Source organism: Atractosteus spatula, chromosome 8 (assembly GCF_055471065.1).
Source record: "Atractosteus spatula isolate fAtrSpa1 chromosome 8, fAtrSpa1.hap1, whole genome shotgun sequence".
Lineage (NCBI taxonomy): Eukaryota > Metazoa > Chordata > Actinopteri > Semionotiformes > Lepisosteidae > Atractosteus > Atractosteus spatula.
In genome coordinates this window covers 29,465,744-29,609,922 of record NC_142713.1, presented here as the reverse complement: position 1 = coordinate 29,609,922, position 144,179 = coordinate 29,465,744, and the positions used below count along the sequence as shown (strand labels likewise).

Sequence of the window (144,179 nt, the reverse complement as noted above, 5' to 3'; positions counted from 1 at the left end):
CCTCCCCCACTCCGATGGCAGGCGGAGCGACGTGCCGGTTGGAGTATTCTCGGTCGCATTTAATGGCAACGTCAGCAATTACAGAAACCAAAGTAGAAATATTAGTATAACCGAACTCTAACTAAAAGACACAGAAAAACAGTGAAAAATTAGGAACTGTACAGTATATACATATCATGCCCAGCCCAAATTTCCGATGAAGGGCCACAGGTCTAGATACAGAGAAACACGACTACGAACTCAGTAAATACAACAGAAATATGTATCAAAAAGTTTAAAAAGGCTAAGACTGATCCTGTCTTTGCAAATGTAAAGACTGACACTTTCTCCAGCACAATGATTTGTTGTAACAGAGAATGTAGATGCGAAGCTGCCATTAACTGCCAAGCTTACCTTCCCACTGCCCAGTCAGCGCTAGAGTCCTATTAATGACGATGTCAATCTCACGGGCTCCATCCTCCACTGCCTGGCGCACCTCTTCGAGACGCGTTTTCAAGGAGGTCTGTCCAGCAGGAAACCCTGTGGCCACTACAGTAAGATCAATCCTTCCGTTACAAACGACCGCACTGTCATTTCACTTACTGAACTGTATTAAAGAAATGGCTAGGAAGCTGCTTATAGTTGTGGTTCTTGCCTCTACAAACAGTAATCAATTGTTTTAGCAAAGAGGAGAAAATGACTAAAAGAGCAAAGCAAGATCCAATCCCAAAGGGGAAACAAAACTGCAAAGAAAACGTTGTGATGAAGGAAGACGTCTTGTCCCATTGCCATCAGTCCATTCGGAAGCCACAGTGAACAAAAGAAATGTTCACGCTGCATGTATGGCAGATGAACACCGTCAGAGGGACCTGAAACACATTCTCAAGGATAAAATGATGATGAACACGCAGGGCCTCATTCACTGTGGTAATGCATTTTGCACATGTCAAGCTCATGGAACAATTACCATGAGGTCTGAGTCATTTATATACCCTGCAACATCAAGAAGATAGCACAATAGTGCTTGGGCCCTCGGTTCAGTTCAAGCCTAATGTACTGTAAGTGAGGTACTGTTTGCCGTTTGCATCTGTTGTTGTTTTTCTGTATGTTCTACCTGTGTTCACGTGGGTTTCCTCCTGGTACTCCAGTTTCCTGCCACAATGAAATAAATACTGGTTGGTCCATTTGCGTGAACATTGGGAAAATTGGCCCTCGTGTGAGTGTGTGTGTCTGTCTGCTCTGTGATGAACTGGTGCCCTGTTCAGGATGTACCTTGCCTTGCCCTCATTGCTGGCAGAGATAGGCTCTAGATTCCCCACAAACCTGAACTGGAAGTGTTTAGGAAATGGATGCATGGAATGCCTATGTTTAAGATAATATTTTTATTTTAAATTTCTGTGAATTGGTATTTATTTTTCAAAACGTTCAGAACTTTCAGGTGTTTGGGGATTTACACAGGTACCTTCAAAAGATTTAATGTGATTTTACCTCTCTGCACAGTGATAACTTTTTTGGTCACTCTTGATGTCTTAAGACCATATAGCATGTAAAAAATACTTCTAATTTGTTAAAGCTTTACTTCTAATTTAATACCGCATTTCTCTCCTAAGCATCATAAAATAATATATAAACAAAAGTTAAAGAGAACAACAATGTAAACACTAGTGATGCGTGGGTTGACTCACACCCACGGGTCGGGTGGGCTCGGGTTAAAAAAAAAGATTTTAGATCAAGTCAGGCGGGTGCGGGTTCATTTCTCACAACCGCAGGTGGGGTGCGGGTAAAAAAAAAGCCGACACGCGAATCACTAATAAACACGCTCTGCCCCGATAACCCAATCTGGCTCAACCTGAAACCCCCCCTTTTTTCTAATTATGAGGAATGAACTAGGGAGCTGCTGCAACAGTGAATGTGGAGTAGAGAGTAAGGTGCAGAACTGAACTGTGAGCAGGCAGAGAATATCTTTGCATTGGGGAGCAGGGGGTCCTGGAGGCTGATAGTGCACTTCAGTGCTACTCCTGGTTTCCTACGTATACAGTACGTTATTTTCCATCACCCCTTTGTACCTTCGTCTGTAAACCCTCATTCTGTTTCGTGCTGTTTCCCATACAGAGGATATATGCGAAGCAAACATTTACTTTAATAATCTATAAATGTATTAACTTTTAAGCAATTCATACAGAATAAAGTATTTAAGATTTTATACATTGTGGTGTCCCCCTACCAGGCAGCAATGATGCAAATTGTCCCTGTTTTAGTGAGCAAAGGCCACAACTTCCATAACTATTAAAAATAACTCTCACTTGGACTGCAAGTTTGTTAAACTAAGCAAAGAATATTTTTTATCATGTTCTGGTGCACAAAGAAATATGCAGACTCCTCACATTTACTTCTATACAAATGTCCTTTTCTAAAATAGGTTTTTCACATGCCAACTCAATATGAGCAATTGAGAGTGTTATTAATGTTCCACACAAAAACTTGGGAACACTTTCCATTGTCTGAATAAATCATAGGCACTGAAATTTTAAAACAGCCCTTGTTCTGCATGTTAAAACGAACCAAGTCTGGTTTTAAAGGCCCCTCTCTTTAACATCATCCCGTCAAAGAGTAGTTTTTCCACCTTAGTGATTTCATTGCAATAATCTTTGGCTGAGGAGCTTGAGGAACTTACTGTACAAATAAGCATTCAAAAACAGGACTGAATTCTTTCTAAAGGTCACAATCTTCTAGCCCACGTTCTTCTTAATTCTTTATTATAATTACATCTTATTTGATTTTGAATGTATCTATTTGATTTAATTTGCTATAATCAAATTAAATTTTATTGCTTAATTCCTTGAAGTGAAATCATCTTATGTCTGGCATTTTGCTGCTTAGAATATTATTAAGCAAATTAAATTCTTCAGGCAGTGATTAAATTCTTCTGCCATGGTGTACACCAAGTTATCACATCGCTTCGGTTTCACAAGGGAATTCACAGGACACTCTGTTCCACATCACCTCAAGTATTCGCGGTATTAAATGCTCAACCTAAAGATGTCTGTGCACTTACCTGAGGCCACAGGGATGTTAGACTTGGCTGTCTTGAGTGTTTTTACTGCATCAGTTACACGAGCCGGGTAGACACAAACCGCAGCTGTAGTTATACCTGGGCAGCAGAAAACAGTAACACCTTTCAAAACCCGAATGCCGCATAAACTCCCATAAAACTGTACGTGTACAAAGTTAATTTTACAAAATGTGCCATCACTGAAAGGGGGTAAATATTTTGTATGAAGGAAGTTTGATGTTTTGTTAAGTGACTAAAAACCCAGGAGTGAAAAAAGGAAGCTATAAGTCAGCTTAAACCATTGGATGGACACATTTGATCAAAGACCACAGCAAGTTACTGTACATTGTTTTTACCGTTGACAGAAAAAATCAATTTCCCTATTGAATAACAATAGCAGGTGGATAATTACGTAAGTTTTGCAATGAAACAAAAGTGATATCAAAATGTAAAAATAATTTTGTTATTGATCACATTTTGTCAAAGTAAGAGACAATATTCTTATATTATTACACCTCTTAGTCTCTCAGTCTCTCCCTGTGCTGAAATATGTAGAGCATCACAAAAACATTACATCAGTTCCATTATTCAAATAGTCAGTGTGGACATTATGCCCATTGGCAATGTTGTAGGCCACTGGAAGAGGATTTAATTTTAAAGATCCATATAAGCAATGATGTCCATGCTGTCTTAATCACAAGTTATTTTTCTGTACAACTGCTTCTTCATTGACTACACATAACACAGATCTAGTGAACTGCTGTAAAGAACCTCTGCTGTTTAACATTTTAACTAAAATTGAGAAATACTACTGTATGCCCATAGATTAATCAAAGACCAAATTTAATTTCTGATTTAAGTTGTGTCTAAGAAAAGTCTCTAATTTAGTTCTGCAATAAAGAAATATACAGGCACCCTCTAGTGGACATATGTTATACTACCATTATGTTTGAATTGTACTTAAAGACCACATGATACATTTTTAGCAACAAGTAGAGATTATTTCCTAGATGAAATGTAAAAAGAAAAAAAAATGTTTTAGCTTTTGCGGCCTCTTCAGTTGTGTGGTAATACTTTTACACGTTCACTTGAATTCCATAATACTAGGATAAGAGCTCTTATCTTATCAAACGTCAACAGAAAAACTTTTTTTTTGGAAAACATAAACAACATAATGAATAAGTATCATCATTCAACCTGTCTGAACTATTATCGCCCTACTTCCCACCTCGCAACCTTCGCTCTTCCAATTCTGGTCTCCTAACTGTCCCCCAAGCCCGTCTACATTGTATGGGCGACAGGGCCTTCTCCTGTTATACCCCCAAGCTCTGGAACTCTCTCCCCAAGGATATCAGAGAGTCACCTTCTCTAAACTCCTTCAAATCCAGACTCACAACCTTCTTCTTTAGAAGAGCCTGTAGTTAACTGGTTCCATTCTTCACCCCTCTGCTCTTCTTAGTACCACCATCCACAGTCTCCTCTGTATATTTAATTGTGTTTTATCTTCTGTATTATTTTTATTTATTGTTGTTGTCATCCTGTAAAGCGCTTTGAGAAGCCACCTTTAAAGGCGCATTATAAAATAAAGTTTATTATTATTATTATTATTATTATTCACCACGACTATTAGCATTATGGAGACTGGCCAGTGAGAGGTCTGCAATTACCACAGACCTGCCACTAGAGGCTGCTAAATCAGACTCAAAAACAAGGTCACTTCCGTAGTCTCACCTATTGTCTGCACTACTTCAGAGGAATTGTTCTCGAAAAGGGAAATACTGGTGTTTAGCTCAGAGGGGCAGTAGTATCCCCTCTCCTATTCTTATAACATTCCTTTTGGGTTATGTAAGACAGGGTATAGTTTAAGTTTAGTCAGAGCTTTGGTTTTGTTTTTGATTATTGTTATTAGTAGTAGTAGTAGTAGTGTGTAAAAACTACTTAAAGTCAGGATCAACACTCACACTGTTAATTTAATATCACAGATTGGTATGTTTTATATGCAAAGTTCCTGAGACATGGTCTCAAGTCAGGAATCTTACACAATTGTTAACGCAAAGGAATTATTTCTTTTAAAGGAAGTGTGCTCATATTGGGACTACAGTAGCTTCTCCTTTTTCAAATAACTTTTTATTTTATTTTTAAATATTAGTCATTATTTAATTCATCTGACACTGTGAAGAAACACTATTCAGGTTATTAATAGTGTTAGCAGTGTAAAAATGTTAAAATATAGCCTAAGGACGGAAGGTCTGATTGCTTTTGTTTCTTGGATTGAATGTAGAAAACATTTTACAATAATTTTTACTCAACTTACAAAAAAAATAAATAAACAGATGACAGGCATTTCCTAACATTACAGTGCTGCATGCTGAATGTTATAACCTGAGATGTTACACAAGACCTGCTATAAGAATAATGTTAATTAGCTCCAATTTCAATAAATACCTTTTACAAAAAAGGCTTACCAGTGAAAGAGCTGGTGTCCTCATTAGTGTATCTGCTGTTATCATAACCAGAGGGAAACATCAGATCGACCTACCTTTGTCATCCATGTCCATGCTTTTGAGCAGGTCATCGCGAATGGGATGGATGGCTTTTAAACACAACCGCTGGACATTGGAGGGAGTGTCGTCACCAGAGAGGGTGGTCAGATCTATACACGTCACTGCTCTAAGTAGCCATGCTGCCTATTAAATGCAAGCAGACCAAATTTTGATTAAAACACTTACTGTATCCACAGTATACTGGCAATTACAGGACTGCTTGATTTAATTATTTTTTTTATTTGCAGTTTTACTGGGAACAAACAAAATTACATGTCTGTGACAACTGCGGCAACATACAGTAGGGTAACAAAGAAAAACATCAATATCACCACAAAAGGAAGAAGAATATGAGGACAGAAAAGAAAGAAAATGGGTAAGTTATAAATGCACTTCCTTGATTTCACTGATTAATACAGGAATGGAACCAATGTGTGCTGCTCATGAACAGAAAAATGTTTTTGTGCCAAGTCCTCTTCAAGTTTGAGTGCAGACCACCCTGAAGGGTGCCTGCGAGTGTGGCGCAGATGTGAAAAATAGTGTGGCTGGTTGTTGTGTACGACAGCCCTGTCGATGGGGAAGGCCAGGTGTGATGATCTGAGCGGGAATTTCTAGTCACAACAGAGCTCCACCTATAACGAGTGATGGCAACCCGACCACCTTGCACTGCACTGATCACCTTCTGCTTCCTCACCTGCTGCTCTTCCTGCAGGCTCATCCTAACAGGATAACGTTCCAGCAGGAAAACCTGCTCATACAACTTCATATACAGTGTATGGATGTACAGTATGTGCTGGGCCCCTGGGTTCAAGTCTGGCCCTGGGGGGCTATCTGCATGGAATCTGTATGTTTTCCACATGTCTGTGCGAGTTTCCTCCGGGTGCTCCAATTTCCTCCCACAGTCCAAAGTCATACTGGTAGGTTAACTGGCTTCTAGGAAAATTGGACCTAGTCTGAGTGTGTGTGTCTGTCCTGGGATGGACTGGCATCCTGTTCAGGAAGTACCCAGCCTTGCTCTCATTGCTTGATGGGATAGGCTCTGGCTCCCCTGCGACCCAGAATTGGATGAAGCTGTTAGACAATGGATTGGTGGATTTATATATGGAATCCCTACTCACCACACTTGAGTCCCATTGTGGAATGAACTGTTTAAATGTCTCACATTTATGGCTCAGACTGCTGAAGCTGCACATGCTTGTTCACACCCTATAAAACATGTCTATGATGTACAGCTTGTATTGCTGCCAACAATGGTGATACACTTCTCTAGCCTGTGATATTCACAATGAACCCTCTGCTGATCAACCCCTATTGATGACAAATGTTAATCAACATGATGAATTTAACTACAGTATGCCAATGTGTTCTAGTTGTAAGTGATATATTTCATTGGATGATTAATAAATATTGCAATAAATGATTGAAACGTGAAAGGAAGTCACGTTTCTCTGATTAAGTAGGTTTTATTGACCAACACTACATGTGTGCCTGGAATAAAATAAATGTTAAACATGGAGGACAAAATGCAAAATATTTACTTTAAAGGTAAAACATAAGGCAAGTTTTATAATAATAATTAATAATTGCTTAAACTTATATAGTGTATAAGGACACTCCACTCAAAGCGCTTTACCGGTAATTGGGACTCCCCTCCACCACCACCAGTGTGCAGCCCCACCTGGATGATGCGACGACAGCCATAGTGTGCCAGTCTGCTCACCACACACCAGCTATCAGTGGGGAGGAGAGCAGAGTAATGAAGCCAATTCGTAGATGGGGATTATTAGGAGGCTATGATTGATAAGGGCCAATGGGAAATTTGGCCAGGACGCCGGGGTTACACCCCTACTCTTTTCGAGAAACGCCCTGGGATTTTTAATGACCACAGAGAGTCAGGACCTCGGTTTTACGTCTCATCCGAAGGACGGCGCCTGTTTACAGTATAGTGTCCCCATTACTATACTGGAGCATTAGGACCCACACAGACCGCAGTGTGAGCACCCCCTGCTGGCCCCACTAACACCTCTTCCAGCAGCAACCTTAGTTTTTCCCAGGAGGTCTCCCATCCAGGTACTGACCAGGCTCACTCCTGCTGAGCTTCAGTGGGCTGCTAGTTGCGAGTTGCAGGGTGATATGGCTGCTGGCTAAGCTTTATGTTAAGGTAAATACAGGTAAAATGGATAAATGCAAAACTGTGATAAAGACATAATCTCAATGTTCACTATAAGAAATGATACACCTTTTATGTAGAGTTCAGGTAATAAAGCACAACATACCTGCCATCCTTTTTTCACGAGCTTCCAGCTCTGTATTTTTTGTGCCCGTCTCAAAACTGCAGGATGATTTACACGGACTCTAGACACCCATCCTAGGTCTGTGAAGGGTAGAAAATTAAATCTTATTAATGCGCCGGTACTGATTTTGCATGACAGTGTTATTAAAAGCTTCGGGATGGTGTATACTGTAAATCAGGATCCTGCCAAAAACTTGCATCACTCCTGGTGCAGTGTTAACCATTTTCTAAGCATAATTCCAAAGCAAAGAGTTTCAAATTATATTGGGAAAGGAACAAGTTATCTTTATCACTGATACTAATTAAATTGCAATTTTCCATAATCATATCACATGATCTTTAGCAGCACCAGTCCTGTGACACATTAGGTAAAATAACCACTAACTTCTTCAACCGCTTTTTATCGCACCACGTGTGTTATACTGCACGTACTGTATAAGAGTAGAAAACTAACCTACCTCGTTTAGCTGCTCACGAAAATAATATATTCTATCCTGTGTCTTTTCGTATTGAGTTTTCTTTCAAATTTCTGAACCTTGTCTTTTTTCATCTGTGGAATACTGCTAATGCATAGTTCGTCTCGGATTGAAGGAGGCACTTTTGATTTTTAACATAAACGCCCGGTTTTCCAATAAACAGTAACTGCATACTACGCGGTGACCATTATTTATCAGTTAGGATATTACACAAATAAAAGACTGCATATCTATATACCTAAAAAATTGTGAAGTGATTAAATTTCAAAATAAAAAGAATAACATCATGACAGAACCACAACACTCTGTATTAAAGTCACTGTACCTATCCATGCGCGAAACACACATTTCATTGTCTTTTCTTAATAATGAAACATAACTTAGTGGACATAAACCTTACCGAGCTCGATTCCAGGGTTTCTTGCAGACATGAATAACAATGTGTGACAGGTCTTTAAAAAACACTTAAACTTCTCACAGTGATGAGTACTTTTTCCGCACTCCCAGCAGCAGCTACTGTATGCCTGACACTTCGTCACCAATTAGCACCGCCTCTCGGTTTCCTTGTTGCTCCGTCATTTCCCTCCCCGTTACCGCCCTAGTCTGCGGACCAATCCCATTCAAACTGAGCTGTTGGAAGATGTAGGAACAAGTGTGAATACAACAGTATACAGGCTTTTGTAAACCATTTCCATCGGATTTCGATTCCTGGAGTTGCCGTCACCGCTGTTTTGCCTTTGACACTATCCCGCTGAAAGGAACGCGCAAGCAAAGGCTGTCACTGTCGTGTCACTCTCCAATTAATGAGATGAATATTTCTTGCTACAAACCTTTGCTACAAAACAAGCAAATCATTACTGTTTATATAACCCATATATCCCTTTCAAATCTTTATTATTTTATTCATCATCACTCATGGAATTAAGAAGCCATTAAAACCTTAGATTCTAAACACAGTAGAACATAAAATCTACACATGCACAAGCACATGGTTTGTAAAGGTATTCACCCACATCCAATAATGACCCATTTTATTGAATTACAAATGACTATTTTAAAGTGAATGTTTTTACTCAGAATGTGAAGGCTCAAGCTGAAGAATTTTACCAATGAACCAAGTTAAATGTCAGTAATACACACAAAAAGAAACCAAAAATTAAAATATGCTGATGATGAAGTATTCACCTCTGAATCAAAATGCTGTGGAAGCACCTTTGGCAGCAATTACAACTGCAAATGTTGTTGAGTTTGTCTGTATCATCTTTGCATCTTGATTTGGGGATTTTTGCCTGTTCTTGGTCGAGTTGCTCAATCTCTGTCAAGTTAAAGTCAAAGTCAACTGTATTGCCAAACCAACCCTTCATGTTGTTAGGATTTTTTTTTGTGGTGCGCTCGAAATAACAGGTAAAAAAGACATAGATACAAGAAGCGATAGAAAAAAATCAATAACATATACAAAATCTTATACAATACTATATTACAGTGAAGATCCAAAATCCACAAATTTACCAAAACATACTTCTATAACTGTGTTGAGTTTAGAGACTGACTTGCTTCAGTACTACCCTCAGAACATTTTGCATTCGGGCCAAAGAGCTCAATTTTTGCTTCATCAGACCAAACAATGTTTTTGCTACAAGAGCTCAAAGTCTGCCTTGTGCCTTTTTGCAAACTCCATGTGTTCTATTGACTTCTAACTACTCTCCCAGGGGCTAAATCAGTAGAGTACTGCAGATATTATTGCCCTTTGACAGGCTGTCTGATCTCAGCCATGGAACTCCATAGTTCTCACAGGGTGGTCACTGGGTTCTCGGTCACTTCTCTCACAAAGGTACAGTACTTCTTTCCCAGTAGCCCGGTTTGGGAAGACGACTTGCTCTAGGGAGAATCTGGGTGGTTCCGCAGGCTGTCCAGGTCCCTCATTAGAAACTTTCAGCACCCTACAGTAGATACAGTATGTTTTTATACCTGTTCCCAGATCACAGTCTGCAACAGGACTGTGTCAATCCACAGGCTATGTGCTAATCTGCATAGATTCTCAACACTGTCAACATGCGCAAAAGTGTATGGAATATTCTTTTAAACTGTCAAAAACTGTCAAAAAGGCTTTCAATTGTAATTGTTTAACTCAAATGACAACATCCTTATAACTGATTATTAAATTCTAAATTAGAGAGGCATGATCACTTTAAAAACATTTCTTTACAATGTAGTTTTAAATTTGATCTTTTTAACAGTAATGCTGTACGTGTAACATTTTCTAACTAAGTATAATTTCAAAACATTAAATTTGAAATGAAAATCATTGTATTATTGTATATTTGGGGAAACTTTAGAAACTTGATATACTACTTATGATTAATTAACTTTCTTAGTAAATTATTATAGAAAGTCATGTAAATAATGATAATGAAGTGGAGAAGACACATTTGTATTTACTATTAAATGGATTAGTCATCCAAAATTTAATTTCAGTTTAATTGGATTTAATTTTTTTTCTAGTTCAGCTCTACCAATACATCTATTTATACAGTATGTGAAAATACTTATATACTTATAATGTATAAATATGAGATACAAAATAATCCAACACTAACACTACCACAAGTATAATTGTTATGTATTATATGCATTTCACCTGAATTTCCAATGTCTTTAGTAAGTTATTGTTCTATTCTGATTGGATTCAGCTTCTGACTTTGATACTAGCTAAATATTGGTCTTGATATGTGAAAGCCTAAATACAGATCCAAACAGAAAACACACATGCATATAATAATTGATGTACAGTGCAAAATATCATGGTGCTATTTTACTGTACGTAACATTGTAGTTGTTACATTAATAAAACCTTTCAGTTGAGGGATAATCTAACCCTATCCCTAGAGCAAGTCTAATAATTGCTTGTGCAAGAATAGGCATTTGTCATCAAAACCAACTGAAACATGTGCCCACAGCATGTACTGTAGTACTCTGAGTACTGAACTGAAACGGGAAGTAAACTCATGATATAGCTGGCTTAAAATTTTTCAGAACCTTATTTTACAATACTGTAAAAGTCATAAAACTGACCTGTCAGACATACTGTATTTATGTCAAGCAGTCAGCCTAGATAATCACTGAAGATGATCTAGCTGTCAGTCATTATCTTCCTGATCCTTGACAGCTGGACTCCTACAGTATATAAAAACTGCTCCTAATCCATCAGGCATGCGAAGAACTGCAAGAAGAGAGTGTTCACTGTGCACCCTGCGCAGCAGAGAACCAGAGAGCCAGTCTTTGACCAAGACATTTTAGACAGCCATCCAGAGACAACAAGCCACCGAAAAACTTTCCTTGTGCTGTATGTTTGAAACGCGAATACAAGTGCAGTGTTGCTCAATTGCCTGGCTCTGAAAATGAGCTCGATACAATATTCTAACAATATGGAAAATTCTGAATGAATTTTCAGTTACAATAAAAACTGGGATGGAGTTACATCTATACTGAAAAAAATATGTTGTTCAATGTACTGCAGGAAAGGATCTTAAATATTAAAAGCCACATAAATGTAAGATTTTCCTAATGAACTCAAATCAAACATAGTTTTGTAGGTAGCCATGGTTAGATTAAAGGTACAGAATTACACTTAAATAAGTGTAATTAATTAGGGTAAAGTTACACAAGGTAGCATTACTCACTATGAAAATTAGTGTAAAATTATCTCGTGGAAGAGACTCAGAGATTGTTTGCATTCGCAGAGCTAACACTATTTTGCATTGTGTATGATCTGAGCTCACAAGTGACCAGGACCAATTTCTGGCAGGGGCTGATTGTGCTCCTACCACCACACTAGCACAAACACTCTAGCACAATAAAATTGATTTTCAGGCCAAATTAATCCATGAGACTTGTTTCTAATTGTTTTTACAATATGTTGTAGTTGTAACATTAATACAACCCTGTTTGTAGAAAATAATCATTAGAGATAAGATGTAAGATTTATTGTTCCCTGACGGAAAATGGATGGATTGAATATCAAAGGTAATAGTATGATTGGCATTAGTAAGACCTGAAAATAAAAAGTTAAGGATCATAATTATTTTCTCTTATACACTACATCAAGGGTGTGAAAGGGTGTCATGAGACTTACAGTACCAGGAGTAGAGATGTACCAGTTGTGCATGAATGGGCACACAAACGGTTAACATGTATTAAGAGCTTCTGTGCACTAGGTGGTGCTGTATTCCAGGTTTTTGTGAAAGCAACAGGTTGTAAAAGTACTTCCTCTGCAGAAATCCTTCTTCTAAAATTAGTGTATCATATATGTGTATCTTTATAAGTATTTAATATTTACATGGAGGACAGATGTAAGTTATTTATACCTATTTCTCCTAAAGTCTGTAATTTTTCAGAAAGTCTGAATTTTGAAATAAAGCATTAGTAAACCATAATCGGAGATTTGTGCCAATTCCATTTATTTTCCAAAACACAATTTCACCTCCAGAATCTTTAACACAGATCTTAATGATATGTAGGAACATCGATTTGTTATTTTTTTTAGTTCATGCATATATACATTTTTATTTATCAGATACATTTCCTTCCCAAGAGCCTTTCAGGTTAGCTGCCACCAATTGTATGATTGGAACTGTGGGCATAGTGTTGATCATTGTTGCCCTAATCAGCTGTTGGTTGGGGCTCTAGAACACAACTGGCCAATGATCAGATCATTGAAAAACACTGACACTTCTGTAAAAGCAGGTGCGTTGCAAGACAGCTTGGTACAGATTGAGAGTGCTCTTACCCATAGCACTGATGCTTGCCATACAAAGCAAAATAAGCCACCATAATAAAGGTTGTGAGAATTGGTGTGAGCTACAGGTCTACCCCCTGCTTTTTGAACGACAAGACTGCAGTCACACTGTACTTCTTCAGAGGTTTGTGATTTATTAAGCATTGGAAGAAGGTGTATTATGTAGATCTGTACACCCAAAAAAAAGCCCTTCCAGACCCACATTTTTTCCTAATTTTGGCAGTTTTTGCCCACCTGTTCTGAATTTGGTACTTTGTATGAATCATTCCACTTTAATGAAAACACCGAACAGGAGTAAAAGAAAAGCCAAAATCAAGTGAGAGTGCCCATTTGTTTTGCCAAATAATTGAAGTCACAGACTGCTCAAATGTGTGATGTCCTTGTAGCGTACCAAATTCAGTTAATAGGAGAGCGGCCGGAGTGTCAGCTGAGTGGCTCTACTCCAGGAAACCTGAAATCCTCTTGACAGCCCAGACAGCACTGCACCATCCTGGACACAGACTTAATAGGGAAAACATGATCCAATAGGAAGCAAGGATGTTGCCATTCTTCCATACCCTGAAACTGTGTAAACACAGCATGACACAAACGATCTCCACCCATCATTAGGTAAAACATAACTGTTCTAGTTTTGGCCAATTTCTGTTCCTGTTTACAATTATTCTTGGTTATTACACTTGTTTTGCTTTTGTTTTGAACATGTGTCCATTCGTGTTTAATATTGGGGGGGTTTAAAGGGATTCATCAAACTGAGATGATCAAATTAATTTCTGAAATTCTGCAATACAATTATACTGTAGGTGTTTTACTGTTGTTGTTTTAAAAATACCATCAGAGTATTAAAATTGGTCTAGTGGTTGAATACAATTTCTCTCAATACTTTATAGCACTAAAGTATTTACTTTCTTTCACAAACTGCATTCTTGAGCAAATCAAGGCAATTTATGAGATGAAAAATATCATAATTGATGGGAAAAAACAATTATATAAAATGAGCTTTATTGTAGTACAATACAATTCCTGCCACCTAGTTTTGTCAGATCTGCCTGTCAGACAGGTTTAACAGCAAATTAATATTCTAAAGATGCCATTAAGCCATGTCTCCCATATAACATAGAACATATAACATATTATTATTATACGCATATAACAACCTCCTGTACCTTCTACCAGATAGTTTCCATGGGACAATGACCTGGTTTCTGTGGTATGTTTTCATTAAACCTGGATATTACACTTAACAATAATATCCTCTGAAGTGTTTATCAGCAGATACTTTAAATGACTAAATTTGCTAAGCTACAAAATGAAATGCTTAAATGAAATGGAAATTATTTTTTATTGCTTTCATTCATGAATAATTTGTCTGAAAAGTCATTTCAATCTTTAATAGAACAACTATGTCTCATACACTGTTACTTGAACTATAATAATATTACAAACCTCACGTAAGAGGCAAATATATGAGTCATGTGTGCAGTGTATATGACATACATATGACACGATAATAAATTAAAGGAAAAGGAACTAATCTGAGATGAGATGGAGATTAGTTAAAATCTGTTTTTTGGCATATGTTCCATTCATTTATAAAACTACACAACTGTGGAGAATTAAATTGCTTGGCTTGTTTAATACTTCCAGCTTATTCAAGAAAACATATTTTTTGTTTGGACATTTTCTTTCAAAGAGCTTCTTATTCCATTCATTTCCTCTATGACTGTCTTTTGAACAAAGCACAGAATCTGTACTGCACCTAAACACTGCCAACTAAGCATGAAACATCTTAATAGTTTCAAATACCTTGAATGTGATTCATAATTCAGTCCTGCAGTTCATTCACAAAAAAAGGAGGCTTCAAACATTGGGAGAAACAGAGACCAGCTGTGCAAACACAATGAGTTAAAAAGCATGTTGTAAACACTCCTCACAGCCTGCAATGTGGTGACTAATTTTGAAGACATGATTTTAAAGAATTATCATGCCATGAGGCGTGTGTTTAAAAATATTCTGTGTTCCATTCAGTTGCATTTACATTAACTGGGGGAGATGTGGTACAGGCAGAAAAGAAAGTATCATTTATTCGTTTTTTTGTCATTGTCAAATTAGAGGAAAGAAATATGGTTTCGTTTGTTTTTTTGCTCAATTTTTTTTTAGCTTTATGTTTATTTAGCTCTTCTAGTTCAGCTTTTGCAGTTGTTTCTGGAATAGCCAATTGGTTTTGTTTGGTTGAAACTTAACTGAAAATAATCTTTTGAGGTGTTACAATGTTGAATCCTTGGCAGCAGAATGAAGTCCAAAGAAAACATGCAAACGTCTTGGCTCAAGATCCACATTTGCCTAGACATGCAGAGGTAAAAAGATATTGTTCCTGAAAGGCCTAAAAGAAAAGAAGACAATCCAGTCTTCTTTGTGGAACAGGGAGATACTTGTTTTTTTAATGTGCGCACTAGCAATGGGTGTAGGTGCAAGCAGTCAACTTAAGCATGCTTCTATACTGTCTATGCTATTCTTGGAACCCATCTGCTATACTGTAAAGACAAAATTGGGGCAATAACTTCAAAAAGAGGGAAAAAGCTCTGGAACGGGAAACTTATTGAAAAAAAGGAACAAATTAGTGAAACCTACTGTACAAATTAAAGATTGACATTCAAATTGACATTCATGAAAGAGTGAGTAAAGAGTACAACGTCTATAAGATGTTGTGTCTCAGCTCCAAAACCAACCCTGTACAATTGCATTACTTTGTAATATATAAATGGCTTGTATAAACGCTTTGCAGCTGTTGATCAATGTCTGTCTATGTGTGCATGCTCCAGCTGGGAGATAGTGGAGCTGTTGTACTTTGTGTTACAGGGAATGCTGTAGGTCTGCTTCTGCTCAGCTGGAATCAGGGTGGGCCCTGCAGTCATACTAGCACTCACTGTTACCATAACTCATATATAATTTCTCGGATATTTAAACCAAAGGGAAACAACTCTGCCGTCCTAACAATATTATATGCTAGCTCTGTAATTATTTTTTTGCCTGATTGTTTTCCTTTTAGGGCGGCAGAGTGAAATGGTGGTTAGCGTTGCTGCCTCGTAGCTTTTGGGTTCAATACCAGCCTCAGGCATCTGTCTGTGTGGACTTTGCATGTTCTCCCTGTGTTTTTGCTGGGTGTTCCAGTTTCCTCCCAACTCCCAAAGCCTGCTGGTTAGGTTTGATTGGCAGTTATTCTAAATTTCTTTTTCTCTATGACTGGGCAATGGACTGGCAAACCATCCAATATGAGAGTATTTTTGTGCTCTCAGTCCTACCTTGCTTCTTGCGTATAAAGTTTAAGCTGCAGCTTGATACAGTGTGTACCAGAAAGTGTGTAACTTTCTGACAATGGGTGGAAGTTTTTTTTCTTTTATTTATTAAGAGATGTCCAGTTTAAGCCGGTCATAAACATATTGTGGCATACCCTGGGGCAGTAACAGCACTGTCATACACTATTAGACCTGCTCTTTTTAAAATATTTCCACCCTGATGCATCTGTCATACAGCCTTTTATATTCCCCTACTAGTGTGTACTGTACTATGCTGTGCCAGGTTTTAGTGCAGTAAGTTACAGAAGTGACATTAACTTCTTGAACTTGAATAAAGAATTCTAGCGCATCAGAAGCCATGGTCTTTTGGCGCAGTGGAATTTGCCAGTCTAGAGAGTGACACTGTGATCACTCGCAAGTGAATACGATTGAATCTCACCAGGAGTACAACAGAGCTACAGTACATGCAATACATACTGTATGTAGCCCATATAGTATGTACTGTATATACAGGTAAATGTCATATAGTGACATAAAATATTTTTAAGGATGACATTCTTGACTTTGATTATTTTCATAAAATAATAAGAATTAAACACTTTTCTGTTTGTTTTAAATGGTACAAATCGGTGTGTAACACGATCCAGACACATATTTGTTCAGACTCATAGCCTTATCTTGCCTTAGCCGGATTTCAGGAACACTTTGTACAATATTCTCAGAAAAATGTCTCCTTGGTTCTGAGGAACTACTGTATGTTGTTGAATGCAAAATCTGTCCTTTATGAATCCCATTGCATTCCTGACAATCTGCACTGGCAACGTTCTCAGCACGTTAGCAGGATAGCAAAATATGAGGCTGCACATATTGCTCTGTTTGTTACACTTCAAGTCTTTTTACGGTATTCACATAAAGTGTGCAAATGACATTTTTTAACAGAAGTGTAACTGATGGGGACAGTACTATGGTGCAGTGGTATTAGCATTGCTGCCTTGAAGCATTGAGCACCTATATTCACCTAGGTGTGAGTGTTTTTGTGTTTGTGTCCCTGTCTGCCCTGCGGTGAACTGGCGTCCTGTCCAGGATGTACCCTGCCTTGTGCCTGTATCTTGCCTGGATAGACTCCGCCCCCCCCCCCCTCCCACCATCCTGCATTGGATGAAGCAGTTAGAAATTGGATGAATGAATCTAATTAGTGGGTCAGCAAGATAAAACTCTGACCTTCTTTAAAGTAGTTTTGAAATTGTAAAATCGTATGTTACATTTTTCACATTGCAAGAAGGTCCTGGTGTTGTGCTTTAGTGATCCCAGAAAGTCTCAGATTTCTAGGCTCTGGAGTTGAGCTCCAGAGAGCTCTGACACAAATTAAGTGCAGGAAGTCTCTCATACTGATGAGATCAGGCTCATCAACTGATGTCAGTTTGGGAAATTCCAGTCACAGTTGGCCCAGACTCAAACAGGCAATCCTGGATAATGTGGCTCCTGGAAAAGGATTTTGAAATTCCCAGTAAATCTAAAAAATAATATTCTGTAGGAATTTTACCTGTAATTATTGTTATATCCTTCACAAGGAACATGAAGATGATCAAAGGGCGTTCCCTCTCTTCTTGTCTGACACTTTTAGTTTGTTCTTGTCCTTTTGCTTGAGGTCATTGTCCTGCTGAAAGGTGAATTTTCAACCCAGTTTAAGAAACTTGAGTGACTCTAGCAGGCTTTCCTATAGGATACCTACTGTACAGTATACAGGTACTTGTACTTTGCACCATTTTCCCCTCAGTCCTGACACATATTCCCTGCTGATGGGAAGACTCTCCATAACATGCTGCCACCATTACACTTGACAGTTGGTTTGAGCTAGACATAATGCATTTCAGCTAGACTATAAAGCTCAATTATTGTTATTAGCTCAATTATTATATTCTTCTACATGTCTGCAATATATTTCATTTGAATTCCATTTGAACTTTGCAAACAAATGGCCATCAAATGACCATTATGGATTATGCAGAAACCCCATTGCTACAGTATATGTTAAATGCATAGGCGACTGACTATGTGTGGGATAATTATAACAGCAACTTGTGAGGTGCAAATCAAAAGCAGATTTGGTTGTTCATGAAACCTTTCATGTTTGATTCAGTTGTGATTTCATTGCAGTTGCGGTTCCAAGACCGAGGTGGTTTGAGTTGTTGAGAACAAAATGGTGGTGAGGTAGCAGCTTTCGGTTTATGCAAGAATGTCAATGTACAGTATGATACACTAATTGTGTGCTAGGTACAATGATATATCCTGTATTTCAAGTTCATTGGCCAGTTTTTAAACAAAATGAGTTAGTGTTATGTGCTGTGTAACAGCTTTTCTGTCCTCATGTACTAGACTAATATGGAGATGTAATGATTATTAATAGCTGACATTTACAAAGCAATTGATCCCAAAGATATTCAGAGAGTCCCATTTCATTCACCACTGAGGTGCAGCGTCCAGCCTGGGTTCTCTATCAGTTACAGAAGTGAGAAAGTGAGAAATTTCTTCAAATCTTCAATTAAGGCCAGATTTTCATGCCTTGAGTGGAATTTAGTGAGGCTTCTCAGCTTAACACTCTTACCCTTACAGACAGTGTCATGGGATTTTTATTAACTAGCTCAGGACTTTCAACTGAAGGACAGCAATTCATGCAGCCCAGAGTGTCCCCCATTGCCATATCGGGGCATTGGTTTTTGAAATATGGATCCAGTGGTAATAGTGCCACCAAATGGTCTACCAACAACATCTACAGAAGCACTCTTGCGTTCCAGTTCACACCTGGCTAAACTGTGCCTAGTTTCTGAAAGCAGATTAGAAACAATCCTTACAACCACTATGTTTCCACTTCCTGGAAGCCTAAAAGATCCTTACAATCTCAACAGGCTTTGACTACTTGGAAGGCTAATAACCCAATAAAAGAGCTCAGATACTGTTAATCTCCTCCCCGGGTGTTTTCCAGGATACAACTGCAAAGTAAACAAGTACATACAAGTACATACAGTACAGTTTAGACCCCCCCTAAATCCCATTCAAGGAAAAAAGTAAGTGTTTGAAAAAGGTTCATATCAATCCCCGAAAAAAAATCTCTTTACATACGATTGCACAAAAAACATTTTGAGAACTTGAGGAAACTGCACTAGATTAATTTTTTGCAAAACCGCAGAGATGGACAAAATATAGATTTAGAAGACATAAAACATGTTTTCTACAGAAAAACAGGAAAATGGACGTGGGCAAATTAAAATAAAAGATGTATCACTCAAAACTCCTTAATGTCATTTTTTAAATTAAAGAAACACAACCTGCAAAAGAGGAATGATTACACAGTAGTCCCATTAATATTTCAAAAGTCAGAAAGATCATTATTCTCAATAGTGTTGAACCCGTGCTTTTTGTTGGAGGATTCTTGAGCCTTCATGCTTTCATGAGGGGATTTTGAAAGTATGTCATCCTGATATCATCACCGTAATTATGAGTACTTTGGTATTGGGTTTACTGTTTTTGTGCACTATGACTGAATATCATTGGCAAGCACTGGCATGCTATTATTGTGTGAAGTTCAAAAACCTTTTAACCGTTGTTAAAGCATGTCTGTCAATATTGTGAAACACGCTACTCATACACTACTCAGTATACAGCATGTTCCTAATATTGTGTCTTCTAATGGAATATTCCCAGGGTTCCCTACCACTGATGTGAGGGTTCAAAAAGTGTTTTTTTGTCTTTTTAAATTATCATCAGCTGAAGGCTATGAAGAAGAGATCAACTGGTCCATTTAAACCTTAGGTTGCTAAATTTAACACTTCTCCTAGGAAGAGAGCTATACAAGAAATAGAATACTTTGTGATTCTGGACCCTCCAGGACTGGAGTGGTCTGTTCCAATAATATAATGCTTGATTCCACACATTAAGGGCTAGACTGCTTGATAGAAACAAGGTAATCTTTTGGCCTCTCAAATCACTGGAGTTAAGCAAAATGTAATATCAAGGAGGGTAAGGTTAATTAAAAACAAAGAAACATACACATTTCCCTATTAGCAGAACAATGAGTACAGCTAATGTACAATAGGAAGGGTAGAAGATTAGGCAAGGGCTAATTGTCCTGTGAAACCTTATCTTAATTCAAGTTTATGAAAATCCTACAAAGTATAAAATCTTCTTTCTACACTGAATAAACACTTCTAAAACTACTGCCATTAGTTTTTAGGAACAACTATTATCCAGCATCTGAGTGAGAATATCTATCCAATACATCTATCTAACCACTTCTTCCAATTCAGAGTCACAGGGAGTTGGAGACTATTTTGGCAATCAACAGGCACAAGGCAGGGTACACCCTGGACAGGTCACTAGCCCATCACAGACTACGTAAGCACGTCTTATAGAAAACTTGCTTAAGAATAATGTGATCCATTTGGATCAAGATCTTGTTCAAGATCAAGATCAGAAGTGGGTTCTGGACAGTTGTGGCTAGGGATTACTCATCAATTGCTATAATGAAAACAAAAAATTCAAAGGGGATTTTCTGATATGCAGACAATATGAACTAATAAGTGCAGAATGATACAGTAAATTACTTCAAACTACTGTAATAAAAAAGTTGGCATGTATTCCTGTATGTATAAGCATAGGTAGTTTATAAATACAAGGACAGATGTGGGGTGGTATGCACAGTACAAATACCATTAAAATATAAGCATTATATAACAGTAAAAAAGTAACTTAATTCAAATACATACATGTGAAAAACTGTCACTGCTCCTCAACTCCAGTGAACTCTTTTTAACTCGGTTAAAAACTGTTTCTCATTTGTATACTCACAGGGCAGAGCTTTTACTGCTTTGAGGGGAACACAGACAGATTAACAGATGTTTTTCAGTTTAGTTTAAAATCTGTGCTTGATGAAGATTAGATCACTCACTGCAGCGGTGAAGGGGAGTGGAAGAGCAAACGAACTGAAACTGAAATTAGTCAGTGCGCTACTTAACCAAGCTGGCTCCAAAATCCAGCGCGCTGCACAGCCCCGCAGCACGCGACTCCTGTGTGTCCGTGACTACGCCGTTAGTCATAACTGGCCCCCGGAGGCCATGGTTAGTGAATGAGCTGAGTAAGAGGGTGACTCAGCGGTACGACTGTCACTGGGTAAACAGCGTGGATGTCAAGACGTTCTTCATCACCACCCACCAGCTTCATTTCACTCCCACATGCGATTCGCCCACTGATTCCTCCTACTCCAGCCCACTGGCAGTGAGCAGCACTGGCACTGCCTGCCAGGATGTGGGAAAATCATGCACTGCGTTACTGATGCACAGCAGCCATGTGTGTAATATTAGTAGGAAAGGAAAAACTGTACATTCTAAAATCAAGAGCACAATTTTCAAAAAAGTAATTTAAAAAGATGTATGAGGGAATTCAGTACATATTCACGATGCTTACTTCATCCCTTTGTCTTCGGAAGTGTGTTGGATAAATCTTTTTACTAAAATATCTTATCTGATTTTAACAATATAGTGTGTTGTATTAATATCTAGTTATATAATTCAAAACAGCAGTTTGCATTCCAGATTTCTAGTTTATGATTTCAGTCAAGCAGATGTTGAAAGATGAATGAGACAAAGCCTATGAGCTTATGAGGCATAGAGTGGGACAGTAGGGAGATAGGGAATTGATGGAGAGTGAATATCAACAGTTTAAAAAGATTTTGCTTGAAGCCCAGAATAAATGTAGTCTAAGGTTGAGTAAATTAAATGGTAAAGAGCAGTATCCAAAATAGTTAAACAAATCAATTAGAATAATAGGGAAAACACTTCATAAAATGATTAACACAGAATGGGATCCAGTTAAAGAAACAATGAATGGCAAGCAGAGCTACAAAGGTTATTAAATAGTCCAAGTGTGAGGTGTGGTGTTCATTTAACAGAAGTTTGGGAGGAGGTCAAATTCTGATGTTGCACTTTCAATCCTCTATGTTTAAATACTCCAAGCTGCTCACCACTTGCTGCATAACAGCTGCACACTTCTTTTCACTAAGCGGTTTCGATAGAGTCAGACATCTCTTGCACTTGGCATTACTGAGACCGTAGTTTTATTATCTTCGCCTCCTACAAGCCAGGACCGGAGTCAGTTTCATACCTCTTCTTCAACAAGAAGCTCTTTAGCCTGGCATTCTACACAGAAGACAACCGGTTCTGCTCCTGCCATGCTATCGGCTTTCAATTCTTTCAATTTTCCTGATATTGTCTCTCTGAAACTCTGAATAACTGAGGCCACTTTGTCTTTTTTTCCCCCTCTCCTACTCTCCTCTGTCCCTGCCCCCATTTTTTTTCTCTGTAACTGACCAAGTGTCCAAAACACTGTGCCTATGTCTTGAGTTTATACTGTTTTGTCTCTCCACTTTTCCCATCAGTGTTCCATCCTCTGTTTCACTGTCCCAATAAGGTTCCCCACCCAGGTGCTGAGGCCCACAGATGTGTGCATACAGCATCAGTCTGCACTGGGTCCAGGCTTACTCATTCATAGCCCTTCCCGTCCCTGGCATCTGTGTCCTGGTTGCATCCCCAGCGGTAACAGAGACAAGTTTTCCACCACCCTTCAGACCATGTCCAACTTTCTCCTCCCAAAGCTGCCACCCATGAATATACAGTAGGTGCTATTTCTTCTTTTGAGATTCTAATTGGACTATGTCCTTATTTCATTCATTTCTAGCAAACTTCAGTAAGGTACCTCTCTAGCCATGCCTTCCTACTTCTGAATCACCACAATGTCTTCCACTGTCCACCAAAGTGTTCCAATCCCAAGCTAGACACTGCTTGTACTAGTGGTGGCGTGTGTTAGCCGATTTGCATTCCCACTCACATCACACGTGCTTCTCACTTCATTCTCTACCAGGGTTCCTCCAAAACTCTGCGTATCTGAATCTACTCGATCAAGCAAACACAGGCTTGCATCTTATCGCACTTCTCATTCACTCTACTCTATGTGCATGTTCTCCATGGTTCCTGCCATTTCATCAGCCAGGCAAGTTAAATTAATAAAGAGCAGCCACACATTTAAAAATCCCCCGGCTGCAGACCAGTCTGCGTGCATCTTTTCTAGCACTTCTCCCTCCACCCCTCCACCCGTGAGGACGAGGTGGGGCCGCCTGTGTGATCGCTCCATCTCCCTCGAAATCAGGGAGCCAATCATCATTCTAATCGACTTCCAAATGAGGTACCACACTAACAGTATGTCCCTAGACACCACTGGATCAATGCTCTGACATTGAGATACCTGTGGTAATGCACTCTGCCATCTACTTTTGGAAACTTGCCGTAGTGAGACCCTGAATCTCAGAAACACTGTCCTACTTTGGCTTCCTGATCAACACCTGCAGTTCCATCCCAGCCTGGCAGTCCTACCGCAGCAGTGCACGGCACCCAGCTGCGCTGTAACATCGTAGAGTTCTTAGAACAGACAGCAACAATGGACAGAACTTGTAATAAAGTGTATGTGGATTTGTTGAATAAAATATTTTGAAATTTGAATAAAATCGAGATGATCAGGCAAAAACCTGGTAGACAATACAATAATTAATATAGACGAGTGCATAATATTACATACAGGTAGCAAAACAGATAAAATAGGCAGATTAAAGATATAAACTGACTTTGATGGAGACAGTGTTGGACAGACGTCTAGACAATGTGGAGACGTTAGAAAAAGGTACACAAACTATTAGGATAGATACAATGCTAAAACAAACATATCATGTTCACAGGAGAACTTTTAAGAAGCCCAAATCATAATTGCTTGCATAAAAACCAGTTGCCCTGTGATGCAACTGAAGCTAAAAGAAATATACAGTAAAAACATTTCCTTTCCTTAACCAGTGCAGAATGATTTTGACACACCTGTTTAGCTTCTAAAGATTATTTTTCTTATTGTGTTTCATTCTGACCATTAAAGATTGTTTGTAAATCTAGAACTGTGTCATCCAAAGCATGTTTATCAAGGGGAAAAATAACTATTAATAGTATTGTATTCAGAAATGCTATGAGCCTAAACCTGATAGATATGGTGAAACCTCTTGGCACAAAGAGCAACACAATGCTCCTGTATTGTGCAGCGGCACTTTGCAGTACAAACTCGCACTTACTCATGAACTTTAATAAGTAGCATGTGTTCTGCAGTGGATCTGTATTTGGTTAATGCTAACCTTTAATTAGGAGCTGTTGGATTGGTGTACACCAGACATTGGGATGTTATTAGTGCGAACTGAATGCTATGTGTGTTAGCCCATAACAGATCAAAACAAACCTAGTGTGCTCTGACAGGACTGAACCCCGCTGAGACTTCATGCAGGATATGGACTTCACTTGCAAAAGAAAATTGTAATCCACAAGCTCTTACCAGATGTTGTAGTCAGATGCTGAGCTTCATTATAGTAGGTATATACTATACGTAGGTGGTCACCTGTAGCATGCACTAAGTGTATCTTTTTTAAATTATTTTTTTTATCTTTATTTTCTTTTGCTCATTGTGTTCAGTAATGTCCACAGTACTAGTAGATTTAGACAAATCACACATTTAAATCCATTCACATTGGGCTGATGTCCTTAGGATTTAGTCTGGTCTTGATATGTTGGAGCTCATTATCAGCTTATTTATTAAAATTAAAGGCAAACCTAAAGACCTAGGGTGTAAGAGTGTAGTGGTCCTGTCTGGCATCTGTTGAGTTGCAGATGGCACATTAGGTCAGTCAGTGGATTACAGCCATACCTGGTGACCAGGGACCAGGGACTGGGGAAAAGATGCAGCAAAGCTTCTCTGCTTAGGCCTGGTAGTGAGAAGGGAGACCAACCCTTATAGTAATAGAAATTACTAAGAAATAAGTGTACGATTTAACACAACCAATTAAATATTGAATACTGTACATGCCTTTGGAAGGTGAGAAGAATTTAGAGCTTTCAGTGAAAACCCATGGAAAAATATAGATTCCACACTGGAAGACAACAAATTCTACGTGCTTATTAATCTTGCATGTAGATCATGTTGAAACATTTATGCGGTGAAATGTCTGCTGCAAAACCTGTATTTATAAGCTTGTACATCCAATTACATTATTTATTACGGAAACTAGTGAGCAGGAAGGGCCGCATCACATGGCAATTTGTAGGAACTTGAATGTGAGTTGTGTCGACATGGCTTCAACTTTCATGAAGTTCACAATTAATCATTTGAAATTTGTATTTTTTTTCTATGATGTCAATTAATTTATTTTGTTACTGAGATTTAATAACCAACCTGAGAAATTGGGACTGCAGTTCCCCTTTAAATCACACGTCTTCTACACTTTAGTTAAGATTTGACCAAACTACTAAAACATCTTTGTGCCTCGTCTTCAAGGCTCCTTTTCAGTAAAGATGGCAGTGCCTGACCTATCTTAATTTATGTGTTACCTTTATTCTCTACACAGTACCACAGGGAAGTTATTGTAATAGCACTTTTGATTTTAGCAAACATTTGCAACATATTTTCAGACATTTTCCTATTCTTATTGTTCTCTAGAGGCACACAATTTGAAATGTTATTTCTTTTTGACATGGGGGTGTTTCTTTGCTTGCACCTGCAAATAAGAAAAGGAAAATATAAGAAACAAAGCCACACAGAATGATGTGAACGAACTTGTTATGAGCAACTACAAATCTGCAATGGTGTCTGATCTCTGATGAGGCTTAGCGCTTTCCTCTAGTGACTCTACCTAAGCTTTACCCTAATGTTTCTAAGCAGTTTACTTCCCTTGCATGATCCCTAAATTAGGTTTTAATAAGCCTCACTAAGTATATATAACTTAGTATACAATGCAACCATCCACAGGAAAACATAAGTTATACCTGTAGTAAACCCAATTAAGTAGGAAAATGTAGGTGATCCCAATGATCCTATTAAGTTATTGTATGGTATTAAAAACTGTATTATTCATTTTGCAGCACTAAATGGTGATCAAATGGATTTGACATCACAATGCAGAAGAGGAAATGTTTTCTTGGTTGTCATTTGGGATGACAAAAAAGATGCATCTTAGACATCAGGGATGTCATCAGTCATGGAGGGGTGAAAAATGACTGCCACCAGCCTTTGTCAATGTCTGAGAATGAAATACAGCATCTCAGCAAGACAGGAAGATAGCAGGTTTATCAAAAAAACAGAGAAATGTCTGTGAAAGATTTAACTCCGTCCTTGAGAACTGAAAACAGCCTCATTGTGTCCCTAGACAATTAAATAAGGCTGTACAGAACTTATAATGCTGGTCGGCTTTTGGGAAAGGATCCTCACATCAATCCTAAAAACAGGAGGAAGCATTTACCTTTGTGAAATAACACAAGGACAAGCTATTTTTTTCCCTTTTTTACACTGTAAAATGCTCTGTGGTTTGACATAAGGATGCATATTGTCAGAGGATCAGACAGTAAAATGTATGACTGTAGGTGACAAGCAATTCCCCACCGGCCTGGGAGCAGCCCTGTAGAGTAAGGAACAAAGAGTAGCAAGGTGGGCAAAACATGTCAGGAAGTATATTTCATCCTTTTCATCAAGTGCTAAAGTGAACTCCTCTGCCATCGAATACAGTTTGCTTGAATTGCCAAATGTGCATACGCTACTTTCAAAACACAGCGGATTCTCTTCTCTTATGTTCAGGGATGTTATATACACAGCTACAATTTCAATGTGACAGACGTATACAGTGGAAATGAAATAGAATAAAGAAGTACTGTAAACTATGTCATTGATCACTTCACTCATAAACTTTAAGACCACTAATATACCTCCTCACTTCATTTTGGCAAGTAATGAATATAATTAATCCAAGATGTATTTCTCACAGTTTGCGCATTTTGAAATGTATCAATAAAACTTACGAATGTCATGATGATTAAAACCACTGATTGTAATTCTAGTCTACTAGAATTGCCTACAATCGTGAAATGGTAAGAACAGGCTACAATAGACTGCATAGGAGTTTACACAATAATCAAACATAAGACTGAACATTGAAGATCCCTCCTAAATACATTATGCATTCCATTAAAATAGAGATTACTGGGAAATTCTAGTTAACAGGAAACAAAAGCATTACAAATAAAATAACAAAAATTCAATTTTCCCTTTGCCAGGTTTATACAGAATCTGACAAAATGCACCATTATAAACATTATGGATGTGAACTATATACTACTAAAAACATAAAAATTGTACTATTAATACAAATTTAATGTAATTCTCTGCTTACTGACATTTTCATTTATGAAAATGTTTTTTAAACCATTTTTGTTTTTATACTGTTTATTATATTGGGAGATTGACATTGTACCACTCTAAAAAGTGTTAACTATAAAAACTATCAAGTTGAACTTATACTATAACTGAAACTAATTTACTTTTCTGCTCTGAAACAATAAAACAGTCAACTATTCAACATGTTGTTAACATACAGTTTCACAAAAACCTCTAAGTAACAAAACTATAGTACAGAGTACATAGAGATCTACCTATTCAACCAGTGCTTGGGATACTGCGGGAAATCGCAGAGCTCGTACTGATAAGAATCGCATAATACCAAAAGCTTTATTCAAAAATGGTGAAATACCTTGAACAACTGCCAGGTGATGCACCACTGATTTCAAAGGTTTAAATTCAATACAGCAAGGGTTAGGGTTAGAGAGTGAGACAAAATGGTCCTTTAGAAACATTATATACTGTATGTGAATTAGGACATAATAAGAATACAAATTTCATGGTATTTTTCTGCATTTTGACATTTATAACACTCCAGGTACTAAAACTATGAATTCAGTATTTACAAAGCACTGTAAGCAACATTAATTTTCCATTTTCAATGTACTTTCAACAAATTATTCTCTAACTCCCATGCAGTTCTATACACTGTTACTGATGCACTACTGATTTGAAAGCTTAAAAATGTATACAGCTAGGGTTAGGGTTAGAGAGTGAGACAAAATGGTCCTTTAGAAACATTATAGATGTGAATCAGGACCTACAAAGAATACAGATTTCTTGGTATTTTACTGCTTTTTAACATTTTAATTTTTTAAGCTTTTTAGTGTTTATTGTATTGGGCAGTAGACGATGTGCTTCTCTAAAAAGTGTAAAATAAAAATTAACAACATGAGCCCATTCTACATCTAGAACTCTTTAAATTTGTCCCTCTGAAGCACAATGGTGGACTTGTTTCAATCAAATTTTGCTGTATCTTCTAACCCTAACCCTTGCTGCAGCATTTCTCAATGCCATCTAATCTGTAAATATTCTTTACGTTGTTAAAATACAGTTTCAAAACAGAACATTTTAAACTCCAGGTGGTAAAACTCTTAATTCAGCATTTACAAAGCACTGTAAACAACATTAATTTTCCATTTTCAATGTACTTTCAACAAATTATTCTTTAACTCACATGCAGTTCTATACACTGTTACTGATGCACTACTGATTTGAAAGCTTTAAAATGTATGCAGCTAGGGTTAGGGTTAGAGAGTGAGACAAAATGGTCCTTTAGAAACATTATATATGTGAATTAGGACCTACTAAGAATACAGATTTCATGGTATTTTTCTTCATTTTGACATTTTAATTTTTTAAGCTTTTTAGTGTTTATTGTATTGGGCGGTAGACGAACTGCCTCTCTAAAAAGTGTAAAATAAAAATTAACAAAATTAGCCCATTCTACATCTAAAATTCTTTACATTTGTCCCTCTGAAGCACAATGGCGGACTTCTTTCAATCAAATTTTGCTGTATCTTCTAACCCTAACCCTTGCTGCAGCATTTCGTAATGCCATCTAACCTATAAATATTCTTTAAGTTGTTAATAACATAAGCCCATTCTAAATTTAAAACTCATAAAATTTGTCCCTATGAAGCACAATGGCCATCATGTTTCAATCAAATTCTGTTGTATCTTCTAACACTAACCCTTTCTGCAGCATTTTTCAATGCCATCTAATTTATCAATATTTTTTACGATGTTAAAATACAGTTTCAAAAGAGAACATTTTCAAACTCCAGGTGGTAAAACTCTTAATTCAGCATTTACAAAGCACTGTAAACAACATTAATTTTCCATTCTCGGGATACTTTCAACAAATCATTCTCTAACTCCCATGCAGTTCTATACACTGTTACTGATGCACTACTGATTTGAAAGCTTTAAAATGTATGCAGCTAGGGTTAGGGTTAGAGAGTGAGACAAAATGGTCCTTTAGAAACATTATATATGTGAATTAGGACCTACTAAGAATACAGATTTCATGGTATTTTTCTTCATTTTGACATTTTAATTTTTTAAGCTTTTTAGTGTTTATTGTATTGGGCAGTAGACGATGTGCCTCTCTAAAAAATGTAAAATAAAAATTAACAAAATTAGCCCATTCTACATCTAAAACTCTTTACATTTGTCCTTCTGAAGCACAATGGTGGACTTTTTTCAATCAAATTTTGCTGTATCTTCTAACCCTAACTCTTTCTGCACCATTTTTCGAAGTTCACTATTAATTCTTAGTCGGTGAATGAAATGTTCTTTAAACCCATCTTACATCCTTAGAACCTGAAGTTTTGCTGACATGAGCAGATGTTTTCTGTTTCTGGACTTCCTCATTACTTGAACTCCCTCTTCATAATTATTGTGACTCCTGAATTGTTAAGGATAGTCAAGTTTTTGGCCATATGAAAATAGTTACAAACGGATTTGTTCCACTTTATACAGTAGATACAGTTCATTTTACAGTATGTATAATGGGATAGGAACAGTAAATTCTCAGGTTCCATATTAACCCAATACCAATTTCCAATGTTTCTGTTTGCATTGTGAGAACAATTATAGACAGGCACCTTATACACTGTATTTTACTGAGAACCAGCAGTCCGTGAGTACTAGCTGAGGAGGAATGAACACAAGTTTAAGGAAATCATTATGAACTCACCAACAAATATCTATAGTACAACTATAGTTATTTGTGTCTACTTAAGCAGTTGGGACACTGGACAACACAGCACAGATATGACATCTGTTATACATTTGCGTAATTTCAATCACAACACACTTGATTATGAAGATTACAAAACTCCATTTTCCAAAAAATAGTCTGAACATTCTAATAACATAACCCATTATTTTAAGTGGGTAACTGAAAGAAAAGTGCAAATATCATCTTCAGTGCCTATTAAAGCCAAAACAAGTCTCATGAAGCAGAACATTGTCTGTGAGTGACATCAGAAGTGTCTCTTCAAGAACACAATTAGCACTTTTCAAGGATGACAAAATTGACCATTTTTGTAAGGTAATTTTTATTACCTTTTTTTACCTCTCATTTGTATTTCCCACAAATACTGTATGTCATTTGTCTTCAATTATATCAGTGGGATCTGAAAGGTTGTGATATAGACATGCTTTTCATAAATCAGAGAAAATGTAAGAGCTCTATTTTAATACTGATATTTTTAAGGAAACAGTGGAATTATGCTTAGAATTAAGTCTGTGCTCCAAGGTCTGCTATTCAGTACCTCATGTGGGAAGTGCTCTTGAACCCATCAAAGGCATTGTCTTATTTGGTCTCTTCTAAGGACGTGCAGAAATGTGACTTCCTGACAATCAATTGGAGATGGAGGTTAAATATTTACTTAATTGTTTGGGAAATGACTCCTTGTGTATCCTATTTTTGCAACGGTTGAGGTACACAGCTTCCACTTATCAAGACATGTCAGCACGGTATCTGCTCATTGTTACTGTCAATATTTTTGTTTCTCCATGTGAATAGTGTTGTTTTACTAGGTTTTTGCCAGTCTAACTAAATCCCACATTTCAAAATTATCTCATCAAATGCCTCAAGTCAAAACAAATGACTGCCATTTGTTATCCTCAGTGAGCTGTATGGAGTGAAAGATTTCAAGTCCACGATTTTCCAGTTTCTTACGTAATGTCGTTTATTCCATCTGCTTCTTTCTGCTATTAAATTTTCCACTTGTTTTATGGCCTGTTTGTATTAATTGTAATCCTGCTATGTCTGTTTAATAATGTTGTTTGAAATTCATTTAATTAATGGGCAACAGTTTGTATATTCTTTATCAAACATGGGATATTTCACAAACTAATGCATAAGTAATGTATTTTTTTATTCTAAACCCAATAAATGTCTTTGTATTGATACTTTTGTAAAAATTACAGTATATAGAGCCCTGTTGTTTTGTTACATGCACAAAATAGTCAACTAAATGTTTAGTTTTTCTCTAATAGATCCCATCTGTGCCCCTGGTGCTAAAATTAGCATTTTAACAAATTTAAGCCATTACAGATTTGTGTCTGTGTCTTTTCCGTCTTTATTTAAAGCATTTCTATCAACGGCTAACATATAAACCCCAGCTGCTTATTTTAATATGGCAGGGATCTGTTGCTATGATTTTGGAAAACATTTTCTCATTGTTTCTCTTATTGCCTGACAGTATTTGTCAAGGATTGGGGACCTTGTTCCACAACTGCAACTATTCCAAGCAATGTTGCTCCTCAAAATATTTCACGATGTTGATTACAAGGATTTAAAAAACAAACAAACAGAAATGCCGCACTAGTGGGCTTCAGAATACTGTGATGCCGCCTCACTTTCTCACTACCATATCTTCACAACACCTGTTTTATCTTTATTTTTTAATTGACAGGAAACAATTTCAAATGAAACCACAACAAAGGCAGGGAGAGATGATACTATTGTGGGAGGTGAGCAAATAATAAATTAACAGGAATATCAAACCTTTTTGCACCCTACTGTATGTAAAACCGTTCCTTTCTCTTTGCAACTTAATTTTTAAGTATTTATCATGTACCTTATTCCTAATTCCTGTTTACAGGATCTTCTTCACAATACACTTTTAGCTGCACAGTATTTAAATTATATTTAATCATTTTAATATTTTGTGCATGTGTTTTAAGGCTTTAGCAGAGGTATTTTTGTGGTATACCGTACTGTATGCATTTACAAAAACACATTATATTGTATTATCTCTTTTTTGTAATTGTAGTAAATGGAGGTGTGGTGGTTGGCATTGCTGTTACGTGTTGCTGGGGCCCTGGGTTCATTTCTGAACCTGGACTGATATCTGTGTGCAGTTTGTATTTTTTTCCTAGTGCTCGTGTGGGTTTCCTCCCACAGTCCAAAGACATGCTGGAAGGTTAATTGGCTTCTAGGAAAACTGGCCCTGGTATGATTGTGTGCATGTTTGTGTCTGCGTATGCTCTGCAATGACCTGGCATCACAACAGAGTATATCTTGCCTTGAGCCTGTTGCTTGCTGGAATAGCCTCCTGCTTTATTGTTTCCTGTTTTGCATAATTTATGCAAATAGTGAATGATTTTCTTTTCTAAAGGATGTTTTTTTGCAGATATCAGTGCCCTACAATAAATTACACACAGCATGATAAAATATTAAAATATGAGTTTAACTATTCTTTAACTTCCTTACTTTTTTTACCAAACAATATTCTAAACTTCTTTCTAATCTACTGTAAGTAATTTTGTTTCAGGTAAAGCATGGTCATGCTTTTAAAGTAGTCAGCTGAGATGTTTTCAGCATGATATAATACTTTTTTTCAAGACCTCAGAGGCTCACCCACCACAGTGACTGGATTGAAGCTTGGCTGTAAAATATTCTAGCGATTGTCATGCTGCATATTTCTGCATTGCACATGCTTAAACATAGCTTTCAAGCCATGTTTGCCTCTGGCAACTGCCAGCAGATTTTTCAGTCCAATATTACAGAACTTTTTTTGAAGCATTAGAAAACACAATAGGGATAAGTGCCCCAGCCCTTTTGGAAATGAAGACATGTGAGCCAGACATTGAAATATTTGGTGCTCTTTCTTTCTAGTTACCCAGTGGGCTTCACTTCCTTTCCGATGAAACATACAGGAAAAGTCTCATCAGTGATTTGGACACACACACTAGGGCACACTGCACAAAATAGTTTCAGAGCCTGGACTTTATATAGAGGATGTGGAGCATCCTGTTATTACCAAAACAGATGAACAAATTAAGATATGTCAGTTACTGCTTACATAGGCCTTTGCTTTATAAATTCAATTTGATTTTTTAAAGGAGTACTGATTATTTTTTGGTAAGGAGAAATGTACGCTTTGTTGCCATTATTTTCATGGAGAGCTCTATATAAAATAAAGATTGATTTTAAGTAAATAATTTCAATTAGCTCATTAAAATCTCAGGTGCAAAGAAAGTCAGAAAACATTTGCCCCCCCCCCCCCCTCCCACTCCCCAGCGCTGCAGGTCTGCACTCCTGCGTTAGGGCCTGAACAGGAGCAAAGGTTAGGACTGTTGGTAAGATTAAGGCCAGGGCTTAAGGGCTAAAGCTTGAATTGTAGGTAAGAATAGGGTTAGGCATGAAAATATGGTTAGGGCTGGAGCTAAGGCCATGAACACAGTTAGGGTCCAAGCAAACATTAGGATTAGAGTAAGAGTTAAGTTACAGTAGACTGATGCTGAGGCCTCAAATGCAAGCTTGTGTTAAGGCATCGATTCTGGTTTATGCATGAATCCTATTTTGCCATATTGTAATGTAGTGCCACTAACACCACTCAAATCTAGTCACATTTCTTCTTGATGGTCAGTCCATCTTCATGAATCTGGTGCTGCCAGAAAGTTACTGGGGGGAGAACAATGCTTCTCCCACATACTGTAGGACTTGGAACTGAAACAGTATAAATGGTGTAAGGAATGCAGTTAACCCCTTTTACCTTCAGAGTGAAATTGACTTTCTAGTGTCCTTTGCTTGAATCCAGAGTAGAAACATACTTACCACTTGCTAGCCTACAGTACCTAGCAGTTTGTCTGCTATTTAACAGAAACTCAATGATCTGAATCTGATTAGCGGTGCCCCATCCATTAACTGCTCTGACAGTACAAAACTTACAAAACTGCTTCAACTGCTGCAGATTTGTTGGCTGTCTTGCATGAACAGCCCGGTTCAGGTCTTGCCACAACATTTCTAAGGGCTGAGACCTGGACTAGGACTTGGCCCAAAACACAAACTTTCGTCCTTTTATTCCATTCTTTGTTAGATTTGTTGGAATGCCTAAAGTCATTGTCTTGCTGGAAAACCCTTTTTTTGGCTAAACTCATGGACAGAGGGGCCCAACGTTGTCTTCCAAAATATTTAAGTATGACTCTGAATTCATAGTTCCATCAGTGAAGGCAAGTCGTCTAGGTCAATGGGCAGAAAAGCAGCCCCAAACTATGACACTCCCTCCACCATGCTTGATAGTGGGGATAAGGTTATTTGGTGGTAGGTTTTTGCCAAACATGGCATTTTTTGTTGTGGCCAAAAAGATCAATTTTAGACTCATGCATCCAGAGAACATTCTTGCAAAAATCTACAGAATCATCCAGAAGGTTGTTTGCAAACAAGATCAGCAGCGATGTTCTTTTTTGAGAGCAAAGGTTTTCTCCTGGCTATCCTACCATGACTACATTCCTGGGCCTTTGGACATTCTGTATGATTTTTTATGTTGCTCTGTGGGATAATTTTGAAAAATGTCTGCATCTACTGTAGTCACCATGGTCAGATTTCTCAATTTCTAAGCTATTTGTCTTACAGTAGACTAATGAATTCCATACTATTATGCTATGGTTGTATAACCCTCTCCAGACTGATGAGCGCTTACAACCCTCTTTCTGATGTTGTCTAAGACCTCTTTAGATCATGGCATGGTGTATTACACAAATCTGTACGGGTAAGACCATTATTGACTAAGGTCACAAATCTTATGATTAGATCCTTTTTGGAACTAAAACCACAGGACTTTTCGACCTTGAAAAGGGTTCAATGAAGCGGCTGTTTTTGTTGCATTTATTTATTTTGTACATGAACCAGGGGGTGAAATTCCAGGCTTGCAATTTGACCCACATGTAAAACATATTGTAAAAGCATCATTCTTCCACTTCATAACTATTGCCTATGTTCACAGTCTCCTTTGCTCAAAGAACAGGTCTTCAAAGTACTGTACTTTTAGACTCTTTCTTTTATGTTTTAAGCAATAGAAAGTTGCATATTGTTAATTATTTTGTATTATGTACCTTTTTAGTGACATTTTTAAAGCAATTCTTTTGATTAAAAATGTCATCATCAAGAAATTTGCATAACTGCTTAACTGATTGAGCATTTTATAATCCATGAACATACAATTGACCCTTCCTCTTGACCAGAGAAGACATACCAATTTTTTTTCTTCCTGAATATTTTTTGTAGATCATCCATAGAAATATTTATTGTCTCAATCTATTCATTTGTACAGTATGTTTTACATTAAGTACAAAACACCTATTTCTAAAGGAGTATGAAGAACAGCTATTTTTCCCCAAATTTGAAGGGAGAACCACATTTGACTATTTGTGGTGCTCTTTGAAGTGCCTGTGCCTGGAAAAGAGAGTGAGACCACCTTTAACTAGGGAAGTATTCATTTTCCATGCAGGCTTTACCCCCGGCTGTTTTGGTCAATCGTGAAGAATTAGTGCATAGCTTTATGATGTGTGCTAGTACTAACGACAGAGTTTGAAAGAAGCCGGCATGACAAGTGACCAGCTGTCATGCTGTGGAGACTGTGATTGCTTTGATGAGGCCCAACCCCTACACAGAGATTTGGACAGGGTGAGAGGTCAGAAGCATTGAGGTGGGTCACTTTTCCCTTCTGGGGTGGCATGTTAATCAATATACCAGGAACAGAAAGAGGAAAAAAAAATAAAGAAAAGGTGGAATGTAAGTTACTGTGGCTTCTCTTGGTACTTATAATCATATCCAATTAAAAATTAACTGTCCAATTTTTAATGCATAACTTACTTTCATTCATTCTTAATCCCATCATGTCTTAGGAAAAAAAGTTTACTGTTAGCTACCTGTGGAGTTTTGAGACCTGTCACACTGCAGTACAGCCCATGACTAGAGATTGCTATTGTCCTGCCCAGGAATCGCCCCTGGAGGAGTCATTCAACTGTGTGGTATTGTGGTTTCTTACAAAGCTCCTCCAATACTCTGTGTTGCTGCTGCCCTAGAATTTGCAAAAAAAAAAACAGAAATGATCTTCACACTGCAAAATTATGTATTAGAAAATAACATTGTGTGAATGACATTCATCCTAACAAATAAATGATTAGGCGTTCTTCAAGAAACAGATGGCCAAGGTCCTTGGACACATCCACCCATTTTCTAACTGTTTTATGCAAGTCAGGGTCACAGCAGAGCTGGTAATCGTAATCTGGTAATGGTGTTAAGATGGTAATGGCAATCGGTAAGTGACAATCTCAAGGCACCCCGAACAGGGTGCCAATCCACCATCATCAGGCACACACAGACACAAACACACCATGGCTAACTTTCCCAACAGCTAATTAATCTGCTAGCATGTCTTTGGATTGTGTGAGGAAACTGGAGCACCCAGAGGAAACCCACATGAACACAGGGCAAACATACAAACTCCACACAGACAGCACCCCGGGTTCAGGATTGAACCCAGGGCCCTACCAGAGCAAGACAGCAATACTAACCACTGCACCACCGTTCTTCCCAGCCTTGCATCCATTAGCCAAATTAAAAAGAAATCAGTTAAGAGGCAGTCTTAATTGTATGTTCAACACTTTGTGAAATCACATGGACCATTACTATTGTACACACACAGGGGCCCTTCATCTAATTGTTGAAGGGCCCCTGTGATAACTCACACAATCAGTTACACTAATTCTGTGACTCATCATAGTTATTCCAAGCACCTGAACTAATATAGGATCGCTAAAGCAAAGGGGGAGAACACTTATGGAGTGTTTTTTTACTTTTCCATGCGCTGTTTCCTGACATTTGATTCCTTTTACCAAAAAAATAATTCCATTTTAGAAAATGGAACTCTTTAAACACGGAATCTGTACAATACAACGGAATGGGACATTGTTGAAAGGGGGTGAATACTTCTTAAAGACACAACTCTTTTTCTTTTCAATAGTATCTATTGCCTATTTTTAAACAGCAGCTTACTGTATTTGCCCACGTGTGGGGCAGCAGTAATAATGACTGGTGGCCATCCTATGAGCCCCTACCTGGCCTGATACTTCTACTGTTCACTGAGGTGAAAGCAATGAGTGGACTAAATGAGCATGTCCTCATTGAAAGCCATATTCTTGTTTTCTTTCAGAGGGCTTCTTGCCTACAGTATATCAAAGAACATTGATATCAGAAACAAATAAAACATTTTTTCGACACAATCTTGCAGGTAATTTAAAAAATATGCACAAGCTAAAAGTTTAGGAAACCTCTGAGACACACCCTAAGTTCAGTCGTTTGACTGCATGATATTAGCACTGAGAACTCCAGGCACAGCCTTGGAAGTTCAGTAAAAACAAAGAACTCCTGAAACAACAACAGGATGACCACAGATTGGTCATAAGCCAGGTTCTTTCGCTCAGATGTGGACATCTGGGTTCTGGCTTGTTCGGGCTTTCACAGACTTTCTCACCTTGATCGTCAGTGATCCTTTTCCTCTGCAGCCTGCTTGTCATGGGAGCTGGGTCAGACTCCTGTGAAGTGTGTAAAAAAGACTCTATGCGTGACGATATAATCCAGAAGAGTCTGGAGTAGGACATCAAGGGAAGAAACTTTCACGATCGTAATTCCTCCTCTTAAGGGCACTCCAGCCCTTTCGTATTTTAGTTGATTTCATGCACCATCCCCCTGTTTTGTCTGTCTTTATTTAAGGTGGGCGATCCCGCTATGCCTCGCTCTCTGCACTGGAAGATGGACACCTGGAGGCCCGCCTAGCATCAAGTCGCCCCACGTCCGCGGCTTGAGGGCATAGGCTTCCGAACGGCGTCCTGACCAGCTGAATCCGGGGCTCCAAGTGCCTGGCTTTGCCAGTCTATTTTTAACTTTCTTGTTCCTGGTTCCATGTCTCTGTTCCTTGTTTTTATTCTCGTCTTCGTCTTGGATGGACCTCCTGGTTTTGAATTATGGACTGTGCCCTGGTTTCCCTATTTGGACTGTTTAGGCAGGCCTTCAGACGTCCGTCTTCTAATGCTGAGCCAAGAACTACGGAGATGCCGGGCTTATATAACAAAAAAGGGAGGAAACACAGCTGACAGTACAAAACTAAAATAAATACAAGAAAGGTAGGAGCGCCCTGTAGAGGAGGCTCCTGTGACACTGCTGGAGACAAAGTCCTTTAAATAGGCAAGGGCATAGCTCTGTCTAGTCTAGAGGCATAGCCAGATGGGTGGCATAATAACCCCATATAAAACAGAACACAAAAAAAGCTGGTGAACCTCCAATATACAGTAAATATGAGAATTACATATTATTACCATGCTGCCATGATTGCAATGGACATGGAGAATATTCTTTTCTTAAAAAACTAAAGTGGCTTATATCTACCTTTCAATGTCTTTCAAGACCCCTAATTTAATTACCATAATTAGCAGGGTAATTAGAACCAGGTGTTTAGCACTTCATTTTCTGTTAAGCACTCAGAATTATCTCATACAATAGTTAGTAAATTAGTAAGGCATTCACCATAAGGGATAGCACAAACATGTCATGCCATGATACCTATTCATCTGCTTACTGCAGTGATTATAGTTAAACTATGGACAAAAAGCAAAAAAGGAAACAAAAAACTACATTTTGGTCACATCTCAATATTGAACAGCAGTACCACAAACTAATTCCCCAACTAAGCGCAACTATTGGAGGCAACTATTTAATTTAAGAAGTGTACTTCATCTCCTTAAACAAACGTGATGTGCCAAGTAGGCTGTCTTGGTTGGGGTATCTTGGTTTTGCAGGTGCAGGAGGAAACAAAGGAGTTGTATGGGACTGTTTAAATCGTTGAGATCCCAAGGCAGACTTTGAATATTGTAGTACTGCAGGTCTTCATAATGGAGCAACAACATTTATGGAATTCATCAACCTGAGCTACAAACAGTCCAACGTATTCTCTGGTTTCACACGGTTTCTGATAAGCCTGTCATGAAATATGCTTTCTAGACATTGTCTCTGTTTTACTGTGTGTTATTCTCTGTGTGCAGACGTTCTTTTTAATATAGGCAAGCCAGGGCACGTGAAAATTAAACATACCAAGGCAAGAACAGACTGAAAAGGTATTTTGGCAACATAATTTTTTACTCTTTCAATCAGATATTTTGCACAAATTAACTTTTTTTACCATTTGTTCACACCAAAAACATGAAACATCACCTGCATATTACAGTAAACTAAATGACTTCCCTTAATATTGAATGGATAAAGTTATACAGTATAGTTGATATAAAACATGTAGATAGACCTAATTCTAATAACACACATGTGCTGCTGGTGTTGACATGACAGCAAAGAGGTTTGCTTTAATAGCAAATCACAGTATTTAATGTGTGCATTTTAAAGTCAATAATTCTTTCAGCAATATTAGGCTTGTGTGCGGAAGGCAGTAGCATTAATAAATACCAAAAGTCAGAAAAAAGTTTAGAGATTTAAAGTTTTACCACTGCCCACTGCTTTATTACCACTGTGCTACATACTAGTATGTACCTATTGTTTCTGAGATTTGTACATACTGTTTTTAATTAACAGAAGCCACTTTCAATATGTTTATCCCATGAAGAGAACATCAATTATTAGTATCAATATGTAGGATTCTTCCATCTCATTAAAATAATAGCTAGAAACTAATTATCATGTTGTTATTCTTTGCAGTTTCTCAAATCACTAGATTCAGCTCCCATGACCTCAATAATGAGCTCATTTGGATTGTACTGCTGCCAAGACATTCAGTATCAACACACACAAAAAAGTTATATTATAAAAATAAATAATATTTCATAAACCCTTACTTTGAAAATGTCAGTTTGCTAGATTTGATACTTTACTCATTAAGCTCCCCAAAAAAGATAAAACTCAGCACTCCCTATTCCCTAATTAACATCAAAGCTGTTAGCCTACTGATTTATTTTAGCAATCTAGAAATCATTAAATGATTTGCAACTAAACTGTACACTGTATCAAATAGTAGTCTCCCACACAAAACACAAATCTGCAAAAAAAAACACTCAAGACTATTTCAAATGTCTTGCAAGAGCAGAAATCCTGCAGGTGTTTTGCATGCTAACATGTTCTGACTTTTGGCTTCTTCTTGAGCTACAGGTGTTTTATATCTTGTTGCCTGTTTCACCTTTGCTCACAAAACTCCTTGTAAATGTCTGTTAAATTTGTGCACATTCATCACATAACATAAATTTTGAAATATAATTTATTTCCTGCGTATAAAAGAGGTATAAAGAGGCAAAAGTTACAGATTTTAAAGATACAGTACTGATAACTGTACTAATACCTTAGGAGTTTAGAGTGCAGCTCCATTTTTTTTCTAGTAATACAGTCAAACAGCAAGGGAGAAGTCTTTTCCCAACCAGTTATACTAATCTTTCAATAAATGTGCACAAGGTACAGTAGGTCACAGGTAATAGAGAAGAACTGAGAATAAAGCTAGAAGAGATAGTGCACCTCCATGGATAGCTCTGAAAACACCTACCTCAGGGGAAAAGGCTATGGACATCACAACTGATGAGAAAAAAAAAACACAAGCAACTAAATCACATTAAGATGGTCTCCCAGCTTATGCGTGTTATGGAACAGGTACAGACTTATTCTGTGCTGAAAGGAAAAGAAAAGAGACACAATGTTTCAGCTGTGGAGCTTTCTTCAGGTGTGAGGAAGAGAGGGAAACAAATACCGGTTTCTCTCTCTGCTCTCCCCTGAAGACGGCTCCAACGTTGTGTTTTTTTTCCTTTGCAGTCTACACATGCTGCCACAGCTAGTCGAACCTCTTCTGTATGCTATGACTTGTAACTGATGTGCTGTACATATACATTTACAAACTATGTATCCTATAATTCTGTGATTTATTAGTTGCGGTAAAATCCGCTAACAGTAAAACTGACGACAGACCGTCCTGGTTTTCATGGTATTAAGTGAACAGAGGGCAAATGGGCCATCTTTCTGGTGAGGTCGCCAGTCCTTCAGAGCCTCCCCCCAGCACTGGTCCCCATCAAATATCTGGGGCGACTGGGGCAATCAAGTTAAAGTTCTTCACTCAAGGTACAACAACAGTGTCTGCAGCAGGGACTTATTATGAGTTCAGTTATCCACTATGCTTCCGAAGCGCAATGTAGAACTGTGACATCGGAATGCCTCGAAATGAAATGATATCTTAGGATATGAAATGATAACCTAGGATTACCCCCATTTAAAATATTATTCTATTACAGAAGATAGACCCTCAGAAAACAATGTGATTCATTGTGATTTAAAATCACACAGGAGTGACTGACAATCACAGGCAAAGAACCTCAGTAAGAGACAAAAGACTGCTAAAGTACCCCTTCAAGAGTGTATATGCAATGTTTTTTGATTAGGTAAGAAAAAAGTACACTAATAATCCCTAATCAAAAGTAGCCAGACATTAAGAGCAGCTATGAAGCATATGGTTGGTTACAGATGTTTTTTTTTTAAATCGCCACAGATCAACAAAGGTTATGTCTTCTGCTTGATTATCCTAGGAGGTACCACAATGTCTGGATGTGAGGAAGTTCACACACAAGAGAGCAGGTTAATGTTTTTCATACACTGCCTGTATTCCCAACCTGACTGCAAGGGAAAAAAATAGGAGTCACACACCACAGGGAGCACAGAGGGTATTAAGTTTATTGTGCTGAACAAGTCTGTGATAATCCATTAAAAGATTCTTTTAACAAGCAAGCGATTCAAAGCGTAATCAAAGACAGCAACTCTATGTGAACAGTGAAAGCCATAAAGTTAGAAAACAATCAAACGGGTATAGAGGCAAAAGAAAGATTGTTTTAAAGAAAAAAAAAACAGCAATGAAGCATTTCCAACTTTTCTCCTGCTAATGCAACTACAGTATATTGCATAACGTTTTTTAAAGTTAAAATGTCCAGTCTTACCTAACAGTGACCTAAAGGCAGGGAAGAACAGTCTTATAAAATTCATCCCCCAGAAAAATAAACTATATATATATAAAATTTTATGGTGTTCTCCCTGTTCTCTTGGCCACATGCATTTAAGAAGATTATTCTGTTTGAAAATGAGGTAACAGTAGGCCCTTTTTAGAGGTAGTAATGTGTATTCGATTGTACTATAACATGATATTGGAACTTCATTAAGACTCCCAGAGCTAAAAGCCTGAACAAATATCAAACAGTGGCTTCCTTGGACATGCATTCAACCAACAATGAGGTAACGAAAGCTTAAAGGCTTTTCTTAAACTCAAGTATACATGAAGTAAAATCCAGAATGGTTGGAGCTCTGAAATCAGAACATCTTTACCTCGATGGTATTAAATTCAGTTATGTGCACCACAACATGTATGGGAGGCATCACAAGTTGTTTTCTTTTACGTTTGATTTTACCTGATACCTCAATAAAGAAGCCAGTAGGCTTTGGTGGTAAGCTGGCTCAGGACTGAGGCCCAGCTGTTAAAAGCTCAACCTGAGGTACTACCCAGTACTACCTGGCCCAGTTATTATACAACAATGTTAACAATAAAAAAGTTGACAAGCAGAAAGTGGAATCAAATTCTACATAAGAAGCATTTAAAATACATCTGGTTTAACCATATTACAAAAGAAAATCACATTTGTGTAAGGTACACGAAACCGCTAATCAAGTATATCTCAATCTCTACCAATTTAAAACATATTTATGAATGCAATATACAAAAGCCAAGCCTATCTTTTCCCAACCTGCAAAGCTTCAAGTTTCTTTGAAGGTTTATTTTTTTCCCCACAAGTGAAATGTACTTGTTTTCTGTTACAAAAATACCTTGATTAGGGATCGGTTGCAGTCCTAAAAGGTGTCCAAACTAATGCTGAAAGTAACAAAAAAAATGCATTCCTTTTTGAGACTGGAGGTAGGTCTTTGTCAATTGATTATTAGTCCATTTTCATTTCAACAGTTCATTTGAGGTACAAATGTGGACAGTAATATTTTCAGAAAACAAAAAACATAAAAAAACAACAAAAAGACATTACAGCTAAAATTATTTCATGTAGTGTCACACAAGCACATGATCCTTAGATACTATTGTGTAAATCAGTACAAAAATATATTCAAGTTAAAAAACATGTCAAAAGAAGTCATAATTTGCGCAGAATGGAAGGTAAGTGTCTTGTTAGGTCAGTTAGATATAAAGTAGTGCTAATGTAAAAAAAGTTTAAAAAAACAGTACTTTTTCCCTTAGCTGCATCTGAATTATATAGAGAAATAAAGGCCCCAGATCTCAGTGATTACCTGCCCGTAATTATTTCCTACATTGTCTTGTGTATAGCAGCATGTATTCATCAGGCTGTATTACTTGTTGAAATCAGAGGTAGTCTGGAATAGTGGAGTAATATTGCATCAACTGCTGAAAAGTGCTGGTGTGAAGGAGAAATTATACATATTGCATTCTGGAAGAATGGTCAGAGAAAACGTATGGTAAAATATCTTCCTATTCCATGTAATCACTGAATTCAGGAATAAAGTGTGTCTTGAGGTAAAATGTGCTTTGTTTGCATGAGATAGTGCTGACAACATGTGATTCCCTTTGAATGAAGTAATTGGAAATCTGAAGCAAGAGCCTTGTAATTAAACATTAATTATCAGGATTATTCTGCTGGCAGTGTTCATCTTTACCTAAAGTTTTTGAGATGCCCGTCCTGTTCCCCTCAATTTGGAAAATATCTCTCATGACATCTAGGATGTTTTTTCCTCAGCCCTGCCTTAGTCTCTTGACAATGGTTCCACCTCTAAATCCTGTATTTTCTTTTCTTTCTGTGAAAAAGAGCAATTCCCACTTTCTGCCTTACAGTGGCAACAAGGAAAAAAGCAATGGGGAATAGTGTTTGACATCTTCAAAGAACCTCAGAATTACATACAAATTATTGTACTGAGAGCACAGTGCATCTAACAGAGAGCTTAGACTTCATATGGAGGCTAATTGTTTTAGTCTAGTAATTTTGTGTCACAGATAGCAGTCAATTTAAATAATAGGAAAATCAAAATATCTTTCCATCTTTGTTAAATAATAGGGAAATTAACAATAGCAATGTCTTGTAGCTGCTACTGTATATGTTTCTATTCTTCTGTGACAAAAGCATAATGAATGATGATAAACGCAAGGACAAATTTCAGATCCAATATTTAGTTGCAGAGGGGGTTTGTAAATAGACAAGATGGTTACTATGCAGAAACAGAGTCATATGAGTTCTGTTGATGAGCTACACAGCACATAGATATAGTGTTGACAACAAGGCTAACTGTGACTGGTACCTCTCTGAGCACATAAATCAGTATCTGTAACTCCATGTATAAGCCCCTTCTGAAACAAAATTCCTGATTCTCTTTTGTAGCTCCATAAGAACAAAAACAACTTGCATTACACTGTAATAATCACCTATTTTCATTTAAAGCACTTTATGACTGTTGTAATAGTGCACTGTCATTTACATATAAAATATATTTTAATAAAAAATATACTTTTTTGTTCTCAAGTTTATGAAAATAAAATTGCCTTCTTCTGTTAAAATTTGAATTAGTATTTTTTTCTTCACCTTCGGCGGCGCTAGGATGAGTAGCCTGCACTGTCATGGAGAGATATTTGCCTACTGAAACATCTGATTGCTGATGACACTTTCTAAAATAAGTCCTGTGAACGTATATTCAGACTGGGCAAGTTTTATAAGCATTAACCAATGTTCACATGTATTTCACTTTCAGAATCAAAGCTTTTAGCACAAAACGCTATAGTAAAAATACATAATGACTGAAGTAAAAGGCATACAAATTCATGCATCGTAATACGTATCTAAATATATACTGGATATTGTGGTGCATGCTCATCTTTTTTCTTATGGAATATACATAAAGTGTTGTTTGAGTCTAGATTTGTCAAAAGTGATTGGTCAGTTCTAAGTTAATTCTAAACTCAGAGGAAATTAAAATGACTTGTTTAAATAATAATAATAATAAAATGATCATCTAAAACAGAAGGGGGTTGTCTCTTTCCCATGTCTTTGGTGGTCTACAGCAGGGGACTTATAGGCAGTGGGTTTCTCAGGCTGTTTAAGGTTCCTCTACTGGCAATTCGGGAGCTTGACCACATGTTTCAAGTTTCTGAATGACTAAGCCAGACTCTATGTTTAAGCTGCTCGTTTGCCTTCCACATAGTAGTCCAATAAAGTCTATTAGCAGGTTAAGAAAAAGACACAGTACTGATCGGCTGTATTTTTCAACCTGTTTCCCTGTGCTACAGACACTCTTTCTTACATTTGCTTTGAGGTTGTTTGTGTGTGATTTTCCCAGACAAACAAAAAAAAAACAAAACAAAAAAAGTGGAAAGACCGTAGAAGTAGAAAATAAGTGGTCAAGGCAGTGTCTTTTCCCTTGAAAGACCTGACAGCTGAATGAGGTAGAGGTAAAATGCTGTGGTTACTTAATCGTCCTCGGGAGATTCTTCAGCCTCTTCTTCCTACAAAAAAATCAGAGCAAGAGTTGGGACTTGTATTTTTCTTCACTTTCAAACAATAACAGCCCCACCTCCCCGTCTCCTCTCACCTCCCCTGACTGTTAACATTGCTTCCTTTTATTACATCATGGCTATTTTAGAACTCCCACCTCCTACCTAAACGCATACACATGCACATAAAAGAAACCCAGAGCACTGGAAAGACATTTCCATACTGATGCAGCTATAATCCTTTACTTCATTCCCCACTGAAACAGGGATCATTTAAGAAAATGACAGACATCTTGAGTCACTCCTTGAAAACACTAAAAATGTTTCTTTCATGACACTGGCAAATGAAAATAAAAGTTTCGGTACAGACGTGAAAAATTAATACACCCTATTTTTAATAATAATTTTGTGGCATTTCAGATACTCAAAGCTAGATAAACTTAGAGCTGCAAAGGTACATATGAAACAAGTCCTTCTTGTCCCGCCACACAGGCATGTATTGTGTGTTTTGCTGATCATTTTTTATGTTAAAAATCACTACAGTTGGGTAGTTTCAACTTCTTATTTATCAAAATTATTCATGAAATAAAGCACATAATTCATAAATACGTCACAGTAATAAAAACCTATGGGCATATTGCTCTAGTCAGAATAATTACATTACAAAGTATTTAAAGTGAGTTCAAGCCTCATTTGTACTTATGTATTCGGAGAAACAGTTGTGGTAACACGTCTAGGATTATGGTTTAATAGAAAGAGAACACCTTAAAGTGGTCCTTAAAATGTCTATTTTCTGTATTCAAAGAGTATTAAGAGTTATGAAGAGTATTTTTCATAACCAACTCTTCCATCTCTAATAGTTAATAGTTTACATAGGGGGTGCCCAACCCTGGTTCTAGGGACCCACACGGCTCTGATTTTTGTTTCAGCTTAGCCCTCCATTTCACAATTAATTTATCACACCAAACAACAGGCTTCTTTCGAACTCTTTAGGTGTTTTCTGTTCCTGAACATGTGGGAGGTTGCCTTTTAGCTAATGCATTTCGTAAGTAACTTAAGACCGTCGAAGTCTGGCTAGAAAAAATAAACCCACAAATGTTCCAGTCAAGCAACTTGTTAGTTCAATTAAGGATTCAATTAAGTAAAGAGCTTGGCTGGAACAAAACCCACAGGTGTGGTGGTCCCCAGGACCATTGTTGGGAACCCCTGGTTTAGATTATGTGTCAAACCTGCTTTAACAACGTGGTTGTTAAGCCCCCTGAAGTTAATTTATTTTTAATTTGTTACGTCTATTCTCAGCTGGCATCCAAACGTTTAGCATTTACATGGCTATAGAAGAATAAAGTGAAGTCCCAGAAGAAAAAAACAGTAGTAGTTTTTCAGTGTAACATATGCACAATACTTCCAGCTCCAGTGTGTGGAAGGAGGATAAAAGTCATAGTAACTGATTTGTTATTCAAAATCTAGATACAATATGATCTTTATTGATTGATTTAGTCTGGAATATGGAAAACCAATAAACACTTTCTAAACAGCAACAGATAAGCAGTTTATTGACTTCTTAAAAAGGCCACCTACAGCATGTTTCTATTCCCATTTCAGTCGCATGTCTCCTGCATACATAATACACTGAAAATGGAACTGCTGAGATTTCACCATTAGAACCATTACAAATGTAGCTTTTAATCTCACTTAAAAGGTATTTACTTTAAGGTTCCTCTTTTCTAGTAGCTGCTGTGAAGTGTTCCAAAAACAGCTTTCCCCAGTTTTTATAGTGAAATAGATTTGATTTTCCACATGGATTCATTTTGTCTGGGCGGCTAGCTGACACAATTTATAACTCTCTTCCTTTCCCAGGCTACTGCAGTGTGCCATTCAGTAAAGGCTGCATTAAAGCTTGTCTGCATTATATGACCAAACTTCCATTCATTACTGTTTCAGACACTTCAGCTGTGAAGGAGCTGCTAAATGCTACCATGTGTGACATTGCTGTACAAGAGCAGAATGGAAGAAAAAATGCTTTAATCATACAGGGCTCCACTCTGCAATCCTCTGTTCAAAAGGTTTTCCATCATCTTAAAAAAGAAAAAAAAAAGTTACGTGTTTTTTTTTCAGAGAAAAGGGAGAGTATAAATCCAGGAAACACACATGCTTCAAAATGCATTGAGGACAGGTTAAAAATATTAATGAAGCTGCATCAAGCCATGAGACTTCACAGCACTGCTGTTAAGTCTGCTTTTGGTTATTCAGAAAAACAAGGATGACAAGAACCGTGGTCTCTACTTAACCCAGGGTCGCAGATATTTACAGCAGGGGGCTAACATTTCAGGTCTAGTGTGCAGAGAGTAGGCCTGAGTTCCGAGAGTAGGGCTGTGTGTGCAGCCATCCTCTTTAGTAAGACACTGCACTGAATGCATTTCATGGAAAAGATGGTTCATCACAGAAACCCCTTTCGTATGTTATTAAGTATAAAAGAGTTTCTTTTTATGGTATTCTACATTAGGTAAATAAGACATTTAGAATCTGTGAGGTAATGTACAGTAATGTCTATTGCTTTGTACAAAAATAATGTGATGCAGATCTTTAATTCAGCTTGAGACTATTTAACAAAGGAATTCTGTATCACCACAAGCACACTGCCAATCATGGACACTCGAATTTCAGCGGATCTCACTTGACTCTGCTGCAACTGATGCAAACAAATGATGACTGCACCATTGTAAATAACTCATACAGCAGCTGCTGAAAACACGAGACAGCAAGTACATAACATCTTCACCTCGTACTGAGAAAAGCATTTTTATTTCACTTGGACATAGAAAAGTGTATTTACGTTTACTCAAATAAAAATGAATTATCTATTTGGAGACTTGCTTGTCCACAGCCCAATACTTCGTAACTATTGCAATACCTAAACATTTTTTGCTCTAAATCAGAATCTGTTTTAAAGCAGGTTCATCCTTCTGAATTTAAGGGAACGATTGGTTAGAAAGAAATATTTCTGCTCACTTAAACAAGCTTTTTTGAACAAAAAAAGGGAAACTTTAACAGGTATGTTTCAGTAGTGTGGTGTACACTATATAAACGAGTTACATTTTTTTTAATGACTACCCGATGATACACAGGGGGACAAACTATTGTGTCTCAGTGGATTTCATTAGTCACTTGTATCAAGAGTAGAAAATGTATTAAACTTAAACACTGGGTGGACATTTGACAATTACAAAAAACTATTTTTATATTTATATAATAATATAGATGTTAATTTAAAAACTAGACCTGAAAAAATAAACTACTTTTAACTGAAACAAACAATTCCAGGGAAGAAGTCTTCAAAAACAGTGTACAAATTAAAAGAAAATGCAAAGTCTGTACATGGTATTAGTTTCATATAATTTATAGTAGTAATTATAAACCGTAATGTATAAGAAAGAGATTATAATAAAAAACTATTTCAAAGATTAAATGCACAAAAGTATACACTGCAACACATTTGCCTCATTTTATGCATTTCTCCTTGTTCTTGAGTGGATCATTCATGCTGTACATAATTCACACTCATACCGAATTGAAAAGACACTCTTGTGATCCAACAGTCTGGCAGTCCTTTCCTCCCGCACTACAAAAAGCAATATTATCCACTCAGGTTTCTTCACTTTTAGCACATCTGCTCAATGAAAAATATCTGGGATATATTCCATGTTTAAAAAAAAAAAGACAAACACTCTCCAGCAATTTTTCCTGTTCAAGCTATTACATGAAGAAGGAATTATGTTGCCTTCCAAAGAGGTCCAGTGAAGATACAGGTACACAGAAAATGGCTTCTACATTGACTACATGACCTACTATTAATTTACATCATCATGAAAAATGATAAGTAATAGCCATAACAACAGCCTCCTTCAGTAGTGTAATTCTACTTGTTTATACCCTGGTCCCACATGCTTTCATTCCCTTTGAAGTAAATGAGAAGGACTGAAATAGTAACTAGCTGCAGCCTACCCCTCATTAGGGCTCAGCTATGTGGGAAGGCCAGGTTGCAGCTTCCGGGTCAAGCACGCTTATCAACTGAAAAAAAAAGGTCTGAAGAAAGTAAGATAAAAGAGCCTTTCAACGTGGAAGTAGTGACATTTTTATGGGTTCCAGCTCTGAAGACCTCTGAGCACCACACAACTCAAAACCATTGCAAACAATTCTAAAAAACAAACATACAGAGCCCACCTTACACATTTCATTTTCATAACTGAGAATAAGAGGCACTTCTTTGCACAAAAGGGCTGTGGAATTATGAAACAAGCTATCGAGCCATGATGTTAAAGCTGACACTATGACCCAAATAAACAGATACTAAAAAGCAAACAAGCTAAATGGCCCCCACTCTTTGGAAGCATTCTTACATACTTAGCACTATCGGGACTAACAAATATGTGAGGAAGGAAACTATTTCTTGGGAAGTTTTCTCCTTTTCATAAACTGTTTGTTTGGTTGTTTTCCAGATACCCATAAAATATAATATATTTAAGGATGTGATTTAAAACAAGTGAAATATTTATATATATTGGTCTGAATAGTAATCACTAATCTTTTTATCTAATGTTGGGAAGCTATCTGCACTTCTTTTTTGTTCTGTTTCTGGTGTGTACAAAGAAATATATTTTTAGAATAAAATTCAAACAACATGATTGAAGAAACAAATGGCAATTAACTATGCAAACAAAAGTGAGAGACCATTACTGTACAACTAAAGAAATGACAGAACTGAGATCTCAGACTCTGTTTTTCATTAAGATGTGATCTGAAAAAAGCAAGCAGAGATTTAAACAAGAGAAACACTTCAATAAGGCAGTACTTGTGTTGCTACTCAATTGCTGGTGTAAAGATATCTTTAAATCACAAAACTGGGCTTCCGAAAATTAAAGAAAAGTTCTCAAATTGTCGGATTTACAGCCCTCATCTGGTTCAATGTTCAGCCACGAATTACAGAGTGTGACTGCTGCCTTTGATACCCCTATTATTACTGTTAGTTTTACAGCGTCTGTACTAATGTTCTTGGCTATTGTAAAACCAACAGGTGGTTTTACTTGCCATTAAAAGAATGTAACTGTCACTTTCTTTTTTGGAGAGTTAACATAGGACCAGAGAGTCAGCACCCTGGAAATACTACACCAGATATCCAATGAAAAGATTATTCCCTGATTGTATTTATTATCAAAAGAATCTGTGCTTACAAAATACATTCTCAACCTAAAACTATATTAATGTAACCTTTAAAAAGGTGTAAGATGACCAGGGGAAGGATCATCCAGGACAGGTATTTCAGGAACGATCCGCTCAATATACTCGACTTAGACCTGAGCAAGATGGCCGCCAAGAGAAACCAGCTGACCTGCAGATGGAAAGGGCTTATTCCGAAAAACAATGAGACACAGGTGAGTCTTATCAGGAAACAAAATACATATGCCCCGGAAACAGTGAACCAGCGTGGAAGCCAGTAGATGAATGCGTTTTGGAGGAGATAGAGGAATCAGGTTACTGTCTGTGCGGATTGAAGAATAGCGGTTTAACGGAAGAAATAAAGGATTACGATTTACGGTTGGTGATTCGGATACGACGTGGATTTGTGGTACTTTACGGATTTTGGAACTCGGGTAGAATAAGGATTTAGAGAACGGACTGCGGACTGGCTTGATAAACGAACGGACTAGAGAAACGGAGGAAAAACTCCACGGAAATTAAAAGAAGAGAAGTGTGGTGTGAGTACTTTTGTCTCAGTTACATAAACCTTTCCCCCGGAGACACCACAAAGGATTTACATGAAAAAAAGGATAGGTTTCAAAATTTAAGTTGGACTCCTACATGGTTCAGCCATTTGTACAGGTATACTGAAGGGTAGAAAATGCAAAGATTTCTCAGAATACAGAAATTTTCATCATCCTCAATACACTTTTATGCAGTTCTCACGTTTATACAATGTGTCATAATTTCCTCACACCATTCCAGACAAACTGCATAAGGTCCTGTTCATACTGCTGATGGTTTTCAAAACAAGGAAAGCCAGAACTAATCTAATCACTGCCTCACACACTGTCACTCGAACCCCCCAAAGTCTCCCTTTGACCTACACGTTCTGCTTGTAAAAAGTGTTTTCATTTCTCCTTCGCCTTGTACTAAGAAACATCATCATTCGCAACAGTACCCTTCATTCCCTATTCTTCATTCTTTGCCTTTCCTTTTCTCAGATGCTAACAAAGCAGCAGTCTTTTCTGACTCAACTTTCCAGAAAAACAGTGGATCCGTCACTTTGCAGATGAGTTATTTAGTAACAAGAAGCCCCAGATGAAAAATAACTCGTTATAAAGATAATTGTGTGGAGTGGTACAGAGGTACTAGAGAGCAGGGTGGGAGCTAGCTCTGACAAAAACATACCTGAGCCGGTTTCTTCTGGACCACTTGCTGTGGCTGTAATAGAAAAAAAAACACAGTGAGTACATCTACATTGTGAATCCTCGTAATTAGGAGAAAATGTCTCTAATTACCTCCAGCTATTAAAGTGTGGCACAACTGGGTTCGATTTGGTACCATATATTTTTCTTCTGTGCTCACGGACACTTCACTCATTAGAAATAAATCAAGATCTTACAGCAGATGGGATCTTTCATATCAGTTCCCTTAAAGCAATTGTAAAAGACAAGAATACAGCAGATTCGACAGAAGAAAAGGCATCACACTCTTCCATCTAGGCATTTTCTCTACCACTTTATCCAGCACAGGGTCACAGGGGATGCCGGAGCCGAAGCTGGCAAGCTACAGGTGCAAGGCGGGATACTCCCTGGTATTGACACTAGTCCATCGCAGGGCACACACAAACACACACACTCACACCAGTATACAGTATAACATGGTACAATGGATGTAATATGAATATGTGACAGGAAGTTTGCAATTTATACATAGCAACATACTGTAGCAGGCTGAAATTTAAGGGAGATATTGTATTATTTGCTTCCTATTTAAAATGGTCTCCCAATGTCAACTTCATAAAAAGTAAGAGTTAAGATTGGGCCTGTGGAGCCTCCATTCAATCTTAAATACATACAGCACAGCAAAGTCTGATAGGCCTCTGAATTCCAACATTAAATTGAAAATGAAATTTCATAGACTTTGACATAAAAAGTGTGTCCTTGTACATCTCTTGCTGCATCACATTTTCCTCCCTCTTTGGGTTTCTTTCCCATTATACCTGTAAGCATTCACACTCCTAAACCCACATCAGAACTCCCTAAACATTCCACACTGCTGACTCCCTCGGCTCTGAAATCTCACAATTTGTTGATTGTACGCGTTACAATACATGTACACACATGGGAACCGTAAGTGCTGGGGTTCAATGAGAGTCCATTAAAGGAGGCTGTCAGTTTACTGAATCTCTCGAGAATTAGATCCTGAAAGTAAAGAGACAGAATCTCTGAAGCAGAGACAAGCCTGACTGTCTGGGGTCTGTCACACACTGTAAGACACCGTTTTCCAAAGCGGTTGTTCCAAACTAAATACACACTTCTTTTCAAGCATTATTCCATAATAATAAAAACATTTCTGATAACACTTCAGTATATTACACGTTCTGAGTATATTCATACACCTTACAACCCCTTTTGTGTTGCATATTTTTTTTTAAAGATCACTCTGCAATGACACCTTTAACTAAAAATTGCTGTGAACCTGATTTACAGCATGTGAGAAAAGAAAACTCCCAACAATAAAACATTCTGGCAAACTACATCAATAAAACAGAGAAATTAAAATGCTCTGTAAGGGTTTATAGCACTGGAATAAAACTGTAAAAGAACATTATGTTTTAAACCTAATGCAACCTCTCTTAACAGCATGCCCTGTGGCATAGGTTGTTCTCAACAGCTATTTCTCAGCATGCCAGCTTTCATTGTAATTTATTGCAGGACTCAGTGTTACAAGCAAAGGATCACCAAAAACGTTAATAAAGGAATACTGAGCGGAGACAAGGCTTTTACATTCTAACCTCATCGAAGTAAAATGGCATCATGCACAGTGCTTAAAATGTAAATCACGAGGTGTCTGAGCTCAATGTGAACTGGAGAGAATGGATGAATAAGGGGTTACAGGTACTGTAGTGATTAACCGTGACACACACATACTGTACAGTAATATCAAACTAAAGCTCTGTTAAATGCATTTTCAAGCTGCCACTTTCAATACCATGCTAACCAGGTACGTTAAAAAAAAACATTGTTAATTAGTCATTTCCAATTGCATAACTGTACACGATTTGCCAAATCCCTTTTTTGAAACTTTTCCAGTCTGAAGGAATCTGCGGAATTTGACTGTTTGATCTCATCTTCACAAGAACAGCTGATCTTTTGGCTCAGTGGAGGTCACCTACTGTATGTCCAGGCATTGATGCTGTGAACACTCTAAGAGAGCAAAGTGTTTGTGATGAATTAGTGAAGGGGCAGAGCAGAGCTTACATGTAGAGCCCGTGGGTACCCTGGCTGACAAATATATACATTTTAGATATGTTTTACAACTTTCGTAAAACGATTGAACACATTTTTAGTTTAGAAAAAAAAACAAGCATCTGGAACTTTTTTTGTTCAATCTTGTAGCATCATCTGGCATTAGCGGTGGATGTGCACTTCTCTGGTCTCATTTGGAATGTCATAATTCAGGCATTTACACATGTTTCTACTGGCATCGCTGAATCCTGCTGTTATGTCCATAAATAAATCAGATTCTGTCTTTTAATAAATGCATACAATTAGAACTTCCTTTTCACTTAAAAGCAGCTTAGGTTGTCTGTTGAAATGTTCAGGCTTGTCCAGTAAACCATTCGTTGACAAAAATGATTGGTAACTGATTACCTTTCCCGTTCTGCTTTGTCACCACTGCCCTGTAATTGTGTAAGCTGAAAGTATGCTGAATGCAGCTTTTCACTTCATTTACTGTACACTCTTTCAGTGTTAGAAATACTTCAATTCATCATGCTGTTCAAACAATTCTCTTTTCATCAATAGACTAGCATGGACAACCGAAGGAAGATTAGAACGTGGTTGTGCATATGAAGCATTTCAAAAGAAGTGTGAAATAATTTCCAAATTGAGGAATCACTCATTTAAATACAGTGCCCTTCAAACACATTGGGACAGCTCAAATCCAAACTGTCATTTTTGCTTTATATCAGTTCGTACATGTGATCGCAAGATTAAAATAAATGATAAGTACAATATAATGTCTGTTTTATTTTTTGGTAATTCCATGGAAACATTTGATCATATTAAAACCAAAACATACTTTCTGCTCTACCTAATGATTTCAAGTGACCATAGGTATGGGGAAACATTCTCTTTGAGCAGAATCCAGAGTTTTAATGGTTTCATATCCCTTTGAGGGAATAACTGCTTGAAGTTAGTGACCCATTAAGCTCCCCAACCCTTTGTGGAATTATCTGAAATGTTTTTTCTGTGGCCACTGTGAGTTCTTGCCAGTTTTTGAGGTTACTTTTTTAGCATATATAATGCACGCTCATTCAATTTAATTCTCAAGACTGACAAGACCACTCTTGTCTCCTGATGAACTCCTTGTTTGCATTGGTTACACGTTTAGTGTTTTGCTCATGCTGCATATCGAAGCACTTCCCAATAAGTGTGCAACAGTGTTACACGGACAGATGGGAGTAAGATAAACCTTCACCTATTGTAAGTAAAGGAAAGCATGGGAAATATACACTAAAGAACACCATCGTATGTGTGGAGCATGGGAAAATGAGCTCAACTGCTTAGCTCAAGGCCTAATTGGAAAAAAAAGGAATTTTACTAGATACCAATGTTACACTCCTAACGTTATGAACATTGCCACTGGATTGTGTATGGCCAAGCAGTGAGGACTACAGTTTGACATCTGACATGAAGGACAGCACCTCCTTTAGTGGGTAATTGGTCCACCAACACCACTTACATTAACAACTTAATTTCCCTTTGAACTCACACATCTCAATAATGACCAGACGCAGCCTGACTTAGTTTCTGAGATCTGATGAGGACTTTCTTACTCCTTCCACTTTTCTTTCTTAATTAAACAATTTGGGCTTCTTCTTCACTGACTTTTACTTAATTGTGGCATAACTCACTTCACTTCTTTATCTTTTCTTGTGGGAAAACTGTTCTGGACAGGTACATTGCAACAACAACATGTTAACTATTGATGTATACTTTAATTTTTTAGCACTCTATTCTAAAATTATGGTTTAGAAATTTAAAAAACCAAATAATGGAAACTGTGAACATCAGAAGAAAGGTGGTTACTCTTCAAAAATGGAATGTTAAATTTCAAGACAGGGTCTGGAAAAAGCTCTCCTGTATTACATTTCACATATTTATTGTTACCATATGAAGATTAAGAAAATTAAATAAGTAATTTATTTGTATGAATCTTGCAAATGCCAATCCTCATCTAACAGTATGTGTGAATACTGTCACTTTTTGGACTAGTTAAGTCTGTGAGGTACGATGTGTGTGGGTGTTCAAGAAAGATGGAGGTGAGAAAATGTACAAAGTCCTTATGAGCCAAAAGAAAAACTGGAAAAATCTTATGAGCTGCTAAGTGAACACATTTAACAAATGCAAACAGAAACAGCCAAGGTTTGGTTTAGATAAAAATAAATTTGCAACTGAAGAAAAAAAACTACACTTTAAAAACCAATCAATGCACTTTACTTACTGTAACTAGAGTGAGCTTTTTACTGCCCTGCCACAAAATATACAGCCATAATAATAGGCTACACATTTTAAAGTCGATCCATCCATTTCTTAAAGGCTTTTTCCAATACAGGGTCACAGAGGAATCAGAGCCTTTCCTGGCAAGCAGCCGGTACAAGGCATGATACATGCTGGATGGGATACCAGTCCATCGCAGGGGACACACAGACATGCACTCACACCAGGGCCAATTTTCTAGAAGCCAATTAACCTACCAGTATGTGTTTGGACTTTTGTAAGGCAACAGGAGCACCCAGAGCACCCAGAGGAAACCCATGCAAATACGGGGTGAATATACTAACTCTGTACAGGTCACACTTTCAAGATTGAACCCAGAGCCAAGAACCCATAGCCCAGCAAAGCAGTAATGCTAACCACTGCACCACTGTGCCATATTTCTTCTTAAATTCCTTGGAATGTTCTTTTTATAAAATCCAGTCTATCCATTTTCCAAATAATTACTGTATTTTTTATTTTAATACCATTCTTCTTCTCCCTGCTGAGGGATGTCGCTCAGAGGACAACGACAAATCTGAAAGAGCTGTTTAATGGCTGAAATGGGAAAAATCGCACCGTCAACAGGATCCAGAACACTTCACAAACCTAGATTGTTGGGCAGAGTGGCATGAAAAAAGACGTGACTAAGAAATAAGCCATCTCAAAGCTTGTATGGAATTTGCAAAATATCTTGAGTGATCCTAGAAAAATGTGGCACAAAATGTCTAGATGTTAGGCACAGTTCCAACTGGACATTTCCCAGTCAACACCATCCCAACACTCAAGCATGGTGGTGGCAACACCATCCTATAGGAATGCTAATCTTAAGGTAGGACTAGAAAGCTTGCTAGGACTGAAGAAAAAATAGACAGATCTAAGAATGGGTAAATCCTACAGGAAAACCTGTTTCAGTCTGCTGTAGACTTAGTACTGGACAAAAATTCACCTTTCAGTAGGACAATGGTCAAAAAGCACAAGGCCAAAGCTACAGAATAGAATACCTTAAGAATACAAAATGACCCAGTCAAAGTACTGACTTGAATCCCACTGGAAATTTGGAGAAGGACGTGAAAACTGCAGATCCCCAAGCAGCTTAAGAGAGCTTGAGCAAATCTGTCATGAAAAATGGGCAATAATTGCACCAGGTCTGTGTGCAATGTTTGAAAAGACTTATTTAAAAAGACTCGTGGCTGTAATAGCAGCCAAAGGAGCTTCCTACAAATACTGAATTCACAGGTCTGAATATTAAAGCAATCAACATATTCCATTTTTTTCTCTTTAGTTTTCTCTGACATTTAATGTGACATACGTAGCTTACTCTAAAGTCTTCAGAACATTTGAGCTTTTAGGTTTTGAATAATGTTTTTTTTTTAAATATGTATGCGTCATTTTACAGTTTCACAAAAGGGGCCACCATGAGAAGGGTCTGAATACTTTTGCAAGGCACTGTACATGAAGAACTGAAAAAACAAAGTAGAGGAAAAACCTAGACACTGCACAAGGACTAAGAAAACTTCATTTTCACATTTAGTTATTCATCAATAAAATTAAAATCGTGACTCCTACATTCTAAAAAATACCACAGATATTAGATATCTTTCAACAGATCAGACCATTCATAGCATATGAGTGTGTCTATGACTCACTGCTGCTATAATGCACTGTTCTTTTATCATATAAGCCACAGAATTATAGGTAGGGAGAATTTTTTATTAATTGATGGACCAAATCTAATACCTAAACAGAGAATGAATAGGAACTCTTTTGAAAGACATAAAATGTCTATTGTCTAGATTTTCACCACTAGTAGAGCTTATTATGGATAATAACGTCAGAAGCCACCCACACCACTATAGAACAAAGACTGTGACCTTTCAAGTACTTGATATTCAGAAATTCAGTTTTGACTCCATTTTAAAATGTCATTGTATGTAATACCACAAAATCCATAAAGTCATAGCACTCATTTCACAAACAGACCAGTGATTTTGTTATGAATATTGAAAATTCACTGGCAGGCCATAAGCACTTTATCAACAAGGAGCAGATATACGGAATTTATACTACTACATACTTGATAAACCACAGGTACTGTTAACACTGGAAATGTTGTAACCCCTGAAAAACTTGGATTCATCCAATAATGCTTCAAACTAAGCCTAAAATGAAGGCAACTAACTACTAACACTATTGCTGGGATTATTTTGAGAAAACAAAATAATTGGTTTCATATCTGTCTCTCATACGTACTGTATCTTATTGTTGCTTTTCATGCAGTTGTCGTAGGCAAAAGGCAAAATTGGTTTTGAAAGCAGACATTCTGGAACTACACAAGATTCTTTCGAAATGTTTTATATCTAATGTGTGTGGAGTGCTTCCTTATATTCTACATCTTTGCTTCTAATAAACTAAGCTAACCTGAAAGTAACAAGTAAAGGTTTATTCCATGCTGAAAAGAGAAGAAAAGAAACACAATGTTTTGACTGTGGAGCCTTCTTCAGGTGACTAGAAAGCCAGGCTTTCTTACCTGAAACTATAACTATTTCATACTTCTGGTGTGCTGTATTTAGACTTTTTTTTATTATAAATACAAAACAAAGTACTACAACACAAATTTTGGCACCTGGCTATTTTAATTTTTATTTTAATAGGCTTCTTTCAGTAGCATTTTATATAAGACTGTTTCAATAACTAGACAGCTGACAGACAGCTGGACAGCTCTGGGAAGATCTTGGAGGATAAACAGTAATCTGATTAGCATTGTACGAATGCTTACCAGCGTCATGTCAGGAAGCTCTGTTGATAAACGTTATAAAAACCTCTATCGCTACACCCATCTCTAATCTCTTCTCCCTTTTTAGCAGAAAGGAAATCAACGCATTGTCTTTCATTAGGTTGTGCACTTCTTTAGTATTGACTCTCACTGATAGCATCAATTACTTCATACAATGTTTTTGCTAATCTCTCTGATGGGAAAGCTTGACTCGGATCCTGAAAGAGTTCGGCTGCCGCTAACCAGTGTGAACAGAGGAAGGCAGTGCAAGAAGTAAGAGACTGAAAGCCCCTGCAGTGCAGTTCAGAATATTACTGTAACATGATCCAGCATCAAGAATGTACTGCCTTGGGCACTCCAGCAAACTTTTTTTGCTCTTTAAATTTTCTAATGATCAAAGTAAGAAAAGGTTTCCCTCCTTATACCTAACACAAACCACCATTCACAACCTTAACAGCTTCCTATCTTAAATGACTGGTGTGAAAAGGTCAGACAGCATTTTAACCCTAGGGTTTTTTTACTCGCTGTATTCTTTCATTACACAAGAATAAACAAGTGTTCCCAAAGTGGAATGTATTACAGGTCTCCTACTTTTTTTTTTTACATAAGAGGGCTAGAGCTTATGAAACTGTCTCAAAATCAAGGGATGCCAACAGCGTCTCCCAACGATAGACGTTAATTGTTTACAGTTTCCTAAACCAGTGTTGCGGATACAACTCTACTTTAGCCTGCCTGGTTTAGAATTCAGAAACTCACAGTGAGGAAAAATGACCTGGAACTCCCCATGTGAAATGAGCCAAGGCCCTGCTTTGAGAGCAGCAATGAGGGGTGTGGGTGAAGGAACAAAAGGGGAAGGCAGCACTAAGGTTCTGTATTCGTAAAGTATCTGGGCAGGACACAAGTATGTGGAAACTGCAGGGGGGTAGTGTCGTCTCCCACATAATTTCAACTTCCTAAAAAAAATGAAAGAAAAATCACTAAGGCGTAAGGGGGGAATAATAAATTCAAAGTTAGAATCTTGCTTTTCATGTTTTTCATAGGCTAGAGTTTGAATACAAGTGTCTTGTTTCTCCAATTCATTCCCCCCCTACCCAGTGCAGCCCTGTAGTCTACAGCTGGACTATTTGCAAAAGGAGCAGAAGATCTTTATGTTTTCTTGTTTCTACATCTCCCTAGCACTCCTTTTTGCCATACGCTCACAGTCACAAAGCTGCTGAATTATTTAGCACGGACTCGCAGCGCTTCACCAGATAGGTGGACAGCAGACAATCATCTAATGCTGTTTCGCCATCCCTAGCCCCAGTGGGTCGCACCCTGCCAAGGCAATATGAGTCAACACATCTCCAAAAAACTTCTCCTTAGTTTTTTAAGTCGGTTGGCTGAGGTGTATAGTATTTGGATTATTCATGTGGTTCCCTTTATTGAAATCTGAAACTGTAATCTATTTCAAAGCGGAAACATGCGACGTCTAATGCAATCTTTGTTTGTCGAAAGGCACCGAGAACATGAAAGGGATTTTCACTTCACTTACAATGGGTGAGTTAGTTCTCAGACATGCACTTAAAGGTAAAAGAAACATTAATGGCGAAACCAATTTAATGGTTAGTGTTACGGTCCCTGATCAAGACAACGTTAATTAGTCAGAGTTAATTGTCATTCAGGAAACCACCTGTTTGTGCTACTATTAAGCCAGAACTTTAGTGAATACTTTTTTGTGTTCCAGGTGTGCTGCCAAAAGGAACTTATATTGGTTTTCAGAAAAGGGGCAAACATGCCAAATTAGCAAATTAAGAGACTTCCCAATAAGGCAAAATAAATAAATACATTTTTTTCAATCACATTCATATTTTCTGTCCGAAAACTAAATAAAATTTTAGGGGGTTGAAGACAATTGGGCAATTTCTTGGTTAAGTTAAAGCAAGTACACTCCTCCTGCAGTAACAGAAAACAAAACAGGTTCGTGACCATCGCTGTAACACTGAGACTGTCCTGTTCGTTTTCATGGTGTTTGATAGCTGTGGATGGAGAAGTGTCACATTTGAGCTACAGGCTGTGGAAATATGGGGCGTGGATGGAGTGCTATTTCCTTCCATTTAGTTATCATTAGAGAGGCACTTGGTAATTATAATTGTATTATATATGATATATTTTCAAATGTAAGGAATTGTTATTAAATTATTTTTACATTCATTAGGGAATGAGCTTTTAATCTTCCAGTACACTAAATTCAATTTTTTGGGAAGTAGCCACAAAGATACAAAAACATTACATTGGAAAACACAGCAATCACCAGCCTTCAGGTTCACCAGACACAGTCTAAATACAATAAATGGTTCTAAAGCTTTTATTTTAAAGTTTCCCCAGATAAAACTCTCTAAGGCCTGGGGTAAGGAATGTTAAGAATGTTTTACTCTGTCATCCTCTGATGTGATAGCTGTTTAGTAAAGTAGCACTATGGGAAATCTGTGCCACATGGAAAAACTGGCAAGAAGTTCCATAATGTAGACTTTCAATCTGTACAACAGACATCACGATTCCAATTTGAACCTGCGCTGAACAGTCTGTCAATACTGTCTTAGTGCTTAAAAACAGTAATACTCCCAACACAGTCTCATCATATTGCTCAGGTTACAATGGCTGTCATTCATAATTTAAAATATTCAGCCATTATGTCTTTATCGAACAATCCCCAAGACACCCGATCTGTCAAAAAAGGCAAAGATTTAATAAACAGTTCTAGTGTACTTTTACTATTTGTCATAATTATTTTTGAAGGGAAGAAATAAACAGGAATTATTAACAACCCAATCTCTTCTCCTGTCAGGATATGTTTTATGCTGACATCAGAAACAAAATGATTCAATTTACGCTCAGTCTGCATGCTAACTAAGGCAGTATAAAATCATTCACCCAAAGATTTTTAAAATCTTCTTTTCATTAACTCATAAAGCCTTATTGAATTAATCTTGGATCGGACTATAAAGCTCAAGGAAGCTATAAAATAAGGCAATGAGCAGGGCTCATTTGAAACTATTCATTTAGCAGATCATGGAATACCACTAAAATACTATGCAGCAGATTTTAAAACATTATCAGGAATAACAAAACATTATCATTCGATGTCAGATGTGCATGGTATTATATGCCACTGATTTTGTATTCAAAAACATGGTAAGAATGCCAAGGGCGAATATAACTGGTTGGGATAAAAAATTAATCATTATCTACACATGTGAACGCATAAATTATACATATACTGTATTGTACTGTACGTCTGTGTCTAAAAAGACATGTATTTAAGTTCCACATCACTGCAACAAACTGTTCTGGTCTTTTTTTAGTTTAAGGTATGAAATTACACAGATTCATAACATTTTTTAACAAAATAATATACATCTTATTTTTTAAGAAAGAGTAATTTCTTAAGACATATTTGTTGCATGACTGTGAGTTATCCAGCAATCAATATTTAGTATAATACAAGACAGACAGCATTTGTGAAAAGTTTTAGACAACCAAGCTCACAATTTCAGATTGGTATGTTTCCATAGCAGAACAGTCGCTGCGCATACTGTATATACATTTTAGTGATCTGTGTTTCCATCTGGTGTTTTTGTTTCATTTAAGTAACTGCAATTTTAAATTGTCTGATAATGAAAAAAGTTTAAAAAGCCATGAGGAAATCTCAATAGGATACTTAAAGGTAGTACGCCCCCCTGTCGAGTTCCTAAAATCCTTTGACAAACTGATAATATAATGTATTTTAATGCATCAGTTGTTTAAGCTTCATAATTGTGGTGCTTATTTTTTTTTAAATATGATCTTAAAAGCACAATCACAAACATTAACAGGAAAAAGAGTTTTTGGGTCTGTGATCATCAAATGTATGGCCCAGAGGTGGTGGAATCTCACTGTGTAGATGACAATGCATTAGATACATACTGTATATTACAAAGTGCCTGTGTGCTAAATAGCAGAAATAGCAGAAAGGGTCCTTTTAAAATTTACAGATATTTCACTTTCCAGGAGGGGAGATATGTATGAAGGAAATTTGTGAGTTTTAAGGAGTAATGTGTGTGACAACAGCTTGAATTTTCAATCTGTTTTAGGATGTCTGAAAACCGAAGAAAAAGAAGCAAAAGTCTGTACTCTGAAGCTCTCTGGAAAGGACTCTTGAGTGCTCTTTTAGAATGTCAGATTTACTTTAGCAAGGTTAAGTCTGAACACTGTGTGCTGTAGGCTGTTCAGATATAGTGTTACAGACACTGCCCTGTAGGGGAACAGGGGCTAAGCAAGATTCCTTCTTGCCAGCAGGTCCAGACCTTTTCAGGACGATGTTAAGCACTTGTAAATTAGTAACCCACCATCTGCCTACACCCGATAGTTGCATTAGTGTCAGTATTGAAACAGTGACTTTTCTCTTGGGGTTGAGGGGGAGAGGTGATGAAGTGACACTGAGGTAAAGGGGTGAAAGAAACTTCTATAAGGAGTAAGATTCCTCTTTGGTGCTGAGAAAGTGATCTTGTCTCGGAAACTGAGTATTTACATCAGACAATGATGATACAAGTCTCTTCATCCTCCAGCTACAGTCTTAGTGAGTTTGGCAAAAACTGACTCAATCTTCAGTATTTTGTAGTGCACATTTCACAGCGGATTGTAGTCAGCTAGAATTCGTACTGTGAAAATAAACTTGTATTGAAGGCAATCTGGTTAATTAAGTTTCTTTGGTATTAACATTTATTAGACTTTACAATGCCACAGTTAAATTTACAACAAACAAAAAAAACTATCTTCAGACAACTCAACTTCCTGAGATTGATTTCAGGGAGATTTCCCAGGGAATTCAGAGAGACACAACAATACCTCTGTTAAAGTTATCTGACCATTATGTGCGTGTATGTTAAACACAGCAGGAACGAGTAAAATGTATGCATATAATAATGTTTACTTTGCAGACTGTTCCAAATGTCCTTTCTTTGACACGTATAAAGATTTCAATGTAATATTGTGTGACCTAAAGGGTGATGTACTGTACAAACTCAATTACATTGCCTTAAAATAACCTACCACTCCTTATTTTGCAGTCTCTCGATGTACAGTATCACTGCCCAAACTTGTTATTTGGTCATGCTCCGATCTATAGACCTTTAGAATACCTGCATCATGGGCCTGGGTGCCAGTTTTTGTCTGATGAATTAGAATCTGCTAGATTCTTCAGAGGATAAAAAAAACAAAAAATTTACAGTTAAACTACATTGTTTTCTGTACAGTAATACAAAGATACTCTAGGTAAGGTAGACATTACAGGGACACTAATGTTTTTACACTTAAATGTCTTACTTTCAACAAAGATGAAAAACATTTAAATATTGTTTCTGTTTGATTATTGGCCAGAATAGCTTACAGTAACACAAAGATTACATTACAGGAACCAAAAAGCAATTTAACATTCTGATACATGTAAGATTGGGAATAGATTTTATCATTTACATTCTTAAATATTTTGCCTATAATAGCATTTGTGGTGAAGGAAGGTTTTAATAAGTCTCAATTAAATGATTAATTAGTCACAGGTCATGGTAGTCCCTTTTTCCATTACACTTAAACATATGAAAATGAAAAAGATTCCAACAAATTAAATACATACAATTCTGTCACCCACCACCTTCAAAAAAACAAAAACAGATCACAAATGTTTTTTCAAGTTTCATAAATTAAAGTGATTTAAACTTGTTCAGGGGAATTCACCAAAACAAGTAAAAATACAATAAATCCCATTGGGAAATAATAAGCATAAATTCCAATAGTCATTACTGAAGGATGCAGAATGATAAAAACAACTATTTTAATGTTTGAATAGCTTACCCAACTCACTTACGCAAAAATGTCTTGTCCTTGACAAATGTGTCAGGTATTAAATTCAGAATGCTACTGCCTAGCGTCTGCGCCAAGAGAGATATTTGTCAACACTTCTTTCCATTATTTGCATGTAATGAAAAGCTCAGACCTAATCGGTACAGCATTCCAGAGATGTTAGAAACTATTTTGCAATGTCAACCGGCGTTTTTTTTTTAAAAAAAGAAAGACTATAGTGATTAATGCTGAAGTTGGTATTGCCCACAGTTGTGTATCAGGATACTTGTAATGCCTCATAAACAGGATATCTGCAAAATCAGGTTAACCAGGAGCTCGCTTTCGTTACAATGTTGGTCTTCTCCAACAGCTCCTGGTTCAATCAATTACTTAACTGACCGTGTCTCTGTACTTCATACTCTGACTTCAACTCTGACAAAAACATGCTGGATATAAAGTCCTGAACTGAAATGGAGTAAAAAAAAACGGTGTGCTAAGCCTAAGAATCAGACAGAAAGATATGAGGAAACCAGCAGAAGAAGTATGTGGCCTAATCAGTGAGACAGAGAGATAGGCAGAAAGAAAGAGAGCAACAAGAGAGTCTCCATAGGCCTCTCATTCCTGGCATTTCACGGTCACTGACCATCACATGTAGAATATAAATAGTCTGCAATGAAATATCTACAAACGTCTCAGCCCAGCTCTCCTCAGAAATATAGAGTTCATTTGTTACCAGCAGCCCAACCATTCACCACCAAGCTGAATGGAGGATAATTCATGAGTGGGGTTTCGTTCAGGGCAGAGAGAGGGAATGAGGCATCAACCATCCAAACACCCCGCAGACTAAACCTCCTTAGACCCTACTAATGTTTACATGGTGTTAGCAGCCCCACACACGCACTCAACAATAGATCTAAAAATGTCAGATGCTCCAAGAGTTTACATTCAATCTCTACAGTAAGATTTACTATTAGACAGAGCCAGCACAGTTCCCCTGAGTCATAGTCTTAAAATGAAATAGATGATCGGATTTAGGCTGTTGTGCCCCAGACCTCAGGGAAGGTATATGGATTTTATTAAAGGTGGTGTGCATTGGCCCATACAAACCTTGAGCATAGCTATCCTTTCGAAATGCATCCTGAAAGCTTCACTCACATTCCCACCCAGATTTCTGGTATGAAATGTGTGGTGCCCAACCAGGAGAGAAGCCTGTGTAAGGCTGTGCAGTGTATTTTAAATTAACCAGACTTCAAGGACTCAGCTATGAGGTTAATAACAAATAGATGAAAAACGGACGAACTAGACTGGAGTAGATGCAATGAAAAAGAGTCTAAAGTCCACCTCGGTCCTATAAGCAGCATCCACAGCAATGAAATGAGAGAAATCCAAATTCCATGGGTGTAGTATATCCTTGAGCACCCCCAGTAATTAAGAAGGTGAAGTAAGCAAAGGGAAATGTGTTTTTACTTTGCACACGTTTGTGAAATCACAAATGCAATGCCAAAAAACTTTTTTCCATCTGAGCTCTGTTACATAGCTGCCTAATTGTTTAATGAATGACACAACTGGAATACTCACTGGAAGACACTATGGCAGAGGTGGCAAGCATACAGGCCACAGATCTAGTTCTGGCCCACCACGCCCACTCATTCAGCTCATGTTGTAGTTGTAGATTTAAAAAATGTGCCGCAGGTGGAAAAAGCTTGGAGCTGTTACCTAAAGAGCACACTGTAGCTGCGTGTGGCTGACAGACAAATAAAGACTAATGCACATTAAATGTTTATTAACCTGGTGTTAGTGCTTTCATGCACTGATCATACACTATCAACAAACAACCGGTCAAACAACGTTGTACAGTACATAAACCCCTTTTCAAAGTCACTACCACAGTGACAATTCCAAAACGCGAGTTATTACAATGTAGCAATGGTAATAAAATTAGCAGTTTTATAAGCAGCATACACTGTATACAATAATAATTGTTGTGTACATAGTGTAATTGAAAGATGCAATTGTTTTATGTTGTAATTATTGTATATTATTTATATTTCAGTGGCAAATATACTATGATCCTTAAAATTCACTCTCCATAGCAGGCAATATTAACCATTCAGCATTGTTTCTGGAAAACTGGCTCAGTATATACCGCCCGTGGTCTACTGAACAGCTACGATACAAACCCTGACTTCAGAGATGTAGATTTTGGCATTTGTGTTGTATTTCCTATCTCACTTATTCAATCTGAAGTTTACACTCTGCCAGTGACTTGTTAGTTAAACTGGAATATCCCAGTCCCACCTTTTACTTTTAGCATTAAGTACTCTTAAATGTTGTAGCCTCAATATCTAGCCCTTTTAAAACATTTTAAAAACAACAGCATAATAGAACTGTACTTTTCGGCAACTAACTCCCTTCTGCGGGACATTTTTGTTCAACAATTGCCCTTTCCCCAGAGCTCTGACTCAGTGCCTGACACTCCAGCCATAGCCTGTCTCTTCCAGGAAGGTTAGTGCCATGCGATTAAAGAGGGTTCCAGACTCCTCCCTGCCCCCACCCCTTAAACACTTCATTTTAGTGGCAGAGTGTCAAGGCAATGACAAGATAAGCAGCTCACAGCAGCTTGCTGCCAAGCCCTAAAATTATGCTCCACACTCAGTTCTTTCATGTTCCTTTGAACCTGATGGCTAACTAGTTATCAACATGTCCACCCACACACTGAAATAATGTTGAACAGCTTCCAAATCAAGCTGTGCATTGTATGGGTGTTACTGTATAGGCTAGTGAACTTAAGATGGGATGCCCCCCTCTTTTATAACCAGCAGAATCTGTGCAGTGCACTGTTACATTCGCACTATGAATGTGCATTCAGCAAGGAGGATGTGGTCTCGGTAGTTATTGTGCTGGTTCTAAAAAGTGGCAGAAGAGGAAATGGGTCAAAATGAAAACAAAAAGGATTTTCTTAGGAATTCAACCACAGAAATCTTTTTTCAATATTTCAAAGCTAAATGCCGATACGACGTAATAAAATGCCTAGATCTATTACTTATTGTGTGGGGGGCATTGTTATATTGATATTTGTGTTATATTATGTAGCTATTAATGATGCAAGATGACTTCAACTTGTTTTTTTAACTTAGCACACGCGAGCTATCACAGTGCTTAAAATGTTACATTGTCAACAAAATAGCAACACATTTTTATCTCTGCTACCACAGAATGTTTACAAATAGTGAAGAGAGAAGTCTACATGCTTATCAGGGCACTACTAAACAGGTGGGAGTTATACAGTACACAGTAGCTCCCACAAGTGTACAAATAAGAAAGGGTAAAAAGCTATATCTGAGCAAACCATTTAATTGTCAAAATAAAGCATTTTACATGTTGTTTGGAGTGTTCTGGTCTTCATTCCACACTTGCCTAAGTTTCACAAGTATAGGTGAGTACCTAATCTGCATTTTTAGTCACACTAAATTAAATTACTACTTAACTAAAACCAACACAAACAGCTATAGCACAGACAAAGGCATGGTTTAAAATTTTAATTCAATAAATTAAATTCATTTCTAAAAGAAAGACATGATTTATGACATAAAAGCAATTAAAGTTGAATTGAAAGTGAAAAGAAATTGAAAGTCCTCCTGCAGATTAACAAGTTGTTCTTGAATCGATGGTCGTGTTCTTTTACCTCTGAAATAATTTTAGCAATGACGTATCTTGGAGAAGGCAGCCCATTGCTTTCACATAGGTCTCAGCATGCATCTTCTGCCTTTAATGTTATTTTTACATTTACCAGCATTCCAGCACAAATATATATATATAACCCCTCCCCATTTCAGCTGAAAATGAGTATAGGTTATCTTTAAATTTAGGTACATAATTCTAATGTAGCCAACAATTCAAATTAGCAATTAAATCTCTATAATATTGGTCTCTTCAGTGGGGTCATCTCACAACAGTGAGGTCCCTATTCCTCAACTCTAGCCTACTTAAATACGGCGTACAAAGGATAGACTTTCTAAAAAAGCACAGGAATCAAAGTGCTTTAAATCATTGTGAAGAGAGATTAATTGTGTGACTGAAAGTTTTTTTTTTGCTAGCATAGGAACATATGAACGTTTGCAAAGGTGAGGAGGCCATTCAGTCGATACAGGTCATTCGGTTTTTATTAGCTAAATGATCTGAGGATCTTATCCACCCACTTCTTGAAAAGGTACAGGGGGTCCCTGTTTAAGGTCCTTAATGGGGATCGTAAAACAGAGACATTAAGCAAATTGACATTAAGTGGGGAATTATTTCCCATAATAAATAATAGAAATAGGAGTTAATGGGGACTGGGAGGACGTAAATATCTGCATGAGGACATTTAATGTGACACATTTTTCCATAAGAATCAGTGTATTTCAACAGTAATAGGGACCGGGACATAATGACTTAAGTCTACAGTAGTGTACACTCATGTTTTCGGTGTATAAAAACATTAACGCTTTATGTGAGTAAACAGATGCTTACTGTAATGACCCATTATGTTGAGCACTTAAATGTAATTAACTTTGTTTGAAATATTTTAGGACACGCACAAGATGGTGCAATGTATTGCCTACGTACAGTACACACAAAGATGAAAGCAACACACAGCAAACAACATTTCAATTCAACTTATAAGTACAGTATAATACTGTAAACGGACCTCTAATACTGTAAAGAGTAAACATACTTATATTTAACCTATCTAACAATGTAGTCTCCCTGCGCTTCGCAACGTTTGTCTGAACTTCTTTGTTCGAGCACTTTGAGCTCAGGCAATGTAAAGTCGGAGCATAGAAAAGGTAAAAATTACATGAACATCTTAAACCTGTACGGTTATAAAATAATACAATAATAATAATATAGATCTATTTTTGTATAATATAAAAAAACATAAAATAAATAAAAATGTATACAATAAAAAAAAGTTTGCATTGATTTTGCCAAACAACTGTCATGTTTTACATTCTAGGGTCTATTTTTAGGGTGGAGTTTTCATCCTGTAAGCTCAGGCAATTTTTATATCCACAGTCGCAAAAATTAAATGGCGTAAAAGCAGGGGGACTTTAAATGGGTTCCCCTTGTACAGGCTTTGGCATCATGGCTAGGTAGCTTGTTCCAGTCTCCCACAACTCTTTGTTAGTGCCTCTTGTTCTCTGTTTTAATTCAACTCCCTCCATTTTCATATGTCCTCTGATTTGCGTTTTGCTGTTGATTCTGATGAAGTCCAGTCAACTTTCTTTGAGAATTTTTAACTTTTAGCAAAATATATGAAAATCTAAATGTTCTATATCATATTGCTTTATACCACAGAAGACACATTATGGATTAGTTACTTACAGGACAGTTTTTAGTCAGATCTAAACCCGAGAAGTGGAGACATTGGTATAGTGGGGCACATACACTTGACTAAACCTAAGCCCTTCAGTGACTCAGAGGTATGAATATGCGGAGACGTACATAAAAGATGCCCTAATATAGTCATGAAATCACAAGCTACTGTAAGAGGTGAATGGGAGGTCTAGAAGATCAGTTCAATATATCAGAGATCTGTCAGAGATATATCACACGTCTCTCATTCTGTACCCTCAGTAATGAAAGCAGAATCACAGTGTGTGTGGGTACCATATTTGACAGGCCTCACTTTTGGTGCTTTTCTCCTTGAGAGATAGAAACTTAAGAGATATTTGAGATTTGAAGAGAATGAATTTCTGTTCATTAAAACGGCCTGTTTCCTTATATTTGTATTATTTATGTCTAATTTTATATTATATTTTTATATGATATTTTCCTTATATTTGTGGAAATATATATTTTTCCTTTATGGCCTCCAGCAGGCAAGAGAAACCATTTTTTATTGTGTAAGGAATATAATTATGTAGCATAGGAAGGAGGGTTCCCTAAGGTTTAGCATCAGTTTGAAGAGCACTTTTTTGTCTTGTGCAGGCCTTAACTTCTGAATTTGCCTCATTCAGACACTGCTGGACTGTTTGTCCCCGATAGATCTACACTAGGTAGCTTAGTCTTGGTTCTGTAAATGACTGGGCCAAGGTACTCACGCCTACTGTAAATATTTGAAAATAATAATCTATGTCTTTGTTGTTGTGTTTGTTAAGTTTTTGTAAATGTGCAGATGTCTGTCATTTCAGTTCTTGCCTGTTCTTTTACTCTGTTGCTATACTGTGGACCAAAGAAGCCAGACAACCACTCATGACATTGCCTGACCAGTGGGTTATCATTCAACTTGATAAGCAAGCGGGTTTCACAACATGATTTAATGATCACTCAAGTCTGAATATCGAGCTGATTGGTATCCTCCTCACTCTGAGTGACTGTTGCCAGCATTTTGTTAATGGTGCCCAAATAAGAAAATGCCATAGACCACCCTCAATTGTATACTATCGAGACAAAATCCATAGATAAATAATGGCTGAAGCAACAACACACCACACACCTTTACCTAGGTAAAGGAGGGCACTGTATACATAGACTGCCTGGTCTACCCGTCATTATGACGCTTCTGGTTTGCATGACGAGGGACAGTGAAACAAGGCTTCTGCACAGCACTCTGAAGATGGAGGGTCACCCAGGCAAATCACTGCAAAGCTAAAGGAGGAGTCTCTCGGTGTAAGGGTGGATGAACAGAGATGAATTTAGGCAAAGGGTAAAGGAGATATTTTGGTGAACCTTACATCCACTTTTTAATGCTTCTAAAGAAGATGTCTTACAAACAGAATCAGTTCAGTGTTGAACTGAATCAATGTCCTGTTGCATCAAGGGAAAAAATAAGTCACCTCAACAACGCCAGTGACAAACTATAAATCATAATAATGGTTAAAACGTTAATTTACCAGATTGTTTCCCCTCTTTGTGTGTTTATTTCATACATGATATATATCATGTTCTAAAAAAAGGTGTGCCTCCTTAAACCGGACCTTTATGTTCTCTTTTAAAACGATTCTGTAAACTGATTACACAAATTAAAACGTAAGACATCATTATTTTTATAGTGCCGCAGCCCAATGTGGGTAAAAGTGCACACAACTGATGTCCAACCCAAACATACCGTACCAAAGCAAAAATAAAATTAAAACGATCTCTTTGAAATAAGCCAATCGGACATATTTTCGGTCGAAGCAGACAGAACCTCACAGGTATAAGGTAGGCACTCACTCTGGATCAAGCAGCTGCAAGATGTGAGGAACGTGCTGAGACAAGGCAAGGCCAAGATCTGTGTGAAGGAATCAAATTTTCCTTCTCTGGACACTCTGCCAAGACTTCTGCATGTGCCAAGTATAATTTATAAAAATTTTCATCATAACTCAGACATCTTAGCTTTTTTTCTTGCTTTACAAGGCCCACAGTCTATAGACGCCTGTTAGACCCCTTTTGGCTTCCTTTGTCATTGACCCGTACTCACCAGGGACCTTTGCTTTGTTACATAAACAGCAGATACAAGACCTCATCTATCTGCACACACACTGCCTCAATCCCTTCATCCCTACCAAAAATATGTTTTTTTTTTACATACATGTGCTTTCATTCATTTTTTCCTTCTTTTTTTTTTGAACTGTTACTTTTACAGCTCTTCGGAGACCCAATTTTGTGGAAGTAACAAGAAAATAAATCTGCTGCACAGACAGGGCCTGCTTCTGCAGAGCACAAACTCCCAGCTGACCCCTGCGTGATTCTGCGCTTGTGTGCTGCCCAGCACTGGCAGAACTTCACCTTCCTCCATCATTAAACTTGACCCTGTAGCTACTTTCCTACATCAGGGGGGCAGTGGGGTCAGAGCACAAGACACAGGCAGAACAGAAGAGAGATTCTTAAATGCAATCAGGACTTGGCTGTCACTTGCAATTCATAACTTCTTATGGTAGCTCTATAAGGGCTGATGTGTTTCATCTACACCTTTTCTCCTCCAAGTTGGTGGGCAAGAGTCCTGTACGTGAAGCATTTTGAGAACCTTTGGGATGAAAAGTGGTATAGAAATGCAACACTAAAATTTCACAGAAATGAACATTGTGAATACCTGCTGCAACAAAATACCTCCAAGGCCATTAGCAAAATTAAGCCAATGCAAAAAAAAACATGTTTACACTATTTAAAAATGCAGAGAATTTTTATATTTATATAATACTTTGCATTTAAGTACAGTACATTTAACTGCTTGTGAATTTGACAGCTCAGAATAATATGAATTATCAAGGGTGCTGCAAATGTGAGAATCAAATCATTATAAATTGCGAGGATACGAAACAATAGCCTAATCTACTAACAAATGTAATTAATGTTTATGCATCATTCAACTATTTTGGGTAATCTGGTGCTATTGTGCTTGGATTACAGTAAAAGCATTTACCGCTATATCATATATCGTTTAAGACAAACATTTGCATATAAAATACTTCAATGTACACTTCCAAAATGGTAGAACGAAAAACATTAATGCATTTATAAATTCTTAATTGAAACAGTGCTAAAATTCAACTCATTTAGTATAAAACATTTTGCGTGGTTAAACACAGAATTAGCATAAAATGTTAAAACACTCAACTTAGGCACCATGGCAATTAGCTCTTTGTAAGAGAAAATAGGAGACCTTATGCTGTTTTTTTACTTTGCAAAATGTTTCAGTTTCAGAAGAGATAACTGTATTGACGAGACAGGCACCTTTTTTTTTAAAGAAAAGCCAATCAATCAATTGCAGGATAAGGACACCAATCACAAATTTCACAAATCCTACTGACCTTGACCCTAATTTTAACACCACCTCAGTACATTTGCTCCGCAAAAACAGCCCTGAACACTCATGATTATTCGTTTGGCCCGCTGCAGTGCAAAACAACAAAAAAAGTTGAATTGTATAAATTATTTTGTGAAGCAGACTTTATGCATGTCTCCCTCACTAGCACAGCCCCAACATTATAGCCTTTCAACAAACCCCCCAACCCCCACTATCCAGCTCCCCCTCCATCCTTCCTCTGAATAAAGGCCACATGCTCTGTTACTTTAGAAGTGGAAGTGGGAAAACAAGTGTCTCCTGAGAGCAGACAGTGCATTGCTACAACGGTGGCTTTGTGATCTCCTGTGGAATGTGTCCTCCAGTTTGGTTGATCATGAAAAGATCCCGTTAAGGCCCCCTTCCCCACCAAACAGAACTATGAATGGCACCTATCAGAGCCAAGGCTAAATCCACCGATTAGGGGGAATTTGCCGAAGGGCCTTTGTAGAGGAGAAAAATGCCTGCTCCAGTGAGGAATGTGGAAAATTCCTGGCAGCACAAGCTGCCTTTTGTTGAAGATTTGGGGGTGTTCTGGAGAAAATAAAGGCACAGACAAATTGGATCTGCTCCGTTCAGGGAGCAAGTGCTGTTTGAAGTGAAATCTGTTCCCAGCCTTTCAGAGTGTCTAGGTGGAAAACATAATTCAGCTTTTATTTTTACTCCATTTCTTTTTTCATGTTCAGGTATAACTATTAATCTTTTTCCAGTTAATCAAAGACAAAGGAAAAGGCAGAGAACTCTTGGAAGAACATTCAATTTGGTATTGCAGCACTAAATGAAACTTAACATTTCGGCAACAAAGCCTTCATTTAGTCTATCTTAAAAATACTAAAAAACATATAAAGCAAACTATTAAACAAACTCAGTCGATTCTATCTAAATTAGGTATCGGTCAACCACATCAATACGTAATAAATGAACATCCACCACAAAATACATATCCAATATCATTAAACTATAATTCAAAATAGGCTGTATTAAATTAGTTTAATCAGATTAATATAAAGCAACAAACAATGGCATGAATATAATACTAATCTAATCTAATACTTTCTGATTCAATTAATATTTATATTTCTATGCATACATGTGCATCTACACCCAGCCACTTCAGCTAGCTAGTGCTAACTGAAATGGACTTATTTCACATTGATTCATTTAAAGCGAAAAGGAATAAATTATATTCAGTTTTCATTCAGTTCTTTAACTCTGAGCTCTAGGAATGTAATGACTTCATGACATTTATATTGCGACAGTTTGTGTTACTGAAAGATGGATACTGTTCTTCCTACTTACACTGTACAAAAATAGACAGTTATGTCACAAGACATAACTGAAAGCATTACTTTTCTAATAGACTGAATTTTATTATTCAGTGTACAGTCAAAGACGAAAGTATTTTACACTCTCTAGAACACTATGCAAAGTAAAAAATATGCATAACTGTTTTGGCCAATTTCAAATTTATACTGTGTTTTAAGAACTATACTACAGCAACATGACAAAAGGGAAATATCATTATCACGCGGAACGACATCTCTAATTATTACACAATGCATTATATGGGAATATACGTTCCCACAATTACATACTGTACTTTTTCAAACAATGGTTAAATAATGGTTAATCTGATGCAAACCACTAATTATCCTGTTCCTGGTTTAAATTGGATGTATCCTAATGCTTTTTGTCCTGCAAAAAATATTTTCTGTACAATTATCACTCTCCCTACAGGCAAGTCTAAGTGACATTATACAAATCTAACATATTAAGTCATAAATGTACATGAAGAAGGCAAATGTTATATGCAAGACGCAAAAATGTGTGGCACTGCTATTAAAGAAAAAAAAACAGATTAGTCAAATCCTAGTGAACAGGTACAAACAGAAATCTAGCAAGATGTGCAAACCTAGCTGTCTACACCAGATTAGATGTTTCTGTCTGACATAAATAAGGCAGAGTGTGGGACATCTCTGCAAAACCCCTAGATTAACTGTGAAGAGCTTACAAAATGTCTTCGGAATTCGGAGTGGAACAAGCCAGGCATTGATGAGCCTTGTTCAAGGTGTAAGACATTTCAAGAAAAAAACAGAAAATGAAGAAGTTATAGCACGGAAAAATGAATGGTGTCGAGACATAAAGGTCCTGAAAACACCTATGGATGTTTTCGATACGAGTCAAAAAATGTAAAAAATTCCAAACCAGCGCTAAAGGCCTCCCTTAGACAAAAAGGAGAGGCCAGTCTACAAGGTGTGGACCAGTTCCCCCCCTCTAAGGACCCAGAATCTTCCCTCTAAACTGCTCATGTTCTGTATGTGACCATACACCCGCCTTGATGGTTCACAACACTCTAGGCCACACAACAATTTACAAGGTAACAGCTTCCCTTAAACATAGATCATGCTGCCAAACAGAACTGCGCAGTTTGTGAATGATTTGTGAATGAATCGGCTCAGTGAATCAAATGAATTAATTCATGTGTCTCTGGATTATTCGTTCAATTGATTCCCTAAATTTTTTGGCACAAGGAGACGAATTAAGATTGGAGCTGAGTCAGCGTAAGAAACAGTTTAGTTCCAGTCTCAGAGTTCAGACAATAAAGGGAGGACTATAGCTACTCAAACTGAATATGATACAGTATAAATATTAAGTAGTCCTATATGGTCAAACTTGCTAATGTAAAGCTAATATAACATCAGGTAAACAGCCTACAGTATATATGATTTTTTTCTGTTATTTTCACAAAACTATATTTTCTTTATATATCTTATCATGTGAAAGAAGAACTACCAAGACTATCAATTTTACATTATATCTAATTTTCCATTTAATTTAATAAATTATTAACCATAATTTCAATAATTATTTCTCTTAATATGGTATTTAGTAATATAGGCAAACTGCTTCAGAAAATAAAACATTTTCCCCAAAAGGCTGTTTGAATTTAAAATAATTAAAACTGACAAAACAGATTGATTGTGTATCAACTTTTACTTTCAACAGAACTGTGAAATGGCTTGATAATGTGCTAATAATTGTTTGGCATGTATTGTATTTTAGGGAGTAGGAGGTATTTGTTTAGACTAAGCATCCAAACTTTTTAAATGTTTTTTAACCTCCAATGTTACATCCATCAGACAAAATGTTTTATAAAATGCCTAATATTATTTTAAATGTTTTTAGTATTTTTAGTAATAGTATTTTAAATGTTAAAAATACGTCAACATGACCAGATACACATACAGTACTGGGGACAAACTGTGTTAATATGGTTGTCAGAAAAACAAAACAGCAATATTAGATATATGCCCAAAATAACATACTTATGATTTAAAAATACACTATTTTAATGCCTACAACACTGCAGTAATGTAGTTCTTTTGCTTTCCACACACAAGAAAATAGTAAATGACCATTTCACATAAATCTTATCCCTGAAGCAGCACAGTCTTTTGAGAAACTGTAATACAAAAATAAATCTATCAAATAGTTCAGATAAAAAAAACATAAAAATGTAAATAGAGTGTTTTAATTCATTGCATTTTTAATTAACTGACAAATATTTAAGACACTTTACAGAACTTGCACAGTAGAAAACTGTTTTTTCAATGAACTGATGTTATTGTCCTAATACATTGTGTATAACCTGTTAGAATAAGAAAAAAATAGTAATTAATGCACAGCTTTCTGGTTTTCCCTTCATTGAATAACTTATATTGTGCCTCTTAAGCAAGCAGCTTGCTCATACTGTGCCAGGTAAATGCACATGTGAAGGGGTTCAGACTCGGAGATTTGAAAAGAAGCAAGACTCCCCTGTGTTCTTCCGACCAGGGTGAGAGACCGTGCTCTGCTTTGCATTTACAAACTTGCCACAATCTTGTTTTTATTCCTGCAAGGGTTAGCAGTAAGGTTATTTGCTGCCATGTCAGGTAGAATGATTAATGCTCACAACAGCATAACCAACCCCTTTATTAATCTACCTTCACAGTAACACTCTTACTCTGCAAACAACGAGATTTTCCGAGACATTTTTTTCTTCTACGAAAGCACTACTGTAGAAGAATTCAAGGTTCTCTGGTGCTAGATACATAAAAAATGTCGAAAAGCTTGTCACCTGAAGGATGCTTTAAAAAACCTGAACATCCGTGAAAAGGCTATAGAAATATGCTAGTAGATATTTACTTTTTGATTCGTTTGTGAAAGACAACTCTCATCACAAATTTAACCCTGTGACACACGTCCTTTAAGGCACAAGGGGAATTACTGACTGACAACATGTTGGGTTACCTCACGACACACCAGAATTACAGAGTGCGTTATACATAGGACAAAATCTCTGGGCAGCCATTCGCCTTTAGATACCATTAACCACATTTGTCTAATGATGCCTCTGACGAAACCACAAAAAAGTTTGGAAATAAAAGTACAATGATATCACTTTTCATTATTGTTAACTGTGTTGGATGAGGAATGAATTCTTAAAATAACATAATAAAATCTGCTTTGAAATCTCAAGAAAAATGATGTACTCTGACAAATATTTTCACATCCAGTATTCCACCTACTGAAAATTCTTATTTTATATTATGAATTCAACATCAATACTGGCAGTTATTGAAACATCCCAAGCTGTGGAAACCACTTCAAATAGACAAAATACACATTGCCACCTGTGATCATATTATAAGCCTGGATTAAATCAGAGATCCACATTGCTGATGAAACCTAGAGGAAAATTCTTAAAAGACATTCTTAAATTCTGATATAATTATATTACATTAAGTTAACAGGTTAGAAAGATAAGATTTGGAATTAAGGTTAATGTAGCAAATTTCCAGAGTTAAGATGCAGTTTACGAAAACCAGGACATGTTCCTAGAAAGTAATCCAGAAACAGGAATACAGATTTAGCAATGTAGTTTAATTTTACCTATTGCAGAATATAAAAATTAAAACAATGTGTACTTTTTAAAATACAGTATAATTAAAACCTGAAACTAGAATGTTGGCCAAGTCTTTCTCTTGTACCAAACTTGTATGATTTCAATCATCATTCCTACCATTAGCTTTAAGGTCTCATGTTAATACATTTTTACAGTCAATATGTGAGCAAAAGTGTCTAGGTTTACATGCCTCCAAAATCATGCTGCTTGACAAAATGGATTTTTCTGCTGATTATTTGTCGATTAATTAGTGGAGTTATAGGATAAATACTCAGACAATGCATTGCATAAATCTCTACGGAACTTTCCTAAACAAATATAGTACAACATATATTTATTATACTGATTTTTATTTTAGACAAAGAGCCTTTCACGAAAGAATTAGGCATGCGTCTTTAAAAACCACTATGGTCCTGACTAACTATACAGATATATATTCACAGCAAACATTTTTAACACAAAATAACTGAAAAGGTGACAAACATTTCTTGTTTCTTGAAACCCTGTTGTATAAAATATTTATCCCTTCCATTTTATTTTTTTACTCAGCTTTTTGTGGTTTATGAATCTTATAGTCCCTGTTCTGCCTCTTCATGAGACTTGGTGAAATACGAAGTTGCAGCAGTGAGTATCTTAAACTTTAATTCATTGTTTAGAAATCTTAACCACTTCTTATGATGAAAGGGCGCTCAGTATGCTAAAGATGAGAGTGCCAATACATATGCTAGCCACTGGCATTTTTATGAACTATTTATGCCATAGCACGATAGCATATGGCATGGCAGTGATTATCTTTTCAAAATCCATGTCCTCACGTATACGTAGACATTATAGAGAGGTATCAAAGTTCAGAGTGAAGCTCTGTTTCAAATAACAGCTCAGTTTACACTGTCTTCTCAGAAACACAGACACAGAGATCCCAGATGCACTCCTCATTAGCCAGTCTACCGATCTAAAGCTCCGTCTTCCATTACCAGAGCAGACCTACCCGAGACCACTCCTTCCCCAGGGAGGGAAGGCATTTACATACCCTATTTATTTTATTGTCCAGGCCAAGGTTTTGTTTTTCCAAGTTTTCTTAGCTCCCTGCACACCAACAGAACAGCAGCTTTTGGATGATACATAACTTGACCGACCATCCGTCCGCATTCATACTGCTGAGCAGACAGACATTAGCTTATTTACCGTCACGGGTGTTCACAATCTCCTTTAGACCATTCTACTCCTTTTGGTGTAGCTCCCATACCCATACTTATTGTTGTACAATCAGATTCACCCATTCATAACACAACGATCATAGTGCTCATTAAAAGTGTTGACAAAACTTAATAAAGGATTTTATAAAGTCTTTTAGACCAAATATATATTTCTGCAAATTGTGAATAAAAAAAAACCTTTTAAATTGGATTTATAATAATATATAAAGGATTATATATTTTGTATACATACAAGACAAAAATCAAAGTAACTATTTTCATGAAAATACAGATGGCCCTTCACTACTACACAAAGAATCAAACGTTTCTATGCTCTTGAAAGGTTTTTATCGTGCCCCTTAAAGTCAATTACAGAGTTCACATGTAATTCCAGCTCTCTTTCACTGGGAGCCTTGTCACACCTTAAACAGGAAATAGAGGCTGAGTTAGTAAAGCCTGTGCAGAACAGAGGCCTGTGATTGTGAGCAGCCTGGCCATCAATAAAATCTGTCACATACCGTTCTCCAAACTTCCACACACAAATGGGCCCTGAAATAATCAGAAATCTCCCTTTCCTGTTCAAACACTCACATGATCTTTCATCTTCTCTTTTTAATGGGAATATTTACTATTTGAAGAAAAAAATGTTAAATTTTAAGAGATTTGCAGTTTCACACTGCGTTGGTGTTAATAATATTCAAAACTTTATAAAGATGTTGCTATGTTACAGTTACAGTTACAATTGAAATGTCATCCAATTCTTGTTTTTATTTTTAATGGTATCTAATTTAGTTGTGCTACCCCCAAATGAAATTCTTCCTTCATGACATTAAGTGTGCAGTGTCCTCTCCCCTCTGCTTGCGGTCTTTTTTCACGTTCTAACTGCCCCTCGTGCTTTCTCTCCTTCCCTCTCTGCTTCACTCATTCACTTCCTCTTTCATTCCAGTCTGGGTTTGTGAAACAGAAATAAAAACAGCAGCTCTTGTCTGAGGGCAAGTGCGCACTGCTGCTAAGAAGCTCTGGACTCCATTGCCTTTTACATCCTCTTCACTGGAGCACCTACAGGGACTGCTGTTTTAGCTGCCAGCTCAGAGTGAAATGATTAAAGTGCTTCCCGAGGCTGAGGGAGGAAGGGGGGGGAGCTGCAGAGGTCAGCAGTGGAAATCTGTTGAGGTGGTCCCTCCAAAGTCCTGGTGTGTGTGGAGTCTCTCCATTACAGCACGCCTCTATTGGCAGGAATTCAGCAGCCCTGGCTCTGAAGGGCCATGGGGCTGAGAATGCAGGGAATGGGAATGAAACAGCAGGCATGCCAGCAACGCTGTCTTTCAGGACTCCTGGATAGAGGTTTCGGCTAGCTCTTGGTCTCAGAGCCACTTCAGTATCAACATTTAGAAAGTTAATCCAATCTGATCAGTAACCATACTGTAGCACTGCTCTTGGCCATTTGCTTACTTAACGTAAATGCTTAAGGAGAAGTTTAAAACTCCCTTGCCAGCTCATGTATAAATGAGAATGGCAGGGAGGAAAAAAAACATTTACCCTGTTACAACAGCAAATACAGTCGCAGCTATCTGAATGTGCTAGAACACCCACTGCAGATTATAACTGCCCTGGCTGTTGGGAGTTGTGATCCCCCCCCAAAACAGAAGTCTCTGTCATGCTTATTCCAGCTCCCAACAAGCTGTGTACGTAGTAAAAAACATGAGAGAGCCATAACAGAAAGTTTCCAGCGTGTGCCAAGCCACTGATTCAGACGGTGACTCACACGCAGCAAGAAACTCCAAAGAGTTTTGGATCTGGTGCCCAGAGCCTTGGAGGCCAAGTTCAATATTTTGCCTATGAGGCATGCCGGGGCTATAAAAAGGTCTCGATGTTTGACTGTGAACTCCCTCCTCGACCTCCCCTCCACAATTACAAAAAAAATTCTTTGCACTTCTCTAGCATTGGAAGGTTTTCCGAACCTCTCTGCCACATTCTAGACTGCTGAATGAATCACAATAATGCGGCTCATCTCCCTGCCAAATTCTTTTCCGCCGTTGCCTCTCTCCAGTTCCTGTTTTCACCCTGCCAACATCGTTTGTCTCCAGGCCAAGAGCAGCAAAGCAGTTGTGAGAGATGGGAGGACTTCCTCCCTCCTTCCTTCCTTCTCTTTCTCACTTGCGGCTTCACTCATTCACTCGCTCGCTCATTCGCACGGCCCTCCACACAACGCAGGAACAGGAAGACAGCTGGAGCAGGGACATGAGTGGACAGCCACAAAACACTGGGCAGGGCTGCAAAAGTGTCGCTTATGTGATTGTTAAGCGGTTTAATACAAGAGCAGGCTGACCACGTCCTAGAAAAAGTAACTTTGGTATGGGTGGAGCAGGGCTATGATGGATGAACTCAAGTGAAAAGTACATCAAAAGAGAAGAAAACCCAACAAAAGTCATTTTTAATTTTCTCCGCTCTACAAAGGAGGAACAAATAAAGAGAAAAGCATTTTGGTTAATAATATACAGAGTGTTTGCCAATGATAGTCTAACAGTTTTACTTTAGATTTTACGTTCTGACAGGGAATGCTTGGCTACTTTCTTTTGAAGGATAGCTCTCGAAACACAGTAAAGGGGATGGTGTGTTTATGCGCCTCTCCTAGGTTACCACTGAGCCAACCAAGAATCACGCCTGTGTTGTGGAATGCTGGGTGCCAGGAAAGTTCTGGCATGACTGTGACAGGGTATTTGAGAAATGGGCTCCCTTCCTTCACTGTGATCCTGCCTGCTTGAGCATAAACCGAAAAAAAAAAGTGGATGGCTGCCAGTTGGCAAAACGCAGGAAAACCGCAGAGGACGAACAATTCATATGAGCTGAGGAGGGCCAGGCACAGACAATTGCTTTTTACTGGCTAAAGCAGAGTGATTTGGCACCAGCCACCCTGCCTATTTCACCCCATTAAGGAAAGGGGGTAGTTTTAATGATGCCAGCAAAAGCGGGACACAAAAAGCGCAAGACTTTGTCTTTGGCTCCGATACTTGAAAGAAAGAGTGGCAGGACTGGGCACGGACTCCAATCAGCTGTTGAATGGCTGACATGTTCCCACACCTTGGCCCTACTGTAAAACCTGACATAAGGAGCTTAACCATGCACTGCCAGCAGCATGGCTTGGACCAGTTCATTTACACCGCTTGATCGCACAGAAGAGAAGGAATATGGGAACTGCGTACAGTAGCTGCCATCTGTGTTTGGGAAGGTTAAAGTCATACCAGTCGATGCAATGTCAGAGAATTATAGAACAAATTGACAAAAGAAAAGTTCAGAAAAGGTTCAAAACAAGAGGACATTCATCCCATCTTGCCTGATTGGTAGCTAGTAGCTAAATGTCCTCTCAAGGATCTCATCCAGCCATTTCATGAAAGAAGCAAGAGTACTGGCTTTACCAATACAGCTAGGTAAGATAGCTAGCTTGCTCCACACTGCCACAGCCCTTTGCGTAAAGAAGTGCCTCCCATTCTGAGAATTTTGAATATGTGAATCAGTTCCCCTCATACTCTTCTGTGCTCAAAACTAAACATTTTTAGTTCCTTTAATTTGATTTAATTTGAATTTTTACTTCTTTGTTAGTTTTCAGCAAAATCAGCATAGGACAGTCCATTAAGCCCTGAAATGCATCTGCTTGCTCTTCTTTGCACTAGTGTATTTTCTACAACATGGTGACCAAACTTGTACACAACATTCTAAATGATGTTTTAATCATGTGTGGTACAATTTTAATATTATCCCTTGATTAAAATATTAAACTTCAGACAATAAATCCTAACATTCTGTTTGCATTGAATTCCACTCCTATATCAAGGACACTGAAATGTAAGATGCTTTTGAATCTAAATATATAAGATATTTTTCTGAATTTGATGCTGTGCAATGACTAGTAATGGGTTTTATTGTCCTATTTTAAATACTTTTTGGTATTAACCCAATACTTTTTTGGTGTTAAAAGTATTAAAAATCTATTTTAAAAATAGATTTGTATTGAGTAGTATTGAATGGGGTTTATAAAAGAAAATGATTCAGTCAGAAATGATTTAACATGCAAATTCAAGAGAACATTAGGTTGTGTGACATTTTAATTAACTAACCTTTGGAAAGATAGGTTCTGATCTGGCTCTGATCACAGGTGAAATAACACTTTGGTCTCATTTCCAGCCCTAGTGGTTGTAAATCAAAATAAACCGAAAACAAAATCAACACATGATTCAATCAGCTTGGAAATCCTCAGAGGTATTTTGCAGATAAGATTGCAGGGGATGACAGAAGCGATGAAAGAGCAGATGAGACGAGCAGGCCAACAATAAAGTGGGAGGGAAGACAGTGCAAAGAGATTTTCATTGTAGCTGTCCTCCATACCTATCATGTTAACCAAATGGGAATTCTAGTATCTAATACTATTAAGCATAACCTTTCATTAATATATCAAAACAATGCCTACATTGGTGAGCACTCAAATCACAAATATAGTTAGCCTATTTTTTTTAATTAGATTGTTTTATTTAAAAACAATAAAGTGTAGTACTGCAGATGTTAGTACTATGTTTTGATTTCATGTAATTAGTTTGATACCAAAATTGTAAAAATTGTACTACAGATACCAGACTTTAACTAAACAGAATGCAACACTAACCATAGTACAGACATGCAAAAAGCCATTTTCAGGAAAGAGGGGTCACCACTAGAGACCAGGCAAAGAGACTGGCTGAGCTATGAGAAAAGCAGACTGAAAGCAAAATAAAGCACACAGCAAAAAAACAGGTTGAGACATTTACTCTGCATTATTGGCATTGCAAGCTGCAAATGTTAGATGGTGAATACACCTGTTTAGATTAAAAAATGAAAAATTCTTCCCTCTTCATCCATTTATTATCAGAAACCACTCTCTAGTAAGGGTCGGGACAACGTGAAGCCTGACCTGGAAGCACTAGTCCATCACAGGGCACACAAAACAGAGACACCACTTAACATTTCCAACGAGACTTTGGATGGTGTGAGAAATCCAGGAGAAAGAAAACACAGGGATCTTAGGTCCTGGGAATTGAACCCTGGGCCTAAGAGCTGTAAAGCAGCCCTATTAACTACACTACTGTGCTGCCTCCTCTTCATCCATTCCCAGTAAATTATATATCACCCATAGTTAACTTACTCTTGGGGGACTACATTTAAACACCACAACCAGAATACCTAAGGTTGGTGAGTGAAACTTATCTATCACAGTACAGACCTGAAATCATGTTTTTAAAACAAGTAAAGACCTTTATCTGAAGAGATCCAAGATAAACTGGATTCTGCATTAGTCTGTATGTTGGCTATCAAGACAAATTCTAGAAAGTAAAAACTCAACACCAAGCCTTCAAAAGGAAATTTCCAAATGCTACCATTAATTCGTGTTAATTGCTGTATTTGAACATTAGCATATCACCTGTCTTCCTAAATAAGATAGTGAAGAAAATCTCAACAAACAGGGTAGGGTTTACTCTGATGAAACAAACAAGTCGTGTGTTCTGTTTGAAAAACGCAGGTGCACTGATAACAAGCAGATGTGTTTCTTTCTTCTAATCTCATTATTGCTACTATCTTGTGATATTAGATAAGAAATGGAATGACACAAATAAAATGAAGACACCTGCTGTATGGTTAATAAGCCTAGGTTTACTAGTTCTTTGTACTGATAACAACCTCATTCGTGCAGTGGCCAAAATACTTAGTGAAGTTCACCTGCTTTATGGGCAAAATCCTGTTTAGATATCTGCACATTGACAATGACAGCTACAAACTCTGCCTTTTTCTAGCATGCCTCGTTTTAAGAAATGTATCTTGTTCATCTTTTTACTTGTCTTTTTTTTTATTAGCTCACTGACTTCCCCACAAAAATATTATACCATTGTCTTTCTCTATTTAGTAATGAAAATACTACTACAATAAAGAACAAAATAAGTATTGGTCCCCTAAACATATTTCTTACACGTGTTCTAATTTTGTCTTTTTTGCTCCCAAGTTCAAACTTTCATTCCTAGTACCATCAGAGCAACAGTCACCAACAACACAGGATAAAAAACAAAACCAATTTGTCATGGGGAGATTCAACTGTAACTAGATATAATAGATGTGCCAACATGTCTCTATTAGTATCTTTAAATCTTTTAAAATGTTGTGCTTATCCCAGATCCTAGACTGATCCTAGACACACCCGTACACTTTTTCTGTTACAATCTTTCCTTTATAAAATAAAAGACTGATGCAATAAATACATGAGTAAATATTTAAAAAATGGAAGCACCATTGTGTTTGACCATCTGGCTTCAAAAATGTTGTGGACAAAAAAAGGACGCTTGGGAAAGTGAATCTGCCCATTTCACGTCAATATTCCTCACTCTCTACACTTTCCAAGGTCTTAGGCCGAAAATCCTTTTGGTTCTTATCAGTCTGAAAACCAATGAATTCCTCGGCCCTGAAAGAATGTGAGAAGGTGCCAACAAAGCCAACAGGCAAGGTGATGTATGGCCTTTTCCTGCGACTCAAATAAATCATCCTGAACAAGAAACGGCCCTGCACCGAGTGGATTCAGTCATCTCAGTGCTCTCTCTATAATCTGTGCACTTGTCAGTTCTCTTTCCCTACCAAACTGTCAGGCCAAACTGTGCAAAACGCCGGGCGCTGCCAACAGCACAGCCATGTGTGTGGCACTGGGTTCTGAGTGCCAGAATACACACTGGATCTCATCGAAGACAGGGAGGCTCTGCGTGTCTGTTTGGATGGAAGGAAAAAAGCATCAAAGCAATGCGCAGGATCACAGAAAAAAAAAAAGGACCATTTAAAAACAAAATTGTTTTAAAACCAATTAGTCTTTCTACCCTCTCGCCAAGAGTTTAAATCCATCCTAAATAGTATTCAACAGATCACTCACTACACGAGACACCTGCTAAATCTTTGACAGGTCTGCAGACTCCAAAACTAGGCATTTCCCTGCTCAGAGATGCAAACATAATATATTCACCGAGCCACAGCCCTCAGCGCATTCACCAGGCAACAAGCATGCCGAGTCTGTAGTATGGTATTCTTAGAAAACAAGTATGTTTCATTATCGTTATACTTCTTATCAGCTAAAGCAGTTCAGTTGAGGTTTGGACAGAAATCCAGATGTCACGGTGATCACTGCAATACTAAAGCTGATGACACCTGAGTGGGATAATTGTTTAAAAGCGCTGTAAAACTGGGTATGATGTCATGTTTTCTTATTCCTGAAGAACATTAAATATGAATGCTCGAAACCCTTAACTACTTTAATAAAAACCTTGAAAACAAAATGTTAATAAGATTTCAGTTCAGAATGACTATTTAACCATGAAGCTGCAGCTTCAATTTAGCCTTTGGCAGCAGGCTTAAAAGCTGCCATTCTACTTCTCAAATTAGCTACAACTTTTATGTCAAGTGGAAATAAGAGTAGATTTCTTGAAACAAGAATATGAAGATATGTTATGAAATGATAACATGTCACATCTACTAGACTATTAAAAAGTTGAGAACCATAAAAATATTGTGACTGATACAACAAGAAAATCAAAGTTTTGTCTTTAGCCTTGACAATAATTTTCACATTGTTTTATAGCATTTTCAGGTGGATCCTTCACCCGTTTTAAGACTTTTTAAAAATAGATATGAACACTGACTCACCCACAAACCATTAGAGTGAACAGTGGAATGGATATGGTTAAAGACATCTCCTTTTTAATGACCTTGGCTGCCTTCTTCCATTAACCATTTTGGAGAAAGAAAAAGAAAAACATTCCACTGGGTGGTTGTAGCCAAAAGGATATGCTATAATTAGTTCCAGGAGGGTAAGCAGTAGCTGAATAAAGAAAGCTGACTTATTTAGTAAGGAAAGAAATGTGAAAGTCCTCTACAAGTCAACTTTGTGTGGAATTGCCATGTGGCTACAAGCCCCTGGCTGAAAACATTAATCTGTGACACACTGAGCTACCAAAGAAATCAAAGAATAACCCAAGCTTTCAAAACTAGACAAAGTAGGCCATACATTAGTGAGTATGGTAGTGCTACAGAAAGAGGTGGTTTCTGTTTTCATTCATAAAAAAACAGCAACAAGGTTGTTCATAAGCTTCTGATTGAAGTTCCTGTGTTAATGTGTAAGGCTGAGCATGAGTCACTGCCCAAACAATTAATACACTATGATCTCTGTGGTTTGAGTCTCAGCTCTGACTGAATGATGATGGTTTCCTACTTAAAAAAGGACCAGATCACTGCCCCCTCAAGTGTAGTTTTCACTATGACTCCACGCTGAGTCACTCTGGGATTACAGGATGTTTTCAATGTCTTAGCTTTCCACATGTTCTACAGTGGTTTGACAACAAACAAATGCCACTACTACAGCTCAACGTGCCCTCCCCACAACGTGTGCAGACAATTACAGCCACACAGTGATAATTATTTCTCTTCTAAGTACAAATTTCCCAACCACTCATGGCAAGAATTGCTCTTTTTCAGATTTGTTCTTTTCCATTTGGATAGTACAATCTGGACAATTTGCAGACGAAGAACATCACAAAGCACTGAATCCCTTTAGGTCACTGTTTTAAGAGGCTATAGAACACACCTTTTGCTAAGGAGATTTCTTTGTACCACATCTGAAGCACACTATTAGTAGTCACTTGCCCTCTCTTAAGTGCTGTGCATCTTCACCGGCTCATTGCAGCATGTAGATGCAACAGATACACATCAGTGGTTGGCGAGACATATTTCGCAAGGAAAATCGTTTTTGAACAATTTATTATAAAGTGAATTACTGGAAATGGTAATTTAATAAAAAATGTTAGGTGCCCAAATATTTATTCTCTTGAAATTTCTTGAAAGTTTCTTCTAAGGATCAAGAAGTAATAGGAAAGGAAAGAAAACAGCACATCATGCTGGACAAAACATAAGCTAACACAGGCATAAAATAAATGAGCCACATTGAGAAAATGTATGCTACCACACTACAACCTACTGGTGTTTCACTGTTATTTTTAAAAAAATCATCATTCACTATGCACTATAACTATGAGGTGCCAGGATTTGAAATGTGCAGGGTCTCTTGATTATAAACAAAGCATAATGTTAAGTGTAGAGGCAAAACTGAACTAAAGAAAACAAAAATGGAAAAATATTGTTCAGAATAAAGAACAAAAAAGAAGAACCTAAGAAAGAAGCAATTAATTTGGTGAATACTATGTCTTGTATTTATATTTACGAATCAAGGTTTTTATTGTTAAGCAAAGCTACAGTTTTATACATAAATAAAAACTATGAAACAACATTCTAATAGGAAAGTACTTAACCTGATGAAATAGGCATAATAAATATTTGTGAATAATGGAATAGTTTTTAAATTAAAGTTCCCAGATTTTATTTTTAATAATAGAATCCAATACCTTTCTCTTTTTACTAAGTATAAACATTACTGTTTTAATCTACATATCACTTAGCCAGTTGTAAGGCAGATGTATATATTGTTGTGTTAGGTTTTGACAGAATAGGGAAAAGTGCGTGTACTTCCTCTTGATAGTGAATTCTAGAAGGGACAGAGGACACTACCAATGAGTTGGAAAAAGGTGAGGGGGATTTCCTGTATCACCTGCAAACAATGCTAATTGCGGATACCATACAGAAAGGTATTTTACTTATATACAGTGCTGTGAAAAAGTAAGTACATCCCATGAAAAGGTGTGTGTTTTTGAACATATTTGCATGTATGGATATTTCATCTTCATTCAAACAATATTGATAGTTATTGTTACAATATTTAACAAGTAACAATGAAAATTATTCTTTGCAATAATTTTTTCAACAAAGTCAGAAATGCAATTGTATGCTGTGGGGAAAAAAGAAGTACACCCCCTAGCTTCAATAGCTGGTGTTGACCCCTTTGGCAGAAATCACTTCTTGTAGGTGTTTCTTGTAATTGTCTATCAGTCTCCTACTGTACATCGACTTGGGAGAAATTTTTGCCCACTCCTCCTTACAGAACTCCCTCAACTGTGTGATGTTTGAGGGCTTTCTTGCATGTACTGCCCACTTCAAGTCTCCCTACAGCATTTCTATGGGGTTAAGATCTGGGCTTTGACTTGGCCATTCCACAACCCTCCATTTCTTCTTTTTGAGCCATTCTTTTGTGGATTTGCTTGAGTGTTCAGGGTCATTGTCTTGTTGCAAGGTCCACTTTGGTTCAGCTTCAGCTTTTTGACAGATGGCCTCATATTCTCCTCAAGTACTTTCTGGTACAATGTGGAATTCCTGGGTGACTGTATGATGACTAGCTGGCCAGGCCATGAGGCAGAAAAGCAGCCCCAAACCATAATGCTTCACAGTTGGTATGAGGCTCTTTTGGTCAAAGGCAGATTTTGGTTTTCGCCTAACATGACATCTGGAATTGTGACCAAACAGCTCTACCTTTGTATCACCTGTCCAGAGCACATTGTTCCAATAGTCCTGATCACCTAGGTGTTGTCTGTCAAACTTTTTTGAGAGCAGAGGCTTTTTCCTTCCTGACCTCACATGTAGGGCAAAGTTGACTCATGCACTTTGACATTAAGGCAAGACTTGCCTGTAAATCCCTTGATATTATCCTGGGGTTCATGGAAACGTCCTGCAGCATCTTTCAGTCAGCTCTTGGGCTGAATTTGGTGGGACGACCTGGCCTGGATAGATTGCCAGTGGTTTGAAATTTTCTCCATTTGTAGATGATCTTTCTATCATCAAATTGCTTGGAAATGGCTTTAAAACCCTTCCCAGACTCGCAGGCATCAACAGTCTTTCTCCTGAGGGCCTCGGAGAGCTCTTTTGATCTTGGCATGATGTAGCCACACACCTCAATTGCTGAGACCAAACCAGACCACCGGTTTCTGATGTTTCTGATGAAGGCAGTGCCCTCCAAGTTACTCTAGTGATGTTCTAATCATTTGCACCTGTTGTGGTGCACCTGATTCAAATTTTAGGCATTTGATGCAATGATAAAGGTAGAAGAGTACTAACTTTTTTCACACAAGGACATTTTTTTCAGAAATTTCTGTTGATTTAAATAGTACAAATGAGTGCAAAACGTGATTTTTAATGTTATGTTTTAAAATCAGATCACCGTTATCTATCAGTATTGTTGAAATGACTATCAAATATCCTTTTGTCCAAAAATGTAAAAAAAGACAAACCATTTCATGGGGTGTACTTACTTTTTCACACCACTGTACATTCTTACAATCTGGGTAGCAAATATACACCACCCACATACCCACACATACCCAAGATAAAAAATACTCAACTACATGACTGCTGACTTCACGATGAAACATTGCCAGCATGGTTTCAGTGTTTGTAATGACCATGCCAAAATATTTTCAACAAACATTAACAAGGCGATATGTGTGGGTGGGTAAGTATACAAGAACATGTACTAGCTTCATTTGGCAAACGGCACACTTTCAGCAAAACTGAGCCAGGCACTGACCTATGTACTAGGTAGCAATACCTATGTCCAACATGTCACTTGGGGAGATTATCAAAAGGAGCCGAATCACTGAGGCAGGAGTACAAAGAAAATCATGCAATAAATTTTAACTTTTTTATCAGTTCATTCAGAGTCCAAAAGTTCATTCACTGCCAGCACTGCTACACTGCTACAGCCTGATCTGAAGCCACAGCATTTTGTGGAAATAGGGTGCAGAGTTGTGAAACTGATTTACTGTCCATGGTAGCAGGGCAGCGTTTATGTTCTCTAGCAGATTAGTTGTGATACCTTAGCGCATGATAAAAACTGCTTAGTTGCTTTTCAGTATCATCATATACTACATCCACTTGAAACAATTCATGGACAGTGAAACAGCTCTTTTCCTGTCAAAAAACTGTTCGCTCTTAAAAGTCTGCCATCACCAATATTGTAAGCTCAAAAAGAGCTCTGTTATAATAGGAGGTAAGAAGTCCCATGACACTGAGATGCACTATTAACATCCAAATGAAATTCAGAATTGAGATCTATTACCTTTGGAAATCATTGGCTCTTACCTAATGCATGTGTGTATGTATGTGTAGACATTAACATACGCACAATGACAAACTATTTTCACTTCAAAATCTGGGCAAAAAAAATCAGGCCATTAAATCTCCTATCTGATATAATTAAAAAGCTTCTTTTTCTTACTGTTCATTGCTCTAAAAAATAAAATTCAAGTATACCTGCATCAAGGCAATATGATTTTAAGACAAGAAGATTTATTTCAAGCGGATAATTTCTACGTTCTCTTTAGTCATTTAAGACAATGCATAATACAATGTTGTATATAGCATAACATATAGTCAAGATTCGGTTTAAGTCAAAATCTCCAGTAGCAAAACCTGCTAAGAGGTGAAGCCATACCACAAATCACTGCTAACCCCATGGCTGCAGAACAGTCTCTTTATTCACTACAGCTTCAAGACTATGCAGAAATGTCATCTATACTGTGCTGGAAACAAAAAGAACAAACTTAAAAAACAGAGAACCTATAGGGGTTTTGCATTTACTAGCCATGTTACCCGTTTCTTTTTCTGTGTGTGTTTAGAGTCGAGTCAAGAGTAGAAAAAACACATCTTTGTGTTTCTTCACAGTAACAGATTTATGTTTAAAGGTCTCAGTTCCCAGGGATAAGAACCACTTTTTTCTTTACAGGCGTCTTTGCAGAAAAAAATGATTCTTTTCTCACTATCAGGTAAATCTGGAATCCCTAGCTAAAACAAAGCTACCACCTTACTATCTACAATGCTTTGCAAAAACATTCAGAGCCTTTTCGATGATGTCCCATCAATAAATGTGAAATTACAAAATGATGCATACCCATTTTTTGCAACTTCATATTTTATGCAAAATCCAAATACTCAAACTGAAGGGTAAAATAAGTTACAGTAAATTTCAGCAAAATCTAAAGAGTAAAAAATGAAATATGATTGATTGCATAAGTGAGTTGATTGCATTAAAGGCAGCCCATAACCTAATGCTGCCACTTTGTTTGACAGTAAGGATGATGTTGAATGTTGGGTTTGCATCACATTGTAACTCTTTGAATTAAAAAAGTTCCAATTCTGTCTTGTTTGACCAAAAACTTTTGTGCCACATGTTTGCGGTTTCTCATAAATTCTTTGTTGTAAACTACATGCAGGGTTTGAGATGTCTTTCTTCATTAATGACTGCCTTCTTGTCAGTGTTGACTCATGGACATTTTCTCCCATCACAGCTATTGAACTTCATAGCTTTTTCTAAATCACTGTTGCTCTCACAGCAGCACCCTAAACCTGTTTCCTCCTTGCCCGGCTGCTCATTTTGGAGGAAGAGCCTGATCTAGACAGTGTCTGGGTAGTAAGATACACATTCCACCTCTTAAAGACTTCACCATGCTCAAAGGGATATTCAACTTCAATTTTTTATATGCTTCACTTGGTCTGTGCATTTCTACAGTTTAATCCCTTCAGGTGTTTTGAAAGCTTCTTAACATCCATTCAAACACATCTTTGCTTAAACTTCAATACCTGACCAAGGAACCTCACAGAGACAGGTACATTTATTCCGAAATCAATGAGAACCATTACTATCAAATCCAAACAGAAGCCTGATAATTAAAATAATTAATTAACTGTGATAATTAAACTGTGTGCTTAAATCTGTGCACTCTGCTGGACACTCCACTCAAAGCGATTTACAGGTAACGGGGACTCCCCTCCACCACCACCAATGTGCAGCCCCCCATGGATGATGAGACAGCAGCCACAGTGCGCCAGAACACTCACCACACATCAGCTATTAGTGGGGAGGAGAACAGAGTGATGAAGCCAATTCATAGATGGGGATTATTAGGAGGCCATGATGGATAAAGACCTGGGGGTAACTGGCCAGAACACCAGGGTAACACCCCTACTCTGTTCCCTGGGATTTTTAATGACCATGGAGTGTCAGGACCTCAGTTTTACATCTCATCCAAAGGACAGGGCCTTTTTACAGTATAGTGTCCCCGTCGCTATACTGGGGCATTAGGACCCACTCAGACCGCAGGGTGATCACCTCATTGTGCTTTGCCCAAGTCATTCATTTATTTTTTTCCATCTTACTCTTAGTTCCTCTTTACAGTGTGGTGTAATTGTTATTGGGGATATTTGTAAGATAATTATTTCAAAACACTATTCTGTTACATACAGCTATTTCCGAGTATCTCCTTGCACACATGAATCATCAAATTAAGCACTGGAAAACGGGTAGGTTATTATATAAGCAGTATGACCAACAGGATAAATTAGGACTGTAGAAAACTGGAAGTGCAATTACCCTTACACTGGGTTAAATTAGCTGACTAATTACCAAGATCGCCTGTTATACCATGGAAACACATTGCCTTCTCCACTTCTTTTGGTGGCAAACAAAGCAGTGTTTTAAAAGACTGAGCAACATAGTCAGCCTTTTTTTGTGTGTTCTAAAATTTTCCCAGATTTAACACACAGTATCCCACACAGGTGAGGATGTGCAGTTCAAGCCAATCCCCTGAAATATTATACTGTAATTTAGCTTCTGTTTACCCATCTAACTCTCATCAAATGAATAATGTGCAGTTTGCACAAAATATTAGCTATACAATTAGAGGGACTTTCTACTATATAATATGCATTAGACATTAGGAGCTTTTGTGATGTTATTCTACTGCAATTCTTATTTCAGCCTTCTTTATTCTCCAGATTTTCCTCATGATGATAGGTTAAAAAAAATGAAAGAAAGCTCAGAAGTACCTGTAAAATAATCTTTTTACAGTCTCAAAGAAAACAACATATTTTACATCCAGCTGCCCATTCATTATCAGAAAAGGGCTTATTCTGGGTAACACTACTTACTTGGAGCCTACCCCAAAAGCACAGGGAGCAAGGTAGGACCAAACCTCAGAGATGGGATGCAAATTCGTCATGGCGCTCGCACGCTCACAGAGACAATAGAAACACGGATTAATTAATCTAGCTCACATGTGTTTGGAAAACTCACACGCGTATCATGGAGAGAAAACGCCCATTAAAGCCACAACACTCTTGAACGAAACCCCGGACCCAAACACTGAGAGATAACGGCGCAAATATCTACTGCACTTCCCTACAATGAATTTTGTTACTGAATTTCATGGGAAGGGAATTTTGATCCTAAGCCAACATACAGAACACTAAAACTAGCATTAGAGTTAACAATAAAGCAATCCAATAGGTCATTTCGCTTTATGTCCACATTCAGTGATTTGACAAGAACCAGCATCTAAAGGAACCCTAGAGGCTTCCCTTCAATTCCAGAAAAGAGACAAATCTGGTATTATAACTTCTTTATTTTGCTACACATGTTCCTTCACTCAGTGGTTCTCTTCAGCATGTTCCGTACACAGAATAAGCAAAGTGTCCTCAAAATCCTTTCAAAAGACCAAGAGAAATTCAAAATTTCGGTTACAATATCTAGTATCTATGGTACTTGGCAAAGCATTACTTTATGTCACTCAGGCAGGAAATATGGTGAGAGTGTGAGAGATCCAGCACTAATTTGTTCTGATCTGACTTTTTCAACATTTGCTTGCTGGCCACAGTAACAGAAAACAGAGTCTCAGAAAGTAGTCAGAGCTCTGTCTAAAGTTAATTACCCACAATGACAAGAAAATAATTTCAGCTGGACAACTAAAACTAGGTAAGTGCTTTAATGAAAAGATAAAAAAACACCCTAACATCCGGAGTTGCTTATATTTTGATCGCAAAATTATGTACATAGTGATTTCTGGGCCTTAAAAAATAAAAACATTTTTATTAAGATTTGCAAACAAAAATATTTCAAACAAAACAACTACAAATGTGAAGGGGAAGTGAAATTGAGAATTGTTATTATGTATAAAACTCACATAATATCTGTCACTTACAACATGAGGTGTACTCCCAAAGTAACAAAAACAAAAATAACATTATTTTAAAATATGGGAAAAGTAGAAACTTAAAATATACATTTTATGTATAACATTATTTTATAACCATTAGAGTCTATTATTTTGATTTTGTGGCAATGAAAATAAAATGTATATTTTCCAAAGTGCAAATAGTTCTACATTTCTTGTCCAATAGCATCTTTAATGTCTACTCTAATCTTTCGTGTATGGTTACAGTAAAACAAAAATGACTGTTGTGACAAGTTTCTTTGCACATTCAGGCACTGCCCAATAGACCTGCAAAAAAACACCAATTTTGAATGCTCAAAAATGTATTTAAAACATTTTGAAATAATAAAATATTTCAAATGAAATCAAAGAATAACAAGTCTAGGTGTAAGTGGAATTGATTGCTTTAAATGCATTGTTTATAAACATTGGAATATTTCAAATCAATGATTTTCCCAGGTCTGCTGCCCAGTGATGTAAAAGCAAAGGACATATCAAGCAGTTACTCAAAAAAAAGATTAATAAATGTTATAAAAATGAAGGTAACAATAAAAAAACTAGGCTTTGGAAATGTTTGGGTAAGTAGCTGTGTCAGTAAGCATAGGCTGCTAATGAAGTTGTAAGGGTTCACTCCAAGCTGAAAGGTAAAGAAAAGAAACTACATTTCGGTTGCCTGAAGAAAGCTCCACAGCCAAAACGGTTTCTTTTCTTTACCATTCAGCATGGAATTAAACTTAACCTCTTCCTTGTAAGCTTTGAAAATGCTGTATTCATAAATTGTGTCAATTTTAGGGCTACAGTAGTTGTTTGCAGTTCTAAACAAGATAAAACTATAAAAGTCACTATAAAAAGTCAAAGACTCACCCATTTCCTGGGTCTTCCTCTTGGTCTCTTCTCTCCAGTGGCCTCTGCTTTCTGCAAAATAATGTTTTCTTAAGAAACATTTCTTAGGACACATGCATAATTAACACTTTGAATTAAACTGTAATTCAAGCTTTGTAATGCTGAGCAGAAAATGACACTCTGTATACTATATACTGTAACACTTTAACACTATATCAACGCATAACGCTGTAAACATCCACAATTTACTGTCTTTAAATCAGCACTTTACAGATAACAGGTGATCTGCAACCATTTTTCCCACTCTGCTACTTTGAGCACCAAATTTTATTTGCATCTCCTTGATCTGAGGTTAATCAAACTAAGATCTTAGGGAAGTACACAAACTCATTTGTATCTGCTGATAAGCACTAGTCTGCATGATGTAACTACTGCTTATCTAAAATCTTTCATTTTGTTTCACCCCCTTATCACAATCAATGTATGTGAAGGCTAAATAGTTACCTGCAATATGGAAAAAAAGCTTCTAGGTATAGAAATCAGTGCTAGTGAATGCTGTGATTTTATTGAAAACACACTTCTGTCTGTAACAGCTTTACACTGAAATTAAAGTAAAATGAAAAAGTGATTGAGAGTTATATGACAAAGTGTTGGTCCCAATTTCACTTTCTCCAATCAATGTTTTCCAACCATGCATTAACGTTTCATGACTTTTTTTCCCCTTTCACTCTTCACTCTACAAAAATCACAATAGGAAAACTGCTGACAGTGCAAACAATTAAATATTGCATGTAGTACTTTATACTTAATCCAATTCTTGTAAAATCTTTTTATCACATTCATTTTACTGTCAATTCCATGGATCACCATGATAATTTCCTGATGTTAGGACAAGAGTTTGAAGATTTATGCCTGACATTCCTCCATTTTCCTTATATTCTGTTTTTAGAGTATCAGTAGTGCAGCTGTGCAATTGAAGACAGACATTTCTGATGTAAAAAATAAATGAATATTACATCACATTTCCTTAATCCACAACCCCAGAATGAACCTATTATCTGATATAGTTTGCACAGCAATGTGCTCCCTGTCAGGCTTTACAATGGCAGCCTTTTGCACATATTGTTCAGATAAGAATATGAGAAATGTTACAAAAGAAAGGAAACCATTTGACTCCAAGTTAATTGGTTGCTTTAGTTAAATGGTGCAGGCATCAGCATGCCTAATCCCAGATAGGGGTTGGTACCAGCAAGTTGCTCAACAGTTATTTGTCAAAACCACTGGGCTCAGTGGCAGATATGATGGAGGAAGACTAATTACCAGTCTCCGAAGTGCAGTGTTATCCTAATGTCATGATAACCTGTTATCTTTTTGCCTTAATACACCAATTAAAACAGAGTTTAGAGAGGTGATACCCATACAGAACTCAAAGGCTAGAGTAAACACACAGTTTTCCTTCACACTCTGTGTTAAGGTTTCCATTGCACGAAAATATAGAAACCAAGGTAATTGTTATATGCAAGTTAATTATTTGTAGCTACACAAATTTCCATTAATTACCTATTAACTTCCTCTAACTACATGCAATTTAAGTTAGTACATAGCTTACCTTAGTTCTAAAAGGATACTTTAACAATATATTTAATATTCAACCATGTTGAATATCTCTATATTTGTGTATAATATATTTTGATAAATATATAATCATACCTTTAATTACAAAAAGGTAACTAAGGCAAACTACATGTACTTACTAAATGTAAGTACTCCTCTTCATTCATCTCAGATAAGTCTAAGCTTTTTTCTTGAAGTGTTGCATTCAAGCATCCTTCACAAACTTCAGGTACAGTATGACTGATATGTGTCTTAGGCCTTTAAGGTTTGGTGACGGGTCATACAGTGCTGGACGAATAAATCGCCATCGTGACCTTTCCATAACCTCGTTACTCTCCCATTGGACAAGTAAAATGGATGCCCCATCTGATGTAATTTGCTGCACAGCATATTTTGCTTGCTCATTTTCCAAAAACTATACAACAACTCTATAGTCATATTCACTGCATTACATCGCTCAGTTATGGAAATTAAGTCAAAAACTCAAATTTCACATGCATTAGCATTACAGTACTCAAATGGATGGTAAAAAAAAACCTGACTCTTGTCATTGGAGCCAGTGATCTCCATCTACAGCTGCTTGAACAGTTTCACCTAAACCTTGAAGTTTGTCTCCTAAATCGTAATGTTTCTTGCCACCATTCTTGCACTGTAATCTTTGAAAGGTAAGAGATGTTGTTAATTTAAGTGTCAATTTCTTTGAAGATGAGACTTTCATTAAACAGAATTTTGGCTTTTGCTAAACTACAGGCAAAGCAAGACCGTTTTGTAAGTCTTCGCCATCGCAGTTAAAAAACATTTAAGCATTTAACATTAAGCTTTTACCATACTACGTCTTTTGGCTTTGGCCTCCTTGATGAATTGTCCTTCTTTACAATCGATGTGTGAAGTTTCTAACATTACTCTGAACCATTTCTCAACACAATCACAAGCTGCAGGGGACTTGAGCTGTTTCATTTTTTGGCCAGATCTTGCACATAAAGCAGTTTGTGGGCTTCTCGAAAACAAAATATTCTCTTGCCCAAGCTGAATTGACTGATCTTTTTTTTTTCCACCTATTTCCACACTTTAGTTTTCTTTTTATGCCCTAGGTAGCGAATGGTTTATCTGATTGGAAACAAAAAAAACTTTTTGTTATAAAAATGCAAAAAGATTCTCTACATAGGTAACCATAGTTATTGAAGAGTGTACTGTAGCTCTCTAACTCTCAGGTGGCACAAATGAGAGATTAAATCTAGCCCATTCACAATGCTATACCAATATTATATCGGTATCCTGTCATTTAAAATATAGCCTTTAAATTGTAATTTTGACCAATCCGTACCAAATTGATCTTTGATTTCTTTTTACCACAAACACAATACCAACCCCTGATCTCAAGTTTGTGTGTGTGTAGGCCTATTCTCCAAACAACCTCTACTTTTTGACTGATTGAACAATTCATACGAAGACACACAAGCCTCAAAGGTGAAGGCTCTCAGCATGCTGAAATGAGATGATGACTGATACAAGATCAGCAGGAATAAGGTGGAGCTTCCCCACCCATCTCTGGGCACTTGCTTATATAACCGTCTGGAAAATTCACAGCTGTTCAGTTGAGGACGATTAACAAGACAAGACGAGTTTAAATAATTTAATGGATATAAAGTGTTTCTCCAGTCTCCAGTTTTTGCCAGACAGAAACCTGAAAGTAACCTGACCCAATCTGCCTGACCTCTATGAAGTTTCCAAAGCGATCCAGAGAGCACGATTTTCTGAAATACTGGTAGGTGGAATCTGCTGATGACTGGAAGAACAGACGTAAGTGCCACTGAAGGAAATTATTTTTCAAGCAGACTGGAGTTTTACCTCCTTTCTTAACAGGTACATCTATCTCAGATACAATCAAGTTGAAATGTTTTCCAAATTCAGTCACAATTCAGTGTTGAAGGAAAATACAGGAAACAACCAAACATCCACACGCTACAAATATCCGACTTTCTTTCTGCTGAAACAACAACATCTACCAGTTATTATATCGTTTTTATGTGGTCAGCTTCATCTCAAAATATACTTAAGAGACATTAAAACTGTAACAAGTGGTTCCAATACTCATTGGTTCTAGTTCTAATGCCGCTCAGTGTAAATGAGAATAGACTGAGTGAATAAACATTTTTCTCAGTATAGTGGTTCCATATGTTATGTGAATCATTGCTCTGGACCTGACTCTTGACCTATCAACTATATAAAGAAAAGAAATGTTGCACATTTGTTTACAGATAAATGTTTACACTGGAAATTCTAGAAAACTCATTTTCCCTACTCTTATAACTTTGGTTTTAACCCTCCAGGTCTGCAGGATAAACAAAACACATTTTTTACAGTTTCAGACACAGTTAAATGAAGCATCTCTGCTGCTTCGTAAAAGAGGAAGCCATAAATATCATGTAGGACTGAGCATTACTGACATATTAACGTATGTGGAGGAAGTCCTGCCATCGATATCCCCATCCCATATCCTCTCTTCTTTCCAGGGGTAACAGCTTTTAAAGCCAGTGTAAGTTTGATAGCTTCAATGTTATTTTTTGAAGAGAACTGATTTCCTAATTCTCCTACTTCATTAATCCTTTTTGAATTATTAATATCTTCTTTGCTTCCATCGATACTCCCAATGCCAGTTGTTTGAAGTTAATGCCTCTCAAGTGAGCCAACTGCAGCAAGTACACAATTTACAAATATCTGTACTTGTTCTACAGGGGTCCCATTCATTAGGCCACCTCCATGACTGCCAGTGCCTCCTGTTGACGTTGAAGTATGAAATCTGGAACAATTGTATTTATATGTTTAAATCAAAGTCTTTGTGTTTTTGGTCATTGTTTTCGTAAAGCTAATAGTTAACAACACAGAAAAGGCTAATAGCCCCCTGAATCAAGGAATTCCTACCTTTGTTTACTCTAAAACTTACTGACATTTCGTTCCTTTTCTGGTAAAATCAACAGCTAACTTTTGTTGCAGATTAAGTTGGGAATTTTAGCCGTGGCTCTTGATGGTTATTAGTCCCACTATGCTTTCTTTTTAATGATCAATCTATGTACAGTACAACCATTAAAAATCCTGCAACTGAAAAACCCAGGATAATTAATATTACATCACTGACTTTTAAGTCTACAATATCCAGTGCCGATACGTCTTTATGGCATCATATCCCTTTAACTGGTAAATATAAGTGACTCTAGATGTAAATGTCACTGCTGCAGGCATTTCATACTTTATGATGAGTGAAAACAGAGATACAGGTGTTCTCCTGAACCAAAAAGCAAAAGGTTAAAAACACCACCTTAACCGGGAGCTCAAGGCAAAATATAACAACAATGAAACTACTTTCATGATGAAAAATTATTCTGAGCAGCAATTCTGTTGAGACTGTACATAAACCACTAGTGAGAGTTTGAAGTTTGTGATGCTCAAGCTAAACACTTTATTGGTATTCATTTAAACAGGTTTCAAGTGTGACTTATACAGCTGACTATCTGTGGCTAAAGCATGTTACAATCATGCTTTTGAGTCTCCAAAAATGAAAATGATCTAGAATAAAGATCTGATTTAGCAGTTAAATCTTGTTCACTGATGAGTGGTGACTCTGGGAATGGTGATTTGTAATAGATGCGAAGTCAAGGTACAGGTACCAGACAATACATGAGCAAGAAGTTAATTCACTTTCATTTGATGTTTCTGAGTATATCCAAATATTTTACTGCACATTTGTGGAATGTGAGTGAACTTACATTGGGCATATGAATGCATGCTCAGATACCATATACATTTTACAATGTTTAAAGATTATATACATATATATTTGCCTAATTGCCTAATTGAGACTAATTGCCTAAATATTCAAGCTGTATAATTATGTGTAATGGTCAGGTGAACAAGCTAAACTGGTTAATTCTGAGCATTAAGAGCACAATCTAATGCATGTTTTATGCAGAGTTCAGAATCCAGGGGATCTTTATACATCTGAATTCTCCCCACAACAAATGATCTGACGTAAGAAAACTTTTTACATAGCCAATCTCTTATTTTCCTTTTGAATTACACACAGTTGGGTCCAACATCACTGAATAGTTACAGAAAACTGTTAGTAAACACCTAATATAACTTTATTAACAGGGCAAAAGTACTGTTGTTTCCAATTAGTTTTATTACACTCTGAATTCTACATAAATCAGAATTGTTGGTCACAGTTACAACACTTTATTTGAAGAATATTTAAAAGTTTTCATCCACTTGTTTCCGGCTACACGTTTAAGACACAGTAAAAATAATTTTCATCCATACCACACTGTGAAATGTAATTGGCATTAGATAAATTCAGATATCAGAGAGATTTCTTAAAGGATTGTGTCAACTGCTGAATAATGCCTGTAATTTCAGCTCAGTATTATATATGCACTATGAACACATAAATCACATTCTGCTGATTTTACTGTACCGTATTGCTTTAAACCAGAGATTCCGGCAAACTGATTAGTGAAGGAAACAATGAATGCTGGTTTACGATTTCATTTAACTAAGTATTAACTTCATGGGTCAAAATCACTGTGATTTTGTGTGTGTACCTGGACAGTGTTTCCTTTGCAGGACCAAACAAACACTGAAAAACCTAAGTTTGCATACCGAAAACGTTGGGAAGACAATCAATCATTTTTTAAACAATCTGAAATGTCCATTTTACAAAATCTTGAAGCACATACTCATTAAATGTTACGACTTAAGGACAAAATAAACATTATAATCACTTTGATTACAGTGAATATTTTTCACTTTAAAATGTTAGAACTTTTAAAAAATGATTTGAAGTAAAAATTAAATTGATATAAACCAGAACATTCAAGTAACTCTTTCTAACCATAATTTAACAGTATGGTATTCAGGATATGTGAATATGTTTACATTCTCAAAGAGGTAAATCCTAACATTTCTTACCATAACCAGACTGCCACTATTAAATTAACCGAATGATATTGGAAGTGCACAATCTAACCTTTGTGACATTTTTAAAGCGAAGATTCTAAGTTCACATTTACATTTTTATTAAATACACCCCAGAGATGCAAAGAAAAAGGTGTGTTTTTCAGGAAATTTAGTGCACCACAGAAAAAGAAATAAAAACCCTAGTTGAGTATGTCAGCTTATTAGCAGTGTTAAACTGTCTTTCCCCCTCTATGTACATGCATTGTCAAGTTTCACATTACCCGTTTCCTAACAAGCACAGTTTGTTTTCAACGACCCAAGGACAGTTTACCAAGCCCTTACAAAATCCCACAGTAAAAAACAGCATACCATGTGCTGTAGGATTCTGAAAATCCCTAACAGGAGATAGGGTTCCAGTCTCTCGACCAGCCCTTCTGATTTAAGGCTATTTACACTTTAGCGACTAAACAAAGACACAGACCCCACCAGAGTATTTTTAGCTGGCCCTTGGTTTGGATAATACATTTTTAATTGTGAGGTGTAATGGTCTGTAAGCGAACACCCGCTCAATTAATCATGAGTACCTTTGCATGTCTGCTCAGTGGCCTCCAGCAGGCTCACACTTTTCTCACATGTTGTGAACACTTTAGTACATTCCAAGCTTCAAAAAGCAGCGGGGCCACACACCAGTTTGAGAAAATACCAACACTTGCATGGAGGCAAGACTGCGGCAGCTCCCTGCCATTGCCTTTGTGGGTTTTGTCTTTAAAGGGCAGGGTTTATGCACAAAGTTTAAAATGAGGCGCTCACACACACAAAAAAGCCAATGACAGGCTACGCTAAAAGATTGTAATGCCTTATTGAGGCACAGTTTATAAATGGAAAAATCACCTGCAAAAATGTATTAATTTAATATTAGTTGCCTTCAAAACGAAATCTGAAACTCACACCCTGGTAAACCCCTGAAGCTTTTTACGATAAACACAGTGTGTCAGTTGAAGTGTTTGCAAGTTATTTCCAAGAACATGTGCACTGCTGAGAGGGAAACAAAGTATGCTTTATTTGTTTAATTATTTAAGTATCTAACTTTAATAGTCAAGTAGCCACACATGCAACCCTGCAACTGATGCTAAGAAGATGTGTTTGTTACAGGTACATTAACAACCTACAATGTTTTCAACCCCCTTACATGCAAAGAAAGATCATGATGTCACTACATGGGTAATTGTGCACAAGGGGTTTGACAGTGGTTAATGAGAGGGGAAGATATTGACCACATAAAAGCAAAACATTGCTAACATCTCCACATCAAAGCCAAAGAGTTTGAGCTGGAGTGAAGATTATACTTAAGATTTTAAGAGTCTTGCATATTAAATAAAAATAAATTTTAGGTTTTATTGAAATGTAACATTTAAATGTTACCTACCTTTTAAGAATTGTTGCCAAGCTGCTGCAAACGGTATTACTACGCAAGGGATATTGCATCTCAGAGGACTACTCTGTGAATACATCTTACAGATAAATATCTAAGACACCATACAGCATGACTCTAGTAGAATGTCATGATTTGTTATTTGAGCTGTAAGAACATGTGCTGAGGAATTATAGGGGTTGTTGGCTTACTGGTGCATCCCAATTTATAAATGTGTCTTATATGTTCAGTACTACTTTGCTTTTTTCCTTATTTTAGGATGGTTATATTGACGTTTTCATTTAAAACCAGTTGAAAGGGGACAGTGATTTTTTTTTTCAGATTAACTAACCCACGCGCATTTTAATTCACAAATTTGAAAAGCAATGATTTGGACGGAAACCTAGTCGTGCATGTCAAATTTCTCTAAACTCCCTTTGAAATATTTTAACCTTTAAAAAACCAACTGCATTCCCAAAATTGTAGATTTTATTTCAGATTAAAAAAAAAACTTTCAGAAAATATAGCACTGCAATATATAATAGAGCAAGGTGACAAAATTATTACAAAGCCACATTCAGGATTGCTTGTACTGGGATATTGCACACTGGGGCTGACTGGTGTAACCTCCTGCTTGATAATGATAGTAAAAAATGAAAAGCAGTTCCAGTAACTGACTCTGACTCCTAACATACCAAGAGCAGATTGGAGGAAGCACTTGAGATTCTGCATTATATAGAACGAATGATATATAAATTAATGTTGAGAAGAAACTGGTATTTGCTTCTCTATGCTTGATTTAATATTAACACTCCTAAATTCTACATAGCTAAAAACAACAAGAATAATATTCATGACTTCCTGGGATAATAACATTTAAACAGGGTAACATAAAATTGAATTATTAATAGTATATATGAGGGAAATTGCTAAAACTCTGCTGAAGTACATTGAGTGTTTCACTGATGTGTGCATGCAGTTATTTTCAGAGGAAAAGACATATGTGCCCTATGACATTTCACTTCTTAATGGAGCTTTGGTCATTAAGGACCTCATGGACCTCATTTTAAAATAATTACCAGATTCATTTTTCACTGAACGCCTGTCAATAAAAAATAATCTACTTAAAACATTATGTTAAAAATCTCTAACATGATAAATGTGCAAGGACAATATTGTTTTGTAAACCAAAAAACACATTGTGGTAAAATATAATTTAAAGTTGTGTGATAATATGCATAAAAACAATATACTTTGTGTCACACAATGAATTTAATTACGTTTCATTACTGATAAACCTTATTGTCAGCCTTCAGAAACACCACTATAGCTACAGTACCCTCCTTGAAGCTTCCCACCAACAAATATTTCACAGAAAGTATCAAAATAAAGTTAATGACTCATTTGCAACACAGTTTTACAGCATGAAATTCGAACGTGTTCCACAGACAAGCATGTGCAGTGTGCCTGACACCAAACTAACAGTTCACAGACTGATATTCAAGGTAAAAATCAGCAAAAAAAAACATTTAATTCCCAATTTGGATTGGGTCTCATACCCCGCTGGTTGGAAGAAAAATTCATATCAATGCTAGCTAACAAGACATTTAAATTGATCCATTTAACTGAGATTATGCAATCTGAGTAAAGATGATCTCTAAATACAAGAGCACGAATGGGATCTTAAATGCTAGTTTATTTGGGAATTTTCCCTTGTTTTTGTTGTATTACTTACATACTAGTATATGGTATGTTTCTTTCATTGTTGTCAATCAAACTGCCATTTTAAGTAAAGATTTCCATACAAGTTTGAATTTCCCATGTAAAGCGCTGAACAGCTACATGTACTCCTGTTCAACCCTGACATTTATCCCCAGGCCCATCTAATACCATTCTGATTTAAGGATGTTGTGCAGAGCTCATTTTTTCAGCAGTATTTGGGTGGCTTGACCAAATACTGGACATAATCAAACTGAGCACATGAAAAGATATATACAACATTTACTGAAGTAAATAGAGGTGATACAAATCCACACCAATTCCTAGTTGCATATGGAATTTTATTTGAAATGTACATTAATTAAGCCTCACTCCAACAAGGTTATAATTTCTAAAATTAGCATTTCTCCTCAATTGAGGCATGCATTTTTAGATTTACATGTTATAGAAGTCTCTAACTCGTAACCTTCAGCCCCTTTAATTTTGCAATTAAGTCACTAATTTGCAGTTTGTCCATCTTTTTTCATGAATTGTGCATTTAACACAACATTGATATGATCCTGTTTCATACACTGCTGAAGAAAACTTGAAGTGTTACTCTTTAAAGAGTAAGCCACTGTTTATTCCCTTTGGTATTTGCAGTGTTTTACACCTTTCCATATTACATAATAGGCTGTAAATGATCAGCAAAATGCTTGAGGTGCAGGATACAAGTTTCTTCAAAAATTCTTTCCCCAGTTCAACATGTCCTTTCCAGTTATTAATAAAGCAAATAATAGTGTCTTCAGCAAAAGGCTAGACCAGTAGACATGAGTGCTTTCCCTCACCAGCATCCATAAAATAGCACTTGTGCAACAGAGGTATAGAGAACATGAACAATCTTACAACATCTTGATGATAATGGATTTTAACTCGCTCTAGCCTCTTTAGTCTTACAATCAATTCCTTGCAAGAAACAAGAATGCACAATTTCCTTCAGTTAAAATAACAAAATCTGAATTATTTTACAACCTTCAACTTTTGATTTCAGTCCTGTTCAGCCTTTCAGTTCCTTTCAGAAAGACTTGACTTCAATTTTGGAGTAACAAAGACTGCAGGCAAAGGCATCAAAAGAAGGGGGGAAAAAATGAGGATGTATTATAATTGTTTAAATTCATTTTAGATGTTGCACAACTAGGCATGTTAAGAGCACATGAGTGGAACTGAAAAACAATCTTATAAAAAATCTATTAGAACTGACTGGCTACGTCAGAATGTCTAAGTGAAAGAACTTTTTTGTTATGACTCTCTTTGCCTTCTAATTTACATCTTTGTCTTAACAGTGCCATAAGACTGGTGTCTACCTGACTTTCTTGTGTGTTCCCAAAGAAAAAGAATGTACTGTACTATTATTTTGTCTGAAGCACCTAAATAAATGATCACATCCCAACCTGCCTGGGGCCTTAAGGCAAATATGCATTAATACTTTAAACCATGAACAGCAGTGGATGCCAAATAACTTTCCACATTCTGGCCTGTACTAATAAATACAAAGACCTGAATTTTAAGATACCTCTCTTCACTCATAACTTTTAAATACTATATTAGGAGCTGTCAAAATGTCAAGTTCGTGGGAATAAGACTGGTGAAATCTTTTCTCTGCTCAATTACAATTTATTCCTTTTAACATTTGGAGTTGATTCTGCTCAAATTGTGTTGTTTTTGCCAGACTGATGAAATAGCCCAACCTTTCACTTCATTTCATGTTTCATACAATACTGAGGGGATATTTGGTCTTGCAACTCAATCTACATATTTACATACATGTAACAGTAACAGGTTGACCAAATGAGTCAAAATTAATCTAATTGGAAAGCCTACTGATGTTCTAGCAAAACCATAAATTGCATATTCTTATGCATAAAACATGGGAGTTTAAATTAATATAATTTTCCAGCAATACCCCTTTGTGTCAACCGAGCTGTGCACTGACAAAAGAGCATGATGACTGCTCAGCAATTTTAAAAATGTTTACATAAGAGGAACAAAATTTAGCATTTAATGCAAACAAAATAAAAATAAATATTTAATTTATAGATCACACAACATACTAAGGATACTGACATGCTAAGACGGGTTACTTTTTCAGGCATACATGCAACAAAACTTACAATTCCCATTCAGCGACCTAGCCTGCAGGGTGTATATTTTTATGCAGCACTGCTTTTGATCTTGCCAGACTGTGGTTTGTGCTGATCCAGCACCCTGACCACTCAAAGGCAAAACATTCAATATGTCTAATTAAGACATCAAGCAGACAGCCTCATACACTGCACTACAAAATACAAGATCATGAACATTGTTCTTATAAGGAAAAGCTTAGTACTTTCTCGTGCCTACCTTTTAAGAATTAATCAATAAAAGGTAAGTAACCCTGAATAAGTGCTTTCTACTGATGCAACCAATGGAACGAGTAAATTAGACCTAACATAGTGCTTTAACCATTACATTTTACAGCTAAGCTCACATATTGCAACCCCCCGCCCCGTTTCCTACAGTGTTAGGAAGGAAACATACAAACTATGATGTATATGCATTTTTGTACATTAGATTTTATATATTAACATTAAATCTAAATTATTTTTCAAACTTCAACTTTTGATTACGACACCAAAAAATAAAATGGGAATCACAGTAAAGTCATACACAGTGATGAATGTGAAGGTAAACACACTTGTAGGGTCAGACATTTTAATTATGGTATAAACCTTCTTACTAAATCACAACATATACAAATATTTTTTTTAATGATCTATTTCTCTAAAAAATAAGATATAACATCAAAAAGAGATATGACTGTACACACCTTTCAAATGCATTGAGACAAGAGAAGACAGGCGAGGTCAAATTGTGACAGATTATGAGAATGAACCCCCTGCACTGTCAATAGAAAAATATATATTTCTATATTTGCTCTGATTTAGTTAAATTACAATTAACGAGGCATTCAACATAGCCTTCCAGCTGAACACAGCTTTATTTTCAGGCTTACAGATGGAAAGAGAAAAGGCTGCTCTGTTTCTGTTAGCACAGGTGAAAATGAAGCATCTCAAACTGCTGTCTTGTTGTGTGATTGGAATGACTTGAAGACCGATGTGTAGTGGAGGAATGGCAACAAGCAGAAGCTGCTGGAATCTCACCTTTTGAGCGGCTTTTGAAGGGCCCTTGTTTTTGCTTCCTTTAGGTCTTCCCCGCGGTCGTTTAGGGACAGGCTCTCCGGTTGGTTCCTTGTGGAGACGAGGCGAATACAATTTGTGAGACACAAACAGAACAGGGGAATAATCCTGCCACCAGACTCAAAACCAGCCCTTCTGGATAGAGGGGGCCCATTTTAACGCAGTGCTGCTCTAAACCTTGTACAGTATGTAAGCAGACGGAGAAAGAGTAAGAGACAGAAAATGAGATCACGCAGAACGAAATTGCACATTATACTTGAAAGAAACTTTTAAAACACTAACCGAGACGGTAAATGATAAATTAAAAAAATATATATTATCATTATCATAGAAGCTTTCACATTTTAAATCAAAATTAAGGTTTCATATCCATTCAAGGTCACAAAGTTTTCTTTAAACCTGTTCTAATGTTTTTGAAATAATTACTAATCGCCCTTGCGCATAAATTTGACATACGAAACGTTTCGTTTATTTTATAACAAAATGAAAAAAAAAACACACATTGTGTAGCAGCACATATATACCCTCTACAGCAGTAGTGCATTTTCATTGTGAATTATGCAAATTATATCTTTAAAATGAAAGCGTGTTTTATTTTTATTAGAGTCTTGTTTTCATACATTCAGAATAGTTGTCAATACCATATGCTGTATTTTGTGGTAAACTACACCACAGATTGTGGAATGTGCAGTTTTCTGAAATTGCAGAGGCTCGCGTGATTTCAGAATGCTATTTTAAAGCATTTTTAGAAAGTGGTATAGCTCCACTTTCAAAATGACTGCAAAATGAATTAACTCGTAGTTGTACACCTAGTGTACACAAATAATAACATTAAAAGTTTAACCGTTGGATCCTACATAGGTAACGCAGCACAATACCAATTTAGTTTAAAAGTCATATAGCTCACAGTATACCTCAAAGGTATATTGTGGACTACTAACTCTCCCCTTTCTGATCCAACCTAAAATGTGGTTTATAGGAAGCTACCTCTGAAACTAAGTAAAATGACCTCCCAAACTGACGCCAACATTTGCTGTACACATATATATATAAGACGATAAGGCATTCAATGTACATACATGATAGTGTTAGATTTTAACAATGAGCAATACAGTTATTTGAAAACAAATATGTATGATTCATATAATACTTCCTTTGGGTGGTGAATCATTGCTCTCAAACATGTGCAGATCAAAATATAACTGTGCTTTTTTCTTACCAATACTGCAGGATGTGGTGGAGCTGAGTAGTCCGAATCCCTATGAAGTTTTTTTTCAAGCGCCAATTTTAATTTTTGTAGCGCACATTCTGCATTTTAATTGGAAAAAAGGCACCGGCTTTTTAAGATAACATATGATAACGATTATAACATAAACATAATATTTGCTAGAAATCAACATGTTTTTAATTCATAATTTATTTGCTTGTACACCAATAACCTTTTAATTATTACGAAGTTAGTTTCTCGACACTACTCTGAAGAGTGGTAGTTCATATCTGTGCATTACAAAATATGGAAACAAATACAGCTAAATTCCATTCTAAACTTTGAAATACTGCATTTTCCACATTCAAAAAGTTTTAAAAAATGCAAGGACAGCGAGGAACTCAATTATATACTCCATTCATTAAATGCTAACTATTTCACAGTTTCTTTCATAGATAAAACATGAATGGGTTTTTAAAAAAGTAATACGTATTTCGATTGTGGATCTACACAGTCAAAACAAAAGTAATACTTATCTTATTCAATGAACACATCAATACTACAATTAAAGCAGTATTTGAATATAAAAATAATTTCCAAGTTTACTTTTTTAAATCATATCACACTGATTTAATCTTGAAGATCCACCTAGGTGAGGAAAACAATTCCAAAAAGCGTTTCAGTCACATAGACGGTTCAGGGTAACCCGATCGTAACAGTAACGAAACCAACACAATGTACTACTACAACCACCACTGCTACTATTTCTTCAGCTTTAACCTTCTCTTAAAACTTTTAAAGGGACAGGATTCTTCAGAGTCAGCGCGTGTTCCTTTTAAAGATCTCGGGTTTAAAATATCTGCACTACATTAAAATCACACAGATCTATTATCTTCGCACTGAACGAAATTCAACAGTGGCGATAGGTGCTCAACGGCCGGGCTAGCCTCTATCTCCAAGACGCCGCTGGAAGAGCATTGACAATTGCCTGTTTCTAGTAAATGATATCGATTCAAAGAAAAAGAAACAGACTGACTTGCTGCGGCTTCCGTGGTCTGCCGGGTCCTCGTTTCGGAGCCGCTGCTGTCGAGGGCTGCTCCTGGGATCCAGAAGTCTGGCCGGCTGCTTCGCCCCGTGCACTCATGGTGACTTCTACAAAATTGTAATCTCCTGCACCTTCAACTCTTAAAACAAGGTCTGATTCTGCACACCGGACGTCCTGGTGCGGAACTCGAGAGGGGGAGATCTTCTGTTGTAAGAATCGGGAGTTTTCCAAACAAAAGTAATAATAAGGATGATCGAAACCAAAAACAGAGGGAAAAAAAATAAAAGGACCGACAAGTCAAAAAACTCAACCCCTTGATATGCTGGGAATAGCACGTGCTGTTGCGGTATTTGGTACGCCAAATGTCCCTTTTTGTTTTGTTTTTACTGTTTTTGTTTCCTGTATTTTGGGTTGTTTTTTTTTTTGCTTTAATACGAAAATAAGCCAGTGCTAGATAGGAATTTAGATTCCATTGGTACAAATTGGGACGGGACACATTTGAAATGAAACGGTGACACCGCACTTTCCTGTCAAGAGCATGCACAGTGTTTTAAAGGATCTGTGACTTACAAATCATAAGTGCTGGTTTATAAGAGTTTACGGGGGGGAAAAAAAGATCTTTTTGCAGGGGTTGGTAAAAATTATGAGGCCAGCCCACGGATTGAATGAGGATGGGTTAAAAAAGCACCTTTCCCCGCGGGTGGAAAACAGAGGAGGGGGTTGAGAAAAAAGTACGGAGACGGAGAAGGCACAGCGAAAAAAAAAACTAAGGTTGGACCGCAGCCAGAGAAAACATGAGAAATTCTGCGGCGTTAAGAGGAGAGACCACATTGAGACAAACTCACGTGTCCAGCACCATTCATCTCAGTGGCTGGGATCCAACAGGTTTAAAGAGACAGGCCAGGAAATCCCGCATTTCATAATAGGCTACAGTTAAAGGACTGTGTAGGTATACACCAAGGACAAACGCAAAACCGCCTTTCGTATGCAAAATGTAGTTTTAAATTAAAGAAAAAGGGAAAGCGAACGATAAAAATTAATGGTCACTTGTTTAATGGTGAAAGTAAAACAATCTTTAAATCACGCAGGAAAAGGCAATATACGCGCGTTGGTACATACAGCAATACAGCACTTAACTGACTTAACATGTTGTATGATAAAGTCAATATGCTCCTATAACGGAATTATTTTATGATATTTTGCCTGTGATTGTATGGAAATAATAATGCACATAATGAAATACATACATACATTTTTACAAGGTGAATTATTGGACATAAGTACGCATCGTGCTTTCGTGAGATTATCTTTACCTGGTATTAACCACATTAATTTGAACAAATCGTGCATTTTTCAATATCACGCCGTGAACGAATAGTTAAGTCTCATTACAAAGGAAAAAAACCATCTAGCTGTATAAAACCTTAAATGTGATGTTATTACATTAAGAATATGTTTTTAAAATGCATAAACGAATTAATATCCACAGGAAACGGGATTTTAAAATGTTAATAGAAGAAAGCGAACAATCAAATTCCTCTTAGTCCACAACAGTAACAGGACTTCTGTGTCGCCATGATATCATAACGAAAAAATACATCATATGGACAAACCGACATTAAATTTTAAAAATGTTTAATTGATTTCTGGTGACAAGGGAAAAAATACACGATACCACAGCTGCGTCTCCCTCTTTTTTTCCCTAAAAAAACGCATTCCCCATATCTGTGTTCGACTGCTTATATAGCCCACTAGAATTCCTGTTACGGGATTTCTTTTCTTTTTTTTTTGGAGTCCGAAAGTAAGCAGTGCGTTTGTGACTGAAAGCGTGTGCTTGCAGACCGACCTCCAACAGCCACATGTGTCTTTGAAGTATTCCGCCCATCGACATGAAGTGAGATCAATTACAGAAGAACAACAGTGACAAAGAATATACTGCTGTACGTGGAGGCACTTTCCCACGATCTGACCAGCCAGCTCAACGACGAGGAATAGCCCTCCCTACTCACTCCACTCAATACAATAGCGCCAAAGATGTTTTTAAATACCAGAAAGCGGGTGCTTGGGGGTTTTACAACCTTTCTCCCAAAAAAATCTACGGCGATGGAATGAAAAAAAAAGCTTTCTCTCCTCTCTATTTTTTAACCCCAAATATAATGTAGCTTAAATAATTTGTTCTTGCTACTGTATATCAGACGACAAAAAAAAGAGAGTCGGGTATCCTACTATACCGAAAGGATTAGTTTTCCCTAGTGGTCAGCTTTCATTGTAAACATGAAAGTAATAAATAAACAAGTGCCGTTTTGGCAACCCACTCTTTTCTAGTAAACGCATGCCAATTAAAATGCACAGATTTTGTGTGACTTTTCCTTTCGTTTCCTTTCTTGAGGAAATGAAGTCTGGATAGTTTTGTCCAGTCTGCATAGCGGGAAACAGAGCTGCGATTTGTTGATTTGTTTCGGTTTGGACTTTATTAGGATATGCCTTCTGTCTTTCCTAAAAAGAAAGTGGTTAATTTGTCACTGGCATCCAGTTCATTCATAAAAAAAAACAGCTCTGGGACCCCCAAGAAGGTGGATCTGAGAGGAATTTTCGGTGTTTTCATCCCTCCTTTTCATCGCGAGGCCACGCCCCCGCAGACAGAGCGGCGTCAGGGCTGGGAGCGAATGAGATGAACACAATCAATAGTCACGGCCGCAAATTACTGCAGGAAGTACTAAAACCAAGATCGATTACTCAAAATAGTGTTTAACTTGAAGCACAGTTCACAGAGGCTTTGCGCTTTAATATAAACAACAGTGTAGTGGAAGCGACGTATATTTGTTTCTAGCATGAAGTGCCCGCTTGCATATAAACATCTATAATTCTGAAGCAGTCATGCAGTTCCATGGTAAGAATCTGATTTATTACTATTTTTATTCAAAAACCTATTATGAATAATAATCTTATAGGCCCATTATGATACATTCTAGGTTTCTGGAAAAATATTTTTAATTTTTCCGAGGAACCCCAGGTATATGGAATGAGAGGAAAACCAAGCTCACAGTGGTTTTAAATGAGTGGGTCCATGCATTTTTAAAGAGGCATTCTTGAGCTGAAAGCAGTTTTGAAAGATTTCCTCTTTTGTATTGAGAGGGAGCGCTTTAGGGCTAAATTGTGGGAAAATTTGGAGCAGCATACAAAGATTTGAGGGCAACTACGTCTTCTAACCACCCAGTGCCAGTTTTAACCGTTTCATCCCCATATTAACGCCGTTAATGATGAAGTGCTTCTCAATCAATAGTTTGATTTGGTATAGTCCCTTTTGCAACGCTTTGCCACAGACCCATTTACAGATTTCTATAGCTGTTAACAACTTAATAGAGGTTATCCAACAATACAGTTACAAGTTACTTATGTAAGTAGGATTAGTTTTTAAAACCAACACGAGGTTGGGAGGAAAAAAACATTATATGACCTACAGTATGCAGCATGTTTACAGTTACAATGCAAAGTAATGCATCATCTCCTAAAAGCAATGTCCTCCATTTTCTTGTTAATTTTAAAATGTAAACTATTACACAGGTAACTTGTATTTGCTTGTTAGTAACTATAATGTATTACTTTTTAAGATTAACTTTCCCCAACTCTGCATAAGGCAACATATTACAATTATCAAAATGTACCCACAAAGAAAAGTGTAATACACCCAGTAGATACAAATTATTAAATTATAATTTGTTTTCAGTGCTAATTTTGTTATACAAAAATCTTCCCTGCCAAGTTTAGTCCATTCATAACTTTAATATTATGTTTAAGTATTAACTCATTGGAGCAGATGCATCAAAGTCATTAAGAGAATCGCCCATCCCTGAAATGTAAAACTTTGTCTTTGATGTCACAAGGATATCATTTGAAATTATATCTCCCTTGCTGCCTAAATAAATGATTAAATTATTTTCAAATGCAGTAGGATTTGCCATCATACACATTACAAATGTGAACTGAATGCCTGAGATGAAGCAAGTCTAGTTAGGTGAACTCCAATCTGTAATAGATAAAGTCGCTTTAAAAAGTAATCCAGTGACAAATTAATTGTGTAAGGGATTACTTTTTAAGATCAACAAGAAACTGGGGTAAATAATTTAAAAAAGTAATCAAAAGTAATTAAGTAAAAAGTAAGTAAATGTTACAGTGATCTTCTGCATGTAGGGTGTATAGTCAATATGTTAAGTTATTACCTCCTAAAATCAATTTCTTCTGTCTTAATTTAACATTTAAAGTAATTATTGATTACAAAAAAACCCTAAACAAGTAACTAGTAAGTGTAATGGATTACTTTTAAAAGTAACTTTCCTTAACACTAAATACAACACAGTAAATCCCACCTTTAGTCTTATGACATAAGCTGGAGATGACTATGAACAGAACCTTGTTAGTGGGAAAAGATAATACCTTAATACTGGGTCAAATCCTACCTCTAGAGCACATTTTGAATCTTGGAGTGACAAAGACATTCACACTTAGCTTTTACAAATTGAGAAATGCATAAGGGGTACCCACACTGTGCATATTTGCAGATTTCCGAAGCTAAGGCAATCAGGAGTGGTCAGTGCAGAAGGGGGCAAGCTGACTACTCTAAAGGCTTGTTTTCCACATACCACCACGACATGAGCTGGGTGAGGCAGGATACACAGTATGGTGGAGTGTCTGTTTCAGCGTAGGCTAAATGTCTTAACAGCAGCACTGATCTTGAACCCATTTGTCAGCAGGACACACCCGAAGAAGTGTGACACAGTGAAGAGCTCATCATCAATGTCTCAACAACAGCAGTTACTGCCCGAGTACACTGGCACAGTCAAATAGATGGTTCAGACCATGTCCGTGTTCATCATCACAAGACCCTGTGCCATTCTGAAGCTGTGAAGAATGCAGTAGGTCCCTGAGACAAGCTTGTGGGCCAGAATTGCCTAGGACCAGACAAGACACAATTACGAAAGTGGCTTCTCTTTTGTTGGAGTATGTAGGTTAAGGAGCTGCTACTGTTATGTGCTGTACACAGAGCCACAGAATGTCAGAAGGTGGTTTGTTTGTAACTCTTTCTGATTATTCAATCCTAAATTTAAATAAAATAATCGAGAAATAATTTTATTGTGCATAAATACATGAAGGATGTAGATTTTTTATTGCCAGATTGTTTTTCATTGTACTACTAACCATACTAACCACAACATTATTTCACTTTAATGTTTTCAATGTACTACGTTTGTTACTGTTCCAACTGTGGTAAGAGGATGACTTCCCGATTTGTTCAAATTTATCATGTCTTATAAATAGCAGCATGGTCTACATAACTGTACATCTACTGTTACCTGCGAAGAGCTTCGCTCCAGAGAGAACTACAAGTTCAGCTCAGACTTCTTCTTCTTGTTTACTGTTGAAAACACACACAGTTTCATCACACAGCTCTAAGAAACATTGTGAGAAACATTGAAGATAAATAAAGTAAAAACAGAAAAGGTAAATGTAAGGTTCATATTTCCCTTTTACTTTAATTCCATTCAAGCCACATCTCTTTATCAACAACCATATTATTCTAATTTACTTAACTTAAACAGTCGTTTTTCTAAGGGTACATTCATTGCTCAGCCTAATTGCTCAGTGGCTTTTGACCTCAAATAAGATTATGTGTGAGACATAGCTTCACTGTGAATCTTTCTTGAATAAAAATCTTTTACTAGTGAATCAGTAATCAGAGTGGCCCCGAACACAGCACACTGAAACTCTGTTTTAGATAGGCTATACAGGATTCCATAGTAAACAAGGAATTAAAGAATGTGATAGTTTAGCTGCTACCGTTTAAAGGTATGCGCCAGATTATTACAAACACGCATTCTTCGTGATATTGTTAGAGTCCTTAAGAAATTGATAACTACAAAATATTGACGGTGTATGAAATTATATTTAATCATTTTTACATTTGCACATTTATGGATACAGGCACATATTTCTTACACGAATTTTATGGAAATAAGTGTCTTAAAGTTAATTTGTTCACATGATAATTCTATTATTCTGAACTCATAGAAGCTTCAAAGATTATGCTTCTTGTGTCATCACTTATATTTACCTGCCTTTTCCTCAGCACACCGTATTGAGTAAAAGGGCATGGTCTGCTGCTACCTTAGGGCCCTCACAAATAAATAGATAAGACTTTATTGATCCCGAAGGGAAATTGATAAATAATGTGATATACTACATTCCTGGCCATTTCCACTACTGTGGACAGGAGAGATCATTTCTGTGGACATAGTGTACGCAAATAATTTGTTAGGACAATATTTATCACAGATGTAACAGAAAAAAATGATTATAAGGCCACAGTCTATCCATTAATTCATCGGGACTATACTCTGAAATGCATTGTAGCTTCGTATCACTAACTGCATATAATGAGAAATAAAATGTTAAATATGTTAACTTAAGGTCATCATTTGTTGAAGTAACTAGACCTCAAACCAGATGGTCTCACAGCCATTGAAGACTGGGGTTTGAAACCCTGCTTTAGGACTCAGTAGGTATATTGTGATTCTTTACTTTAGAATCACGACTGAGATGGTCTAAATCACCTCCTTTAGTTTGTAAGCTTTCTTATAAAGCATGAGGAGAACAAAATGTGCTAAGGGTCAAAATATTTTGTATTATTTAAACACGGACTGTAACAGACAATAATTAATAAAAGTGTATGAGTCCATCTACAAAATATACACAAGCTGAATGTTAGCAAAAATGGGATACCTTATTCACACTGTAGAATGCATAGCTCAAACTTGTATACACAGCTTAAACATGTAACACAATACACAGTAGAATAATAAATATAGGAAATATACACTACAGATAGTTGTAGTTATTTCATTTGCCTAGGTGGGTGCACATCAGAAAACATGACATTTCTAATATAAATAAAGAGATCACACCTTTGCCCAATAAGTTATAATAGCAGCCCATCTGCTAGCATTAAGTACTGACAACCTCAAGATTCACTTGCTGGTCAGGTGCTTTCTGTACTCTCAAGTCACACTTTTTCTTGTAGTCTACAACACAGACCAGCAGATAAAAGTGTCCTTTTAAGCCAGCCAGACAGCCGGAGTCCCAATATCCCTTATACCCTTTCCAGGTGGTGTATATATGCCCACAACAAAGGACAGTGAGACTATGGAACAAGCTATCCAGCCATTAGTTAAAGGACATATTCTGCCTTTTCTTGAAATACTACCAAATGGGTCAAATGGCCTCCTCTCATTTTGAAACCATTCTTATGTTTTGATATAGGTCCTGTTTTCATCTGGTCTTCCTTATCTGTTCATGTGCAGTCCTGTGAATCTAAAAAGCCCTAAGCTCACAGCTTCTATAGATCCTAGTTCTACAGTCATGATGATGACTTTACTGATTCAAATCATGCATGAAGAGTGACAATGCTTTCATATGATGTGGCATTTTGATTAGCTGCTATCATCTGCTGCTGAGCCAAAATAATGGTTCGCCAGGTTCAGGGCCATCTGCTTCTCATCTTGGCAAGAACAAAAAACATACTGCGACAGACTGCCTTTCTCTTTGGGCAGCAGAATTTTGCATCTTGGCTCATATGACACTTAGATGGACATCTCTCTGCATCTCTCGTGGGAATGCAAGCGTCTTAGTTATTTCCAGGAAGGCTGCTAGTCAGTGTGTTTGCATTACAATTTCATCTTTTCATACTTCTTTATTTCCAACTGTCACTGACAGAGAGACTGAACACATTATCAAATGGCATATTCAGATTGACACACAGCCACTACGGGTGGAAGAGGATCTATTGCCATGTCACCAGAACTTTTAGATAAGCTCATACTGAACATGCTATTCCCATGTTCATGTGGAAGAAAATACATTCCTTTTCCCCCTTGTAAGCCTACCAAATTTCATTTTCACAAACCATACTGCTTGTGCTACTATTAGCTCCATAGTATCTAAGACTGTACCCTGACCCAGTCATGGTTACGTTCCTTTTCCTGGGGTTCTTCAAACTCTGTCAGGCATGTTTCTCACTATCTGCACCTCCTGTCACCAAACACATGTTTACAGATCTACTACCATGGGCTGCTTCCTCTCAGCCATGTAGTTTCAAGACCTCTTTGTCTCCCTTGCCTACTTCTTCACCCTCAAGGAACCAGCTGCCCAGACAGTCTGTTGGTCCATATAGTCCATCATCCAGTTACATTGATTCTTCACTTTCCCACTTACTTAATGCAAGAGTAATTGATGTTACATTGAAGTAAACAACACCAGAAAAAAACAGAAGCATAAGAAATGTAGATATTAATCATACCGCACAGTTGATATACGCAACTCAAAATACTCAGTGCTGAATTTACAAACCTTTCCCAGCCTTGCTAATGTAAGATTAGAAAATCCATGCACCCAATGCGATATGCAATCTGAGATGTGATTTGAGCCATCGGCCCTACAGAGCGGCGTCCAACCATTCAGCAATATCACAGAAAATCAGGGGGACTTCCATGACTTCTCACTTTAGTGGCAGAAGTTACAAACAGAACGAGAACCAGCTGTTTTTGTTTTTGTTTTGTTTTAATAGACATTGGGGAAACCTCTTGAGCAAACTTTAAACAACCTCCTGTTGCTTTCAGCAACTTTGAGAACAAAAAATAACTTTAAAACAAATCGTGCGGTTTGTTCACTCGCCAAATAAAAAAAAGTCCAAGGAGATGTGACAGCAGCAGCTGTTCCCAGACTTTGTTATGAATATTACACTTCAAAGAGGACAGGGCTGGTGTCTTTATCACATAGTCTGGGTTTGTCTTTACTAGCGGATGTTTAAATGTGCACTAATCCTTGATATGAGTGGTCAGGTCAATGGTATATTTGTATAATTTAGTTTTTTTCTTCTCAAAAGCTTGGAGTGTCATCTAACATATTGTGCTTTAAATATCCTACAGTAGTGAATAGGGCACAATGTAAAAGGAGATGAGTTGTCACATTTATGTTTATGTTTAATGTATTTAAAAATACAGATTTTATATAATACATAAGTTGCTTAGTTTTAGAATATGTTCATAAGCAAAAGCATACAGTTATTTAGTTCATTGTTCATAAACGTAGTGTTGCATTTTATTACAATTGTTGTCAACACAAAAGACCTTTGTTTCTTCTGAATCCATACAGTTTTGCTCACATCTGCATTTCACCAATTTAAATGTTTATAAGCACTGAAGCCAACAGAGTTGATTTAGGCAATGGTGCAAACCGAAGTGCACGTTTGTCCTTGGAAAACCATCTCTAAAACACTTTATCTATTTTCTGAAACAGTTGCTTATTTCTTACATGAAACCATAAGATTAATAATAAAAAATAATGGAAACAGCCATTTGAATTAATCAAAAGCTCGTAAAAACTTACTGGTATGAGTCAAACTAGCTCTTCACTCCGAGCAGCAGGACAAATACTGAGAATGAAGAAACAGGACCAGTGTTTCTGAAGGGTAATTGTTTGGGTTTTATCCATACATTTCTTTATGATCCTAGTACCCTGTACCAGTCACTATGGCAAAGCACAGCTCATGAACAAGTATGTAAGTGCTTTACTGACCTTAAAGCAGTCTTCCCCAATTCAATTAGACAAACCTTTTTATGAAAATTCAGGGTTTAATGATTTTCTCAAGCTTCCGTGTAGCCTTTCCGAGAACATTCTGAAGAAGAGGGGAGGCAGCTTTAACTCTCTTTTCAGTCAAGCTATGTGATATATTATGAGATACTGTACATATTATGCTAATCTGATATAACAAAGTTGGCAACAGTTAAGTTAGAGAGGCACCAGGACACCAAAGTCAACACACATCCATACTGGTCGGCACTTCTTGCTAAAAGAAAGATTAAATTGTGACCAGAACATAAAGTGCTGCTGAGTTTATTTAGTAGGTAACTTTCTAGTGTGGTATCAGAAAGCAAATGAAATGCAGCTTTGCAATGGCCATTCTCAGTCATGAAATCCAAACTAGAGTACCTGCTTTAAGATGACTGAATTACTAATTAGAATAGATACATATATTATTTTGTGGTATTTTCACGAACTATAAAGTTGTCTTAATCCAGCCCAATATGTGCTTTTCCTAACCCGTAGCTTCAAATACAGGTGAGCAAGCTACAGGTAATACAGATCTCCGAGACCAGCTCTGCCCATGCTAGGACTCAGTCAGGGCCACTCATGGGCAACTGTGGCATCAGAACCACACTGCGCCCCTCTCCTGCCAACGCTGCAACCTGCCACACCAAAACACTGGGTCTCCTGCCCTGGGGAAACTCAGTGCTGCCCAGTTTCAGAAGAAGGTGGCTTTTTCTCTGTGCCCCTGAGCCCTTTGACATACAGGATATTGATAACACCAGATTCCACACAGACAAACAGTTCTACTTCCATTCTGAAGCTGGAACTGAAAACAAAACTCAGAAAAGGATATTGGCATCTCACGGTGTCTATCAATCGGAGCCCTCCATTTTCCATTTTAATATCCCAACGATGTACAGTTAGTTTTGAAAATGTATCCCTACTGATGGTTGAAAAAAATGTAGTATCTGTGCTCAGCTGTCTCTGTGCTTCATTTTCATTCACTGGTGAAATTAACAAAGCAATTTTATTTATTTTTTGCCTGATGCTTGTCAAACAAAATAGCATGTTACATCTTTCAATCTGGATATGGTTATGAATGTCAAGCATAATTGAATTTTTGAACATTTCAAATTTGTCTGCCTTAATAAAATACCTTTATTATTCGTTCTGTGCACAGTGGCTTTCAAGACTGGCCTTAAAATGTTTCAAATTCACATCTGTGACATTTCTTTTTCTTCTTTAAATCAAATGTGAATACATTTAGAAAACCGGGCTGAATGTTTTTCCAGAAAGAGAAGTGTTTTGATAAGAAGAAGCATGCCTGTCATACACATCCTTGGTCTGGTATTGCTGCAGTTGAAATGTAGCCTTGTCTGTTTCACAATTAACTCTTCACTCATTGACAAATTTTTAGTGTTTTGGCCTGGAAAACTTCAAAGAAAGTGAATGACCTCCAACAACTTCTCAGCTAACCCTAAAATTTCTAGTGAATACAAACCCATAATAGCATGAGGTGACTTAGACAGGTTACGTAACTGTAATCTGAAACTGGGCAGTTAATAGTACATTTAACTACTAAGATTTATGAAGACAAAATCATGTTTTTTGTGTTTGTGTTTACTAAGCAGAAACCTTACATATGCTAGTGGTTTTGTATGGATTTTGGAAATAAAGAAATAAACATTTTAAAAGTATTTTATGGGGGCTTATTTACCTTCTTTCAGCAACTGTAGAATGTCTTGGGCCCACAGATGCACCAGATTCTTAGCTCCAGTAACTATTAACCCAGGTTTCTAATTGTCAGATATATTTTTTATAGGCATAAAATGAGAAGCAAGGGTTAGGAATTTATGATTGTGGCAGTTGGGCCAAGATTTTGATTTAATCTGGGCACCCAACTGTGGAGGAGGAAACGGACGTGATAAAATGGACATGAATACCTCCGTGTTTCTGAACTCAGCCTGCTTATATCCCCCTAAAAAGACCTGTTTCATGTCTCTTCTAACCTCGCCTTCAGAATAAGAGAAGGTTTCGACACCTACAGTAGACTGAGTGCTGAAGGTGTTGCTTTTTGTTTCCACGAACCTGCCAGTCTTTTATTTCCTTAATTAATTTGACACAACTAACAGTAATCAGGCAAAATAATTAAAAAGGGGTCGAGATTGAGGTTAGCTCACTCCATTTCAGCAGGAATCCAAAAACCTCACATTCCTTAAAAGAATGTATCCGTTTCCCATTTTTTCATTGAGTGTGGTTGAGATCCCAGATTTGACCAGCCATCTCAGGTTAACTCAGTTATCAAACAGAGATTAGTTCCCATTCCCATGGGATTTCACCTGTCTAAACAACCTAAGGGAATGACATCACTTTAACAGGCTCATTATACACAGGATTGTCATATGATTCCTTGTTCACCAGAAAATAGTCATTCAGAGTGAGATATTAAAATTGCTCTTCAATTGAAACAAATTCTTTCACAAACTCCCTTGTTGTGATGAATATAAGGGCTTACTATGTTCAGTATATTTTTAATACTGATGAGCTGCTCAGTGAATGAACGGTTGTTCTGCCGTACTGATTTGCTTAGGAGATTCATTGCAAATTCTGATCTATTATTAACAAATTTAAATAGTCACACTTGTCACACGGACATAGTCACTGCAAAAAACAACCAACGATATCATAATTATATATAATTATTCACTACATTATCCAGTAGAAAAATTAAGCAACAGTGCTCTGCTGAATAAAACTGTTTAAGATAAAACCCATCCAGCTCACTTTGTGTAAAGAGATCCCTCCCTTCTTCAATTCTGAAAGTGATGGCAGTTCACTGTGTGAGTGCCCTAGAGGAATTTCAATACCTCACTGAAAAGCTGCAGAGAGATATTGATATCTGAAGCACAGCACATAATTTAGGAACATTTGTTAATGAAACACTCCTAGATAAGATCTTTACCACTACCAGAACAAAACCACAAGTTAGTTTAAAGCTATAGCCCTTTCTTCATTTTCCCACAGGACTTCTTGGATATAAAGTAATGCTCTTTGAAAAAATGCCAGAACCAGCTTTTATAAATAATTTTGCTGTAATGTAAGTGACTGGAATGATCTATGATATAAATAATTCTTTATCAATGAAGAATTTTTATTTATTTGGCTGTTCTGGTGCTTATGATTTCATATATATTACAAAGTTCTAACACTCAGCTTTTAAAGCAGAGCTTCACCAAATATGGGCTGGACATTCTCGTAGTCGGTCGTATCTGTAGATGTTCATGTCATGCTCATGTTCATGACAGCCCAGCAAAAACTAAATGTGGTTCAGACATACAAGGGGGTCATAGGTAATTATCAGAAGCTATACAGACCTACAGTAGAATGGCCCCTCATTTTTCTTAAAATCCAGATTAACTTTTTTTTCCAATCAATATATTAAATGACTTAATTATAAAGGCAAAACAGAAAAAGCAAAGAAAAAATGAATGTTTTGGACCTGGGATAAAGAACAAAGTGTGAATGCAACATGTATAGTTAGTATAGTTATATATAGGAACAAGTAATGGGTTTATTCCATGCTGAAAAAAAGAAGAAAGAAAACACAGCGTTTCGGCCGTAGAGCCTTCTTCAGGTATGATAAAAGTACCCACCTGAACTACTATAGTTATATATATTTATTTATTTAAAAGAGTGTTGTGTACTATACAGTGCATTTATTTTCAAATAAAATATAGAAAACTGGTGTTGAAAACTGGAGTTGTAACTGATATCCACAAACTACTCACTATCATGAATATGATTTGTTGTAGAGGGACTGTAAAAAAATGTACACAGCTTTTATTTTGCTGGATACATATAGATGTAATTTTCTAATTCAGTGGATCTCAATTCTGTTTTTTGCTCCAGCAAATTGTTTTCCTATTTGTGGACTATTTTAAAATTTGATTTCAGGTCTTAAAACATGAATTGGATTTGTAATTGTAAGGTTTCATCCTTTTACTAATAACTGCCCTCATTCCAGTGTGTTAGCTGAAATATGACCAACACGACTTAATTGTATTGAATTAGACAGAAGGCAAAACACTTGCTATGGGAGTATCTGATACAGTGTATTTCCCACCTGTGTCTGTTCGTCACAAACTAGGCACCTTTTAAAAGTTTTTTAGTCAGAGATAAGGGAGAAAATTCTTAATTAGCAAGTTGATGAGATACTGCATAAAGTTCATGAATGATAATGTTGTTGGAATGAAGTGCAAGAAGTACTTTAGTTTGAAACCAAGATCTGAGTGCAGAAAAAATTCTAAACAAGCAAGCTGATATTTTATATATACCATTTACAGCTGACAATTAAAGGTTCAATTGGAATGAAAACCAGCAGACAGAAGGAACCTTCAGGATAAGGGCTGAGAATCACTGGTCTAACCTTATGAAAAAGTATTGAGAGTTATCTGTATGAAAACTGATTTGAGCGAACCTTTCTCCTGCAGTAAATTATTAAATGCCTCTCTGTCTGATGAAGTCTAGTTTGCCAGCTACTGTCCCGAAGGGATACATTCCTGCACGTTTTATAAGTCTCTTTAAATCAACAGCACCTGAAGACCTGGGAAATTCTGTTAAACTCTTCCGATTAAGCCAAAAATGAATTAAATTAGATTGCTAAATGTTGCATGGGAATGAAAAGTTGAAGGACTACAGCCTAATGTTAAGTATGGGAAACCCTGTTACTTATCTATTGCTGCAGGTATGGCTGTTTTTTAGAATTATGCCTTTTGATGATTTCTACAGCAACCAGATGCAGCTATCAAGAAGTCTGTGAATAAATAATGACAACAGAGAAAGGATTAATGCTTTGTTCCAATTTCTGCCAGCAGATGTCAGTTCAATATACAGTACTGTATACTTTGTCCTGCTTGAGATAGTGGCACATTTGACCATAATAGTCAATACTTAGTTTGTGGTCTCATAGCTGAAATAATATGGTTTAACATAAAATTGTGTTTAACAGCAAAAGCTGAATCCAAATAAACAGCAATCCAAAACAGCAACCTAGTGAAGACACCTAAATAATTATTTTCTCTACTGTTGCTTTGTGGTTGATTGAAGCAAATGTGCATTGGTCAGTAATGCAGGTATTCAGGCCTTTTAACTGAAGTCTTTAAAGGGACAACTTCTTCAGTATTTTATGAAATTTTTGTTTACTTTTGTTTTGAACAGTAACCAAGTCCCCATGTAATAATAATAATAATAATAATAATAATAATAATAATAATAATAATAACTCTTTACAGGAACAGTAAAAATAGTTTAAAACGAAAACAGTTTTTAGATTAACAAAGATAGGTGTCCAGAGTTATTAGTGTTATAAGTATTTCACCCTTGACTTTTTTTTTTAAATAATTTGTGTTGGTTTTATTTAGTGTGGAGTGATAGCTAAATCTCACAAAGGTAATTCCAATGTATTTAAAGCCAGGGCATTTCTACTTATTAATTAATTTCGTTTTGTCCAGTTCTTGCTTTGTACTTCCGGGTTCCCCTAATTTTATATTTAAACAGATTTTTTTAAGCATGTTCTTGCCTTATTGTACATGTTGTGTGTGCATATGTATATTTTGTAATTGTATATGGATTGTAGTTTGCCTAGGACAGAGCTTCTGCTAACCATATACTTGATATATGGTTATACTTACTGTATATTTTTAATAAAATGAAAATATTAAATCTGTGCATCTATCTGCTACTAAGGTATACACTGTGAAATTTCTACAGGAACTACAGGACAGAAGTTTGTTATGCTTTAGTTTATTTAAATATTGCATTGTACCTGGCCTGAACTGAGAATATAACAAATATAAATATATAAAAACATAACATATTAAAAAATATGAACTGGTGATAAATGTATAAATCAATTTTTGGGAACTGTTTTTGGGGAGGATTTTTACATATATTGCAGAAATATTTACTAAAGAGTATTTACTTATTTCAAATTAAAAGCCCTTTTCCATAATTCCACTTTCTGGAGCACAACGTGGAATTGCATATGAATGCTGCAAATTCTAAGGCCCAAAGTTTCTTCTACTTAAATTGACCATTTTAACTCCTTAACCAGCAATTAATGTAGGTATTTTCTGTTGTTTACACATGTTCTAGAAAGCAAGAAAAGATAAGATGAGTTCTCAGTCTTTTAAGATAAAATACTTTTTTCACTTCACTGAACAATGAACTGTTGTGATCACTTTTTTTTTACCCTGGCCAGACCGAACATCAAATACCTGTTTACTCTATGATAAGAGGTAACCAAAAAATCAATACCAATTAATTCAAAGCATGTCTGTTTGTTTCCAAACAGCAGCAGTTTTTAGCTCATGGAAGTGCATTGTCAGTTTTTGTGCAACTTAAAACACTTCTCCTATCCACAGATAATGATTGAACTACAACAGGGGGAAGTGAATTCTTTGACACTTCCAGAGGGTGAAATTAATTTACAGAATAGATTAACTCATGGATTGTATTATAACCTCATTATATTCTAAAATGAATTTAGAAAATCAAACCTTAACGGAAATCTCATTTGTACTATTATTATGTATCATGGCATTGAGCCACTGTATTTTCTTTGGTATTACATTATTTTTTGTGCCAAAAAGACAAATATACTTAGGCTTAGCAAAGCACTCAATCTTAAAACATTATTTTAAAATTGAAACTTTTATGTCATGATAAGGTGTGTAAGGTATTACCTGCGTAAGAGTAACCATGTCATTTTAAAAACCTAGATTGTTTAACACAGCAAGACAACTGTATTCAGAAATTTGTGTGTGTGCTGTGAAAGGGGTTGGATACAATTTTGTTCTGGGGTCTGGCAATTTTATATATATAATTAATTTCTAATAGTACAGTATACCTACAGGGAAGAAGGGGTTTAAGTCTTATAATGAAATCTGCTTTTATGTGCAAATCCATGTATTAACAAGTATTCATTATTCATCTTAAAATCAGAGAAAAAGAAATAAAAGCAAGCAACCAGGCTCAGTCAATCACAACTGATGGGGAAACAGGTAAAGAAAACCCAAGAAGTAACATCTTAAGGCGAGGCAAGTGGAGAGGATTGGAGTAAGACAGCCTTAGCCACAGTGACTGTCACTCTTACCCATAGAACAAGAAAACATCATCACGTCCTCCACTCAGTAAGTGACACTGTAATAGGAATTTGAAGAATGTAATCAGTTTTAGGCGTGGAAGAGGTGTTCGTTGTTGTCAGAGGGTATTCAGTGAATTCCAGTTCTTGACTAAGAGGCTTGTTGTCTATAACAGGCAACTGCTTTGAATAAAATGAATGTTTCACACATACAATGGACACAGTCTCTAGGTTTATACTTCCGTCAGAGCCAACAATGCACAACAAAGCTCATTTTCCCACAGCAGTCCAGCTAAAATCCTGAAAAAGATGCCCTTTCTGTTGGACAGTTGGACATGTCTGACCTCACTAAACTAAATAACTTCCAAGACTGATCAAAACTCAGATGTGTTCCAGATTTTTATGATTTTTTGATTTAAGGATGATCTAGGAGATCTGCTGGATTTGCGACCCCTGAAAAACATACCACAAATGAAGGAAAACAAGATTTACAGGAATTCACTGATGATTTTGCACTTCATCTAACAGCTGTTTACATTGATTTGAATTTCTCCCTCATACAGAGTGATATATGTAAGGAACATTAAATAATGGTAAGGAGCAATGAGTGGTAAGGATTTTTATCTCATACTGTTTGAAATCCATCTTATACAGGAACAGACACCTTGTATATTGCACACTATAAAGTGCTAAGCAAGACTAATTTTCCATTGGCCTGATTTTTTTTCACTCAACGCTTTTCCTTCTTTATAAAGAAACATGATTCTGTGGTGATCTCCTACCTCTACAATTCATAGATTAGAAGTTAAAAAATAACCTTTTCACTTGTGTAGGATTTGTAGCGAGGAACACCTGGCAAGAGTTAAATTAGATTTGATCATTAAAATGTGATGGATTAGCTTCTACAACACCTCATATTGGCTACTCACCTGACCAGCCAGGTGGCTTAGCTGGTTAAGGCCCTGCCTGCAAGTTGAGCTCTATGATAAAGGGTTCAAGCCTGGGTCATGCTCACAATTAGCTGAGCACTGCCTAATGTGGGGTGGGGTTAGATAGTAATGGCTGTCTTGGTTCTCAGTGACACAGTGGCCCCTGTGGCCACTTGTAGGCATGTGGTGCTGTCTGAGGGACATGCCTCTCCTCTGCTCACTGCTTAATGTCCAGGATAGGGCTGTGGTGCCTGTGAAGTGCTAAAAGACAAGCGGCTCAAAGTCTGCCTACACTTTCTCATTCTGTCTTGTGTGTGAGACATAAAAAGACACTATTGACTGTTCAAAATTGGTTGGGAATAACAAAAATAATTGTTGATGCTAAATAAAATAAACATTGTACTCACGTACAGTTGAGTTTGAGCCCTTGAGATCAGGTTTGTGAAGATTCTGATCAAGTTTGCTAAATGGCCAGCTTGGTTTTCACTCACCAAAATTAAGCTGTCTTAATAACAGGCGTAAATAAATATAAATACTACATTTAAGTATAACAACATAGATATAATTGTAGGAAACACTAGTGGAGGATTTGAATAAATTGTTGATCGTCATACGAGGTCTTTGAGGCCAGATTTTTAGAATCAGATTTTGGTATCCTATGTCCTCAGTCTTCAGGGAATGTAGCAATGGAATTCAAAACACATAGAAATGGGAAAAGGGGATGATGAAGTCTTTCTGTTCATTCAGCATTACCTACTTCCCTTTTTAGGCGAGTTTAGCACTGTAGTGCAAAATAACTTACAACACTACGGATGGTTCCAGCGCATCCACAGTAACCAGCACATCCTCGAACTCAATTACATATCTAACAGAGCAACATATTATTAATCTTGCACATAAACCTCAGATGACCCCTCTCATCCACTCCTCTACCCTCTGGGAGGAGGTTCCAGATCCTCTCTATAAAGACTAAGAGAGCATTTACTTCATTTATACCATTGAAACTGGTCCCAGTTGCCCTGCAATCCCTTCCTCCACCATCATTAAAATTCTTCAACCAGCCAAAGGGTCTGCTTTTCCTCCCTCTACTGAACAGTGTAATACATTTGTGCAATTCTTGTACAACAAAATACATATCATTAATAATCATTTACTGTGTCGGCTCCTACAGTCCTGACAACTACACCTCAAGATTTTCTCATTTTACTGTTGTTAAAGCTGTTTAACTGAACCGCAACTCAGTCTGGGTCTTAAGACCTGCTTCTTTTGTCCTTGACTCTGTAATGACATCCATATTCGAAGCTACTGTAGTGTCTTTGCTTTTTGTTCTCAGCTCTATCAAGCTACAGCTGGAGTTTCTGTGCTTTACGGGTGTCAGTCCAATGTTATGATATGGATACAACAGAACTTTTTGAAACTAAAAATGTAAACAGACTGGGGTTATGCTAATAAGCTCCCAACATCAGTTGAACTCAGTACAGTTGTTGATAGTGCTGAAATAAAACCTGTAGTGAAACCTTGTTCACTTTTATACATGTTAAAAGCATCATCAGCATCTTTCTCCACCTGTGTAACACTGCATGGTGAGTCATTTTAACCTTACTTATTGGATTACTTTCTAAGGTTCTAAACAGGCTTTAGAATGTCTCAACTTTATCAGCCTGTATACTTTTAATTGTATAGACTACTTATGAAACATAGAGTACACTTCTGGGTTCTACTGCTCATGTATAACACACTGAGTGGCCTCCTGAGTTCTGTCTTTCTTAGCCAGAGACTAGGCACACATCATGAGAGATATAGCCTTCTTAGGTGCAGCAACACATACTGTATGTCTATATAACACATTGCCCAAATCCATTAGGGTCTTTGCAAATGTTAGCATTTTTAAAACTCAGTTAAACACATACCTTTTTTTCTCAAGCTGTTAATGGACATTTCGTCATACTTGTGATTCCACTAAGTCAATTTGCTGTCCTTTATTCTTTCACATTTTTCTGCTTCTTTTTTTGTGCATCATGGATGGTATTGCACAGTACTTTGTGTTTCTTGAAAAGCCTTCACAAATAAAAATGTACTATTATGATGTAACGCTGGAGAACATCCTTCCGAACATTCAGCACTTACACAATCAGGAGGGACACGGATGACAGAGACGTGTGACATACCTCCCTCAAAGGTCTAGAGTTATATTATTTCTAATTATTAATAGAATTATGATGTTAATTCTGTCAGGGCTATTTTGAGGCATTAGTGTGTCCAGAAACCAACACCAGATGAGAAGGATATTGTGTAAGCAGATCTCACTATGGATGATCCTGAGGAATGAAACCCACTGATTTCTTTTAACTAATATATGTGGTACTCTCATTGGCGTCTTGCAGTGTTGGGTCCCTTGGTTTAATACCTGGGGTACTGTCTGCGTGGAGTTTGTGTCTTCTTCCTGTGTTCACATGGGTTTCCTCCAGGTGTTCCCGTTTCCTCAAGCATTCCAAAGACTTACTGGTAGGTTAATTACAGTAGCTTCTGTAAAGCTGGCCCTGGCGTGAGTATGTGCTTGTGTCTTTGTATGCCCTATGATGGACTAGTGTCCCGTCCAAGATGTATCCTACTTTAAACAAGTTTCCTGTCCTATGACACTGTACTGGATAAAGCAGTTTAGAAAATAAATGGATAAATGTGCCGTACAACGTTGTCTTTATCATTTTTTTCTGATACCTCCCTGTCTTTTAGACTAGCATATGTGATTACTGTACATGATTTTGTCTCAGTACTGGTTGTGTGGGGTTCATGTTGTGAAATAGTTCCAGTTTTTTTTTAGTGCTATTGACCTTAGCATTCAATATATTATCTTTCTTTCACAGTATTTAAAGCATTCTAATGTTTGAATGAAAAGCCAACTACTAAGGAGACCAGTAACAGTGCCACAAATACATATAATAATAAAAATAACATCACTTTATTAACCCTTTACAATTTCTTGCAATAGGAATTATCTTTTTGCATACCCCAGCTTGCTCTCCATGAGACACACAGATAGGGAGAGAGCCTGGGGTCAGAGCACAGGGTCTGCCATTGTACAGCACCCCTGGAGCAGTTGGGGTTAAGGGCCTTGCTCAGGGGCCCAATGGAGTAGGATTCCTCTGCCGGCTGCTGGATTTGAACCGGAAACTTTCCAGCCACAGGCTCAGATCCTTAGCCACACAGCCACCGCTCCGCCCCAATATATACAGTGTATATAGTTGTAAAAAAATCAAAGAGGCAGTTAAATGCCTTTTAGAACAAATAGTTATTCCTGCACTGACACTTTTACACCTGAAAAAGGAAAAAAAGTTCCAATCCAATTGCTCAAGAAACTAAGAAGTATTTATGCAAATGTAGATACATATCAAATATTAACCCACCTGTACAACCAGTCCTTACAAATGCACATTTAAATCTTTTGTGGCTCTAGAGTGTCTATTTATGGCTGTAGTTTTCCTAAAAGAAAATGAATAACCTTAGAATTCACTTTTATCCATAATGCTTAAACATAAAGTAAAGAACAGGGGGTTTCAAAGGACGAAAGAATCAACTCAAGTTTGAATTTTGGATGAAAAGAAACACAATCACCTCCCTGTTCTTATTCTGATTAATGTTTTTGAGTAAACTGCCATGTTCATGTCACTCTTAAAAGACTGAAGAAGGAAAGAATAGAAAGATTGCCATATTCCCCCCTTCACCTTTACTGTAGTATTTTTTATGCAGAATGTGACAAATTTCAGCTGTGTAATTTCCAATAAAATAAAATTATTATGCTTTGCTGTGAGTAAAAGAGGTGAACATCATTACTCTCTGTGGTAGTATGGGTGGAAAGGATAACAGTAAACTAAAATACACAGGGATTTTGTGATCTACACAAGGGATTTGACATTCTGGAGAAGCCACTCCCTCTTTTTTCTTTCAGAATTTTTAGTGACACTACAAATACAAACAAATCAGTGAAATATCTTTCTCACTGAACATGAACTCCATAGTGTCAATTGTCCCAACAAGGGTTATTCTGAGTCTCATGCGAGCTGGTTACTTTCAAAAATGTGATGTAATCACTTTCAGGTTTGTACTTTCATCCACTGAATTACAAATCTATAGTTTTAAGTCTTTGTGGATGAGCTGTACTATAAATACTAAGGTACAAATGTTACTTAATGTACCCAATGAATATTTGAAAACTTCCCAATGTTTAACGCTGTGAAAAAGGAAATTTAATTGAATCTTTTTCACAAAATCTAAAAAAGCTATAATTAAAAAATAAATATTGATGGTTATTGGTGTACTGTGCGGCGTGTGTATGTTCTCCACATATTAGCGTCAGTTTCCTCCCGCAGTCCAAAGACTGTCGGTTAATTGGCTTCTGGTAAAAATTGGCCCTGATGTGTGTTTGTGTCAGCGTGTGTCCCGTGATGGAACAGCATGTCGTTCAGGTGTATTCTGCCTTGCTGTATAAACCAGATAAAGTAGCTGAAAAATGAATGGATGATTATTGATATAGACAGCAGTAGGTACATTACCTGTGAAAATCCATTCAGATACCCTGCAATCTGTACAGGGGTAAGGTATATGCTCCTATCGTGAAGTAATTCATGCTACTTCTCATTCAAGAAAATTTAAGACAATAACTTTGATGACTTGATGGTGATCACCATCGAACAGCAAAAAAGGAATAAAGTGGGAATCAGGGATGGTCACTCCAAGCCAAGATTTTTTCTAAAGCATAAAAGATGTCATAATAGTAGACACTTTGTCACCAGAGGAAGTTCACCTTCAGAAGTACTTTATACACTGGCTATCCAACTGCTGGCTGTTTGAATAGGTTAATGCAGACATGAATCTAGGTTTATAAGCAATTTTAAAACATCCAGCAAAACTCCCAGATGCAGTTTGTTCAAGTGTTGGTTCAACCACAGTGAATAAAACAGGAATGTGTAAATTCGAAATGAAATGACACTTTTATCCCCATCGTTGAAAGCTGAGCTTCATGTATGTAACAGGGCTCAGTGTGCCGACTGAGTTACAGAGGGATGTCACCCCCTGGGAAATCTAGACAGTGTAAAACTCTATTGCTGCAGAGACCCCAGTATTATGGTGGCATATTTGGTGGAGTTATCCACAATTCAGGGAGTGGCACTGTGCATGCTTGGAGCCTGGAAGCAACCAGGATCGACTTCCGGCTGGGGTGGGGAGAGCTGCTCTTGTCACACATAGTAATGTCTTCAGTTAAGGACTGCTCTCAGTCAGATGCCTCCTGACAATCAGCAAACATCTCACAACAGCCTGTCCTCAAAGGTCAAGGACAGAGCAGAGGAGACAAACAAGGAGAGTGAATGAGGAATGGACAGGCTGGAAGGGTGGCGCAGTGGGTAGCACTACTATCTTGCAGCCCTGGGATCCTGGGTTCAATTCTTTGGGTTTTATCTGTGTGAAGCTTGCATGCTCCCCCATGTTTGTGTGGGTTTCCTCCAGGTGCTCCTATCTCCTCCCACAGTCCAAAGACACCCTGGTTGGTTAATTGGGTCTGTTGTGAGCTGGTTGTGTCTGCATCTGTCTGCCCTGTGATGGACTAGTGTCCCGTACAGGATGTATTCCACCTTTCTGGGATAAGCTCTGGCTCCCCATGACCCTAAATTGGATGAAGTGGTTAGAAAATGGATGGATGGATGGACAGACTGAAAATTATATAAACAGTGACTAGCAGTAATAGTCACTGTATGGTTCTTCAATGTATAGGCCTTAGTTATAATGAGAATTTTTGTTTCTTATGTTTAAAAATATTTTCTAAATGAAGCACTAATCTGCATTTTGGTTTCAATTCTGTCTATAGGCAATGAAGATGATTTTGCCTTTAGAAAAACAAAAAGAGAGAAGAGTGACGCTTTCTATGTACAAGTTTTTTTAATAAAATCGCAACTTTGGATATAAATGTTACATTTCAAGTTCTTACTGTATGTGCTATTTTTGTTGAGAGATATTTGATTTGATTGATTGTAGAAGCAGACACTTACAACTATAAAGCAAAATGTAGTAAGAAAGACTAAAGTGATTATATTTATTAAAATCGGTCTTGGGAAGAATAATTGTATTTACATTGCTGAGAAAAAGACATTTTGAAGTATAGTTTTCTATTCTTTTCATTCAGTGTTTTTCTTTTTTACATAAATACAATTCTATTGTGATCTATGATGATTTCTCATAAAATCTGAATAATTTTAAGGTAAAACTTAACACTAATAAATCTGTATTTGATATAGCAAATAATGATTAGGAACACCCGGCAATGACTCGATTAGAGGTAATGTGATGGATTAGCTACTACAACACTATATTGGTGATTCATATACACTTTAGCTTGTTGTGATCTAGATTTTTAAGATTCTAATGAATTTAAATAATGATGAATGCTAAATGACAAGCTTGATTTCTTACAACCTGTTCTGGGCAATGAAACAAATCAAAGTTGCTGTAATAATAGTAACACTAGTAAATCCTTTGAGTAAAATGCTCATAACAACCATATATTGTAACTATAAATAAGACGTCAAAACCCTTTAAAACAGTAGTGTACACAGCAGATTGTTTATGGACAGGCGTAAATTTCAGCACTAGTCTCGAATGAAGAGGTTTCGTTGCTAACAGAGCCCCCTAGAGCACAGAAAAAGTAGTCTCCTTCTACTGAAGAAATGTTGACCTGCAAAATGACCGGTTCCTCGCTAAAACATATGATTTACAGATAGATATAACCACGCAAGGAAAATCCGATGGCAAGTAACATGATGTTTTTCTTCTTATTATTAGCTTATACCTAAAAAATAATTACGTTTAAAATAAAATGTGAAGAGGCATTGCAGCACAGTGGTTAGTGGTCTCACAGCACTGGGGCCCTGGGATATACAGTATGTTAACTTGGGCTTCCTTTCGGTGTCCTGCTCTTCTCCCACAGTTCAAAGACATACCAGTAGGTTAATTGGCTCCTGGGGAAACTGGCCCTGATGCAAGTGTGTGTGCGCTTGTCTGTGTTCGGGCCCTGCGAGGGACCGGCTTCCCCTCCAGGGAGAATCCTGCCCTGGGTCTGTCGCTTGCCGGGATTGGCTTGGACTCCCCTGAGACCCTGTACGGTAGAAAATGGATGGATGGATGGATAAAATGTAAAGAATATTTTTAAGGATCAAATACTGGGGAAAAAAAACATTAGGATTTTCAGAATGTTGCACATTTCATTTGCACATATTAAAGGATATGGATTCTTCCTTTAAGTTTCTTTTTTTTCAAAGGATTTCAAGCAACGCGGTGGTTCTCTCATTGGGACATTTCAGAGGCAGCACTTTTTTTTCTCAAGCAAAACCCCTGCCAAGTTCAAGTTCAAGTGTAATGTCTGAGAAAAGGGATGAAGGCAACTACAAGGCAAAAGTGGTGGGTATATTTTGACCTTACAAGGTTGTTTTTTTATGTCTAATTGTTTCTTTTCTAGTAGCACCAAGACACTCACAGAAGCCCTTGTGCTTTCCTTCTTTGCTTAGCCCTGCTGTTCAAAGGCCTGTCTGCACAGAAACATGCATAGACACCCACATTCCCAGGCTTAAGATTCTTGCTTGTAGCTTTAGAACAAAATCATTTTGGCTCCTACAGCCTTTTTTCAGTCGAGGGTGACATCCTATTTTATCATACGTCTTGCTAGCGACATTAGGTTATATTTAGAAGTTTGAATGTAAAAGAAAACCCTTTAAGTGTGTAAGTCTCCAGAACTTTTGGCACTGACTCTGTGTTACAATGGAGCTTACAGGGATCCTAAAAGAATGCGTTTTCTGTGTTCTTTCCAAGATTTATTTTGAAAGGAAGCCAGGGAAAAGTCTGGAGAGCTAAGTGGAAGCAAGCGAACAGCAGTGACATCCTAAAGAGTTGGCAGGGTACCAGCAGGCTCCACCACCCAAGGAGTGATGAGGTGGTTTGCTGCTGTTTTATTAACATGCATGTTTTTCTGGCGATGTCAACTGTTTGTTTGGTGCACCGTAGCAACTCAATTACAAAATTAAGTCACTACAAGTTATGTGATTTTTCAGTCTTTCTCTGCCCTACCAAAATATTAGAGAATGGTAAAAGACGTGATCCAACATGTCCAAAGTACTGAGAATATCCCCCAAAAGAAATATGTCTCATGCCTCCTATAATATAATAGCAGCCCGTGCCTTTCCCTCAGTGTGCTGTGCTTGGCTAATGTGACTTCAAAAGAGGAATGATTATTGATGCACCTGCCTCCAGTGCAGCATTGATAGCAACAGCAGAGTTGGATAATGTGTCACTCAGGACAGCCTAAAGAATGTTTTCTTGTTCACAGTTAATCAAAGATCACCTTGCCAAGTTACAATATGTAGTGGTCAAAGCATAAAAATCAGCCGTACTTGTTTCTTGTCACATGACTATTGAATACTGAAATGAAAGGCTTTTATACTCGTAATTTGATTATTAATTACAATTATTAATTGTATCCTTACACAGCCCGTATTTTATACCAGCACTATCATAAACACATATCCATCTAATTTAAATAGAAAGTCTGATCAACCAAAGGCTTTTACATGGTTTCCTAAACCATTCTTAAAACTAATAAAGACAGGCATTTTTACAACAGTTTTAATTAGAAAATACACCACTAAATATTTTGTACTAAAATCAAAGTATCAGACACTATGGAACTCTAGGGATACATTTATCCAGGATTAGCATGATGAATGGTATCAGCTTACTATCAATTCATCTTGCGCTATTTTCCTTTTTAACCAAAAAAAAACACAAAAGAAAAATACAACAGAAGAAATAAATACTTCAGAACATTTTTCCATTAAATCAATACATACATTTACCTCGTAAAGTAGCTTCTATGTCATCCCTATACAGATGTTTGCCTGTTTATAGCATACTTCATATTTCTGCCCGTTTAATTAGTTTAGACCCAATTTCAGCATTATACAGAATACTAAATTAGGTTTCTCATGTCAGCCATGTAACCATGTATCACCCTGAAAGGCCCATAGAAAGTGAATTTAGTAAAGATGAAATGACAAACACAGACAGCTGTAAGTTCCCCTGCTGATCTCACTCAGCTCAACCTTGACCTGGTCTGCACCTCTGATCGAGACAGCAAGTGAGGACAATGAGAAGTAAAGAAAACAATGAATGGGTGATGTACTTAATGGAGGTTGAAATAAAAACACAGAATCTACTTATTGGTAGAAAACCTAGAAAGCTCCCTCCTAGGGAAATGCCCTCTCAGACCCTTCCTGTCAAGAACAATCCCAATTCCAAGCTGGGGTTCCTAATATTTTGGCTACTGAGTGCAATGCAGCAGGTAATGCACAGCCAGTAAAAGAAAGACATTCTAATATTAAAAGCGGGCAGTTGTATCTTTAATTGTGTGCATAACAGCTTGTGCTCTATCTTTAGAGTTTGAGTGCTAAACCATTCCGCTTGTATATACCGATTACTGTGAAGGGCAGATGTGCAACACAGGGTGTTGACCCACCTTGTATCTTATGCTTATGGGATAGACTCAGGAATAAATGGTTTCCTGATAATGGATGCATGTGCCCTAATTTTTATGGAAAATGATCAGCATCACATATCTCAGTCAGCTCAAATCCTCTAGATATAAAATGTTACTTTAGAAAGACTGTATAGGGATGTTCTGTATAACTAGTGTCAGTTTTACAGCACTTAATTCAAAGATCTTTTTCAACAACTGAATTACCAGAACATAGATCTTAATGGTTGATAAATAAGAGGCCCATAAACCACCCTTGAAGGCCTGAAGGTAATTATTCCCAGAGCTTCTTCCAGCAAGTTCTTGAAGTACCTTAATTAATCAGTAAGAAATGTATGGATTAATTTTCCATACATCTGCTGCTTTATGATCAATTGCCTCTCTTTCATTTCCTAGATCTTCTTCCACTTTTTTTGTACATGGGCCAGGTCATGGTCTCTATACTGGTGTAGAAGGAAGCAAGAAGGATGTTATCAAGCTGGTTTAATAACAGTTAATTTACCAATTGTTGTAAGGGACAATGATTTCATTTTAAAAAAATGAATATGATCCCTGACATTTGTCTGGGCACAATGGCCAGTCCAACACCTTTGTTTAAGCAATTACTTAACCTGCAGTCTGTATTATGCGGTACTGTAAGCTACAAAATAAAAGCAAATAACTAAATGAGCTCCAGTGCCTGTTTGCTTTGGTGATTACAGACACTTTGCAATAATAAATTTGTAGGTCAGCTCTAAGGCCTGGCTTTTAGAAAATGAACCAGATCACAAGCCAACTAAAAATCGACAGTCTCGATATATCCCTGAGTGATTTTACTGAGGAAACTCAACACTCACTTGGTCATGTTTTTGTTCAAGAGACACAATATTTCAGGGCTTTGTCCAGACAAGCTCTGTGTTACTTCATTGCACCCTTGATTGAACTAATCAGTACCTTAAATGGAACCTTTTCTAGTTATCAGGTACTCGAGTTGCATACAAGATGTGTTAATTAAAAAGAGAAAGTCAAACACATTTAAAAGCTGAAAACAAAGACTTCAAAATTAAGCCTTTAGTACTTGGATTAGAGGTTCAAGTACATAATTGAAAACTAACATGGGGAAAAAAAACAACAATGGTAGGATCCCTAAACCCATTGACTTGGAACCCCTGCATATCTGATTACTGTTTCTGTAAATGGAAAAGCATTTATTAGCCTTAAACCTACAGCTTAGTGCATAACAATAGTGCAGTAGATTCTTACACAATGTAGCCTGGGTTGCACACAGGTAGAACATGTACTGGTCACTTTAATGCAGAATCTAGACTTGTTTAAAGCCATAATTCTGCTGTCAAACTCTACAATTGAAGAAGGACATTTTAAACACTTGGGAAACTGCATGTAAGCTACAGTACGTAGTTTTGTACAAAAATAGTTTGGAGGGATGTTAATGAATGAAGAGGCCTTTTTTAAAATTTCTAGTACTGGGGGGAAAAAGTTCTTGTTTAGACTATATGTGACCTGCTTGAGAAGCATAGATCACTCTATCCACTTCCTGATAGTTTTGTTAAAAACAAGTCAGACAGCTGTAGCCTCCAGATTTTTTATGTTCTAGTGCCTTCAGATGGTGAAAGGCCTGGTAGAGATCCGGGGCTGCAATGTTTCACTTGGATATCCTTCACCCTCATCACCTCAATTAAAATGCACAAAAATATAAAAAAATAAAAGATTTCGATTGGCGGGAAGCTGTCCTGCAAGAAGAAAATAAAGATCAGGTCAGTTGAGAAAGAAGAAGAGAAGGTAATGAAAGAACAGGGCTGTCGAAAGACTCGTTTATTCGAAAAAAAAACGTACACCGTTAGAAACTTTGACAGCTCACTGGAAGAAAACCAAAGAGCACCTCCATGTTTTACAAATCATTTTGTCCCTCCTTGAATAAAGTACATCTAGAATAAAAAAAAGAGGAACAAATAGAGGTTAATTTTCATGCTGAAGAGTAGAAGGAATGACATTTCAGCTGATAAACCTTCTTCACGTGACAAGAAACACATTTCCTCAGGTTTCTAAGGTCTATATAATGGCGTTTGCAAATATCACACACTTGTCTTATGTGTATTATTGATAAATAATACCTCTCATGATTTATTCTCTAAATATTTTAGGCACGTATTTTTAAAGCCTTAATTCTTTTGGTTCATGCTGGTTTAGACTTCAAATACGCAGAGGAATAGAAGTAAAATGTGAAAATCACATTCAGCCTATGCATGAAATATGCAATCCTTGCGCTAGCCCTTTGTTCCATGATATATTCATATCATATTTAGATATAATATATTCCATATTACAAATTTCTGGCAAACAAATCCAGCAATATTGCAGCTCTGTTCTGGCCTTTCAGTCTCTGAAATAGCTTTTGAAGTGATTACAGTTGAATTGCATAATCTGGAGAGCAGCCATAGATGGCTCAGTTCCTCTTGGTTATTAAAATAAATACTTAGCAAGGTTGTGGAGACAAAATGAGATCACCAGCTTTATCTGAGAGAAGACATGACTTACATTCCTAATTGACTGTGCTAGAGACCAGCAAACCTCATGATTTTACTGTATACAGTACGTATCTCTTTTTTTCCAATTTATATGGCATACTGTATTTTAATATCTTTGGAGTGTTTAAACCTTTTAATTTGAAAGTTCCAGGAATGCAATGACAAACCAAAAAGTAGCAGCGATGGCAGTCTGAGGATATGAATGTTTAAGAATTCAAGAAACATAGATCACCAGTCAATTAACTCTTCTTTTACTTAAACTTTTTTTAATATGCAGAGACAACATCTGTAATTTAAAACAGCCTATAGGTCATTTTTGTCTTCTGTTCTTTGGCAATGAAATTTAACCAGATCTTCCACTATTTAGATCCAGATTTTTTTTAAACAAAGCCTGCAATGTTTGGAGTGACAGCTTGCAGCAATGCAAGGTCTAAAAAGCTATCAGAAGTCGTTTGTAGCAGTTGCAACATCACAGGAACAAAGTTCAATTCAAGCATTACAGCGAAAGAAAAGCTGCAATTTCTTTTCACATTAACTCAGATTCTTCTGAGAAAAGACAATGACAAGTCATCACTGTTTCAATGATTACATCTAGTAATAAGTCTATTTGATTTTATTGGAGGTAATCTTTTTGTTAAGGGACCTTCAGGATTAAAAAACTGGGATTTCCAACACACAGAAGCTGATGGTTATTTCTCTTCCCTTCAGGGTAACACTGCTTTCGACTGCTGTGATTTCCTGATTTCCAAGTCGTACTTTGACAAAATAACATGTTGCTGGAATTATTTGTGACCCTGAAACTCAGTGATGGCAAACAGGCACTGTGAAGAGAACCATTCATGTTTTTCACGGAAAGAAGCAGATGTCTTAATTTGTGTGTTTTATGGAGGAGAATAGTTTGTAATTGACCAGTAATTTTAATAGTCTGAAGCTTAGCCTGACAAGTATCAGGTGGCTTTAAATTACACTGACTATCACTGCAATACACTGAGCAATTCTTTGAACTACAGAAGAGGAGCAATTTGTGCTCCTATGCGTACCAGAGCTTGGATCTAATTACCGTAGATAGTCTTTTGGCTTTTCCAACATAATAATCTTGGAATTCACTCCTTTCCGCTGAGAGAATGGTGGCTTTCTCCAGGCACTGTAAAAAGTTATTCCGTACTCCTTTAAGAATGTTCCTTGCTTTTCTCAATGTTTATTCCTTTATGATTGTAATACATTTTGTGTGAGTTTCATAACAGTACAGCTAAAAAAAATCACTTGTGAATTCATGCTTGAAGTACATCTTGTTGAAGCAAGCCTGTTTAGGTCAGATAGACATTAAGAAGGATGCATATAGTACTTATGAGTTAAATCATAAATCCCTCCCTCTGAGCGTGTATGTATATATGTGGGTCTGCATGTTTTGTCTTGTTCTGTATGTGTATGCATGGGTGGCACTAGTGGTGGTGTAGGTCTTTTGTTTTCTTTTGTGTTTCCTCTGCAGAGAGATTAATGAAGCCCATGTCCTAACATATGAGGGTAAAACATACCAGAGCTGCCGGCTGCTTCGAGGTGATTCCAGAGGGGGCAAAGGCTTGTCAAGGAGCCCTGCTTCCTGGGTGGTGAGCAGACCTGCAGCTAAAACACCATCACCCTGAGCCTCCAGCTGAGAGGCGCTCTGTTCTCCAGCTGAGGTCACCAAGAGGGCCATCGAGCCAGGGGTGTCCTCTTCATTCACAAAACAAACAAAAACAGAGCAGGGGGAAACACACAGAGTGGCAAACTAGTCCTCTTCTCCCAACAGCTGTTTTAATAGCACAACTGCTATAAATGTGATTTATCACAACACAAAGAGACTTCACCAATGATGCTATGCTGTGAAAATTTTGAAAAGAAGTGAGCCATGTAACCACATTTACCAAATAAAGAAAGGCATATAACCTCAGAACAGAACTTTGAAATACAACTGAGAGAAATGCACATTGTTTATAACTCC

General features: G+C 37.0%; 2 protein-coding genes and 1 long non-coding RNA gene across 5 annotated transcripts in view; 1 reads left to right on the top strand and 2 right to left on the bottom strand.

Annotated features, from left to right (window-relative positions):
• The window catches only part of dera (deoxyribose-phosphate aldolase (putative)), a 20,558-nt gene extending 11,686 nt beyond the window's left edge, over nucleotides 1-8,872 (bottom strand). The window contains exons 1-5 of one of the 2 annotated variants that reach the window (XM_088923652.1): nucleotides 8,744-8,872; nucleotides 7,851-7,948; nucleotides 5,571-5,718; nucleotides 3,035-3,130; nucleotides 394-528 (exon numbers count right to left, since the gene is read on the bottom strand). In XM_088923652.1, the coding sequence (XP_088779778.1) occupies nucleotides 394-528; nucleotides 3,035-3,130; nucleotides 5,571-5,718; nucleotides 7,851-7,948; nucleotides 8,744-8,774 (508 nt within the window). In that variant the 5' untranslated portion in view covers nucleotides 8,775-8,872. Of the gene's footprint in view, nucleotides 1-393; nucleotides 529-1,093; nucleotides 1,451-3,034; nucleotides 3,131-5,570; nucleotides 5,719-7,850; nucleotides 7,949-8,743 lie in introns of those variants that run through there. The other variant, XM_088923651.1, reaches the window with a different exon arrangement.
• Nucleotides 8,873-42,216: 33,344 nt separating this feature from the next.
• Nucleotides 42,217-112,654, bottom strand: hmga2 (high mobility group AT-hook 2). Of its 2 annotated transcripts, XM_088923526.1 has the most exons (5): nucleotides 112,385-112,654; nucleotides 110,106-110,192; nucleotides 97,251-97,301; nucleotides 52,476-52,508; nucleotides 42,217-46,061 (listed from the first exon to the last, which is right to left on the bottom strand). In XM_088923526.1, the coding sequence occupies exons 1-5, from the start codon at nucleotides 112,490-112,492 to the stop codon at nucleotides 46,026-46,028; spliced, it is 315 nt and encodes a 104-aa protein (XP_088779652.1). In that variant the 5' UTR covers nucleotides 112,493-112,654; the 3' UTR covers nucleotides 42,217-46,025. The 2 variants fall into 2 exon arrangements, with proteins under 2 accessions (XP_088779652.1, XP_088779651.1); XM_088923525.1 differs by lacking the exons at nucleotides 42,217-46,061; nucleotides 52,476-52,508 and adding an exon at nucleotides 96,527-96,674 and having other exon boundaries at nucleotides 112,385-112,551.
• A 2,151-nt stretch (nucleotides 112,655-114,805) lies between these two features.
• Nucleotides 114,806-117,549, top strand: LOC148829379 (uncharacterized). The gene is made up of 2 exons (XR_016091492.1): nucleotides 114,806-115,283; nucleotides 117,145-117,549. It is a non-coding gene; the product is annotated as an uncharacterized LOC148829379 (long non-coding RNA).
• The last annotated feature ends 26,630 nt before the right edge of the window (nucleotides 117,550-144,179 follow it).

Coding starts and splice junctions, on each gene's coding strand:
- hmga2 (XM_088923526.1), bottom strand. CDS start 112,492: ATGAGTGCACGGGGCGAAGCAGCCGGCCAGACTTCTGGATCCCAGGAG. Junction 97,302..110,105: donor CTTCAAAAGCCGCTCAAAAG/GTGAGATTCCAG, acceptor ATTATTTTGCAG/AAAGCAGAGGCCACTGGAGA. Junction 52,509..97,250: donor GAGGAAGACCCAGGAAATGG/GTGAGTCTTTGA, acceptor TTTCTATTACAG/CCACAGCAAGTGGTCCAGAA.